Source organism: Argiope bruennichi, chromosome 2, assembly GCF_947563725.1.
Source record: "Argiope bruennichi chromosome 2, qqArgBrue1.1, whole genome shotgun sequence".
Lineage (NCBI taxonomy): Eukaryota > Metazoa > Arthropoda > Arachnida > Araneae > Araneidae > Argiope > Argiope bruennichi.
Window position 1 is genome coordinate 60294898 of NC_079152.1, and position 144179 is coordinate 60439076.

General features: G+C 28.9%; 1 protein-coding gene across 7 annotated transcripts; it reads left to right on the top strand.

Moving 5' to 3' along the window:
* The first annotated feature begins 49178 nt into the window (after window positions 1–49178).
* On the top strand, window positions 49179–117053 carry LOC129962076 (ELAV-like protein 4). 7 transcript variants are annotated; one of them, XM_056075788.1, is made up of 8 exons: window positions 49183–49885; window positions 71363–71411; window positions 83385–83600; window positions 99843–99946; window positions 101610–101763; window positions 103024–103047; window positions 104264–104516; window positions 109140–117053. In XM_056075788.1, exons 2-8 carry the CDS (start codon window positions 71363–71365, stop codon window positions 109462–109464), a joined length of 1125 nt encoding a protein of 374 aa, XP_055931763.1. In that variant the 5' UTR covers window positions 49183–49885; the 3' UTR covers window positions 109465–117053. The 7 variants fall into 7 exon arrangements, with proteins under 7 accessions (XP_055931767.1, XP_055931765.1, XP_055931763.1 ...); XM_056075789.1 differs by having other exon boundaries at window positions 104276–104516; XM_056075791.1 differs by having other exon boundaries at window positions 49232–49885; window positions 104264–104489.
* The last annotated feature ends 27126 nt before the right edge of the window (window positions 117054–144179 follow it).

Here is a 144179-nt window from a genome sequence, read left to right on the forward strand (position 1 = left end):
GACTTTGAAAGACTTTTATGCCTATTGCTGAAATATAGTTGCTCAACTCTTTCTGCTCAATGCAGGGAAACGCTTTTGGGAGATAAAGAAAGAGGAGACGACGTTAACTTTTTATTTACTCTTTTTTAGCAGTACGTAATATCTTATATGAATACTTTAAACAGCCGATATGGATACCATCTAAATGATTATTGATGCAAATATTTTCAAAAATGTGCATTGAGGTGACACAAGTCATGGGATAGCAATATAAAAATATACAGATAGATCGATACAGATAACATCGCGTACAAAATGTATAAAGGGGCAGTATATTGACAAGGCTTTTATTCGTATGCAAGTGATTCGTGTGAAAAGATTTCTGAAGTGATTATGGCCGCATGACGGGAGTCAACAAACTCTGAACGCGGAATGGAATTAGAACTAGACGAATGGGACATTCTGTTTTAGATATAGTTAGGGAATTCAACGTTCCGAGATCCACAGCATCAAGTGTGTGCCGGGAATACCCAATAACTCCCACCAGGCGCAACGCTGTAATTAATCGCCTGTACTCAATGATCGAAACCAGCGACATATGTTTAAAATTATCAGTGTTGAAAAACAAGCAACATAGTTTGAAATAAATGCAGGATTCAATGTGGAATGTACGATAGACGTGTCCGTTAGGACAGTGCGGCGAAATTTTTTAACACTTCCAACGCTACCGATGAGATATCGCGTCTTTCAGATACTTTCAATTACAGGTTTCTGTGGGCTAAAATTTGTGATGAAAAAAGTAAAGATATTCTTCAGATATGTATTAGAAAATTCAACCTATCTAAACTGGCATAAGAGACAAATTTTAGCCCACTGAAACTTACAATTGGAAGTATCTGAAAGACGAGATATCTCGCCGGTATCGTTGAATCTGTAGTGGACTATGGCAGAAAAAAAAATTGAATGCATTTATTAAATCAGTTTGACCTTATATATCAGTTTGACCTTATATATCAGTTTGACCTTAGATATATATCAGTTTGACCTTATAACTGTTTGACCTTAAACTGATCAGAAAAAATATATCAGTTTGACCTTAGACGATTGGAAATCTTTGGCATGGCCAGATAAGTTACGATTTCAATTGTTAAGTACATATAGAAGGGTTCGAGTGAGGCGCAAACCTCAACGAACCATGGACCCAAACTGTCAACGAGGTACTGTACAAGCTTATGGAAGCTCCATAATGGTGTGGGTTTTTTCTACATGCAATGGACTAAGTCCTCTGGTGCTATTATAGAGATCGTTCACTAAAAGTGGTTATGTTTTCATATTGATATGTTACATTGGGACCGCTTGCAGTCATTTATGGACTTCATGTACCCAAACAACGACATAGTTTTTATGGATGACAACGCGCCAAGTCACCGGGTCCACAACTATTCACAATTGGTTTGCAGATCCTTTTGGAGAACTCCATCGAATGTGTTGGCCACCTAGATCTCCCGACATGAGTTAAGTCGAACATTTATTGAACATAATTTAGAGGAAAATTTTTGCACAATACCCTACACTGGCAACACTTTCGCAATTATGGCAGCATGGCTCAATATGTCTGCAGGAGATTTACAGCGACTTGTGGAGTCCATGCCACGTCGAGTTGCTGCACTTTAAAGGACAAAAAGAGGTCCGACACATTATTAGAAGGAATTTTGTTTCCTCAGTATATAAATTAATTTAAAATATTGTTAAAAGTGTGATTAGTAAATCTGAACAATTGTATCTCACGATTGGTTTCAAGATTTATGATCATTAAACACTATCAAATCAAATAGAATTCATTATGCATCACTAACCTATTCCTTTACTTTGATAGATGGAGATTTTTGTATTTAATTAACCTACATTTTATGCCTGTAAGGACCGAGTTATGTTTTTAAATATTTTTAAAGAATCCTTTTACTATGCAATAGTTTTTCAATGGGAAAAAAATCATGAAATATCTTTAGTTCAATCATGTATCTCGCAGCTAAGTGATATCGCTAAACTGTCCCCAAATGCAACTAAATTGATGAAGATTTTTACTGTTTTATAATTTGCTCCCAATATCACCTAGTTTATTCCCCATGAATACTGATTGTGTTTAATTTCATTTAAATTTCATATGCATAATTTGATATTCAGTGTAACTTTAAATAAATAATTTCAGACTTTAAATCGCGATAGATATTTTATACCTGTTTTTTCTTTTTCTTTTAGCTTTAGATTTGTTCAATTCTTCGTCTATTAGAAATCTTTATAACAGACTAGTAAATGTCCTTATTGTTTAGCTGCATATTGTTTTTTCGTCAACTTTATTTGCTTTCTCAAATGTTGTTCCAAATTCATGCAAAATAACAATTTTATTTAAACTTTAAAATAGCGAACTGCATTTTACATCAAATGCATTAGCTCATTTCAGAATTCAAATTTGAAACAATTATAATCTTAGAGCATACCAGGTCTAGATTCTAATATACTTAATATCTTAAAAAACATTGATTAGAGACTTTGCAAAAAAAATAATAATAAATAAATAAAATAAAAAAAGCAAATGCATTAAGATATTATCAAACACTCTAAAAAAATCCAGAATTTTTCAGCTCTCAACAATGTGGGATAAATATTAGTCAGATATTTTCTTGAACTAGAACACTCTATTGGGTATTGAAGTTTCATTTGAAAGTTGATGTAATAGAGAAGATTTGTTAAATTCGACATCTATCTAGAATAGTATTTGTGGTATTCAATATAAAAGATTATGGGGACAGTTCAATTTTGTATTTTGCCAATTTTTCAAGGCTTATTGCTCGGCTTTAAATTCCTGCATTCTGCTGAAAATGATATCATCGTACATCAGAAAATTTTAAATTGGGATTTTCCAGACTGATAGCATTTTTATATTATCTATCATAACATGTAAATCACAAGATTTATGGTAGTGATGCTATAGTTTTTGTGTGTTACAAGTGGGTTTTTCTTCGTTTCGTTTGGCAACTTAGGCCACATTCACATTACATGTATAAATATTGTGTATAGATTTAATTTGTTAAACAAAAATTATCTTTCGAAATGAAAAATCGGCATTGATTTACCTCAAATATAAAATACTCTATCAAATTCTTGATTAAAGTAGCAAAATTATTTAAAAAATCAAAATCATCTGTTATTTTTAGCATTTAGATAATGATAATACCATGAATAAAAATTCTTATTGTTGTTTCTTGGTATATTTTGTATTAAATTGGAATTAGAAAATATAAAATGATTAATAATAACAACAAAAACGTGGAGGAATAAAGCAAAATTATTGAAATAAATAAAGATTACGCAAGCATTTAGTTTAACAAGCGCTATCTATAGATGCTATAGAATATTGTTGGTTGAACATAATGCAACCAAGTCAAGACAGTATCTTTTAAACTGCTTATTCCTGACCGGTACAAGAAGTGTTTCATGTACTTCGAACTGTCTGATACATATACTATGCTTGCCATGTTAAGTCGAAGTTTTGTAGAGGCCATAGATTCCAAGTTTCAGCGGAAGAATTGGAGATGGTGCATTTATAGATGCAACTTGAATGCTATAGATATACAGTATTTTTGATAAAAATTCTTCATTATTTTTAACGAATATTATTTTACATATATCATCAGTAAGATTTAAATAAAAGTTTATTTACTTAATCTTACTAATACAACTTATGTGTGTTCTTAAATTAGAATGCCTTACTGGAAATCTTTTTTACGTACTAATATGAATGTTGTTTATTTCTAGATATATAATTTTTCCTTTGTTGACCGAATTTTAAATTATGTTGCGTATTGCTACATTTTAAGGTGGTCTACTATTAAGAAAATATCCAGTTAACAATCAATGTAAAATGTCACAAAAAACATTTTATGAAATGAAACATTGCAAGAAATCATTTCCAAATTCTTTGTAACCATATTTTAGTCAATGTCTATTGTTCATCTTTAGATAGAATACAAAATCATTTGATCGCTTAAATTATATGGGAGCAAACAAAAAGTTTCAAATTTCCGTGACACATATGATGATACTTTCTATCTGGAAAGCAGGTGAATATCCTAGAAAACATCTTAATGATTACTAAATGAGGCCAACTAATGCTGTTATGTATACAAGGGGACCGTCCAATTTTGGGTATCATTTGGGCTTCTGGCAGGTGAACGTTACATCACGGCTTAACATGGAATACAATTGAATAGCGGATTTGGTGTCGGTTATCACGTGATTATTATACCAAACAAATTACCTTATGTCTACATATTCAATTTATTTTCATTTTACGAAACGTAAACATTTCAGCAGTATGACAGAGCAGTTGTACAAATTATGAGAGAAAAGACAAAGAACCATTTTTTTTCATTTTTAATAAGCTAATTAATTATATATGTGTTAAAAATTAAAATAATTAATTAAATTTAAAAGGAAAAATACAATTTCTTATAAAGAATAGAATCTGCTCAAAATATTTCTCTCTCTTCAATTAAATGCGACGAACTTTAACTAATTTAATCTGAGAATATATCAATCTTATTCTTATGTACTTTTCTCATCAAAATTCTCATTCTAGAAGGAAAGCTTAAGATAAAAGAGAAAATTTATCGAGAGAAAATTTATAAGGGAAAATTTATCGAAGTGTGATGATTTTGCTAATTAATCTACTCAGAAAAAAACACTTTCTTCACTCTTAATTGGACTCTACATCATTCCAACACTGACACACATAAAAATTAATGCCTAAATTTAACAATGCAAAAAAGCACTGTGTAAGCTATCCAATTACTACCATGTAAGAATGTCTAATAACTTTTAATTCCTTCTTCCTCGAGGAATTCGAGCCTAAGAATTCGACGATCCCTTTTACTGAGACAGAAAACTCAATAAGTATTCCACCGAGAAAGTAATGCAGCCCTTAAAAAGAATGGAACAAAACTAAAATAATGAATGAAAAAGAATCGGAGCAGCTGCAGTGAAAAATGTGCAGTCAACTTTCCACCAAATTAGGCTCTATTTACATAACAAACGAGTTCAGAATACAGTATGGTATCAGTAGACCGTATTAAGTTCTTGTGTTTTATTCTGGCATTTACTCTTTGATTCTCCTCCCTAGGCCTTTCTTCTTAGCCGTAAATAGGGATTTTTTCAGCGCAAAAAAGGAAATAAAACACAATCAGGAGTAAGAAATAATTTGTAGTAATTATCTATCGTGTATCTGGAGCTGAAAAAGAATGCTCATGTTTTTCAAAAATAAAATGAAGATTTTAGAATTTATTATTAAAATGTGTTAAAAAGAAACCGGATAGGTTTATTTTTGGTTTTCTGCTTCGCGATGCCCGCTTTTTTTTAAAAATTATAACAATCGGTTTTTTTTAATGAAAAGATATGTATTTTTTTTATCAATTGCTCCAACACATTTGTTGGACAAATTCTTTTCGAATTCCTTTCAAAATGTATCAAAATTTCCTGAAATGGAAACAGTGATAATATAGCTGTGGTTCTAAAAAATTAATTTATATATTAATAGATGATTGGAATTAATAATTTTTTCAGTAAAGCTGCATTTGGTTTTGTTTTACTTGCATACACGGGCACACATATACAGCAGTTTTCTTTATTATTATTATTATTAGAAGCAGGGACAGAGATAGAGACAATTGAAACTAATAAATCTTCTCACAAAAATTGTTTGGTTTTTATTTTGTGTGAGTTTGAATGTAAAACCCTAGTCAGTTGGAAATTGTTAAGGATGAAACTTTATATAAATATTAAATGATTAAATTTAACTGAAATTTGTAATTTTTATATTAGAAATGTGACTTATTAAAGGATGAATTTTCTCGTCATTTAAAAAGACATTGTAAATAAATTTAACAATTGCCTATTTGCCTTCATTAAACCTGCCTATATTTCTCATTCATAAAATAAACTATTATATGAGTGAGAAATATAGGCAATTTACTACAAATTGGCAATTTATCAAAATTTGAAATTGTGCCATTTATATATGTTATAATTCGGTGGAAAAATTTTGGAGAATTTTTAAATATGAAATTTTGCACAGGAAAAATGGTAACACTTTCCCCCAAATGGACTTTGTCATTTCATTGGAAGTAGAGAAATTGAATTCCCAAATGTTTCATAATACCTTTTGAAAAGATATGGTAACGCAATAAATTAATTCAATAGTGACTTTTTGTATACTGTGAGATATAACAGTTTCTTTTATTGCTTCAATGCAAATTAAATTTTTTACGCCCATATTAATACAACACTCATAGACAAAATCTTGGGTTTTTAAGTTTTATGATATTTTTAAATGTATTCCACAGATAATTTTTTATTCTCTGAAGTACTCTTTATATTTCAAAAAATATTATTGTTTTAATTCCACTTTAAAATTATTATTATTATTATGCTATTTCATAGATGTTTCGGTTATTTTATTCTTAGTGTAGAGTTTTATAATCGTAGAATAATTTCAACTTTCTTCATACATAAAAAGCATATTATAGAAAAATGAATGCAGTTTCAACACAGCTTATCAATTAAATACCATCATAATAACGTTTAAAAAACCCACTTAAAATTAAAAAAATAAAGTAAACTAATTCTTTTTCCATATTTGTACGTAATGACATTTTTATTTTGATATTCTCCTTGCATTCTGCAATAGAAAAAAAAAGAAATTGACATCATAACTGAACTTAAACACTTTGAATTTCTGTAATACGCACTTTTACACATGTTACATAATTGTGAATCATTTGAATGGACTCAAATTAAATTTAGGAGGATTTTAAATTCAACCATTAGAAAAATGTAAAATATTTTTCTCGAAAATTACACAATGTTGAAGATTGCAAGCAACTTTTTTAATCTCCTATGTCTGTTGTATTTCAAAGCGATTGTAAAAAAGTATTCTAGATTAAATTTTGAAGAAAATTGAATCTTGCAAACAACAAGAAAACATTTTTTTTACATTGCAATTTCAGATTTGAGGCTACATTAAAAGTTCAAAAAGTCAGATTCTTTATTTATCAACTTTAAACATGTTTTCAGTTTTGAAAAGGTTCGATATTTCAAAGCAACTTGGATTGGAGATATTAATACTTTAAACAGGAATTTTCTAGCTGCAATTTCGGCCATTTTGTGTTTAATGCAGTTGCGAAAACAATGTAAACTATCAAATGATATATTGATTTTATTAATGAATGCGAAATAGGTAAAATATAAAAATTACTGCAGTTTCCACTAAAAGCAAAACTATATAAATATATATAATTCTTTTTTTATATTCGTTACAGTATAATAATTATAAAAATTATTTATTCTAATATAAAATCAATCGATAGAAACATTCATACAAAAATATATTCTTTTTTTATTCTGACTCATCCACGGCAAGAAAATAAAAACAAGTTCAATAATATTTTCAGAAACAGATTAGGCAAATAATGACATGTTCATCCGAAATTCGATAATCGCGGGATTTTTCCATCTGTTTTGCACTAGAAGGCTTATAACTAAAACGATTCGTCTGAAATGAAGCAATTTCTTCTAATCCAAAAAAGAAGTTACCTTTGACAAGAACAAATAATAAGTATTCACAATCAATACTTAATTGCATATTAAATTACTACTATAATGCATATATTACGATATATGCGAAAATAATGTAAATTATAAAACGATATATTGATTATGATAATGTAAAAAGAAATATGTATATAAATAATAATAATATTAAATAATAGTAATATAGTATAAATAATATTAATATATATATCAGAATTACATATAATAACAGAGCATAAATTATGGTTTATTGTATCAAATTTAATTACTTATTTAATTAATTATTAATATGTTTACAATATTGGAAGAAGCTTCCACAAAATTATTTATAATGATTACCATCAAAATTAAAAATTAATTGTGTATTAAGAGCAAATATAAATGGATATAAAATACCTTTATATACGGGTGAAGACAAATCACTTTGAATATTTGAAAGGCAAAAAATATATTAAGTGACGAAAGTATAGTATGGCTATAAAATGTCTTTGCAAACTATTCTGTTAAAAAGAGTTTAACTTTAAAAAGAAGTGATTTAATTAATCAGTATGGAGTGCTGGAACTTAAATGTCTTTAAAATACTAATATAATTTCACAATATTCAAATCAAATTATTTCGGAAAATGAGTAAAAAGAGATTTGAAATGTATTCAAAGAAATTTCTGGATATTAATTAAGCAATATAAAATATAAATAAGTTATTATCAATAGACAAGCTTCTTTAAAATAAATTCAAGACAATGTTTTAAACAGAGATATAAATTATCATTTAAAAGTATGTTTCTTAATTTAGTTACACATATATTTCGTAGTTAATAACTAGAATGAGTTCAACACCTCTACCCTGCGTTCAAATGACTCAAATAATTTGCATTTATTTTCATATACTCAAAATATGTCTATGCAATAAAGAACTTCGTACTGTATATTTAATAATTATGATAACAAAACTTCTAATTCTTGCTAATAAATAAGGTAATCTCAATGTTAACTTTATTATCACGAGGTGATAAATTAATTAAATAGTTAGAATTTCTGAATCATAATTATTCATTATCTGACAGAGTAAGTCGCTGAGCTTCTAGGAACTTCATAATTAAGCTCTGCATTATAAATTTGATAAATAAGCTTACATATCCTATTATGTTAAACCAGTTTATCCAATAAAAAGCTTATAAAAGATAATTACTATATTTTACATAATCAAGGTCGGATATTGCAAATTGAATTCTTCAGTTTGGAGTATTTCAAAGACACGGATTTTATTCCTTTTTATTTACCCCTTATTAAAAATATAATAATAATAATAATAATTACAGCTTTGATTGCAAGTGCATAAATAAATATACTTCAAATCCAAGTTCATATTGTTAACGTATAATATTTTGTACTTTAATTTATGGTAGTCTAATTTTCTGTAAGAACATTCAATTTTCTTGAAATGTTGACGACATGCTAGACCACTCCCACTTTTTCACTTTTTGTGTTAGTTATAAAAAATAAAATATTCTTTTATTGTAAATTTGTCTGTATTTGAACCAGAAATAAATATCCAAAGATTACAAGGTATCCTTGCGTGCTGTATGAGATATGCTGTAATATATGGGCATAATCTGGCACGAATCAGCACTAGATATGTAAATACATATACTTGTATATTACAAAAGCAATCGAATGATCATCTTGGCTCGCCAGGATAAATAGCTGTTAAAAATTTAATTAAGTATTTTATGGGACATTTTTTCAAAGGCTTCCTTTGTAAAATAGTATAAACAAAATTTTTATATACATACAATTTATAATATTATGAAACACCGATTTGTACATTATATAAGCATTTTCCTAATTTCTTTTATATATAACTTTAAATATCCATTTTTATCACAAAAAAGCGCATCAGTACTCAAAAATGTAAAGATTTTAAAATTTCTACTAAAAGTGTGTCTTATTCTGAAATTTATTCAACATAGAAAAATAAACCGAAGATCTTCATATCTTGATAATCAATGTCAGAATAAAAAATTAGCAGCAATAATAAAACCTATTTGAGTTTCACTTCACCAATGAAATATATTGTTGTAAAATTGTCTTAAAATATTTTTAAAAAATAATTAAAAGTAGAATCAACTACACAACATACTATTAGATTAATTGAAAAGATGACATGAAAAACATTTTTTTTTTTTTTTTTGCTTTAATAATTTCAGAGGTAATGGTGATAAACATCAAAATTTTGGGTAATTTTTAATTAAAATAAATTGTATATTTTATAAAAATTATATATAATTTCAATTAAAATAAATTGTAAATTTTAAAAAAGGGCTCTATGATACACCTTTCTATGCTACAAGTGCTGCTTATAGACTCTAATAATATAGACTTTCAGTAACTCTTAATCAGAAGACTTTGTAACACGCCAGCACACGAAATCGTATAGACTTCCGCACACTCACCCTTATTATTATTAGAGATTCTGCATTAAATTAGTGTTGTAACAATGTTAATGTTTTTCATAACATTATTTTAATTCTGAGAAATGTCCAGCTATTGATCGGAGCCGTAGCTTAGACAGACTGAATATCGAAAAGGCTATTAAGCCTCTTAATTTATCAACAAATTTATGAAAATGGTGAGCGTAATTTAATATAACTATTTAGTATAACTATTTATACAAGCAATATAATTAGTCCTACTTAAGCTGAGTTGTGAAAAATTGTAGTTTTACCGAAATACTTGTTTTGACAGTAATGTAATTGCTCAGTAAAGCCATAAATGAATATGAATGAAATAAATGAACAAAAGGATATCATTCTAAAAATGAATGAATCGCATCTCATTCTCCTCACGCAACGTCTATCAAGTTATTGGCACGCAATGGACCAGCTGAATATTAACACCTTAACGTTAACTGCAACTGAAATAGAATGTAAACCGAATATAATTATAGACGGATCCATGGCATTTGTCAACGAAACAAAGATCTTATTATTTATGCATTCAGAAATGTGGAAAGAAAGCATGTTTCACAGTTATCCATTTATTAATGCTAAGTGTTGGATTTTCTCATTTTGGTATCTACATCTGACTTTTTCACAGCCTAAATACTTAATTATATAATACATCCTGACCTGGATGGCGTCCAAGATTGCTTTGACTTCACCACATGAAAGATCTTCAAAATGACATTTTGGATTGAGTGTTGGTAAAAATATGAATCGAAGGACAAACGACTATTTGTTGAAATGTAAACAATTTTTCATAATCCAGATATTTCACAAAAAAATAAATCTAAAGTTATTTGCGATTTGCACATTAGAGTTAAGCAGTATAAAAAACTTTTGCTGATAGACTAAGAACTATTTGCACTTTATTTGTTTGAAGGGCTCAATTCATGGAGAATTGCTGTCACAAACGTAGCTGCTAGTATTCTTTAACATCAAAATCCATATTCTTTGATTCAAAGCTGAGACATTGAATCATTTTCTCTTTCAAATTTCTTAGTGAATTTACAAATTAAATTTGCGTTGCATATGAAAAGTGTATTATCCCTTTTACGTTTATATCAACAATTATGACATTTGAAAAATCAAAAATTATGTCTTTAAATGTTAAAATTAATTCTCATCGAAACTGAATAAAAATATAGTCCGAATCCACAAAATCATAATTTAACTGATGAAATAAAATTTTAAATTAGGTTTATTGAAAAATCAGAAAGAATGAGGATTTGTTTAGATTGGAAGTGTTGTCGGAAAAAATGGACACCAAAATATAAAAACTATATTAAAAAAGATTTTAAGTAAGTGATAAAAGATTAATGAAAAAAAATAAAGACTTTAAAATAAAATTAATGGAAGAGCATTGCTTAAATTAAAAAAAAATCAAAATAAGAAATTTATCAAAAATAGTAATTAAGAAGCTATTTAATATAGTGATATCTAATAAAATTGCGAAAGCAAGCACTGGAAGAGCTAATGAAAATAAATGCGGAAATGGATTCAGATATTTCCATCAAAATAATAAATATTGATGAAATAAAAAGATTTCAAATAAAGACTATAAGTAAAATTCTAATGAATTTTTTTTTCTTCTTTACGAACATGCTTTTTATTTAATTGATTGATTAAATTAGCTTTGCTTACATATATTATATAGGGCTAAGCTTAACTACATGTTAGCATACAAACAACACATTAATCTGTAATTTGATAACTTAAAAACATCCTAAAAAATTTTTAACTTTTTGAAAGAAAGTTGGATGAAATTTGTTTTCTCAAAAATTATTGAATATTTTGAGGGGTTGTTTTTTTTTTCCTATTGTTACATATACGCACCCAAGCAGGCAGGCGCACACACATGCACACAAAAAAATCTCAAAAAACATTAAGATTTTTCTTTAATAAATCATATATGTAGTTTATAATATTTATTGCAATGTTTTGGGAATTTCTTTACACTCTATTGTCTTTATTGCTTCTCTTCGTGTAAGCATTGTCATATGATTCATGCCATTATTGCCGACTGATGTTTGTACTGGAAACTATGTTAAAAATCAACGTGATGTACTGTACAGTTATGAGACCTGGCACAACATTTTCTTTATATTTCTTTTACAATTACAGTTACTTAAAAATAGTTTTTTTTCCCACATGGAGAATATAAGCCCAATTTAACATAATAAAACAAGGTAAACGCATTTAGCGTACTTTTTAGTGTACAATTCAAAACGCTACGATTTGATTCAATAGAAGTAGCCAAATATATTTTAAAAGAAAATATAGTTGGCTTCTTCTATTGTTTGCTTTTGCATAGATATATTATATAATTTAAATATTTTAATATTTTAAGAATCAAGATATGCATGTAGTTTTAAATAGCCTTATTAAATCGCAACTTTAAGCTCCTTTTCATGAAAATGTAATCCGATTTAAATAAAATTCCTAACTAATCTTAAAAGAAAAGATGCTAAAAATGAAAAAGTAAAATCTTATTATAAAATATTTCAGCATTCTAAATATATAGACTTTTTATTGTTCCTTTCTAACGTTCGTTGGTTTCACATTTTTACAAAATTTCAAAATGAAAAATATTGGATAATTAGAAACAGCACTATGTTTCCTAAATTGGCATTAAAGACACTTTTTAAGTCTTATTTGAATATCATTGATTGCTTTCACTCGTGTTTATTTTAAAAACAACTACATGTTCTTGTACTTTTAATAACACCGGTAATCCCTACAAAAAATGTAAGACAATTGAAAATTTAGGATTATGCCTCTTACTATATATTACTATTAGTCTTTATTCTATTGCAGTATATATTATTTTAAAAATTTCCGTAGCTAATATAGATGCGGTTGTCTTTGCATTCATGTTTTATCATGTAGATATCGAATTCTATTTGATAAATTCCATCCAAAAAGTTCAATAAAATTCGGTTAACAATAGCTCGGCTGTAAAAGATTAACACTGGATATTATTTTCCCGCCCATAAATGTTGTATAAAGCAATTTAATAAATACATGAAATGAAGAAATAAAAGGATTTTAAAATCAATTCTAAGATTATGGATTTTTATTGAATATATTAATTAAAAATAATAATTGTTTAGATAATTTTTTAATGAAAATTATACTTGAAATCCAATATATATGGATAAATCCTTTCGTCCATGTATTCAAAATCAATTAAAAAGGGTAAAATGATTATGATACAGATAACACAAAGCTAATTAAACGTTTTATGTACAAATTAGCAAAGAAAGTTTCATCTATATTTCCTAAATAAATAACATTTCATTATAAAAAGCACCAATTAAATTAAAACTTTACAATTTTATATAAAAGTAATAAAACCAATAAAGATCAGTAACTTAAAAACAAGCAATATAAAATTGGTGATAATTGATAAAATATTTAAGTCTAAAACAAAGAAAATTGTTGAATTTGTTATGATCAAGTCATTGGTTTTTCTGTTCAATGGGAGATAATGTACCATGAAACCTGCTCTTTATAATAAAAATAATTTTGACTGCTACTTGTGAACAAAATGCGAACTAGCAAGAAAGATAGAGATTATATCTGTGTTTAAAAGATGTTTCACTTTCACATGGTTTTAACGAATAATAAAGAAAAAAACTAATTTGAAATTCCTATACAATGAAATAGTTATCATAGAATTTAACCTGCTATTTTATATTCCTAAATGTGAAATCAGAAAGTTATATGAAAAATATAAGGTATAAATCAAACTAAAACCATGAATGAAGATTTAAAAATTGAATGTAAGTATCATTTTTTTTTAAATATGAAAGAGGAAAAATAAGGGAAGATAAAGGAAGCTGACTACAAAATAAATTATAAGGTCTGGAAAGGAAAAAATCATGATTTCCTACAACTTCTTTTATCTACCGCTGGACGTATCAAACTTAACTTTACATATCTGGATGTATCAAACTTGTACTTTAATGCCATATGTGTCTAGACTCTTATGTCCTACAAAATAGAATTTCAACGATTTCGGTGCTGTTTTAAGGTTATTTATTTCGAGATAATTCTAATTTAAATTTTATTAAAATAAAATACTAATTACTAGATTACTTTCTGTGTGCAGAAAGTAAAGCACGAGCACAACTGTATTTAAAAACTGCATTTTTTTTAAATCCTACATTTATATAGAGAATGGATTCATGATATTTTTCTGTCAATCATGTAATATGCAATTATCTGAACAGTAAATAATTAGTAAAAAAAAAATCAAAAACAAAGCAATAATATCGGAATTTCCTGGTATTGTTTATTCAATTTTAGTTTCGGGTCAAAAAAGGAAAAATAAATTTTTCATAATTTCACTATCGATTAACAATAATTTTTTTATAGGTTTGAAAAAATTATGTAAAGGCAAGGACATAAAAAAAAATGTTACACATAACAGCAAAACTAAATCAGAGGGAAGACGAAAACGAAACAGCAGTCGAACCACATGCATATTCTAATTCCCGCGAGGGCGAAAACACAAAATATTTCGCTGGGGGAAACTCTTTAATTCAGGTTAAAAATAAGAATGCCAGAAAGCTACTCATAAAAAAGAAATCTGGGTGTGTTGAGTTAGAGTTCCCTGAGCAAGCTATAGAACACCTGGTTTTGGACCACACCTGCGTAGCTATGGTAACGGAAGTTTAGCGTTTTTTCGTTGAAACTTTTTTATATTTTATCTTTTTGTTACTTTGGGTGCGCAAACGACATCAGCTGTTCAGTGATTTAAATGTTGTTTGATTTTCTTTTTCTTATTTTATCTTTTGTGTCGGTGTGTATTTTGATCTAGGATATCTATGCTAAATCAAGCTGGATAGGACTTTTTAATATTAAAACGTTCTTGTATGTTACTACGAATAGGATTCTGGGATTCGGTATACTATATTTAAAATGCTGATACTATTTGAAATTTTTTTTGTTAATATATATATGTGAAAAATAATGGATTGTCAAACAAATTAATAGCATTGTCACGATATACAATGACTCCCAAAAGTGTTCAAATATTTATTAATATTAATGAAATGCTGCTCTATTCATTACTTACAATTTATATTTCAGAATGAGCATTTTTATGATATTAGCGGTATCAGTTTCTTGACAAAATTTCACTGAAAGTTTTAAGAATGAATATATATTATATTATATATATATATATATATATATATATATATATATATATATATATATATATATATATATATATATATATATATATATATATATATATATATATATATATATATATATATATATATATATATTTCTGAAAAATCTGTAATCAAACAGAAGCAAAAAAGTTATCAAAAAGAAGTCTTCAATAGTTTCTAAGAAATCTATGAATGTTAATAAATATTATAATACTTTTTCCAATTTATAGTTAATAGAATATTCTTTAATATCTGCAACACCTTTTAAATGTCAGGAAACAGAGTTCACTAGTATTTTTGTTTGGTATTATTATTCTTATTTCTGCATCAATGTTCCTCCTTATCGTTGATGTTTGTAATTTGATTTCCCTGTTAATGTTCAACCATTTTATTAAGGTATATGTACACACTTGAAACTTCGAAAATCGTTCAAAATACCGAATTTTTTTTTATTGCTTAATAACGTTCTCTGACTCTTTAGCTTTCAAACGATACCAAGATGTTGTCTATATTCGAAATCTTTCTCGAGTTATAATTATTTTTCTTGAGGTGCTTTCATTAAAAACTCTAGTTACGGTTCTTTTAAAACTCATTTTATGAAGAATGATATTTTTCCACTATGTTGCTTCATTCAAACCATCATAATTCAACAAGAAATTAACCAAATACAATTATTTATATATCAAAATAATCTGTATGAAATGAAGTTAAAATTTTTTTAAAAAATCTTCTAGTGTGTACGTACACCTTAATTTAATTTCCCGGACACTTCAAACATGTCCTATTGAGTTTAAATCCAGCTGATGTTTTCAGAATTAGCAGATTATTATAGAGACACCAAAACAAAACGTGAAGAGCAATGTGATTAGGATCATTATTCAGATAAAAAGCTAAATTCATTCCAATATCGAAATTTTGTACTCATAGATTTAAATTATCTTTTAAAATATTTAAAATTAAAGAGCATGATTCATTATTATGCAATAAATACAAAATTATCGAGTTCTGGACACCCACACGAAAGCACATCCCCCGCCATGTTTTATTGCTATAGTTCAGTTCTTTGTATCAGGTCTATTAGGATCATAAAAGATAAATTTTTTTTCATTTGCAAATACTTGAATGCACAATTGATTGATGACTAGTTTATTTATTGGTGGTTTCACAGAGATAATCTTAAACTTCAATAGTTTTTGAATTAAATAGAAAAAATTGTGATAAAACTGAAATAGAAACAATTTTAGAAAATTCTGAAATCTTTATACTCATAAGTGGTTTTTCAAAATTTTTGTAATAATTAATCTCTTATTACTTTGAGTTAACTTTGCAGGACGACTTTTTCTTACATAGTTTCTGATTCATTTTTTTTCTTTAAATTCTTTTATCGCATATTACATTGTAGAATCGGATAGATTTAACAATTTAGCGATATGCAAAATTGATTTATCATCACTATAAAGAATAATAGCCGCTTTTAGATAGTTAATTATTTTTTTACGATTGCGAGTAATTTGAAAATGATTAAATAGATCACAGAGGAGTAAGAAAACAAAGATTGAAGCAAAACAATATTTTAAATGTTGTCAAGAGTCAAAATTAAAAGAAAATTGTCAAATGATACATTTAATTACGAATTTATGTGAAAATTTTCGATATGCGTTCACTTATGTGACGCATTTTATTTTTGCTTTCTTAAATTTTCAAATTTATTAAAAAAATTAAATTGTACTAAAATAAAATTCTTTCTTTCTCTTCAATATCACATGGATATTGATTGAAAAAATATTAAAATTTATATTCGAATTCAAATCTAAGCTACAATGCTTTTCTTCCATTTAAAAAGTATTCGATCATTTTTAGAGCCGTGGAATTAAAGGCATGGTACATATTCGAAGCATGAATATGCTTGTGTGCATGAATATGTGTGTTTGTGTGTGCGTGCGTGCGTGGTGCCTGTACTTCACTTCCCCTGAATGCTGAAAGTTCCAAAAGGAACGTTAGATTACCGATGGATTCAGACATTAAAATAATAGATGATTGAATTTATGCACTTAAGAGAGTACTGCAATTCTACAATGCTTATGAAGTAACCACAATAAAAAAATACATAATTATCTAAATCCCAAAATAAGCCAAATTTTTAAATAAATAAATATCAATCCTGAGGAATTAACTTTCAGTCTGTTTTTTTCACTGTTTTTGCTTTTTTTACATATAATTGAGACTTGGCACATTAAAAATGTATTTCACTTGGAAAAATCCATGATTAATATAAACATGCATTGAAAATCAACATCGCGAACGGAAAACAGTTTGTCCGTTACTCGACTATTTTAATTGTTCGCATTTTAATGGTTAATTTCTTTGATTACAAAAACCGATTTGAGAGTTATTTATTTATCGATAGACTTTTCAAAAATAAACTGAAATAAATATAATTGTCCACTTCATGTCGTTTTGATTCAGTATTTCAACATGAGTGTCAAGCCTGCTCCTTTGAAATGAATTTCTGAATTCCTATTCATAATAAGCAGTGGTTATACCATTGATTTTCACATTTATTTTTAAGGATTAATTTATTTCTTTGTCAGTAAGATGTGTTTTTATTTGTTTTATTTAGTAATTTAGAATTTTTTGAGATCATTCTTTTATTTTTTTGTATTTTATATCATGTCTATCTCCTAAAGAGGTTTTCTCCAAATATTTAACATTCAGACGGTGAATCCGATAAAGTAGAGAAATGAAATAAATAAATGAAATGAAACCGAAACTTTAAAATATCACAATTCTTTTATAGCGCTTGCTTGCATTCTTTCAATATTGAAATTATCGTCTTCTTTTAAAAATGTAATTAAATAAAAACGCAAAAAACATGAAATAAAAATAAGTCTGTTTAAAATTTAGTTAATTCATCCGAGGTGGACGGTTTTTCTAAAATTCTCTTCTATATTAATTATCTAAATATTTTCATATGAACATTTAATCCAAGACAATAATATAAAATTAAATTGTTTTTAAGTGTGAAAGAAATTTTATAAAACCTTTAAATATTTAGATCAAATATATTTACCATTAATTTGAATTTAATTAAAAATCATGATGCTTTCGCAATCAGTAAAAATTAATACTAACTATAATAAAATTTAATTAAATCTATATTTTATATCAGAGTAATTAAAAACTAAGAAAAAGTTTTATTATTCATAAAAGTAATCAGATTTGTCAGATATCATTTGAATATATTTCACTTCAAGGGTACACTTTTCTAAAGAATCACTGATTATTAAACTAATTGTTTGTCATACTAAACTAAATTTAAGACTTCAATTCGGATGTAATTTTCAGAATTATATTAAAATTGTTTTTTTTTATTTTCTGGTTTATACAAAAATTCTTTATCCAACTCTTGTATTCAGAGAATTGTTTCTATTATTTTGTTACATCTGTTTCAGAATAGTTTTACTGAAATATATTTTTAAAAATATTTTCTGTCGAAATAAAGCTTTAAAAATATTTCCAGCAAAAATTCTAGAAAAAAAATATATTTAGGAATGTGACTGAATGATTAGAAAGGCAGATTATTTAATATTGATTAACTATAAAAAAAACTGACTTGGTACTGTCAAGTTTATAATCATATAGAAATTAACTCTGCCTTAACAAACTGGGAGGGGATTTGAGTAATCAATTTGCATCGAAAATTAAAAAAGAGGTTTGTAGTGATCGCAGAATAGCCCTATTATGATGGTGCGATTGTAGCATGGCTACATATGGCGCATTATAGCATAAAGATATATGACCCATCAACAGAAGGTAACTTGACACCACACCATTATCATACTCACTAGAGAAACCATAACCCCAATACCAAAAACTCCTTTCCAGATCTGAAGTGTCATTTCTTTGTCATTTCAAAATCTTTTTTTCCATATAGGATATGATTTATAAATTAATTTAATTGACATTATTTCAATAAAAGATGATTCTTTTAATTAATAGATTCTTAAAATTATTAAAACTACTGTTTCTTATAATGATATATGCTCATCCTAAATTATAACCAGCTTTATTACTGGAAAAGATATTACATGACAATGAAAATATTATACAGTGAATTCACTGTATAATATGCAATTATTATACAGTGAAACTGAATAGTATGTTTTGAGTGTTAGAAGTATCTGTATTGCTCATATGCGAAATGAATGTTAAAAGAATAAAAAATTTTCCATGGAAAATCTTTGAGTTTGTTTTTAAGTATAACTTTCATTCTCATATATACAATTGTCCAGTCAAAGGAATTTTAAGTTGTTGCCCAATCTATTGAATTCATTTTACAAACCTCAATTGTTCTCAATTTTATAGAATTTAGAACACTTGTAATCTTTTTCTTACACATATGGTTTCTTTCGACTTTATAGCAACTAATCTCAAAAATTGAGATTTACCCACATTTTTTATATAAATACAGGAAATTACAAATCATAAATTTAAAAAAATTTAAATTTTTTATCGTACTCTGTCTTTTCTTTATAACGTTTAGCGAAACTCTAATGCATTTTTTTAAATATATAAGACAATTATATAAGCATTCATCTATAACAATACAGTCATGAAAATATAAAAATAAAGTCGTAAAGTCTCTTACCTCCTTCAAAGGATGCGTCGAATACCAGGTGACCTTTTTTAGCTTTCCCACTGTGTCCTGGTGGTCGCATCACTAAACGCGCTACATTCTTTACTTCACCAGCGTTATCACCGTCGCTACTGCTACTCTCTGCAAAATAAAAGGAAATCATTGTAACTACATAGCATATTTCGCCAGAGTTAGACATCATTAAATGATGAGCGCCCTAGTACATACATGCATCGCATCTTGAAACAACGGTGACTATTAAAGCTGTTGTGAATTTTTATCAAGAAATTTGTTACATTATCGAAATAATTACTTTGTTATTCATTCTTGTATGAATGCAAATGCTGATCATGAAGTTTCATTATAATAATAACAATGACGAGAAAGGAAAGTCATTTCTGGAACATTGTTCATTAAAGATGTCGGAATTACTGTTTCGCTGTTGACATGGCAAAAGTCAGACTTTATTTAAATTATTGCCTTTGTGTACTATAGAAAAAAATTTTCTCAAAAACATTAAAATAAATTAAATATAAATACATGATAGCTGAGCATTAGAGTTGCTGTTTTATTGAAATGTGTGACAGGTAAAAAAAAACCAAATGATGCATTTAAAAATTGAATATTGCATTATAAGTAGTCTATAGATGTAAAATGGATTTAATTAGATTTAATTTTGTTTTAAGATTGCACCAACTTAAGTAAGATTCTCATTAATTGGAATCTAGATTGAAGCATAGAAAGTCATTTTTGGAGCATGCATACTTCATATGCCTTTTTTTAAGTATATATTAGCATATATAAATACAATTCTGTATGATCTCAATAATGAATTATTCAATTATTTTGCGGTGCTATAGCGCAATGATTTGGGTTATGTAAATTGAAAACATGAATTTAATTAAGATTAATTTTGGCTACAATTAAATACATCCATTATAAAAATTAACCCTATTTATCTAAATATACAAGCAAAGATGAATTAATAATCATATTGACAATCATATTCATTCAAAAGTTTTCATTTTCTGGTAACATTTTGTGTTCTTGTATGTACAAATTGTGTTTAAATGATTTTCCCAGTGATATCTTCACAAGAATGTTTTCAAACAAAATAAAATTCCCCAAAATAAAATATTCTCATGTAAAGAAGGCTTTTTCTTTTGTATTTTTTTCACCCTTTTTCCGATGTCTTTTATATTTATATATGATTTTATAATTCGATATATTATATCTATTTTAACTTATTATATTTCAAATATCATTGTAACTATGGAATTGGTAATATTTCATAAAAAACGCAAATATTTCATTCTCTTTTTGTATAATTTTCAAAGTTTTATGAATTGCTGTTCGCCACACTGCACATGCCAATATTCTCTTTAAAGGCGATGGAATACTTAATGTGTAAAAGATATCATCCCCAGATATCTTCTAAAAACTTATGGAAGTGTCTAAAAAGGGTAACTTACTGAGCAATATTACCATGACCAATGCAACTTTTCTAGAGGTAATGACTCGACCACTTCTTTACATCTGCTCAAAACAAAAACAAGTTTTTCTTCAACTGATGGCGAACGTTGGGAAAAAAAGGAAGTTCGAAATAAAAAAAATTAACATCTCTTTCTCCTTTCCTCACATTGAAATGAAAATTCATGTAATAAAAACTACATTATTTTCAAAACTATGTGGTTATTTAATGATTACTATGCATTTGCAAAATTCAAAAATACTTATTTTCCTTTCATTTTGATATCCATCACTTCTATTAAAATAAAAATTAAAACTTAATTTTTATTTTGTTGAACTCCGGTGTCTGTTTACCGTTGTATCTAGAGTCTATTGTAGTCTGATGCTAAAAGATATGATCTGGACATGGTAAATGAGTTAACACATCTGATCCATTCTGCATTAATTTTCGCTAGTGATTAAATTTCCAAATGCTCTAACGTTATCATGATGAAACCCATTTGATAGATAATAGATTCCTCCTTTGATTGATAAGGCCATTTAATTTATCCAATCAATGACAATGCACATATGAATTCAGGTCACGGCTTCTTACTAGTAATTCAAATTGAAATATCTTTAAAATTTCACAATACTGGCATCATGCCTTTGATCATGATTAGCTGCCTATGTTATGTTTTGAAGATTGTGAAATTCTTACTATGTTTTGTCACCACTGTTTTTGGCTAACTATTTTGCTTTGTTCCCAGCTACGAAAATTTGCCGCATATTTCACGTTTCAAAAGAGAATGATGGATGTTAATTATTTTTAAGTTTCATGAATTTCTTTAAATATAAATCAGAAATAATTTTTTTGAAATGCGTTCTTTAAAAGATCTGATTCGGTATGTTGATATTTTCAGTTATCGAGAATGAAATTAGATGTTTAAGCTCGATCGTACCTCTTTTTCCTTTTTTTGCAATTAATTTCCATTGGCCTTCCACAGTAAAGTGAAACTTTAAATTTTAAATGTTCAAATCGAAATATAAAAATTCATTTTTACAATACCATATATTTTAAAATTTTTCTTACAATTTGTGTTACATAAAATGTGTTAAACATATATGTTTTTAACTAATGTCTTACTTTACTTCAAGAAACGAAATTATGTCTAAGTAATTTAATTGAAATCAAATATTATTAATATTCCCAGTTGAATCAACTGGTCACCAATGGCAGCTAGAATGTAATATTAATACTACATACTTTTTTTTAAATATAATAATATTATACACTCATCTGTTCTAATAAATGAACACATATTTTTTCGATTATCTATTTAGCATATCACTGCTCATATTGCTGATATAATATAATTGCGAAATCAAATTACATTATAGCAGTAAAATTCATGAATGTTTGACTAGTGTCTACACAAAATAGAGAATAAAATTTCCGAATTGGATGAAGCATTCAATAAGACAACAAATGTCGGAAACAAGAAGGATAAAAGCCAAATACATAATACATGAGGGAGAAAACAAAACTTATATATGACTGAATAAACTGCTAAAATATTCAGAATACTTAAGATATGCCTATTATAAGAAATGTATAAAGGCTCTTTCTCGTAAGTAAATCACCATGTGTCAAATAGCTTATATGAGTTTTTCAGATGTAAAATATTGCAAATAATTCGATCAAAGAATTTCAGATATAAAAAGTGAGAGCAAACGAAAATCCATTTACTTTACATTTTCAAAACAAAAGATCAAGACGAGTTCCGAGTTCTGCCAATATATATATATATATATAATATATTTTGTATATATATGAAGTAAAAAAACTAAATTAAATAATTAATATTCATTTTTATTGAAGTATATGCATTTGAATTGATATGATGGTCAATATCAATTTGATATAGGGTTATAATACTTTATAACGGATCATATTCTCCCACTAATAATTCTATAAGCAAGGATTTTATTCTAAAGATTTTTTTTTTTTAAAGTTGTGCCATATTTGTGTATCTAAGAACTTTTTCCTTCTGCTTTTATTTCTGTTTTCACATTTTATTTTATACTTTTATTCATTTCCTGTCCATTCTTCTTTATATCACATTTTAGTATGTTTGTTTATAATTGTTTTATATTAGTTTGAACTGTTCAATATAGATATATTTAGAGAATATTTTTGTGTTCATTTTAGTATAATACTTGTTAACTACTCTGCAAACAAAAGGAAATGCTCAAATAATACAAATTTTTAAATTAGAAAATAAAGATACCAATAATATTATAATCTGAATGGTATTTTTCCATGAAACAATGTGTTTACAAGTTGAATGGCGTTTGATTCAGTCATTTCGCGAGTGTGTATGTGCGCGCGCACACACTCACACACATATCATATATAAGCAATGAGATGTAGACATAACACACAAAAAAATGCATTCAATATTCTCACACTGCAAGTTTTTAACGGTGCAATCTGAAAATCGTCAACAAAACCGATGGCCATAAAAATAAGCAAAAAACAAGTACCACAAAGTATGTTTAGGATAAAGTTTATGTAAAATTTTGCAATAAAATGATATTTCACCTTAAAATAGAACATTATATTATATTAATTGTTGTAATTAATATAATATAACTTGGTAATAATTAAATTTCATTCAACATGATTATGCTGTTAGGAAAATATATGCATAATGCACTCAAGTATTTAATTTGTTTTCAGCAGTTTCTTTAAAAATACAGTATAGGCCGCGGTGGCCTGGTGGTAAGGTCTGGGCTTCGGAACGGAGGGTTTCAGGTTCGTGACCCGATTTCACCGAAGAACAGTCGTGTAAGGGTGTAAGGGGGTCTGTTGCACGTTAAATCCGTCATGAACAAACGTCCTCCCACGGGTGTGGTGTGGTGTGGAGAGGGGGGTGCCAGCTCAGGTATCGTCCTCGTCATCTGACCGCTGTTCAAAATTACGAGGTCCGTCCCAAAATAGCCCTAGTGTTGCTTCAAACGGGACGTTAATCCAACTAAATCTAAACCTAACCTTAAAAATACAATAGTAATTTCGTATCATTCATAAACCTTTTCAAATATTTAAAAAGGATATTTGATGGTAAATTAAGCAAAATGATTTTATCTTCATTTTGATAAATGATCTACCGCTGTACATGGACAACATCTCACGGTACAACAACAATACAAGCAAGATGAAGTATTTTTAAAATATTAGCATTTCGCGCACCATCGCTAATTTCTCTTGTATGTCGCACAAGCAGGTCTAATCCATCTTTTAGCACTTTTACTCTTCAATGAATGTCACGTTCATTTAACAGGGAAGTAACACCAGAACACACTTACTTTAATTATTGAAGGGAATTTCCAAATTTTGCTGATCGGCTTAAGTAGTTGAATGAGTTATGAGAGTTGTGTTTTGGTTTGGCATTCTCATTTGTATGCCATACGAAAATACCTTCTGTAGAATAGATACGAACACAATTAGTGGCAAGAAATAATCGAATGGCTTTAATTTTCGCGCTCTTGTTCTCCCAGGAGATTTGAGCGATTACTCCTAATATTAGTTGGAAAAATATTAATGAGTATCTATAAAAGATCCATTATGTCAGTCTAACCAGAACATAAAAAAAGATTAAAAAATGTTTCTTTTAACAGAATATTTATTATTTTATAACTTTCTTTTATATCACCGGAAGATAACACGCCACGCCTCTTATAGTTTTGATTTACATATATGGTTTTGAAATAATAAACATATAGCTTCCATTAGACAAATTAAACATATTACAAAATATCCTATCTAACTTTACTGTATAACAAATAACATAGTATTATTTGAGGAAAATGTTATTATTATTAAACTTTAAATTGAAAGGTGTTCAATTTCAAAATATTCTTATAATATGGATATTTAGAAATGGAAAAGCAATCACTTCCCTTTTACAAGCAAGGGACAGGTAACATCTATGAGTCCTTTGAACTACTTGTAAGATTTCGTATTTTTTCCAATTTCTAATAATGAAATTAGCATCATATGAGGAGGAATCCAATGGGACAGAATAATAATACTGTTTAAATATAAGATAAGTTTCAAGAAATTAATGTCCCCTAATAGCACACAAACACTGTACAATATATTATATTGATAAATATTCGCAATATTGTATAATACTGTGGAATATGGATTAATATCATATAATATCGTACAATATTGTGCAACAGGTTGCGCTGCATGGGACATTAAAATGTATGTGTACCGGGAGGGGGGGGGAATGTGATATCTGATTATCATCAGTTCAGTATTTCCTCTATCTTGTTCCAGACTAGAAAATTCTACTAGCAAAACATGTGTAAATGGAGCAAAGGAGACTTTAATCAAAACATTTGAATTATCTGGCCGTCCTTATTATGTTTTTCTTCTTTAATGAAATTGTTAATTAAACCTACTGTAGGAAATTTTGAAGAATAGTTTCGCCTTTATTAAGATACAATAATTACAGGTTGGTGTTAGCTGTAATATAATGCGTCCAGTCAGAATAGACAGAAGTGTTTATATTCTAACAATAATAGAGAAATATAAAAGGATAAATTAATTGGGATACATTGAAAGCTTAGGAACTGTCAATTTTTTAGAATTCAATTTCTTCTGAAGAATACCACAGTGAAATATTTGTAAATGAATAAAACCAAAGAAATTATTAGAACTATAATAAATGTTTGAACTTTCAAAATATCTAAATTTGTGGCTACAATATATAAATGTTTGCATTTTAAAATAATTCTAACATGTTGGTAGAATGTTTACTAAGTATCTTCTCGATTTGTTAACAACAATTCCATTAAATATATTCAAAATTAATTGGATAAATTTTGCAGATTATGTTGCAGAGCCGAATCCATTTTATTTCAAAAATCAAAGATCAATGGATACATATTCATTCGGGTTTAATTAAAGTGTATTCAGAAATTTTGTAAACTTAATTCCTTTTCTAATGATCTTATATTAACAAATATGAATACTGTACGCAATTGCACTGACATGCTGTTCCTCTATTATAATAAAATATCCTCTGTCATATCTTCTATTATAATAAAAATAAATATTAATTTAAATAAAAAAGCGCTTTGATTATTTAAAATAATTCCTATAAAATATCTGCATAATCCTGTGATTTAAGAAACAGAATTGATTGAATCCGAGTCAATCAATGATACGGTACTTTTTAATGTATTGGAAGAAAGAATCCTCTATATAAGGAATGATTAATTTCAGATATTTAAGAACAGGATTTTTATCTAAAATATTTAAAATTCACAAAGTCTTTATTTATATTTTATGCATAATGCTTTCATTTTAAACTATAGAAATAGGTCAAGATTTACCACCCGGTTTAAAATTACGAATAAACAACTGTGAAATAATTATATCATGTCAGTTACAGAGAAATCCTCATACACGGAACACAAATGAAAGTAGGGCAACGATTCTATGACTTTAATTAAGCACATTTTTAACCGATGATCGAAGGTGTTCATTCATCAGTTAAAGTTCAACTGTGAATATACATCAGCAGAAAAGGAAACAAATTTCGTTTGACATGTAAGAGAATTCTGAATGCAAGAGAATTCTGAAAGCTCTGCTGCATGGAATAATGCCAATAGTTTCACACATAATCACATGAATTTTATTTAGCTTCTTCGTATGCTTCATAAGACAGTGTATCAGCCATTTCTTTCAAAACATTTTCTTGAAAATACTTTCCACCTGGATGTCAATTTATTTTCTTTCGATTTAAATTCTGGATATTATTTTTAAAATCTTAAATTATTCTCGTAAATACTTTGTGTAAATACCCTAAATGATTATCGATGTAGGCCTCTAACATTAATATGGCTTGGTCAAAAATATCGGTAAAGACTTAAAACCTATTATAAACGCACATTAGCAGAAAAAAAGTTTACCCCAGATGTTAGTTATGAGCAATTAAAGTTTTATCAAACATATTTTTTAAAAAAAGTTTTGAAATGTATTATTTCCAGAAGATTAGCCGGAGAGTGTGGCCTAGAGAACAATCAATAAGCGGATTTCTCTTTTACTAATGCATTGCTTATTGGATTTCCACAAAATTGAGTCACGATCAAACTCTAAAAATAGATTTCATCACTTCTATCTGTTGGAGATCCTGACAATCGAATTGCATCGCCTCTGACGTCATCGATTTAAGAGTGTTTTGAAAATTTATATCTAACGTTGTTTTAAAGTTTCTTTTGGCCAATAGTGTTGGTCCATTTAATTTTAGTTTAATTGAAAGGAAAAAAAATGTAAAGTATATTATAAGTACGTAAAAGAAGACTGTTATTTTGAAGGATAGGTGCAATCGAAAATAAAAAACAATTTTATAAAGTTTACTAGTTCAAATCATGATCAAATGAGCATATTTTATGCAAAATAGTAAATTCAAATCTGATGAAAATATTTATCTTGCATGATCTTCAGAATAATCATCTCAATTTCATACTAATAATTAGGCTTTTATACAACAATTATTCCTTTCTAAAATCATGGGAAGTATACTTCCCACCAAATTCATCAATTTTTGAGTGAAGTTATGCACGTTGGCATTAGTTCCAACAAATTTTTTCAATAAGACAGAAACTAATTTGTTTCAGTTCCTTATTTCATACAAAAAAAATAGTGCGTCTTCATAAGTTACTTAATTATTAATTAACCCGATTAATTAACCAATAAAATTAAATTTATCTAATAAACTAAATGAATCATTTTTTAAGCCATTCTCAATCCTAAAAATATTTTAATATGCCATGACTAGGAAAGAATGGCATTTTAAAGGGTTAAAATGCAGATAAAAATTTTAGTTTAGGAATATTTTATCTAAAATAACGGCTATATAATAAAACATAACAAACACCCTTCCAATATTTTTCGCAAGTAATAATAATGTCTGGAAACATACAAGATCTTCCAGATTATGTATAGTATATTACAACATAGTGTTGCATCGCAAATAGCTATAAACATATAAAAAGCAATTTTTTTTTATATTCTTCATGGTATCAGACAGCAGATATACAACTGGAGCAACGCGGTAAAGGAATCCTTTGATAGGTGCTTCTAAGTACCTAAAGGCAATAAAAGATTGCCCAAAAAATAAAACAACCTTCATTTTAAAGATAATTCCTTGCACAGATACTTGATAATCATGAAATTTTGTTCAAATATATCAATTGTATTTTAAGTCATATTTATATTTTTTTATCTAAGCATAATGGTAGGCAATGTAGCGTCACTGTTATAAATATTAACTTCAAGTAACCTTAAACATAACTAAAACTAGTGGAAATATTAGAAGAGCTCACGAATAAGCTTTAAATAACGCAAATTTTTCCTTATAAAATCTCTTTCGTAACCTCTTGATATTTTAGAATTTGTCAACAACAAATAAATCAGAAAATTTCTTAAACAAATGCTTTTTACAGTTCTTTTTTGTTCTATAAACAGTAAAGAAATTTTCAAACTTCTTTTTTGTATTATTATTTAAAAACAGATAAAGATAAGCTCTTCTTTGATCTAACAAAAATGAAACTGCAACATTCTATTGAAGGCATAGGCAGTAATAACCCCATTTGTAAAAAAAAATAGAAGATAGGCAACAGAGATTTTTCCGAATGTCAGCTTTCACTACAAATGTTGAAATTTAGCTTTACAAAACATTTTATCGCTTGGAGATCAGGGATCAAATGCCAAAAAATGCCACAATGCCATTATGAGCCAAACTATTATTATTTTCCAGAAAGAATATCCAGAAATAGCAATCTTATATGAGAACCATCATCAAATATTTGGCGTTGATCCATATGCTTTTGACAGAGTATGGCTTATTTTCTTTTTTACAAAAACTCTTTGGTGAAAAGCAACAACTATGGCATCTATTTAGAAATGTATTGAAAGGCCGTCGAGATTTCTTTAGAAATTTTTAGATCATCTAGTCCTTGATATTCTTAAAGATCTTTCCCCCAAAAGTTTTAACCCCCATCATAGTAGAAATTTGAAGTAGATTTGTCAAAATTAATTGCAATTACATCATATATCTACACATTTATACAATCTCAAAATGCTTTACAGCAAGTTAATTTGTAAATTCCGGTGCATTCTATGATTTTAATTGCAAATACCCAATTGAAAAGGAGGAAATGACATTCTAATAATATAGATCAATAATTCGTGGCTTTTAATATTGAATGAATACACAATTATTTAAAACAATCAACTAAATTATACGTTCACTAGGATTTTTGTGGTGGGTGACATTTATGTATAAGGCTTGGTTATGAGATTAAGAATTAATCATTATCTTAAAAATTCGTGCTCATTATTTCAAATAGTACACAAGTGAGTTTATTTTAAACTCAGAATTGAAAACCAACAATTTGCTTATTGATAATTACCATTTGTATAACAAGCGTTCAATGTTCTAGCTTCTGTTTCAAGTCAAAAAAAAAAAAAAAAAAAAAAAAATCACAAACTATTTCATCATTCTTCTGAAATGTATGTATTGGAAGCAGAGATTTTTTACAAAGTTTAGTTTAATTTAGTTTAGTTTAGTTTAGTTATATTAACGTCCCGTTGTGAAGCAACACTAGGGCTATTTTGGGATTGTAATTTTGAACCGCGGTCAGATGACGAGGACGACACCTGAGCTGGCACCCCCCTCTCCACACCACACCAGCGGGAGGACGTTTGGCATGACGGATTTAACGTGCAACAGACCCCCTTACACGGCGGTTCTTCGGTGGAATCGGGTCTCGAACCTGAAACCCAACGGCCCACAAGCCGAGACCTTACCACCAGGCCATCGCGGCCTGTAGATTTTTTACAAAAGCTTTGCAATTTAATAGATTCAACGAATTTGCAGTCCTCTAGATAAGAAATTCACAAATGTTTATGATAGATAAACAAATTTACAGCAATATTTCATTGCATTTAAATTTTGCTTGACAACAAGCTGAATGCAAATTAATTTCAGTATCTCGGTAAAAAAAAAATACTTCTTATAATTTGTTTAGATATAAATCAGTTTAAAAAAATAAAAGCTTTAATCAATTAGTCTTTAAAAATATTAACTGCAGTTAATTAAGGACAAACTAGTTGTAGATAGGTTAATTGGAATTAAAATTCCCGTTTTGAAGCTATATTATTTTTTTTTCTGTTTGAGGATTGATTTGCATAACTTTGAATTGTGTCTAAATGACAATTCTAACACATTATTCGATCCTTCTTCAATCTTCCTTATTTCCGACGGGGAAACATTCCACCCAGCGGCGAAAAGGACTGGCCCACAATCCTTCAATTTTGCAAAAGAGACAGTGTCATGAGGCCGTTGTGAACTTTTAATTTTTGGAGAAGTTTCGAATGAAGAATATCTTTTAAATTAGGGCATTAATTATATTAATATCTTTGATAACTCAAAAAAATCAGGTAGTCAAAGAGGATATAAAGAAACAAACACGCAATCCTTATTTTATAATTCTTATATATATTTGATTGTTTATATATAACAACTATGAATTGCTTCTTAATTTTTTAAACTTATCTACTGCTTAGGCACGAAAAAAAAACTTGTTAATCAGGATATTGCGTGCACATCATGTACAAAAGAATCAATCTGCAATCGAAATCTGGGAAATCCAATGATTCACAGCTTGAGAGAATCGATAAATTGATTTTTTAATGCACTACGAAGATAATTTCCTTGCAAATTTTATAAAGAGTCACAATTTATCAAAATTCGTTTTGAGTGCATAATTTATTCTGCTTTATAATCTGCTTTACTTTTTATCCTAAACCTTAATTTAATTCGGCTAAAAACTGCTGAAAAAATTCGAATGTGAATTTTCAAATATTTTTTTTAAAAAATCTTTCATATTAAATAAAAAAATGCAATTAACTTATTTATTTAGATGCATAGGGCACCATATATATATATTATAAAATATTTTGCAAGATTTTGAGCTCGAAATTTTAATGGCACATATAATTAACATGCTTTTATTACAATTGATGATACATACACTTTCATACAAATAATTTTGGATATTGTTGATGCTAACGCAAATAGTTAAACAGTGTAAATGATGATTAATTCATATAATTACGAATTCCAATTTTTAAGCTACTTAAACAACGTAAAAGTCCCCAACTGAGCACAGAAATGAGGGATTTTGAGCAAGGCCATAAACACCATGACTGATCAGTTTTTTTTTTTTTTTTCACATACGAAAGTTGTGTGTTTTGTATTATAATAAAGAAATTAGATACACTTGTATTAAGTGTATGCCATTGACGGATAGTAGTTGCGAAAAATCGATCTTTGGCATGAATCCAGCATATTTGTCGAATCTGGCATGCCATATTTGGGATTTTTGGCAATTAATCCTTGAAATGCAGTTAATACAAAAGACTAGAAAGATAAAAGAATTTTGGAGGCCTTTCTTCTATTATTTAAAAAAATCTACCTAGAACTATAACTGCATCCACAAGCTCACATACCTTCATCCAAGTCGTTACATTTTTGTGTTATGGTGTTCATATACGTGAGAAAGTGTAGATAAGCAGGCGATCAATTCTTTGATAGATTTGGTTTGAAATTTGATAAAAACTTACTTATTAGACTCTAAAACTTTGAATCAAATTTCGTTTAAATGTATTGATTTTTTTTAATTTATGTATTTATATGCATACAAGGCTATACAGCGATAGAATGGGTAAATTTGGAATTTTTTTTAGGTTGAATAGATTTGGAATTTCCAGAAAACTCCTGGATATAATTGGTTCCAAATATGATAGAGATCTACATTTTAATTGATTATCGAATTTTGTCAATCCATCTCTGTAAGCTTTATCCTGTTCACCTGAACTCGAATAACCAGATTTTCTCTGAATGGATTTTATTCAAAATTGGGTAGAAATCTACAAGTTTAGTACAAAGACTCTATATCAAATTTCTTCCTTATGTTTGAAAGCGTTTGAGAGTTATGCTAACAGACAGACACAAAAATATGTTTTTCAAACACAATCAAATATGAAACGTAGAGATTCGTCGAAATCTAGAATTCGGAATTTTCGATTATTACAATGCTCTCTCTTTGTATACTTTATATACTAGAGAGTAAAGAAATGATCGTGAGAGCACTTTAGAAATTGGGGAAACGAGTGAAACAAATAGTTTAAAAAGATAAAAAGAAAGAGGAAGATGCGCAAGCTGTCCTTACAGATAATTTATTTGATAGTATTTATATATTAATTCAATCATAATTTAATGCATATTAATTACAAATTATATATATATATATATATATATATATATATATATATATATATATATATATATATATATATATATATATATATATATATATAGTTTCGCCCTGGAAAAGTATATAGGTGAACCTATGAATATCGAATTGAAACATTCTTTGAAAATAATTCAAAGCATAGAAATTTGGAATTTAAACGGCAAAAAGTAATGTAAATTTTTCATTATTTTAATAAAAATAATTATGCATAGCTAATTAAGAAGATTTAAAGATGAAAAGAGTGCCATTCTATGAATATTATGGAATAATAGCAACAAACATTTAAATTATGTTTAATTAATTTGTATAATAGTCCGTTGCTGTTTGTAACTCTGAACGAGGTTAAAAATATCCTTGCCCTTTTGGCCTGGATCATTATCGGATCAAAATTCCAAATTTCTGTTTTGGCATCTAGCAACTGAGAGTTTTTTTTTTTCTTTTTATGTTTAAAGTGGTGAGCGAATAAATATACGCCTGAATAATAAGCAAAGAGTTGTAGATCTCAATTTTTATTATTTTACATTGATTTATTATATTCTTCATTCCCAAACCAAATTGAAAGCCATTGTTAATTATTTCATCATTTTTTTAAAAAAAATAACGTATTGGGCATCACATTTTTTTCCCTATTAGTCAATCATTATTTACTTCGATGCTATCCTAGAAAATAGTTTTGATTTGAATGTGTGCAACATTAAAAGATTTCTTTGCAAAGAAATGAAACTACTGATGTTACCATATATTTACATCTTTAGTGAACTGAAAATAATAATTTCTTTTATTTATTAAGCACTATATCAATGTGCATGGTATTTTCTACTCTGCCTTGCATTAATTAATCGATTACACTCATACCTAAAATACTGTTAACCGAATAACAGCCAGAATAGAATTACAGTTAACAATATATTGAAAAGAATTAATTGTTACTTTTATAAAATTGTACAACAGCTATTAAAATTTTTGTATTCATCATTTACACTTTTGATTTTATAAAAAGTATTACTTAAAGGAAAGTAGTTATTATACAATTGCATTTAAGATTTTGAAAAAATCTTTAAATATAACGAACAAATTGCTCAAAAATACAATAAATATCACCAAAAAATTGTTTTAACTTTTAAGTAGTGTAAAAATAATGTAATAAAACGTTACAAACACTGAACACATTTAAATTGAAGTTTTTTAGTAAAAACTGTACTTAAAAATTTTTAAACTCATTTTTTATTCTATTATCCAAGAGACAATATATTCAGTTTGGCAGTTGTAGGTCAAACGGTCTGTCTTGTAATATTTTTGAATAATTTCTGCAACTAGTATGTCACGTCTTGTACTTTATCCAACCTAGAAACATTATGATGTCAAAAATAAAATATCTAAAAAGCAATTTTTAATTCATTTGAAACAAATAAGTTGGCAACACTATTTGCTCCTTTCCTTATAATGTTTCATTGTGTTTATGCAAACCCATTTCAACAGTATAAAGAAAGTTCCTTAATATATGACAGTTCACAATTAAATACACTTTATTGTGATTCCAATTTACATATAGCAAATGATATATTTGAACGGTATTAAAATAAAAAGACCAATGATCATTAGTTAAACAATCTTGATTGGGATCCTGATGTTATATAATATAACTTATATACATTTAAACACAATTAGTTTAAAACATCGGTAATTTATATAATGGAACTTTGTAAGTGAACAAAGTTTTTCAATTTCATAGAACTATTTCTATAGTTTTCAGACACGTGAAAATACATAATTTCGCAATCTCCACTGATGCTGCCTTTTATAGTTTTCTAAATGCTAATGACCTGAGTCACGGCAACTTTCAACTACTTTACAGATGCAAGGCTAGTTAAAGTTAGAGGACTTGGGATTTTTATATTTAATTTCAATCTTCTTGGAATTTATTTATATTAGTTTACTAGATCGTTGCAATCAACACGAAAATAAAAGTTTCTTTTATAAGAATTATCTTTGGTAGCACTCTCTTGGTGTCTAGTCAACTTCTATTCGGTTCTGTACGGTGCTTTTTTTTTTTTTTTTTTTTAAATAACCAGTTGTATCAGTTGTATTAGTTTTACTTTGTGTCTTTCTGAACATTATGTATTTACGGGATCGCAGGCTTCACATCTTGTTTTTTACTTTTAAATGCTGGATTGTAGCAACGGTAAATGAACTGAGGTCCCTACTATTTTTATCTTATATTTGGAATTGCATTTTAGAGAAAACGCAGACACAGATTTCTAAGTTTCCGAAATTGATTTTACAATTTTCGCAATCGATTAATTTTCTTTTATGTAAAAATTCTGAAATATTTTTAATATCATTAGCACTTTTTTGTAAAAATTTATTCATTTTATTGTTCATTTAATCATACTGATTTTACTTCTCGGTGTTAAAATTTGGCAGAATTCATTATTTTATAAAGTTCAACATTTATACCCCAAGAATGTTAGATGTCTGATTTCTTACTTCTTTCTGTTAGTGTATCATCATTTGTTTCAATCCGATTTTAGTAATTATTTTTATTTGAGTGCTTTTGAATATCATGAATAGGAAAGATCCCATTGTAAGAAGCCAAACTTTTCCTACTGCTATCTATTTATACTTAAAATGTCTTAAAATAATATTTATTTTATTTCTGAAGCAAATTATATTTTTTACGGCAATTTTTTGCAATTAATTAATTAATCTATAGCAGTCCTATCTCAGTCAGATATTTTTAACGGATAAGAATCTGTCTAGACGAACGCCTCTTTTAGTCAATATTAAAACTGAAAATTTAATATTCAACGAAAATAATTTAAGTTTTCATCACTAAGATATGTTTCGTAACAATACAGTACAACAAAAATCGAAAAAGATGCATTTTTTTATACTTGAGAAACACTGAAATTTTCTTGCATTTGATATCTTTTCAAGCATAAATAATTCATATACATTCTTCAATAAAATGTTACATTTAAATAACAAAAATTAGAAAATAACTACGAAAATAGGATTTTACATTTTTCTCGTGTATATATCAAATATTGAAATCGAAACATAAACACGCCACGCATTCCTAAACAAAACACAAATATTGACAAAACTCAATTTTCTAAGCTGCTTAACCGAGAATCTATGAAGTTATTGACGGATTACGAGCAGCATAGCCACGCTAGGGAAACTTTGAATAATTTATACTCGAAATTAATCCTTCTTCTATGTTATCAAAGAGAATTTATACATACGAGTTATCCTTTGCTGGGAGAACAGTTTATTATATGCAAAATTACGTTATTTTTCGAATTATATGAATGTAGTTATATTGCATGGGCTTTTTAAATTTCCTTGTATTTCCTGATATTTTAAATAAGCGTATGTCAGAAATATTTCACAAAATATCAGTGGCCAATTTCAACTGCGTTTCGCTGTGGAAAGTATTTAAAGATATTCTCAATTATAATGCATTGTTTTAAAGTTTCCGTGTTTCTAATATTAGTTTTAACTGAAGACGAGATTCAAAATGACTGCTTTGTTCATTAGCTCTGATTATCACATGGATTTTTGTCCTTGAATACAATCATCTCCCCAGTTCCATCAAGTTGTTCTTTTAGCAATATATTGTCAAATTCTAAGCTTATAACCGAGTTATTCTTTTTCAAAGTTTTTCCTGTTATTTATGGAGTCATTGACTCCACGTCTCTGGAATTGTGATTGAAAAAATATATAAGGAACCAGTTAATTTCTACACAATTTGCAATGCAGTTCGTATTGTATTATTCATTTTTATTTGTTAAATTCAAACAGTTATTAGCATTCGTGTAATTCCATAATATCTAAACGAAGTAAATAATCATTAAAAGATTGCTTCTCTTCTAACCTCTATCCAACATTTAATATTATAACATTTAAAATGTAATATTAATATTTTTAATATTTTTGGTAATTACATGATTTCCAGAATGTATTATGTTTCCAAAATAAATTCCAATGCTGTTTACAAAAGACGAAAAGAAAAATAGTAATGGAGACTTTTTGAATTCATGCCTCTACTACCGTGAGGAATTTCATGTCTCCAGTTACGTGTTAATGAGTCTCCGAAGCATTCAGTCCTTTCAGGTCTACTAAATCATTATTAACTCATAAACTTTAACAAAAATGAATTATAATATCTATCTATTCTAATAAAATATACCTAATAAGTATATAAATGCAATAAAAATATACCTATAAAATACACCAAATAAAATTATATCTATGTTTTTACCCTTCTCCTATTTTATATTTGATTATAGAAAACTTCTTGATTTTGCTCTCTCCATGCTTTTATAAAAGAAAAGATACTGCAAATATGTTTTATCAAAAATTTCTTCCCTTTAAAAGAAATTCTAAAGCAGATAACTTTTTCCATCAACTATCTAATTACTAAAAAAAATAATTCATTCTTTTCTTCTATGTATGATAATTATTTTTTTTTTTGTTGTTAAATCCGGTCGGAAAAAGTTCGTTAACTCTTTTTTTTTATTATTTTTTTTTTCTTCTGAAACCAAAATATTTTCAGTCAAATATTTCCTTTACTTGAAAAAGAAATGGCAACTTATTTTTCGAATAAAGAATAACTATAGGTAAAATTAATTCAGCGGCATAATTACAGATTAATCCTTCTAGGCACAATTATTTAAATTTCAAAATAAAAAAAATATATGTTTTATTCATTAGAAGTTCATATTTAACAGCAGAAAATGAACAAAAAAAATCTACAAAGCATTATAATATTATTAAATTGATATTAGTAAATGTATCAATTTGGATATAGTATACAGTGAAGGACTAAATCAATGCATGAATTTTACTAAAAAATTATTAAATGCGAATTTATTTTAATTCATTATAAATTAATGAATTACCATCATATCCTTAATAAATCTTGAACAATTACTGTTATAATTCAATATGAGACAGTCTATAAACTAATTAATTCACTTTTATAACTATATCTATTCAAATTACCTCTCATCTTTCACCAAGTTAGTTATGGCTGAATAACTTCAGATATAACAAATATACATTGTTTATTTATAGGCTCATTATATCAAGTTCTGATTAGCCTAACATTTAATGCCTCGGCTAAGTCATTAAAAATCTCCTACGCTTACCAATGAACCACGACTAATTATTTTATCATGCAAATATTATTTTAATATAATGATTAATAAAAATTAGTTTGACTACAAATAATTTCAATTTAGAACCCTGAATAATTCATAATTTTTTTTAAATTTTCGAAATGTATCAAAGTGCAAAGATTAATTTTAAATTCTAAAAAGTGCAAGGGAATTTTTAATCGATTTATATATTAGAGAAAATGTAAGAGTAATTACTTTTGAAGATTTGAAGCAATGTTTTCTTTTCAAATACGCTGCATTTTTGAATCACACATAAAAGTTTTAATATTGTTTCCAAAATACTATAGAGGAAAAGAAACCATATCGTTTTATACACACAACAGTATTGTAAATTTGCAATCATCCCATCAAAAAGATTAAAAAAATGTTTGGGAAATATAGTAAATTCTCCTGGATATTTCGAGATATTAATGTTTTTAAATCCTATCTAATTTATAAGAAGTATATACTTCGTACCTATGTGTATCTTTGCGCTGTACAAAATAAGCCATTTATTTCCTTTTTGCACAGATATTCTTTGGAAGATGGACATGTGCACCAGTAGAGAGACTTTTGAAATCTTAGAATTTTAATTAATTAAAAATCAGACGAAATTTTAAGTTTGTCAGTAAACTATACAAAAAAATATATTTTTACGCCATTATAATTTTTTAAAGTTATATTTTTAGTGATACCAGTTCTGCTCTCTTGCAATTGTTTTTCTCTGAGTTTTGATAATTTTTTAAATTATATTTCTGCATTATTTTCAACAATAGACGTTGATACTGTGAAAATCCAAACCGTTTTCTTTGTTTCATTTTATACTTATTTAACCGAGTGATTTTCTTTCTTTGTATAAATCTAAAGTGGTAAGACTGTGTTAATTAGTAGAGCAATTCATATAAGGAATTAAAAAATGAAATGATATTATCATGGAAGACAATGTAGGACTTAAAATTTCATTTCCAGAATACTACAGTTTTTAATGGCACTGTGATGTCTTGGGATTTGACTCCATTAGGAAATTTCACAAACGCAGCCAAAACAAAACAAATGTTAAGTTATTAAAACAATAGAGATTTAATATCTATCACAATCTTAGAAATATTTTTTGAGAAAATCACGAAAATTAAATTACGTGTGAGATGGTATAAATAAAATTAATCGCAAATGATAATTCCCAGCGAACTAATTGGTCATTAAAGGTATCTGGTCTAAATTAAGATTTGAGAAAAATACCTATGAAAACACTGTACATTTTAAAACTGCATTGTAATATGTTCTTTCAGATTCAATTTAATAGTTTATATAATAATAAATGTCACAAAATATTTTTGTTATGTTTTCTATATTTAATGAAATATAGGAGTAATTTTCTTCGGCATATTATATATATATACACACAAATTGATTGTATTTTTTTTTTTTAACTTTAGCACTTCTTATTATAGTATTTTCAAAATTTAGACTTAAATTATTTTTCTTAATAAATTTCCTTTTTACCACCATTTATAAAAAAGTAATGGAATATTTACTAAACTTTGTATTTAATGCACACATTTAAACATATCATGCAGAAACATGAACAGACATTAACATCGTCATAGATAATGATGCCGTGTCCGCGTTACCACGGAAAGGGAGTGCAGTAGCTTCTGAGCTCCCGAGGGCTGAAGTCTGACTTCTAGCTCATATGAAGGTGACACTCACACATTCGCTTGTACAACCCCTTTTTACAGGAGGGGGGGGCACATTCACACATCTCACAGATAGAACACTGATGAAGAACAGCCATGTCCAAACCGGGATTCGAACCCGGGACGCCCAGAACACGGGGAAGATGAGCTACCCCTATGTCAGGACTCCGGTTTCATAGATAATATATTAATAGATATGAAAAATAATATTTTAGCCCGATATGGGCAATTATGTACTGTAAACAATTTAAACTACGCATTACTGCAAATAAAATTTATCTTTGTATATTTTGAAGCTTAAGTTTCTTCTTTGTATCAAATGTGATATTTAAAAATTATTTATCAACCATATGATACTTACATGAACATACCAAATATTCATTCAAATTATAGTTATTCAATGCAATTTTATGCAATTTTTTCTTTTTATCACCAGTGGAATACCCCTTTCGAAATCTATCTAATGCTTTAAATGTTTTTATTTCAAGCGTGCTACTTTTAGCACAAGAGAGATATTCGATAAAAATAGGCATGCATTGTATCTTGAACAAAAACCTTCCGAGCGAATAATATATAACAAGGTGGTTATGAATTATCGGATAAATTTTCGGCAATAAATTTGAACAAAAGCAGAAAATGAAGCAGAAGCAGGTTTTTCACTTTATGGGGGTGACCCTCAGCTGATGCGTTACTATAAAAGGCATAATGGTGTGCCAGGTGTGTGAAAAACGACTCGAGACGCGGTCTGACCCCTGCGTCTCAGAGATATAAAATATCCAATAATATTTTGCCCATCAATATATTGAGTAGATCTAGTGTGAAATCGATTTAAAAAAAATAAATGCATTTTCTTTTCCTTTCTTGGAATTCAGAGCCAAAAAAAAAGGTTCTGGATTGAAGATATTTCCTCATTTTATTCCATGTGTTCGTAAGTATTTTCGGGGGAAAAAAATCGTTTTCACCTCGGTCTTCCCATTGATAAAAAGAGTGTTCGAATCTTTTATCGTTTGAAGAGTTTTCGTCGAAACATTCTAGCTATCATTGTTTGGTAGAATGCACGTATCAGACAGGATATTTGTAGCTCAGATTTAACTGAAAGCAGTCAGTTGTCGGTACATCTAAGTTAAAAGCATAAATTTTTAAAATATTCATGATTTCGGTAATGTGAAATATTATATAGAATACTTAAAAAATAAAAAAAGTATATTCTGGTTCATCTGTTTTCCTTATATTAAATCTGATTGAAAATGTTTTAAAATGCTGGATTTTTCCTGAAAATTATATTTCTGATACGACTGTTACTTTTCTCTCTGTTAGATAATTCAAATAATTTGATCAAAGGCACAGTGTTTTCCTTTCATACAGTAGATATTACAGAAAACAACTTTTACATTACTAATTACTTGAAGCAACTCTCAATGTTTAAAAGAAGAAAAAAAAATATTTAGGAAGCAAGCATGACGACCTTTAAGCATCTAAGCACGTTTTACCAAGAAAATATTTAGAAATTTCATATCACGTGAATTCGAAAACCATCAGCTGAAGTATAGATGTATGATAAATCTATAATAACGGTTAAATTTTATTCATTATTATTTATTATTTCCCGAGGTGTTTTTTTTTCATTATTAATTTCTTTCTGCTTTTGTGTGTGTGTGTGTGTGTGTGTGTGTGTGTGTGGATCATTTGAGATTTCAGCCATATCAATTTAAAAATAATTGATTTCTTTATGCACTATTTTACTTAGCCTACATAGTAGATGAATATGATTATAAAGCCTTTCAATTGAAAAAACGCCAATGAAATGAATTGAAATCATATCACAAAGATATATGGTATTTAAATTGTTGTATGATAAATTTTAAAAAGCTCCAAACAAAAGCAAAGTTTCTAGGCCTTTTTTTTCCTTCTGTTTTTTTCCCATATTGTTAGTTGAGAACTAGACATTCTTTATAACATCGTTTTAATTTTTGTCGGTTCTTCATCACATTTTAAACGTAGCAAAAAAAATCGTTTTTTTAACTATAATTGTTATAAGTTGAGAGAAATGACCGGTAAAATATCAAAAAAAAAATATTTTCTTTATTCATAGAACAATTTCTGTTAACTGTTTTTAATCCCAAATTTTTCCAATTTCAATTTTTTTCAGTTAAAGTTACAATTATAATTAATTAATTTTTTTTCTTTAGTCCGACCCTCTGATTAAGATTGAAGTTTCAATTCATTATATTGATTTTCGTGCTGAGTATGAGAAACTTAATTGCATAATCTTCAAGAAATTTATTTGCATATATTTCATTGGACAGTATTCAAATATCATTTAATCCATTTTATTGTTCTTATAATATTATATAATTTGAAAAATAATATTTTCCCTTCTTTTTTTCAGATTTCTCACATATTTTTAAAAATTTCAAAATTTTACTACATCAAGGAATGAAAAATCGACAGTATAACTCCAACTTCACGAATATGAAAAATACAACTTAAATAAATGTGTTATATGAAATAAATTATTATTATTATATTATTATGTAGGAGATTATATGTAGGAGATAATTTGATAATTAAATTGCAATTAATGAAAAAAAATTGACAGTCCAATAGAATATGTTATAAAACTCAAATAAGATCTGAAATATTTAAGATCTTCAGTAATTATATGATGAATGAAATTGAGACTGCAATTGCAGTTTTAGAAGTTATATAATTGATAAACATTTCTAATAGACAAATGAACTTAATACAGTTATTTTAATATCGGCGAATGTCGAATGGAACTTTTAAACTCTTTAAATTGTAGTTTGTCTATCACTTTTCCATACAGAGTCAATTTATTAAATACGCAAAGTAGGCAATTGAATAAGGGCCCTGAAACTTCAAGACTTTCTTGCGGTTATTTATGTTCGCGCTTTCATTTAACTATAAAGGCTGTGCAATCGAATTTATTCCAATTAAAAATATTGTTTGAACTAACTGTGGAACATTATTTTAATCACATTTCAAATTAATTACTATCTACAAGCTCTTACACATATTATAATTGTGTTATAATTCTAGAAAGCATTGGGGAGTTTCACAATTTTAAAAATGTCCGATTCTTCATTTAAATAATATTTTGATTACATTAAGAAAAGTTTCGACGTTTTATTTTCTACTATTTTGCTGAAAATTACTTTAAAGTTTCAGTTTTGAAATTATTTATGCTTGATATAGCGAAACCAACTTCTTAGAAAAAGATTCGAAACTAAGTTTTTTGCTATTTTGGTGTGTCGTAATCACCAACTTAAAACGGGCCACGGTAGCCAGGTGATGATGACTAGACTTTGGAACTGGAGGTTCTAGGCTCGAAACCCGATTCCACCAAAGAACTACCACCTAAAGAAGTCTGGTGCCATTAAATCCCTCGGGGCCAGATATTTTTTCGTCCCTGAGGTGAGGAAGTTTGAAGAGGGGGCAGCCAGTTCAGATGTCGCCTTCATCATATAAACGTGATTCAAGGTTAGAAGTTCATCTGAAATAACCCTTGTGTTTCTTTAAAATGGGATGGTATTACAACTAAATTAAACTTGCTAAACGATTTTAATTTATCGTTATATAAGTTTTTGAAATTTTGGTTGGAAAGGAAGGACTCCAAAATTTGCGTCGCCAAAGAGCCCCTTAAAGATTTTGCCCTAATTTTGTACCATAATAAAGTGTACTTTTTTCATTCAACATAATTAATTCATTGGCAGATATTTTAATATAGGTAATTCTTACTTATTATGTTACTTCATAAAGATAAATTTTACCCGTTAAATATATCTTTTATATAATGAAATCTTTCATGTTTTACTACGTCTTGGTTTCTTTTATTGTAATCGAAAGCAAAGACCAGTTTACTGCACTGAAGTCATTTGAATATTTCATTCAATATAACGATTTCAGATTAGATGTAAATAATTCAAAATAAAAGGAAAATCGATCGAATGAAAAATCGCATAGCCATTTCAAAACTGTAAATCAGACAAGTATAAAATTGTGAATTTCAGGATTTTTCCTGAGTTAAAATTATAACTCTAGTCGTTTCATAATTTTATTTAATATCGAAAGATCATGTAAAAAACATCTGCGCTATGAAAGCATACATTTATTTGAAAATTTCACCTGCTTCTATTAAATGCATGATTGGTTTGTTTTCATTGGGTGAACTTCAACAAATGACATCTGGAAAATGGTAAGTCTGCTGTTATGAGGTGCCTTATGTTTCTACTAAATTTAAAATGAAGTGCTTTAGGCCTATTTATTATCTGTAAATTGTGTAAAGACAAAATTGCCTGAATGTAATATTTCTTTAGACCTATGACAACCACATTTAGCATAATTACTTCTTGAATGATAACTTTTAAAATGTTAAATATATTTTCAATTAATTGAAGTTATAATATTCTCTCTCGATATCTTCGACAAATTTACATCCCACAAAAATATTTTTATATTATTTTAAAATTGAAATAATCATCAGCAATGACATTAATTGTACATATTTTTAATTTATTTCTTTAATTTTAATAAATTCCTTAAGCAGGAATTTAAATAAAATTTTGTAATAATTAATTGTTTTTATTATAGTAATGGAATTCTGAACAATTTTATAGTCTCATCAAATCTTTTAATCGCATGCTTAATCAATATTAACCTTATTATAGAAAAAATTATTTGTTAACCATTAACCCCACTCCAGAATTTTCACTTTCGCTTTTAATGATGATGCTTTTAGGCTATCATCCTTTGTTTGCAAAATGTTTGATTTAAAAAATATTGAGCGCAGAATGTAAGGATTTATCAATTAAGTTGGATTATTGGAAGTTGTTTAAGTCAATTAAGTTGGAATTAAGATTAAATTGTTATAATACTTCGGAAATTAGAAAGTTTTTTTAATCTTCAGAGACATTTATTTGACTATAAATTCTATTTGGAATCATATATTGCAAGGACTGATTAACAATTTTGTTTATTACAATTTTAATTTCCGAATAATATTTGGAATAATTTTGATTGAATATGTTTCATGCAGAAAGTCATTGTTTCACATTAACAAAAAAATCTAAAAATTGTAGGTAGATTGAAAGGATATATCTTCATAGCTCTAGAGATATAATTATCAAAACTGAAGGTGCTACATGGATAAAATGACAACACAGATTAAATGTTAATTTAGCACTCATTTTGTTAGTAATAGATGCTTTCAAATGCTTTAAAATAAAAAAAAATCAGTTGCTTTAGAAAATTGTTATTTTTAAATTCATTTTTAAAATGTAAATAGAATTATTCAATATTCCCAAATCCTGTATGTAATATTTTGCAATTTTTGAATTTATTTTAAAAGATTTTCTAATTATTAAATAAGGATGCAGAAAATGCTTATTTTTATTTTATCAGATTATATGAATAATAATGAGGTGACATTAAAAAATAGCATACTCTACTAAATATTAATATTCATAACTTTATTTTCTTAAAAAGATGAAAGATATTTTGCTGCCTAAATAAAGTTTTGCATTAAATTTAAATTTAAATATTCATCGTAAAAGTTTTAGACAAATGCATATTTTTACCAAATTAAGTAAACAGTGCTTACTAGATAGGTTTATTTTTGATGAAGGCTAAAATAAAAAATAAAAAAAAGTTTAGATGATTTTATTCATTATAAGTTTGTGCGCTATTGTCACGGTGCGTGGAATTAAAAATAACTTTCTGCAGTGTTTATGAAGTTAATTTAATACCAGGTCTGAATTAGACAGTAAGAAAAATGCTAATCAGTAGCTGGAAAGGTAATGTAATATGCATTTCGAATTTGAGGGAAGATCATTCAACGTCACAGTGCGTTATTTTTTCAAAGAAAATTTGCGTTTTTCAAATGTATGAACAAAGCAAACGAATGAAATTTATCTTTAGTACAGTATTTAATGACTGAGTGTATATTACTGAAAAAAAAGAATCAATATCATCTATTTAAAAGTTAGAAATAAATAGAATAATAACTAGATTATGCTGAGACACAAAAAAATTCGAGAGTGTTTTCCCTTCAACTACTTTCCTCTGCATATGTATTCCATTTATAAATGTATGGGCAAAAGTTATTCCTATTTCTTATAAAGCAAAAAATAACTGTCATCAATGAAAATATTTGATAAGTATCTAAAACCGTCCGTTAAATAAACAGCCCCACCATTTTTTTTTTAAATTTCATTCTTAACATGTTCTTCAGTGATTTCCGGGAGGAAAACCAAATTTTTACGATAAATTAAAATTTAAAAATATCGAAAATCCTTCCAGCTTAGACTGCTAATATTTCTAATTTGCCCAATTTTTGAGAAAGAAAAAAAACTTGTCTATAGGATTATAGCTTATATTTATGGAATTATATTCAATATTTTCTAAAGAAGTGGATGGCAGCATTCAAGTAAAAGAATAGAACAGATCGTGAAAATATATCTAATATTTTCGTGAATACAATACGTATTTTAAATATAGAAGAAAAAAAGATTCGAACTTATAGTGAGAAACCTTGTAGCAAGTTTTTAGGTTTGATTATTTAATATTAAAAAAAATGCATCTAACTGAAGCAAAACTAATACGTACGAAAAAAAAAAAAAAAAAAAAAAACAATCTCAGAATACATGTATACATGCCTATTCAAACAGCAAATATAAGAATAAGAAACATTACTATAAAACTTATTTAAAAACGTTTTTAAAGATTTCAATATTATATTTAAAAAAATTACACAGAAAATAAAATTTGCATCACTAAAAATCTTTTTTTTTTTTTGAAATTTTAAAATTATGTAAAAATGATTGTGTGCAATAATATTAAAGTTAAAAATAGGTAAATAATGTATAAACATTTTTTATATTTTTAATTAAAAAATGAAAACGATTTCTTATTGAGAAGCTACCACTCAAGAAAAAATTAATTTCCATATATGCTAGCTCCAGATTCAAAGGTCCGCGGTATACAGCGTTTGGAACGATTTTTTGCATCATACATGTTACGCTTTTTCCATATTACGGCATTATAATCTACTATCTATTCTATAAAGATTATTATATAATTGTTTTCCTTTATACTTTTAGTAACATATTTTTTTTGTAGTTTAATGTGTAAGTATTTTTAACGTATTAATAATATTTTGTGCTGTAGTGACATGCGATAGTGAAGAAAGATGTTGAAAGTTATTTGAAAAATGTATTGCATCCCAATAAAAAATTTGGTATAAATTCCATGCATATATATCGCTTTCGAATCAAATACAAAGTTTCATTCATTTAACTTGCTATTAATTCATTTATAAATGCAACGAAATAATTGAAGACATAATGCGAATGCCTTTTCCATAAGCGGGTAAATTCAAAATGTCAAACTTCGTTAAAAGTTCTAGAAAGAAATTTTTTGATAATTCTGACATTAAATGGATACACAACATGTAATAAAGAATGTGAACAAATTTTTAAACTTCTGATAGGAAATTTCAAATACATCCAAGTATTTTGATAGATATATATTAAAACGAACGTAGAAATTTTATTCTGAAAACAAAATATTTCATTTAAAAAAAAAAAATTGAAAATGATGTTTCGAAAAGTTTAATATAAAAGGTAATATCCATGTATTATTTTTTTTATTCTCGGAAATATATAAAGGTACTTTTAATTTTTTTAATAAATTAACAACTCATTTTTAATTATTATTTGTTTATTTGTTACGATGCACGATTTGTTCCCAATGTTGCATTTATGACAGAACCCTTACAAATGCGTTTATTTTTATAAAAAAACAAAATTCTGAAAACAGCTGCATAATTTGAATGATTTATAAAGAAGTGAGTATAACTGTATCTCTACTTTTAAATATTTATAAAAACGATTCAACTCATTTATTACAATATGAATATGAATTTAAAAAAAAAATCTATCGAACAAGAAATGCAAGCAAGAAAATATAGTAAAACAAATTAGAAAGAAAAATTACTCTAATAGATAAAAGACGATTATCAATTAGAATTTTGTAAAATTTAGAATGTAATTGAATTTCTTAAGTAACCTCAAACTGATAAAAGGCAATATTTATGATATATTTCAAATATCAATTATATGTCACATATTCATCATATAATGCAGCCTAAACAGAAGTTCTTGCATGAGAATGATTCGAAATTCCAAAATATATTATTAATAAATCTCATTTTTGTAATTTTTTTTAAATAATGTAGCTGCAATATTTCAACATTTGAAACAATATTTCAACATTAGGAACTTCGAATCATCATATGTATTGCTGTAGTTTTTTATAATTATATATTTTGTGTAATGGTACATACATGTATTAGATGCTATTGAAAAAATAAGATATAGAATTACTTTAAAATGTGCTGTCAATTATCTGGATTTTATAAGTTGATTTTATTTTCCCATTTGACGAATGCATCCGACAATTATTCTTAACCATTTTAAATGAGAATGAGTCATCATTTGCTCAGAAATAAAATCAAGATTTCTTCCGAAAGCTCATCAATTTTAAAACTATAAAATTATATCAAATGGATTTTTTTTTCAATATTTGCATTTTAAGAAATGCTGCTTGGTGTATTTTTACTTAATGATATCATAAATTTTCTATCCCAACAACAGAATTTAGCAGAAATTTTTTTAAAAAAAAAAGCAAACTAAAAATACATCGCGATTTCTCAAAAACAAAAGAATTTTTTTAGCGATTCAGGAAGGGATTAACTAGCAAAAGAATGCTTGAAAATTCCTTCTGTACAACAACTAACCTGAATCAAAATCTCCCATGCTGTAGTCTCAATACGGAAGGAATCTCTCTAAAAACAGTCGGTCAACGCTCTGATGCTCCGTTTACTGCGACTTTGAAACACACTTCTATTTTTTTGAGTTTCTCAAATCAAACTGTCAAAACAAATATTTACAAACTACATGTTTTTGTGAAAGGCAAAAATTCACCCGTTTTAGGCTTCGTTAGATAACGAGTTGTTTTGGAAACGGTGTGTTGGCTGTTGCTAGAGAACACTAGAGACATCTAGTGCCGTGTAGGAGGCCAACAATGTGATCAATATTTTTCTACAATTTTAAAAGAAAAAGGCTTATAAACGTTCCGACTAGAGTTGCATTAAACTAGGAAAAAGACCAGAAAACAATTCGGAATTGCATCGCAAGTGTGAAACCATAATTGTTCGGATCCAGGGAAAAGCAGAACTAGAAATATATTTGACTATTAGGGAGAAAAAATTTGCATTCTTGACGTTTGCTTGACCACTAAAAATGCTCCCGCAAATCGTTTGTGCTCTTGAGGCGGGCTTTTACTCTAGTCCTGGTGTAACCTTCCGCCCCCATCAGCACTCTATCTTCAGCACCTTTGCAATTTGTGAAAAATAGTTTTTAACAAAGAACGAATTTTTCAATATTGGCAGAGAAATCACTTTGAATGATGAGAAGTGTTGATGGGAAAACAAGAACAGGTAGTTTTTGTCCGCCGCGTCAAGAACCGGCGAAACTGAAAGTGGGAGGAGTCAAGCGAAGAGATGAGAATCGGCGGAGGGAGACTAACATAATGAGGCGCGCTCCGGTTCGCATTTATCGTGCTGTACAGTGCCGCTGCCTGACATTTAGTTTCTGACTGAGCCTGACGGCAGTTGTGTTGAGTTTGATAGTAGCGACTTCGGCAGCAATTTCGTTGTTTTTTTCATTCGTTCTGATTTTTTGGGAACCGTTTTTTCATGTTTACTACTTCCATTTCTAACTATTTCGTAGAAATTATACATTAGCTGATTATCACTTCAAGGGAAGATACAAACAAATCTACATATATGAACTTTTACAAAGAACTTTGGACATTATACTAAAAAAAAAAAAAAAAATCAACCCGTTGAACGGAAAAAGTAGTAAACTTTTGTTTATCAAGCCGCCTACTATTGGTTTGATGCATTAAATAGCAGAACGGTTGCCAAGTCAAAAAAAGAAGTTTTGGCGACAAGTTTACAAGCCTTTTTAACGTTTTATTTCGTCGCTGATTTCCGAAGCTGAGTTCGCTAGCGCTATCATAGCATTTATATAAACTTATACAAAACTTTAGGAACGTTTTTGAACGTTGTCTACATATATTTTTAAGAAACAATTTTCGTCTTTGGCGGAAGTGCAACAAAGGTTCAAGGTGAAGCAATTACAACAAAAAGGTAAGTTGTCTTTTTACTTTTATTGCGTAAGCGTACTATACCGTACGCTATTAAATATTTCGATTTTAACGCATCGATTAGTTCTTATTTATTTTTCTCTCTCAAATTACGACATTTCGAATACATTTTTAAAACCTTATCGTGAAAACGCATACTTGAACTCGAAAGAAATTTGCTTGTTTGAACTTGATAAGTTCACTTTAAAATTCTGTTTCTTGCATGTTTTTCTACAGTTTTCATGAGATGGGTAAAGACGATATTCATTTTTATGAATCGAAACCCCACTTCATCATCGCTTTAAGTAACTGAATAATTAAACTCAAAGTTCGCGGATGTGCTTTAATTCATGCGAATATATGAATAATATGAAGTTGAATCTAAATTGCCCATCGAAATCGGCAAGCATTGAAAAGTTAATCATATTAAGCTTTGTTTTTTAGTGATAGGATTTATAAAAAATTCTGCATCGATAATGCGACATTAAAATTTATAAATTTGTGCTGCTATGCATAAACTTTTACTTAGTTTTAATTTGCTGAAAATACGAACTTTTTGTCGTATTTCGAATTGGCTATCTGCCCTCAGTAGATACAAATTATGAAGGGAAAGCGTCCTTGGGTATTAATTTGTCTGAAATTTGTCTTTGCATCGAAGTTGCACCAGAGATCTGAGTGTAAAACTAAGGGGTTCGAATCTCCATGGCGCTGTTAATGTGATGCAATCGCTTTGAGACATTCCCTCCCTCTACTTTTCTCAACAATTCGAAAACGGATTTGGATCTTCGCCAATTTTAATCGTTTGTCGGCGTTTATTGAATCTGCATTGAATCAACTATTCTGAAGCTTCTTTTAATTAAATTTTCACTTCTGATTAATATTAAAAATGAGGAGTTGGTAATCTTCAGACGCTTATTCTCACGAAGTGTTATGTACTCAGGCTTGAAAAATAATATATAAATAAAAATCTAATAAAAATTCATTCTTTGAAATCGAAATTTTTCATTTTTTAATTTTCTCGTTTGATTCGGAAACTTGGTTCCTGAAATGATCACGAAATCGTAGGAATTTTATGAATCCTATTTTGTAATTTTTTCTCATAAAATTGATAATAACGGATTTTTACTATGGATTTATAAATTCTTGTGCTTTATTTTTAATACCAATTATATAAAAATCGTGTACATAAAAAAATCACTAGATCTTTAAATTGCTCAAGTGGCCAATCGAATATGAAATTAAGAGTTAAAAACTTATTTTTAAATTGTCTTTTAACGTGCATGGATTAAATGAATGTTTGTATACCTGTAAAAAAATCGGAAACTTTAAAGTTCACGAATTAATGATTCATACGACATCTATTCGAAAATATCAATGAATATTTTCTCGCCTCAAAGTATCGAGTATACAAGCAATACCGACAAAACTAAATGCATTTTAAAAGTAAATTGTGTTTCATATGCGTGATAATCAAATACTATGATTTGCATGTATTTTAAGTGAATACATATGAAATCTGAAATGAGTTAAAGTAAAAATTAGTTGTCCTCGCAGTATAAACGCTTTCTTCGTATTTTGTAATATACGGAGTATATTACAAAATACGGAGTCGTATAATTGATTTCGAATATAAGTGTAACATTATTGCATAATATATTAAATTTGTATAATTTGTATTTGTAATATACATGATATATTGTGTACAAATTTAACTTATATTTTTAAAAAAATTACAATTGTAATTAACTTATTAATCGGGTCATCGCCAAACGATTAAAATGCAAGCGAATGTTAGTTGATCGGTTTTCTTCTCGTGGTTATTTATGAAATGTTAAAAAAATGAAATGTCAAATTTTATAATAAATGGCGCCAAAAAATTTACTATGAAATGGTTTTTTATTAATCATCACGTTTAGTAAACAAGTCCTAAATTAACCAAAATCGTTGTCAGAAAGTTATAACGCCAAAAGGAATCTAAATGCTGAATTTGATTTAAGATAATTGCATCTGCATTGAAATTGAATCAAAATGGAAATATGACACTTTGAATCAAATATGTAAATCAGTTGGGATCTTCATAACTTGTTTGTTTCCTAAAAATAAATTTTATAATCATATGAATTTGGAAAGGAAACATTTAATTGCTATAGAATTCGCTTGCATTTTATTCGTTTCAAATGTAACACTTATACTATTGTTGCATATTTAACGACTTGAACTAAACACTTCGAGAGGCATATAACGAAATTGTTTCGTTATTGCAATTTCGAGTGGTTGCATGCTGGTTCTGATCCATTAAATCTTGGAACGTGATATTTGTTCTCATTGGCAATTTCAATTAAACACGAGTATTTCCTATTTATATGGAATTTGAATCATTTAGTTCAGAATTGTTTATTAAAATGTTAGCAATCGTATAGAATGGAATCATTTAAAAAATTGTTTTTGCCATGTTGAAAATGTATGGTAGTAATTTGGTCAATAATAAAGTGCAAATTCACAGACAAATCTGATCTGGAGATGAAATTCTTATTCTCGAACTGAATTATAAATTATTTGAGGCATAGATCATGTCCAATCCTTAAATATGTCCATTCAACTATTAGCAAAGCAGAACCCCATGTTTTTAAGATTTAATTCATTATGAAGTTCAACCATCTAAAAAGTACTTTTTTTCTCCTAAAATTTGCATTCAAAAGTGTATGAACAAATCTTCAAATTTTGAGGTTTACGTAGTGCCACTTACATAGAATTTCCGCTTCATATACAGTTGAAAATTTCCTAATTTATATTTTGCAAATGATGAATGTTCCGTTAAATATTTCAGAAATTTTGCACTGTGATGTATTTGGAAAAATAAATTAACAACTTTTATCTCGTAACAAATTATGAGTATCTCAAACTTTTTATTTGGAACTCGTCAATTTGAATTGCTAATAACTATTTTAATTGTACAAAAAAAAAAAAAAAAAAAAAAAAAACTTATAATATGGCATTTAAGTTTTCAAATTACTTAGCAATTTCACTTATTTCCAGCATCGGATAAATTGATGAAGAATTGTATACACTTTTGAATCAAATTTGCATATTTGATGTAACCTAACAAAGTTTCGAATGCCAATAAAAATGAAATGAAACGCGAGTTTTGCATCATGTCTTTTGAATATTTTGATGCACGATTGAAGTGTTTTTGCGCTGAATATTGTATTAAAATCAGATGCCTGACTATTGTCGTAATGCCTTTTTCATTATTTGCTTAGAAGTATTAAGTCTCTACAAATATGTATCCTTGAAATGAATCTTGCTTTGTAACTAATTAAAATTTTTTAAAGGGTCCTTTATTTCTAAATGTAATGGTTGACAAATACAAATTCTCAATTCATGACAAATATTTGAATATTAAAAAATCTAGTTTTTTTAGATTCATCCGAAGTTTTTGTGAATTTTTTCAACTGCTTATAGTTAACAAAATATTTAATTCGATAATACCTGAAATGTCAGTTCTGAAATATAACAGTGATTGAAATATAATTAGTTTATCAAATGTTAAACGTAGTTTTTGTGAAGCAATGAAATTAGTTTATGAAAGTACGGTTTTAAAATGTTTTAAATGCATCTCAAGCTTCAGGCAACATAAATTAGATTTAATTAACTTTAATATTTTTCTTGATGTAAATATTTTTCGAATTTAGTACAATCTTTTACTCTGCTATAGAAAATAGTTTTTGTTAAAAAAAAAAAAAAAAAAACTATTGTGTTTAAATATTGTTAAAAATTTAAGAATTTATATTTAAATGTTCAAATAGTTCCAGACATATTTTTGTTAAATAAATACACATGGCGAGTTTAAAACAGCAATGGCATAAAATGACCTAAAATTCCAAACATGGCCCATATTAATTTCAAATCCATGTAATACGAAATAAAAATGCTTCATAAGATGTTCCGTTTCAATATAGTTAATTTCACTCAAGTATACTTTTTCTTTTTAACAAGGATGCTAATGCTAAATAATCCCACAATTTTCTTAAATTTTAGTATTTCGAACTTCTGGTATAATTTACATCCATACGCTTTTTTTCGTACTTGATTATAACCTAATCAAAAACTCTAAAATTATACTGAAACTTGATTGCAGGATTCGATTCATTAAGCAAACCCAAAACTTTAACCTTAATTGCTGAATGAAGCTTTTTAAAAGCATAGTAAACCGCAACTTCACATTTCCTGAATTAAAAGCATTTCGAAGCAATGCATTTATAAGCATTCGTGAGCGCCTTTTAGCAATATATTTTTTTCTAAACTGCATTTACTTCATTCGAAATTCTCATTTCACTGGAAATTGCGATATTAAATGCAGTCGATGAAAATTTAAGCAGAGGGGTTTCAAATTGCAGAATTTTTAAGTTAGAGATTTATTGGGAAATTTTCACGAGCTTTTTAAGAGAAAATCCAGTCATCCATTAAACAAAAATCTGATTTTGAAGCTTCGTTATTCTTTACAACGCATAATAGCATATTAATTTGCGTTCCGATTGTATTAATATTTTCTCTTCTGGATGAGAAACTGTGATAATCCAACTCAAATTGCTTTAGAATAATCGTCTGTTAAACAAGCGAAAATTTACTGCAATAAATAATAGAATTTATATTACAGTGAAACGTTTCGTTTAGTGTTTTGCTTTGGAAATTCCAGAACAATTCTGAAACACGTTTAGTAGATTTGGTTGATGTTTTAAAATTTAATAAATTGAACAAAAATGAGACGCTAATCATCTGCAAATCTTATCAGCATAGCTTTTCCAATATCTGAATTTTATCTTAAAATATGCAAGAATTTCAATCTTTGAGTATGGTATATTTTAGATAGCATGCCCAATACAATTTTATTCGATCGAAAATACTCGATCTTTCTTGTATTGTATTTGAGTTGCAATCTTTTTAAAGACTTTCGACATTTAAAAATCGTATAGCTTTATAGACAATTCAGAATACTATTTATAGTTGATTTATTGGACAAAAATAAAGTTTTAATTTAACTTTAAAGATTATATTGGTTTCTTAATCTTTTCTTACTGGCAAACAGTTTTACCACAGCCGTTGATTGTAAAATTAGTAAAGATGAAATTATAAGAAATTAAATTCAAATAATCATTTAACAAATTTCAATGAATTTTTTCTCTAAATATGTTTAATTTCGTAAATGAATTTTTCCACTTTTTTCCGCGCAATGTCATGAAAATTCACCAATATTGAATTTTATATTTAACGTGTTAAAAATATTGTACATTCTCAAAATATCTTAAATTTTGATTTTCTAGGTAAGATTCGGATAATTATAACGATTTAACAAGTACATGAAAGGGAATTTCAATTGCAAACATTCTAAAATTAGAGTAACAATTTGAGTAATTTATGTACGATTTCTAAATATAATTTATTCTGAACTGCATCTTTAATGAAAGTGCAACTCGTCATTCCCACCCATGAATTTCATTTTCCTTTTATCTTACAGTATGCGCCGAATGAAATTTCGTTGATGGTAAGGCGTTAAGGGAAATAACCAATTCGTTACCAAAACATAAATCCTCAATCCTTTTGGCAAAAGATTCGGCAAACAGTGCAGCAGGAATCTACTTAATTTAATAGTAGGGGGGAGAGTGTATTCCGAGCTCCAACTTTGTCTTAGGATTTGAAATGACTCTTCAGCCAGTTAGGAGGCGAGCGAGATCCTCTGAAGTTAGCCACTGAAACTATTAGTGAATTAAATTCACCGCCTCTCGTTTTGATTCGAGTATTTTCCTGGATTTTCTCCCCTGATACTCGCAAATGCTGAAAAGAGTGTGCTATCATTTTGGAGGGACATAGACCTGAAAGAGTCGGTTAAGATAGGGTGATAATTTTAAGTATCGACATTGCTTAAAGTCTGGTAAAGAGTAGTATCTATTAGGGAAATGTCTTTCTTGGAATTTCGAAGATGTTTACGAATATATTAATATAACTTTATATATATAATCCGAATGAAATAAAGCTAAGGAGTTTCCTCAAATGTAACACGAATATTTTAATCGAGCTTGAAGTGGTTTAAATATTGTAGAGAAGTTTCAAATAGATTCTGATTCTATATAATTATTAGATTTCATTGAAGTTCGAAACATATCGTTCTGACTTTATATCAGGAGTAACGATTTTTCAATATCTATTTGTCTATTTGAATATTTCGGATGCTGACCAAATTGATATTGAAGGAGTTTCTTAGCAATTTGTAAATTCGTTTAAAAATATCCGATTGTTTTTTTCTAGCAGAATAAGTAGCATTTGTAGAATCTACTTGCTTTGTTTTAGTCTTCGCACATGATTCATTGTTGAAAATTTTACTGAAATTCTCATTAAAATTAAATGACCAAATGATTAACTAGTCTCCTTACATTACTCTGGCTGAAGGCACCTGATAGTCTCGACTTCTTGATTATCGCAATCTAGTTTTAATTTAAGCGCTTTGATAAGTGCCAATATCCTCAAATTAATGAACCACAACAAATAGTTAATATTCTCAATTAGGTGAGACATGAAAATTTATTAAATGAAACGTCCCTTATCGAGGCTCATAACTGTATGCTTTCCTTTAACTGATCCTCTGTGTAGTTCTGAAATGGAAAGTTTTATTCGCTTATTAATTGTGGTTGTCTTTATTAAAATTGGATCTGAATATCAAATAAAATTTTTAAAATCAGTTTAACGTGTGCAAGCATTGATCTTATTACATTTAGAAACAATTTATTTATATTGTCGTTAAAATGACGTTTTTATCTAGCGAAATATTTACGAGATGTATTAAAGAGGTAGAATGGAATGACAGCTTATGATAGTGCCTAGTTTGGAACTAACAAGATCATTATAAACGAAAATATTTAATTAGAATTTAATGTTCTTTAAAAAAATTTAATCCAAATTTATCTTTATGTGGCGCGCTTTGCTTAACTCGTATAACTCTACATTGGCGATATCAATTCTTATGGAACAAAAACAGGCGCCAAAATATATTCCATGCGAATTCCTCAAAAGGAATATCATCAGAGAGCAATGAATCTACAATTAACAAAGTCTTAATTGATATAAAAACATTCGTATTTCTTAGCATTTGCGTATTCAAATTGTTACTATAGTCATTACTATGAAAAATGTACAAATTGTCTTATTTGGTACATAATTAAATTGGTTTCAAATAAATGTGTAACTCTATCAAATTTTGTTAAAATTGCTTATTTTACCCTGATTAGAAGGCTCCAACTCTCGACAATTTGTCATTTTTTATATATCCAAGAGATTGGTCATAAAAAAAAAAGTGCATGTAAATCGAAAATTTTCGTTTCACATTCGTAATAAAAGGTTAGCGATGCATTAATTGTTTTATCTATTTAATTGCTTTTACAGTGTAAAGCAATAAAAAGATACGCAGAAAGTTGTAATAATAAAACCTAATGCCAAACATTAGTTTGAAAATCACATTACTGTATTCTCTCAAGTGGAAAAGTTAACGAATCTCTTAATTCTTTCTGCATTTCTTGGTAATACTCGTTATTTTCCAGAATGCTTGAAGATTTTTATATTTTTATTAACTTGATATATTTTTACTAAAACTCGAATTGTAACATACATCTCGGTCCAATAGCAGTGATAAAGGTTTAAAAGAATGTGTCGGTATGTTGTATGTAGTTCTAGATTCCGAAAATAATTTTGAGCCTTTAGATTTTGTAAGCAATTATTATATCTAATTATAGTCTATAAATATAAAGTATTTAACTAGTACTTGAATGAAAATAACATTTTTCAAAGTATAATCTAATTAAATAACAAACTGAAAACACTCTTAAATTAGAAAGAATATTAATCGTGAAGAAATAAATGCGCATATTGTAAAATGATATATTGATTTTCAAACGATTATATTGGAAGTTACTACCGTTTCGAGCTTAGTAAAATAAAAATTCATTACATTTTAAAAAAAATTATCTTATTAACATATAATATACATTTAACCTGAAGGAAGGAAATTCCCAGATATTTTGTTTGCAAGATTATATATTTGCATTGATAAAGAGTTATTTTCAGAATATGATGAAACAAGAAATAACATTTTCTTTACATTCTGAGAAAATTTAAGATAAAAGAATTTTTCTGAGAATTTAGCCAATCTTTAGCTAATATGCAGATAGAATGTTAACAAGCGATTTAGCTTAATCTGTTTATTCCATACGACAAAGCTGTAGACTAATGTATTTTGGCAGCCTTTTTCGAAGCTTAAAAGTATTGGCGCTAAGCTTTAGGCTGTAATCGGCTTACTGTTTTACGGTTTCGCATCGTAAATTGTATTAAGATAGGCGAATTATCAGAAAAGCCTCCGAAATAGATTGGGGGAAGGGATCCGAATGCTGTCTGCTTTGTTTCTGAAATATCTTCCATTTTGCAGATGAATTGAAAGTTTTCTTTTAATATTCTCTTTGCAGCCGAGATCCATAAAATAAATAGTTAGAATTAAACTTCTATAAGCATTAAGAAAATGGCTTCAAACAAATCTTAAAACTTCGACGTTTTTAATAATTTAGTTTTGTATAATGAATTACGAATAGAGTACACATATTGCACACATATTCGTAAAATAACACCAAAGTCGGTAATGAGTAACATTTAAATTTGTAGAATTTATTGTGAATAAAAGAGGGGTTCAAAACTGATTAGTGGTTTGGGCTCGAAATCAAAGTGCAGTGTAACTGTAGCCACGAACTTCAATTAACTCCGCATACAACTTTCACAAAACTGTTAAAATCGATTAACACAGAATTTACAAGTTGAGAAATTTGCATAATAGTCGGCTTTCTATTCGCATTTTAAACTTAGTTAATATCACTTTAAAATTAAGTATGACAGTGATAATCGGAAGATCTATATAAAAAAAAATAGATCACTATAGTTCTATGCTGTTGAAGCAATTCTTGCAATAAAAAATATTAAGTTACGCAAGTTTAGATTAATAAAACAAATTTCTATCGTGACTGGAATTATATTATAAAGGAATATGAAACAAAAAATTATTCGATCAAAAAAATTGTTATGCTGCAATTGCGTGATAGCATTATATTCCCTGTTTGAATTCCCAGGTTACATTGTTCCTCATTCTCTTTTTTATAAAAGTATCGTAATAGATAAAAGATCCCTTCGATTTGAATCCTGATAAAAAAAAAAGTTTAAGGAAACGCGATAAACTTACCGAATTTCTCGTTAAAATCATATAGGTATCGAATAGTTAGACAACTATCATATGTTACAGAAAAGTTATTCTTAAGTTTTTAAAACCGGTAAATTATTTGTATTACACTTGTCAAAGTTTCTTCAAAGGTTTCTTTTTGAAAGATGAAAATATTCAAGCTGGATTATTTTTAGATTTTTATGAAATTGCAATGATATTAAATATAGTTAATGATATTAAATGAAACAATTTATAGATATTCAAGATGAATTGACATTCAAACTTATTTTTAAGTATTTACATATCTATATCCATTTATCTTGAGATATTTATATGAATTATTTTAACATTTTGCTTATTCTGGATTTTTGCAAGTTTAACTAATTTTATTTGCAAATATTAAGACGTAACGAAATTTTAAGGGAAATGTGGAAATCTAATGTGGAATTTACATTTTAGTATAAACTTTAAAGGAATCGTTTGAGCGGAAGGCCAAAAATTAACTATCGAAAATTTTAATCGGCTTAGTCTTTATATTTTTGGCTTACACATGCAGCTAACAACTTTAAAATTAGATTTAAATACTCAAAGTGAAATTTTAATTTAGTTATTCTTGTTTATGTAGCCGTTTCAAAAAAAAAAAAAAAAATACGATGTTCAGAGTAGAAAGTTTTAATTATGTATTTCGTTATTGTAACATTTATAACATCGTAATTTATTTTCTGAAATTTTTATTCTTAAATTACAGACAAGATTTAACTGACAGTACAACTTCAACTAAGGATGCAATCATATTCATTAAGAGAATTATAGATGCAGTTGATTACGTTGTATTTTGCGAAAAGATTACGACACTCTTTTGGGCCAAATAACTGAGTTTTTCAGTTTTTCTTTCAACTCCTTCACTTTTAAAATCAAACATTCTAATTAGATGACATGTTCTACATGGAATACTTGTTATTCCAATTCTTATAACATAAAGAACACTTGAGATATTAGTTTCTCAAAGATTTTTGCATTTTAAATTTTTTACTACTTTCACTTAACTGCACACTTGAATACTAAAAATCCAACACTGCAGTGCATATATCAGATACATAATTGTAAGTGAAGAAGTTAAACATATTGTTAAATATGCTAGTCTCCTTAATTTCAATGAATTAAACATTCTTGAAGATAAAACGCATTGATTAGAATATTCCAAGTTCATTCTAATCTTTCTGCCTAGTAGGAAATCTGTAGGAAGCTTACTTGAATAGCATTGTAATAGCAAATCCATTAGGCATTCAAAACACTGCAGTATAAACAGATAATTAAAAGTATATGCTGAACACTGATCAAATTTTTTCGCATGTATTAAATAACTAATCTTAAAGCCATATTAAAATATACATAGGAAAACGAGAGGATTTTTTTTCTTAAAACCCAACCCTGCCCAATTTCAATTTTGAAAATTTTATTCATGCTTGCATCATAGCTGAAATGCGATTCATTGAAATTAGTAGTATTCATATTGCTTTATTGATTAGTTCACTAATATGACAAGAAGTTCACTCTAAAAGTCAGTACTTTTAAGTATTTTTTCTTTCCTCACGATTTGCCAATATAGCATCACCTTAGTTTATAAAAAATAAGCATTATTTTTAATCCTTCCTTGTTTAAATGCAAGTGCTTCAAAATTAGTTGCAAAATTGTCGCAACTTAACGGGAAGTTTGTAGATGAAATGAACTTATACAAACAGCTTCAATTTTTCGAGCGATAAATAAATGTATCCAATACTTTCATAATCATTCTCTTTCCTGTCTTACACATTTTAAGGTAGTTAGAGAAATGAATTCTTAAATTCATAATTTCGAAATATCATTAAATGGAATAGATTGAAAAAGGACGGACCATGATCTTGTATCAACTTTTTTATTTATAAAATTCATCATATTAAACATTCCGCCCTGTAAGCATTTTGTAGTTTGGATCTCTTAAAATGTAGACTAATGCAGTAAATTGCCTGGTTTTAGATTCAATGAATCAAACAAAATACAGAAGCTTTAAAAAAGCATAATTTCCCATTTTAGGAAATGTATTTTCTAGAAAGGGAAATACGCTAATGCATTTCCAATTCTAGGTATTCTAGATATTCCTATTCTTGAAATTTAACATTTTCTGGCGGAATTCTAACAGTTTGATGGAATAGTTGTCCAATTTTAGAATGAAAAAGAATAAAGACGACGATCCAAGTTTCTCATTTGAGCTATTTGTCGTTTTCTGCAGAAAATTTCAATATTTAAATTAACTTTCAGATGCAATTGCATTTTTAACAAAGTGCTATTTTTTGTTAATTATTTTTATTGCACTTGTAGGTTTAAACTCGCTGGTTTTCTTGCAGAATTTAAGAACTTTCATAGAATTTTCTATTAAAAATCTGCTTTCCACTGATTCTAAACGAACGCGATACCGTTAATCTTTAACAAAACACGTTGATCTTTGCCGTCATACTAATATTTGGCACTTCTAAAACTTCATATAAATTCAATAAAATCTTATTTACGAAACTATTTAATTCTGCAGGTATATAAACACTTTTATCTTTATTCTCAGGAATGCAGGTTCTATTAGCAACATTGTTTATTTTAACAATAATGGGTCATATGCATAATTTTAAATACCCACTTGTCTGCTTTGTTTTGCCAATTACAATGCATTCTCTCGAGGATGCGTTAATTGAATCAATATGATGATAGTCCAGAGTGTTCTAGATATTCGAATTCCACAAATTATTTTTGTTTTTTATATCTGCGAATGATTTTAATTTAACATTAAATTCATAATACACATGAGATTCATATATTCTTAATATGAAATACAAATGTAAAAATTTCTTTTGACAAATATCAGTTTTATTAAGTAGTAGCTTTGAATACTGGGAAGTGAATGCAGCTGTTCTTAGTTTCATAAGGAAATTTTAAAACCTTTTTGGATTATAAGTTTTGAATATTTTTTACTTTTAAAGAACGATTTCAATCTATTTTTTCCATTTAAATTTATATAATTGGAAACGACGAAACATTTCAATAAAATAAGAACTAAATGAGCAAATATTGGTTTCATACAAACCCAAGATTTCTTCAACCAAAATCTGTACGCTGCAAATTTCCTTTTCACTTTTTTGGAGCATTAATTTAAATTAAGGGAAGGAAGTGACATCTTTTAAATTTTTACTATTAGACTGCTGAAATATTTAGCTTTATCCAGTTTGTATTCTTGGAGGAATGTATTTAATGTTTTACCTGTGCCAGTGTCTCGCATACACTGGTTTAAATTTATATCTTATTACTATAAAGAATTGCAAGTTTTGCAATTGTCCTTTTTAAAAACACTTTACAGAAAATACATATGCAATATTGGTTAAATTTCTTAAATAGAACCTATTATAAAAGAAATAAGATTCCGGAAGACTCATTTTTGTATTTCTTCGCAGATTATGGTACCTAGAAGTCAAAACTACCCATGTTTTATACAATGCCTGCATAATTTTATTTATTTTGTGAGTACAACATTGTTGTTTATGATCAGGGGAACTCAGCCATGTCAAAGGTGATTGTATTGGAAGATTTAAAGAAAATCTCATCACTGCATTACGATACCTACCTTAACGATAAAAAGATTTACAATTAATAGTTAGCATATCTTGGTAGCAGACAACTCTTGTAATGGAAGTTGTAGATTATAATTATGGGTTAGAAATTAGTGACTGAAAAATTTTCGGTCCTTAATTTCGACTGCTTGCTAAATTTGCGACTTCATCCTTCTCAACAATTGAATGCCCTCTGACTTTTATCTCATTGACTTTAAGAAGTTTAGGAGTGGTAATAGCGGGAACTTTTAAGCTATTCATTCACATCAGCTTCAGACAAAAGGAGACCGCCGTAGCCTTCCCTCCGGCCAACAGGGAATTTTGTATAAACTATTCACCCTGTTGCGTAAGCTAGGTTACAGTTTTTGATATTAGGTTTACATTGGATTGCCTAGACGATCAGAACTTGGACAGATTTATTAACCTGAAAGAAGCCTCTTTTTTTTCCCTTGTGCAAGTGATTCTTATGGTTTCATTTAAAACATTTAGATAAATTGCTGGCAGTGCATCTTAAACCGATTCCTACAACAGATCGGGTAAAGACGTGTAAAGATGTTGGCAATTGCAAAAAAAGTACTTTTTTTTTTTTTTTTTTTTTGAAAAATTTGCCTGAATAAGGAAACAAACATTGCCGATGGCATGTTGAGAAACAAGGAGATGAAACTCAAAGATCTATCTTTAATCAATACAATTTAATCCTTGTCATGCACACTGAATTTCATAAAAGATCATGCTCCCTTACGAGTATCTGACAAGCGAGTCGCTATGTGTACTTCCTCAGAAGTCTGACAGGGTACTCATAGATTTCGATCCTCGATTTTTCTATTTTTATACTATCCCGGTAAAGTTATGAAAGTTGCTAATTCCACATTTCTTCCTTCAGTTGTTATATCAAAAGCATTCCATTAAATATTTGTTGCAAAGAAAAACAATAAGTGATAATTTTACTTTAATAAGAGGATGTTGTAGGTTCAGGAATTCATCATAGTCAACTGTTGTCGTGTAACTAGCTTATTTAAAACCCTTTCTCAAGTTTGCTTAATGTTATCTGTAGTGGAATTTGGCTGTCCCGCATTCCCTCCAACTTCGGCAACTTTTTAATTTCACGGACCATAAAACATAGTTCTACGAGATGAACTTACTGTATATTACAACAGCAGCCGATAATGAATTTTGAACCTTTTGGCATCCTCCGATAAGGGAAACTGATTACTCCTTGTTTCTCTCTGTTGGAAAGTTCTAATGGGGCGATTGGAAAGTTCTTGATCCATTTGCTACAGAAGATTAGAAAATAGTGAAATTGAAATGAAACTTGCATAGCATTATCACAATAGAATAGCAATAAAGTAAGCGAGTACAGAAGCCAGTGTGCGGAAATCAGTGTAAGAGGAGTTGTCAAAAAAACAAATATCGGCTTACTCTCATGAAGAGATCGCAGTAAATTTGATGCAACTCCAAACTTAACAAAATAAAGTTTAAATATAGATTTAAGACTCGGTGAAGTAAGATAGTGTTTCATTGATTGAATTTGTTTAGATTTTTTTCCTATTTTCGAAATGAATAAATGGTTATTTTCAACATCAGTTAAATTATTTCAATATTTTCCATTTGTTTCAATGCTTTCATTTGTGGATCCAATACCGTTATAAGGAACAATGTAGCAATGACTACGAAATAATGTAAAATCCAAAACGTCTCTCGTGAGCAGAATATCCTCCAGTAAAGAATTCTGGATAAAATGTAGAATTTTCAAGCATAAATCTATGAACTTCATGCATTTAAGAATTAAATGGTTTAATAAGATATGTTATACATATAACACAATTACTTCGAAAAATCTATACTTATTTCAAGGCATTTTTCTTGTTATCTGTGCGAAGTAGGATACTAAATTTAATCGTATTCAGAAGAAAATGTAAGTAAAAACTAATGAAATATTTGTCCGTTTTTTTTTATTAATTATAAACCCGATATTCGGTTTAGATACAAACAGCAGGGTGAATTGTTGATATAATCATTTCACTCCGCTCTCTACTTATACCCCATAATTTTGAATTTTTGAGTGCAAGCTTTTAACAGTAGTGCTATAAACAATTTAAAATTTTTTAAATAATATTTGAAGAACAAAACCAAATTTTGAGATCATTGACAGCTATTTCATAAAATATTTAGATTTTGTTTTTCACTTTAATTTTCTTTTATTAGAAATTAGACCAGCGATAATTTTTTGGAGATCAGCTGTATCAAATTCATGTTTTCAAAAGAGATTAAATTTTATTTAAGAGTGTATAAAGAATTGGAGTACTGAGAACTTATTTTGCAAAAGACTTGACAGATTAATATTTTGATTCTTCACTTCCTAAACTTTACAAATATCCTTAAAAACAAACGACAAAAAATCTTATCTATAACCCAACTTTATGACGAATTTCTAAGATCAAAAGAATATATTTAACTTGCGTGCTGGATTAACTATTGTCCCTAAGTGGAATAATTTCCTTTTTACCCGTAGTAAATCTACTGAAAATATCCTTCAGTCATCTTATGATGACAGATGCTTCAACCTAAATTGATTTGGCGGCATTTGATTAATTTATGACAAAATTAGTGCATTGAACCATCACTTAAGGCTGCAGAAAATGGTGATATCAATGGATTTCTAACAGGTCTAGCTCTACTCGTCTGCTCACTTCCAATTCTGCTGCCAAGGCTCAGCGAATAAAGCAGCTGTCGTGGACCCTCTTCCCATTTCCCAAACTTTTTTTCCTCTTTTGGAAGGGAAAGGAAAAGCCAGATCTACATTGTCCCTTTTTCTGTTGGGTGCCCTTTCCCCCCTTCTGCTCTCCCCCGTCGTTGCTAAGCTCACAAAGAAATGAGAACTGAACGCTCTGCTTTCCCTATTCAATAGGGTTGGCTCTTGCCACGTGGCAATTGTCAGTTCGCTTTCGCTTCCCCCTTATTTCGCGATTCAGTTATAGTTAGGAGATTGTGAAGGGAAGGGGGGCGCCTCTACGCCATTTTGCGTCAGCAGGATATAGTTTTTTTGCTATTTTCAAAGATAGCTTATGTAGTTATGGTGTTTTTTTTACCCTAGCAGCAATTTCGGTTAGGTCAGGTCAAGGCTGTGTCTTGTCCCATGTATGCCATTGGTTGGTTTTGTAAATTTGGTTGTCTAAGACCTTAGAATACTATGATTACCAATTTTGAATAGAATTAGCTTTCGAGTGTTAAATGTCATTGCCAATCGATTTTTTTTGGTGCCAAGTTCATAAATGACTCATCTTGTATTGATGTGAATTTCATTTATCTCTGGAATTAAGAATAACAGACGTAGTTGTCCTTTTTTTCACAATTTAATTAACTTCGTCTTTCTAATTTTGAAATAGATGTTTGATCAACACTGAATAGGAATTTATTTTAATGCTATTGGCTTTTCACGATTTAAATGCTAGTTCCAAAAAGGACACTCGAAATTACAGACCTAATCAGCATGGCATGTTGAAATCGGTGGATTCTGAATGCAAAATTGTCCTTCCATAATATGGAAGCCTCTTTCTAAGAAATGTTTTAATTCGTGAAACATATCAAATTCCTGTCAAACAAAAGCTTAGTTTTTATAAATAGGGAGTACAAATTGAGTGAAATCTATTTTTAAAATAAGTTCGTAACTCTTATTTAATCCTAGTAAACGTTGCATTCTTTATATAATATATAAATTGAAGTAAATGCATCTTTAAAATCCTTCTAATATTCCTCGTAACAAAATATCTGGTGCGCAAAGAAAATCCGCAAATATTTTGCCCTCTAATGTCTTTTTCAATTATGTGAAACAAATGAATGTTTTTTAATGTATTGATTTTAATCTATTCTGCAAAACGAGGATTCACTATCGGTTAATTAAATACTTCCACCTTATCGATTCGATAAGTTTGTTCACCAAATATTGGCATTTTGGTCATTAATTCTGCTGTGTCATAATTGACTTCCGATATGAATTTAGCTTCGAGGGTTACAGCATTAGATCATTTCTCCCGCTACACATAATTCTATGTAAACTAGTGAACGAAATGTCACTCTTCATGTTGGCTGGACTCTCGCCTTTTAAAAGGAATTTAACGGTTTGATAAGCCAATTTCTTAAGTTTTGAGACTGTCATGGCATTTATAGGATGCTGTTTTCCAACTGCTGTATCTATTTTCCATCAACGAAATAAATAAAATTTGATATAAATGTTCAGGTTATATGTAACGTAACTTCAAATTATCCTTTTGAAACAGAAAAACTTTAACCATTGTATCCCAACCTTCTCGTAGGTTTTCCTTTCTAACCTTCCTTTGTTGCCAATAAATCTAAGTCTCGTAAAGAAAAATTCTTTGAGAGAATATCAGAATATATTAATTCGAATCGGATAGTGGTGAAAGATCCTATCTCTCATTTTAAAAACAGATTAGAACACAAATCGCCCAGATTAAAATCTGGATGGCTCGGTGTGTGCGAGAGATTCTTCAAAGAAATTGTAGTGTGATCTCTAACAATTTCTAATTTTTAGGAAATCCAATTTTTGTGTATTAAATTTTTTTGTCAAAGTTATGACAAGCGCAGTAAAGAGAAATGATTAAGAAAGTAAAAATCAAGGATGGATGGGTGGGAGAAAGGGCAAATATTTTGAGCTTCCATAGTTTTTAAAAAATTTACCGACATAGCATTTGGTTTTGTTACAAAAAAATGTTCGCATTCAAAAGTCGTAGTAAAACCGTAGTTCGAATGATCAGGGATTTAAGAAAATGGTATCAATATAAATGAAAGATAAAATGCATTTTTGAGTACATTGAAGTAATCTTAGTTAGACACTGAAATCTAATTGTGCAAGAGTGAGAATTTGATAGAAATAATACAAGATAGATAGAATTAAAACTGAAACAGATGGTATCTAAAATCCTAATTATTTGGAACAGTAATTCTTAAATTCATGTATTTGCCTTTCGGAAGAAGAGGGAATGAGGCCTTTTCCCCTATCCCAAAACGTGAAATTAAATGGTGTACTTATATGAATTTGCTTAATTTCTTGTAGTTATACGAATTTCCTCAAATATGGGAGTATCTTGTAGTAGATTAAATTTTCTGAATTTGCAGATTATTCTTTCATTATATGTAGACTTTCAGACTTTGAATTTAGAGCGAAATTATGTTTGAATAAAAGATAAATGGCAGCCGATAAGTTGAAATTTTGCAGGACCTTCAAAAATATTTCATAAAGTATTAAATACTTGAATAAACAAATTATTCTGTAATACAATAGAAACTTTTTTAGCAAACAATTATCAGAGAATCTCTTATCGAATTTTTTCCAAACAACCTGCAAATCATTTTCACCATTACTACATTAAAAAAAAAAAAAAAAAATGCATTTGGATTTGAGATTTTCGAGTTCGGATGTTTCGCAAATATTTATTCATTTTGTTTCTATTTACTTACATAAATAGTCAGAGATACGTAAATCTAAATTAGGTCGTAAGCAGTACTTCCGTATTTTGCTACAGTGGTTAAGAAAGAGTAAAATTACTTCCGCTACTTGCCCTAGTTCGGCTCTAGGACCTTCAAGGTTTTCTGCTCTGTGAAGGTTGACGCTGATGGCCTCTCTTTGATCTTAGTTTGGTTTGAGCTCACATTACTGATCTTTAAAATTAAATTGATTTTAAAGTGATAAATTATTTGATCCAACTTTAAGAGTAAAAGTTATTTGAATATTAGTAAAGTATAATTTATATTTAAACTTAAATTATGAGTTTTAGGTACTTCAAGAAGTACTTTAGATTTGCTTACTTTATAATGTAATTAGTACTGATTCGAAGATTAAACTCGCAAGCAGGATTTTCAGAATTTCGGTTAATGATTATATAAAAGAAGTCTGGTGATAAATAGTCAGTTTAATTCGCCCTTGCAGATATGTATATTCTGGTGCCCAGCAATTTCAAATAACACCAATTACGCTCGAATTCGAATTCTAATTTAAAATTTACGGAGATTCGAACTTGTAGCTCGAAATATAGTATTAATGGCAATTTGTTTCATCTAGCGTTTGCTTGTAACGACTTTTATATTATAAAATTTGCATAAAGAATGTCAACCTAAAAACATTGCGATAGAAATATTCTTTTGGAAAGTTAAACAGTTAGATAACAATTGCAAGTTTTATTTTTGCTTAGTAGCTCGAAAACTATTAAATCACTCGTGTAGTGTATGACAGTCTTGCTTTTTTGTTACAAGAAAAGTATTAAAATCTAAATTTACATATATAAAGGAAAATTGCAGAAAAGTTTAAATAAAAAATCCTATCGTGTCAATTTAATTGGTACAAAATTACAATTGGTTAGTTTATATAACATATGTCAATTATCAAACGGTGTTTTTATTAAAATACGTTATCTTCCTTAGCAAGCTCCTACCCCAGAAGTAATTACGTGCCAGATTTGGTGAATGTAGGTACTGTCGAGCTTTATTGAACAATTTTTATGTTGCATATTTTACGATAGAATGTCAACTTGCAAACTTTATTACATTGTATGTATGCTTACAATTTATGCACGTATCTATTCGTTTAATTCAAGTTTTAAAATTACGTTACATTATCTTTTGATTTTTTGTTTGTTTGAGGGGGGGGGAGGACAGTTTTTTTTTAATATTTTGTCCAAGCAGTTTCAGAATATTTACTTGCATTCAAAGTAATTTTTTCGTAATCGTTAGGTCCATTTCGGGTAGTTTGAGGTTCCGCCATTACTCATTTTCTCGATTGTTTAATTCAGCTTTGTCTTTGGGTTTGTTGTGATCAAAGCAGTTGTTCAGTCTTTGGTATCGCCTGGATAAAGTTAAATTTTTCGTGTGTTTTGTAAAAGTTAATGGTATTACAATTTTGAAAAACTCTTTAGTATTCTTGGCATAATTTCCAAATTTGGTAGCTCTAAGTCCTTTGGTACATCCTTAGATTAAAGATATGTACATAATGTTATAAGTTGGGCAATAAGTGATCAATCCAAGGTAGAACACAAACCTAGGGCATACATTAGGATCAAATACTAGCTACATGTTAAATTTTTCAACGATAATGCATGCCCTTTTCATTGCTTCACACAAAGCATTTGTTTAAATTTAACAATCTATTCCAACGTGCTAATATTCTATAATTAGACCAATACAATTGTATGTACGATTAGAGAATAATGGAAAAATTTGCAAATCGTTAATTTAACAATATAAAAATGTAAAAAAATCACTGATAGTGAATAATCGCAGGGAAATGGTAAGAAAATTGCTTCATCGTCATAATCATTATATTTTCCTCATTTCAGATAACTAATTCAAAAAAATGCAAAATGTCAATGTTTGGTCTAAAACTGCACACAAATAATGTAACATAGTTCAGTGACAGCAATAATACTTTACAATATGATGCAATTTAAAGAAAAATTGATGAAAATGAATTATTTGTAATTTATGTAATAAAATGGCAGCAACTCAGTTGGGCAGAAGAAAATTAAATTTTAATAATTTTTGCATTTAGGAATGAACTTGGATTAGACAGAAATGCACTCGTATGCATCTTGAAACATTATATTAATGTTAATGGCATACTGAGGATGCTTTGCTGAAAGTTTAGTACCCGCAAACTTTATGAATATAATAGAATACATCAAGAATAACTTAAGAAATAAAGCTTAATTGATTTGACTGTACTTTGTACTTTCTGATTTTTAATCTTATTTAATGCGAAGACTAGAAGAAAACCGATTTCTTGAATTATTGCTTACATGTATATAACGTTATTGAATGTAAACTGCATGAAAGATTTATATAGCATTGCGAGATTTTAAATTCTATATCTAAAATATTTCAACAAATTCCCATTCGTGACTTAATTGTGAACCAACTAATCACTTAATTGAATATAATTTGTTAAATTTACAATGCGAAAAGGAATTCTATCGGGAAAAATGTGTACATAAAATTTTGCTAAGATATTCCCAAAATTCTGTAAAATTTAAATTTATAGACGGAATTTTATGTACTCTTCTTGAGGTATTAGTCTTTTCCAAAATCTAGTTATTGAAATTCTTTAAATTGTAATTGTTTAGTTTGAAATTAAAAACTATTCTGTAAGATGCAATATTCATTGACAGTTTTGTGGTTGTCAACATTTAATTTTCGTTCTTGAAAATGTTTCTGGTAAAGTGGATAAGTATTTCGAAACCGTTTTTTTAAATTTCGTGAAAATGCCTTGTAAAATCCTAGAATTTTGAAACTCGGATCTCATATTTTGTTACTTCTAATTCAGTTCAGCTTTTGGATTTAATTTAACGCTCGTGTATTAACTAGGCAAATATATCTTTCAGAAATCGCAAATTTTACCTCCAACTCTTTTAAAACTCTCCATGTATTCCAAGCGTCGTCTATTGCCTGGGAAGTTTAAGTATTTAAAGATTTCGAATTCTGTGCATATTTTTGTATCGAGCTTAAACAATAATATACTCTGTGCCTAATTTTCTTTTTAATCTCAATCATTCTCTGGCATAAGAAGGAATTAAATATTTTTGTCCACCCTTTACAGATGTCTGCTCAAACAAATGCTAAACAACGAATCAGCAAGACGACTATTGGTAAGTTGCATTCGAAAAAAATTAGCAATAACTGCTAATCTACAATACTAACGAAAGTTTTTAGTTTTATTAACCTGTATTAATTGGCTAACTGTAATTTTCATCGGATTTAACTGTCTTAATTGTCCGCCTTCAAATCTTTTACGGTTACCATGCTATTGCTCCTTGTAATTGAACAACCACCATATACGAAATTAAAATGTATTTTCTAAATATTTATAGTAATTTTTTTATTTAAAGTTTTTTGTAAATTTATCTAAAATTTGATTTTTGTAAATGTCCGAATTATATAGTATTCCGCCGTAAGCTTAATAAAATGTTTTCCAATTGGTTGGAGAGGACAGTCATTGAAATTGAGGTTTCAAAATCAAAATATCTGAATTTTATAATATGTTGAAGGTAAGAGTACTTGCTTCATTCAAGCAAGATTATCATGTACTTTAAAGACAGTTTTCGTAAATATTTTTTTTCTACAGATCAAGTTGAAAAACTATTAAGAAGACTTTAATTAAATTTAAAGGCGATTATCAAGATTAAGACAATTAGATTAATTAAGAGATTAGACTTAGCCAAATGATCAAGAAATTGAGAATGTTATATGGGAAAGAATCGTCTCCAATGGTACTTTGCCTTAATAAATAACTCGTATTGCAAAATATTTTGTATTTCAGTCATGATCAATTTTTTAATTCAATGATTTTGTGATGAATAAACTATAGAATGAGCAACCGTTGAATCGGACTCTTTGGTCTTTTGGAATTTAATTACAATATACCCGATTTATGAGACTGTCGATGTCTGTCTTCAAAAAAGCTGAAAAAGATCTGTGCAAATGTCCAGTTGTCCACAAAAATTGGTTAACCGTTCACAGTCCGTCCTTCCCAATTGCATCACTTACAAAATTTAACCTTGTCTAACATGAAAAAGTCGGATGGGCCTTCTTCATTAATAAAGTTAACAGAGGCAGATTTGTGCCACCACATTGAGAATGTGAATGTAGCATGTCAGGACTTTCTAGGTAGTCAATTTATTAATACAAATTTTATGAAAATTAATAAAATATTCTATCGATTAAAATTGTGGCATTTATGTCTTAAATTATATTTTTTATCCCATTTTCCCAATAGACCTGTTGGATGCCTGCTTTGGCTTTCAGGATCGATAGCGAACCATCGAAAAGGCAGAGAAGCGGTTTCGATGACTCTTCACGCCAAAGAAAACTACATTAAATGGATCGCTGTTATCGAGTGCCATGCTTGGGTGGCGCTGTCGGAAAACCGCAGAAATCGAATGCTTCATTTCTAACCCATCCCGGCCCTCTCTCGAAATACGCCTTAAATCCGTCCCAATTCCCTCTCCCCCTTCCCTCTCTAGAAGCGGTGCGTAATCTCAAACCGTCCATGCATACAATTCTGCCCACCCTTGCCCTCCCCCTTCTCTTCTTCAGTATGTCCCAGAGGGAGGCAGCAGAGCCTTGTATTGAAAGTCGTGTCAATATCAGTATCTATGAAGTTCTCCTGAAAGCCTTCATTCAAATATCCCATCGTCTTGGATATCCCATAGGTAAACAAGCAAAGACATAACCTATTGGGGGAAGAACTACGCGTAAATATTTTCTCGACGTATTATTCCCGAATCTGTTTCGATTTCGATCTCTCCCTCGCAAAGGTTCATCGGATATTGGTTCTGGTAACTGTTCAGCAGTTAACTTTACTTTTACTGGCGAATTTTCTGACGCTAATTTGGCTTCGAATAGATTCCGGTTATTTTCGAATCTTTTCGCTTCATTTAAGTACTAGGAGTCGTTATTCGAGATGTTTATTTTGATGTTAATCTGAGGAGGAATTTTTTTTTATTGTATCGTTTGTCATTTATCATTCTCGGATATATTTAAATAGCTATTTCCCATTTACATAAAATAAAAATGATCCTATATCATCTTTGTAATTGAATCGAAAATTTAAATGCTCTTAAATTTGTGTATCGGTGCATAATGATCGAATATCCGTAATTCTTTACTGGTTAATGAAGAATATTGAACTATTGAAGCATACTAAAATTGTAAAAAAGAACTCATTTATTTAAATGATCTTTCTGAAATCTTTTCGTGCTTAAAAAAAAAAAAGACCCGAAAAGCAATAAATTTTTCTGTATTCAATTATCGTTATTATTGAAAGTAAAATCTTTATAAAGCTCGAACTGTGCTTGTCTCTTTACGAATTGACAAATCAGAGAATATATAAATTTAAACGAATATGGTGCCACTATCGTTTATTAATAACGCATTCATCCTTATTTTACTAGTTTTATTACATTTGGTGTCTATTTGTTTGATCATTCATGAATGTTTAATGAAGATAAATATTTATTTAAATTAAGTGAAATTCTTTAAATTTCTAAAATTGCGAAATGCGAATAAAAACAGTTGTTTTTGTTTATTTTCCTTAAGCAATAAATATATATCTTCTGTCGATAAATTGATCAGCATATGAATCTTTAATTATTAGACTGATAATTCAATCAATAAGATTAACTTTTTATTTTTTTAAATAAAATTCTCTTATTCGAATAAGATCAAGCGTTTCTTCTTCGTAAACAAAACAATAGGCCATCACTTATTTCTAGATGTTGAAAATATTTTGGTACTTTAAAAATTAAAAGAAACTTCAGTTTAATAGTATAAATCTTTTCTTTCCTTCTTAATGGATGAATTTCTTACATTTTATATTAAATCCTTAAGATTTCTTTTTTAGCAAAATGAAAGATTTTGGAGTAATTATTTTAGATTGCTGAATCTCCAACAGCGAAAGCACCAAGCTAGTTTTTTTCAAATGTAAATGTCATCAATATCATGGGAAGTCTGTCAAATATGAAGCCACTCTTTATTATAAACTTCTAACAATAACTTAATTGAAAAAATTAAGAAATTGGGAATGAGCCAACATTTAACATAAGCTTCTGGATTCTTCCATGCCTATTAAGCGGGTTGATTTATTCAGTCTACAAATCATTTGTAGAGTTTATTCGTAGTGAAGCGTATTATCAAACTCGTCAAAAGCACTGTTTTTCCAAAAATTTAAAAGTTGTAGCCAAAGTGTTTATTTGCATAAAAATTTAATACTCAAGAGATGGAAAAGGGTGATATCGAAATTGTGCGAATTTTTTACATGAAAAAATGCTTTTGGTTTTCATCCTATTCACGAGTCTTACATTATACATTTCTTTCACAATTTTTGCTTCATCGAAGGAATAAATTGGATTTGTTTAAATTTAATGTCTTTAGAAATGGGGTGTGGGTAAAAATAATATATTTTAATATTTTAAAAAAGCCGATTATTTGTCTTAATTTTTTGAAATAAAAGTACTGATATTTCTAATACCTCCAATGTACTAATAAGCAAGTTTCTTTTCCAGAATTTTTCCTCGTCAGGCTCTTTGAATTTGAACTGTATTGCAGTTATGTAGGAATTACTGCAATCGTATTTTTCTGAGCTATGAAAATATCTAAATTTAACTGAAAAGTCAGAATAATTACAAATAGCTTCAAATTTCAAATTATTTTAAATTTAGTTATTTGAATGTAAATCAAGAGAAGGCTTTAAAATTCCAGTTTTTGAATTTATTGGAAGGTGTCCTCGTTTTAAATATAAAATAGAACCAATATACAATCAGCTGCAGATTATTAACAATCTTTTATAAATTTCAGACGATCTTATTTAGCCAGTTTGATTTTTATCTAGCATTTCTCGTATTAAGTTAATAAACTATCTGAATCGAAATCTAAAAAAGTATTGGCTTATGGCTGTGCTTCATAACCATGATTTAAATATAACCGTTCTTCTCAGAAAATTTTCTATAATTAACCCATTAACGCCCAGCAACTTGTAGGGCAATTGTGTATTTGCTTTGTCTAAGAAATGTTTTTCCAACTTCTGAGCGACATTCAACTGACATACGGTGACCCACTAATGAGACTTAGAAGTCGAAATGGTTTATTCTACTTTTTCATTTCTTTATTTGGTTTCATTTTCGAAGTTAATAAAATGTGTTAAAAAAAAAAAAACTTTATTTTATTTCACCTTTTTTAAACAAATTTCAGTTATCTTTAAATTTTTTAAATGCCTTTTTATTGATTTTTTTGGGGGAAAAATTGTAATTAAAATCGGTTTTTAAAAATTCAATTATTGTTAGTGTTTTCAAGATAATTTAAGATCTACTGAAATCAATGCTTTTAATTAAGTTGGGCGTGAAAACTTAAAAGTTCCACAATGAAATTTAAAGCTTTTTATTAATTATGAAACGTTATTCTATTTTATCTAGAAAAATAATCTAAATGGCAAAAAATTATGAAAAAAGCTGCTATAAGTGGTTAGCTGATGGTCAGATATTAATACAAAAAAAAAAAAAAAACCATGCCAATTAAAAGTGCGGTTTTTGGCTGTCAGAAATTTCCCTAATTTATAAACTTTGATTAAGCTGTACTGATTTCAGTTTATCGTATGAAGCATTATTTCTAATCATGAAAGTTAATGCATCGTAATTTTCTTTAATTGCCAGTTTTCAAGCATCATAATAAAGACCAAATACTGTGATAACAATTTGATTTAGTAATAAAATTCTAGCGCCAAAGTAGAATGAAAAAGAAAGATCAATATGCGTCGAATTTTAAGGCACTGGCCTCTTTTCCAACTTCCATTTTAACTGCAGAATAATTTGAACTTCTGCCATCAAGTGTTGCAGTCAACTAACTCTTCAGCGAATCCAAATCAGCCAAATTAGTTTCTATTGTATATGATTATATATGTGCTAATTACTGTATTACACTGGAAACAACTTTGGCTCTAGCACGTGCCAGAACATTGTGTTGGGAGAGTTGTCCGCTTTAGTCTTTTCCCGCGTTGCCTTCCGTTCCATATTGGCTGACATGGCGATCGGTTACCATGGAAACAGATTCTGCATCTATCTCAAATTGGACATCGACCGGGTTCAATTGGGGAAAGGGAAGCTCCTGAGAGCAGGGAAATTATTCAATTTTTTCCCCCCTTTCTCCAGGCTATTTTCGATTTTTAAAGAAACGCCTACTGATTTAAGTTTGGACGTTTGAATGGGGGAAAAGTTTTTGGCGCTTTTAAATTCAGATGTCCAAAAGTTTTCGTTGGTTTAGGCAGGTTATGCGCGTAGTTCGTTTGTATATATTCGCAGATCCATGATTTTCGGATATGGTATGAAATTTTTTTCAGACTATTGATTTAAATATCTTGAGCAGAACTAAACATTCTAACAATTTATGAAAGAAACGAAAAACGTAATCCATCTTGATAATTTAAGTTACTTGAGAGCCGACAAGTATTTATGAAACTATTTTTTTTTTATTAAAATATACCCACAAAAACTGCTAAACGACTTTTAATCATTGCAATCATTGTTTTATATCATCAAAGGTCATGCCAATCTGTGTTTTATTTAGTCGCCAAACTTAAGACTTCATTTTAAATTGATCTCTTTTAAATTCATATTAAGTGAATAAAAAAAAGTGATCAAATATACAGAACCTGATAACAATGAGGAAACGGACTGAAAGTTTATTTTATGTAATGCTGCTATTTTTTCTGAAATCTGAAAAAAAAAAAAAATGTAAATTTGAGATTTTAATTTATTTAAATTTTTCTACTTTTGCATCAGTCTTCTGTATATGCTCAGCAAGCAGTGGCGTTGCTACCAGACTTCGAACTAAATTTTAAGTGCTGGATGGCGATATTGGGAAAATGCTTATTTTATTTTTCAATTAAGAGCAACATGCACAAAGTTGATTTTTTTCCCCCTGAGTTATTAATACTAGGCATTTGTAGTTAACACTGATGCATAAATTGAAATTTAAGATAAGCTTAATCGGATGGGAAAAAAAATTTCGAGTAAGAATACTTCAGCAGTTTCTGAAATACTTCAATTTTGCCTGAATTGACAGGTACTCGAATTTCTGATATTTACTATGAAAGGAACGACTCGTTTATTTCTTGAAGGAAATGAAACTTCTTAAAGCTAATAGATTTAGAAAATTTCATAGTTTGAAATGGTCCAAATATCCATTAACAGAACCAGAGCTGAACTTTTGATAAGAGATGCAAATGCAAATGTGCATGCATTCCATGCGGTGTCGTATCTAGCTTGTAATACAATTACAAAGTAACTGGTCAAAACAATAGACCAGTATATAGTTGTTAAACAGGTTTTAATGACTATATTGGAAAATAATAAATTCTCAAATTTCGAGTGCAAAATTATACTTTTAGATTAATTCAATGTTTGAGTTTTTTTTTCACGGAGAGTTGTGTTACTTCAAATATAAATGCCAAAATTATCTCGTGCCACATTTTTTTCTTCGCCTGAGCAGGACATTGTATGACACATTTTATTAGTTAGTGAATTAAACTGAATTGTATTTAAGTTAAATGGGAATATTTTGAATTCAGTGATTACTGTTTAAGTTGCTAATTAATTTACTACAGTCGCTTATAAAAAAATTTTAAAGAATCCAAATGCCAATAGACAAGCCTAGTGTTATGTGCAAATTAAACCACCGATTTTCATCAGTGCCGGGCGATAACAGTAAATGATTAGATAACATCTAATAAAGGAAACTGTATGGCCAAATTTAAATTAATATTTGCATACACTCATTGAAGGGCTGTTCTATTAACATCCTTAACGTCTCATTTTGAAGAATCTTCAACTTGGAAAATCCTTTGGTTTAAATTTCTTACAATCCGAGAATAGAATGCCTTTAGGTGCAAAATTCAAACTTGCTCCAAATAATGCAAAAACACTTTTGTGGTTCTTGTCTTTAAAATTTTTTGATTTTACTTAAAAGCATAAAATTTTGATCACTTCTCTAAGGAGTGACAAATAAGCCGTTATTTACTATGAGTTCAATATACAGTTTATAACGATTTTCGTTCCATATTTGGTTTTTAAATTGACCTCAATATTCTGAATCAATTGAACTTTAATTTGCGAGGTGGAAGCTGCTTAAATCTCAATTCAAAGATGTTAAATACGCGTTCCCACAGAAATAGAATACTATAACTCATCGGACATTGTTCCTACAAAGTCTGGAGATGCTTTCAAAAGATACTTTTTTGCCAAATTAAATATTTTTGTGTCGGAAGTTATGAAATTCGAATTTTAGAAAACTCCTTTATCTTTTGACATGGTTTTATTCAATTTTTAATTTTCGGTATTTTGCAAAACACGTGGCCTGCTATTCGTTATTTGCAGATATTTCAGATATTTTCTAAACAATAGCGTGGCTGGATTATTGACCAGCACTATTTTAAAAAGGCAAAAAGAGGCGGTATGTGGCCTCACGCTACGTCCGAAAATGGATTTAAAAAGGAAAAGGGTGCAGGAGAGGAGTTAATCGAGAAGCGGAGTAGGAACATCGATCGCCATAGGAAATAATGAAGCATACATACCTCCCCGTTGCTGTTCCGAATTCTTTTTATTTGTTGGCAGTAGTTACAAACGTAGAGGTAGAAAAACCATTTTGTTCCCTTTTGGTCTTTGTTTGGTAGAGATTGAGAAGGGAGGGGTATTGGAGGATGTCTGAATTAAGTTCCCTTTTGGAATGGAACTCGGATTTTTTCTTCCGTCTAACAAGACTTCCAAAAGCTGCCTGGCCAATGGAAAATGATCAAATAGATTCCGTGACTTGCAGGAAGAATGCTCCGGGATTTTGTGGCGATGTTGTCTTGAACCTGTAATTGTAGAAAATTTTCTCTTATAAATTGGGTTTCCTATAAGTGCATCAATGGCTCAGTGGATAGGATGTGGAGGGCAATATTTTCTTTTGATTTCACAGTAATTGCATCAAGATGGTTTTGTTAGAAATGAAACGGTTTTTCTCAATGTATCAAACTATATATTTCGAAGACAACTTCTGTCTCCATTTGAATGGTAACTAAAGAAATTTGTTAAATACTTTAAACTAGACTTAAAGAACTTTTGAAAGAATCGTACTTGTATCGAAAATCCAATGTATTATAAAACAGCCATAGTGCTTGCTTTAAAATGTCACGTACAGCATATACAAAATAAACCGAGTTCGATGCACTAATTACCTTGATTAAGTGATGCAACTGAGACAACCTATTCATCGAAATATTCTTGCATGTGATGATAAATCAGGATATTAAGTTATCTTACCAGAAAAAGTAGCTTTTTATGTCTTGGTTAATATTTAACAAACACAGTTGATAAAGCATTTCGAAAAGATGACCAAGGGAAAGTTCTTTAAAGAGAAAAATTTCTCTTCCGTATTGCGTATCGATTTTTCCTTTCTCCCACTGGCATTCTTAAGCGAGAAAAATACAGTTGTTTCAGTTGAAGTATTTTTAGTTCAAAAATAAACATTCTAATCTTATGAAATTCTGTTGCCTTTCATCTTATACATTTGACTAAATTCATTGCTTGCTTTACTGAAACAAATATTTTAGACCAGTTTAATTCTCAATGTTTTCTATCTTTACAAGAAAATTTAAGCGTGATTTATTGGCATATATTTGAATTTTTAACATTTCTTCATGATTCTACATTGAATCTTTTACTTTTCGGATACTAAGCTGAAGATAAATTTATAGCGGGAAGCGAGAATTTTTCTTAAAAAAAAATGCACAATAATGCACTTTTCAATAATTTCGAATAGATATTACAGCTTCCAAAAATTCAAACAGTTGATTAGCTTGCTGGCAATCTGAAATTCTGACATATTTTGTTCTCAGAATTTTAAAACAAGCTGGTTCGCTTTGTTCCATTTGCAAGATCTAGCTTTAGATGCTCTTTAAATATTAAAGAATTTTGAATTTTGGTCTATTGCCATTTCCGTAAAGGGTTTGTCTAAGCTTGTAAATCTATAATAAGTCACTCTTTGTAAGTTATTCAGGAAACAGCCTGGAGAAACTTCAATGTAGGATTCAAATTGTCTGAAATTTCTAAGCCCGCAATGACCTGGTGAAAAAAAATATCCTTTCTGGTACAAGAGTTCCACGTTCGAAACTCGATTCCATTTAAGGTATGTCATGTATGCGGCCCTGGTGCATATTAATTCCTACGTCGTGAACTAAACGTTCTCTAAGTTGGCGGTTCCTCGTTGGTGTGGTGTAAACGTAGAAACTAGCTAGGGCGTTATTCTTGTCATCTGATTAGGTGTGAAAAGTAATAAATGCCAAAATGGCTTTCTTCCAAACCGAACGTTGCTAACACTTCTCTGGAATTTTTTAAAATTGGAAGTGATATGTATCTTACAACAGCAGTTAGTATATCGAAAGTACAACATCTGCTGGCTCATGTTTTTATTTCTCAGGCAGGGAAGAATCTCCCCATTTAATAACGTATTTCCAATGTCTGTTGATAATAATTTAGTGTTTTATAAAAAGGTTCATTATTTCGTCTCTTGTATAGTTTATTGTATTTTATTATCCGTAATGTCAATTTGAGTAAATTCTTGAAAATACGTAAGCTCTCTTGCATGCTTCCATTTCATACAATTGATTCCTAATATAGAAAAACAATTTGCTTTTATATCATACATGATTCAAACAAAAAGACAAAGACAAAAGTATAACTACATATCAGACATATTTCAGTCTTGTTGTTTGCATATATATATATATATATGCAAACTTTTGCTTTAAAAATAGGATCGAAAATTTAGCCAAAGAATGTTGAGCAGAAAATAAACAGTTATAGCCTAAAAGAATATTTTATTTACTTATTCAGTTTTAAAATAACCAAAGATTATGAAATTCAGGTCAGAAAATGCACTATTCCATTTAAACAGTGAAACTACTACCATCAATCATGTTAAATATCAAATTCTTCCGAACAGCAATGGAAACTTCAACTATTATGAAAGTAAAAATCTAATTTTCTGTTAAGAAGCTTTAGACCGAGTTTCGGTATTTGTCACTAAACAGAGTAGAAACAAATGTTCCTATGTTGTAATGCAATTATTTTTAACTTGACATGTGCCGGAGTTATGAAGCTCCTGTATTGATTTTGTAATTAGTCTGATTCATCATATTTGATATCCGTGCAGCTAGGAAAGAGTAATTTTAAAACGTCCAAACAATGAGTTCTATTGCAATTGCGTTATTTCAGGGAAACAATAGTGGGTTTGGAATAGATTAACTATTTAGATTCGAATTTGAGCTTTAAATTTATCTTGCATGAATTTTCGTTAACCTTCGTAAAAAAAAAAAAATGGGATTACGCGTAGGGGCATTTAGAAAAGTAACTAGAACTCAGCAAAACATGTTTTCTAAAAAATATGTTTAAGTTTGGAAAAAATAAAAAAATGCTTTAGTTTGGAAATCTTTGAGAGAAATATGGACATTTAAAAATGAAGTCTTAATCTATCCGAATACATTTCTTCATTCTGTTTTCTGTTTCGCTAGTGGTTATTTCTCATTTATTTTTAAAGGCATTTCATTAAATCATACAGAATCATGCCAGCATCTCTGAACATTTTGTCTAGAGAAGTGAAAATCCTGTCTAAAATATTGATTGTTAGATAATTGGCTCTATATATCTATAGTGTCAGATGAAATTTTGAATTCAGTGAAGATTTAAGCTGCATTAAGCACCACACAAATCGCTTACTTTGCGTTTCAATATGCATGCATATATGGAATTAAAAGATGAGGTGCATCTCGAAAGGGTTATTTTAAGCAATCATTTATTTTCACATTTATCTAGAATTGAAAAGCTCAGAAAGGTTGATTAAAGAAAACGCATCAAATGAGAACTGGCTTCTCAGGATTGCAATATAATTAGACAAACCAGCATTTTTAAAAATGACCGCCATAAAGTTTTAACTAGGAACAGGTAGTGGACTATATTAAAATTCGAAATAGTCCTACAGTCAAAATTATTGTAGGCTATTACGAAGAAGTAAATTTTATTTAGTACGTTTATTTTGTCGGTCACATATCCTTAGTGAAAAAGAGAATGGATTTTTTGCTTCAATGCCAATGTCATACTCGTGCATCGAAATGCATAATTTTAAGAACAAATTAGTTCGGCACACTTCAGTCTCGGGTGTCCTTTCCATTTTAATAAGGACGAGTTTCAAATCTCCGAAATAGTATATAATGAGTTTAAACTCTCGGTTCAAGAGATTAAAACAAATTTCAATAGCAGGGATTAATTAGAAAAGAAACTTGTTAGTTTCTAAAGCAATTTTAAAGTGGAGGGGGGATTTTTCAAGTTTCATATCGCAGCTTTACCTGGCCATTTCTTAATGTAAAAAGTTTCGGGATTCCGAATATAAACAAGTTGGGTATTAAAAAATGAAAGCAAAATTGTTCATAATGCTTCATAAGATACTTTATATTCTTTTTGAAACTTTTTTTGGTAAACTTTCAAAATGGACTGACATATTCGATGCTTAAGGTGATCCATTTGATCTTCAGCCAATAATGTAAAGCTTAATCCAGCTTTTTGCCAAAAAACATGCATATTAATGTTTTCTAATAAAATATTTTTATAAATAATATGGTATAAATCGTAGAACATGTATTTTAAAGATTATTTTCGCAAGTTGATTTTCGTTCCTTTTTAAATTATGGCAATTCTTCGTTATAAGATTACATGACTGGATATATGGATCAATTACTCTTCATGACTGCATTTAATTTCATGTGTTATCACTCTAATTTGATTTTGGTTTCGTGTTAAAATTGTTTTTTAAAAAAAATATTACAAAATATGAATTTTTACTTAAAAAACTTAAGATTATTAAAAATAAAATTAGTTAAATTAACTTTTAAGTTAAAAATAATTTCATGCATATTGGCGTGAAAGTGTTTTCTTGATTGACTTCCAAGCGCCTGTAAGTTAATTTTCCATTAATTATTTTGGAGGCGTGATAAGAAATTGCACCAATTAATCTTTATTAATTTGTTCTTTATTTTTCAGTGGTTCAAATGAATGGTATGGACACGTCCCCAGTCTCATCGCAGCAAAATGGGAGTCTGCACAACTCCGTGCAGACCGGAACTTCGACAGAGGATTCCAAAACCAACCTGATAGTAAACTATCTGCCTCAGACCATGACTCAAGAAGAGATCAGGTCTCTCTTTTCATCCATAGGAGAAGTGGAATCCTGCAAATTAATCAGAGATAAAGTCACAGGTAAGCGCAGTTCTTTGACCCCCTACTTTAGAGAATGAATGAAAGTCTTAATTGACTGCTGTTCAACGACGAATGGAATTCGCAGTATCTGTATTTAACTTCATTTTATAAAAAAATACTTCTTTGTTTTGATATAAAATTTATTAACAGTTTTCAAAAAACAAAAAATAAAGAGGCTAAAAAATTTTGAAAATACTACCAGTTTTCATATTTTTTTGCAGAGTTCGGTTGAGTTTCTTTAAGGTAGATACTAAATTCCTTTGTAGAATTATAAAACAAGATATGGTTATGTTCGAATTGTTTTGGGTGCTTTACGATACATTGAAGACTTTTCTGTTTCAGAAAGAGCAAATTTTGGTCTTGATTTGCAAACTTTCACTTAATATATTAAACTTGGCCATATGGATTGTTGTAAAATATCTTAACAGTGCAAAATGTTCTCAAATTTTAGTTTTCCAATTTTTTCATTACAATTAAAGCTTTAATGATAATTTTTCAAAGTAAAGATCAAAACTGTGTAGTAATAAAACAGGCTTCTAGTGAATTCTGAAAAGTAAAGCATTTAATGAAACCAAAAGTATTAGCTTTGGCCCTTAAGCTTATATTAATTCAGTCTTGAGATGCATTGTGACAAAACGAATAACCTTGTGCATCAATATATTTGTTGCAAAATCGTATAACTAAAAAATTGGAATAGATGAGCGTACAGATTATATATGTTGCGGTCAATGTTATAACCGTTTATTAATAAATGTGATTAGAATAAATAAGATCAATTACATTAAATGTAAAATGCATTCAAGTAATTTGACATCTTTCGAGTTTAAAGCATGTTATGAATGACCAAAGTTTTATGTATTTTTTCGGGTGAATTCAACGATTGTCTGAAGTTTAACCCAAGTATTCCGAAAAATTATTTGCTGAATAATTATCCCCCCCCCCAAAAATAGACTAGTTTGTTGTACCAAAAAATTAAACCTTTAATAAAACATAATTTTTTAGGTTTTTTTTCAGAGAAATTAATGTATTTTCTTGCCACTCTTAATGTTTTATTAATTGAAATTAAAATATCAAAGATGTATCGTTTTGAATTATATCAGAGGAGAGACATTGGCACAAATGGTCAAATCCATTAACACTATTGAAAAAAGCGTCAAGAAAATGGGGTTTTAGGCATTTTTTTTTAAATATATTAATTGCTTTAATAAGTATATTTTAAATGTTTCAAAAACTGTTGTAATTCATTTCACTAACGTTAGGAAAAAAACGCACTGATGTACTGAACAGGCTTGGAAGATTTTATTCATAACTTTAAGTATGAGCTTTTACGTGTATATATTCGTGAATTTCAAATAAAACTCAAACCAGAAAATACCGGAATTGTAACGCCTTTTTTTCTTGCGAGAGGTAACGAGGATTTTATATAATGGTTTAAATGTCTAGATCAAATCAGAGCTGAATCAATTCAAAACTTTGCCAGAATTAAGTATGCTACGATTAATCGCTGGTATTATTAGTAATAACTTGGAATTACATTGACCGTAACATATGCATATTTACTTCTAAATGGTCATCATTAAAAAGTATCATTCTTTTTAATATTTTTAGAATCCAGATATATTTTATATGCGATATCATCGTAAACAATGACAGATTCTAACTACTCCAATTTAATGAAAAGAGAACGAATCGGCTTTAATTTTTTTAATCTAATTTCCTGTAGAAGTATACGAGGTTTAAAGACTCAAACACGAATTAGTGGATTGAATTTGGAGTCGACTTTTCTTGCAATATGAATACTTTCATTAATCTTAGATTTCTAAAAGCGAATCTTTGGGGAAGGGGGCATTTTTTCGAATTCCCATCTGGACGAGAAATAAAAGCAGACATCAATTTTCGATGTAAACAATGCGCTATAGAGGTTGAATGTATGAGATTGTTTTCACGAAGTTGAACAAATGCTCACTTCAAGTAAACAGAAGCCATAGTCCTTTACTAATCCATTAGGGCGAGGCCCGGGTGTTCCTTTCAACATATCTGAAATTGTGACAGCTGATGGTAGCTTCCCGTTAGACCATGTTCTCTGTATATATACTTTATATTGTGTTGCGAGGTAACAGCTGGTTGACCTTTGCTCCCCCATTGCTAATCCCTCCCCCGTCCAACGCTCTTAGCGTTATTGGATAAGCCAAGCAACGAGTTGTAACGGACCCATCTGTTGTCTGCGCTTGCGTGCTGCTTTGAAACAAAGTCTGGAAATGTAAATAAATTGCTTAATTCACTACACAGAAGCAAATATTCCGGCACGCATTTTTCAAATTTGTGTGTGAAAGCTTGTGGAGGATTTCCTGTCTAGCCGAGTAATAGATTTTGACGCATAGAAAAGAAAAATACGAATTTAGTATTCATAATGTAAAAAATTTTTTTGCCATTAACGTTATAAGCATAATTATGCAGAATGCCACTGGATGAAAATAATGAATAAAAAAATTTGATTAAATATGCATGTTGAGTTTTTTCTATTTCATTGAACAAATGGACTACGATTGAATTTAAGTAATCTTTTTAAACATTGATTTCTTAAATTTTGTATTGAGGTGAAGGAACGTTAAAAATGTTATATCAATACATTTTCATTGTATCATGAACCAGTAGAATTAAAATTTCCACTCGATCAACAAAAACAAAATTCTGGAAAGGAAATCTTGCCATGGAAACCTTCAAATAAAAATGTTTATGGACTTCAAATATTGGTTCTTTTTACTTTTGATCAAAGATTGATTTTACATTTAATTTAGCCATTCCATGTTTTCTTATGGGAAATGTTATTTACTGCTGCGAGAAGGAAGGTAAAATGAATATATATTTTAAATATTATACTTAGATGGATATTAAGCATATTAAACATACAAACTGATGTCTTGGAATTTGGGATAATTATTTTTAAAATTCTACAAAAGCTACACTAATAATTTCTAACTGCCAAACTTTTAGACTTGACGATTAGATTTCTGAAATGTATATAAACTGCAGAAAACCATCAATGAAATGTTGATAGGCTGTTGCAGCTTTAAACTTTTTAGATAAGTTTTCATCGGAATTACCATTTGAGACATTACATGGATATACTCAAGAACTCGAAAGGAATTTCAAAAATAAACGGATGTTAAGTTACAAATTTCAGATTACTAAATTTGAAAGCTAACTTCACTTTAAAGAACATGTGAGCTGAGAATTTTTACCAAGTAATGCAATACTGTAAAACTTAATTCCATATTAAATGAAATTTTTGGAATCGTATTAAATTTATAAAATCTGAATTATGTTCCTAGAATTTAAATTAAATCCATGCGTTAATCACAATATAGTCAAGTTTCTTCTTTCAAAAAATTAAAAAAAAAAAATGCAGTGTCGTTTTCGGGTGCGGTTTCTTCCACTTCTAATCTTTCACGATCATTGAAGAAAATTTCCAGTTTCAACTTGGGCTGTGAAAGTTATGAATATTTTATTACTTTCACTTGAGAAAACGATCGAAGAATATTTGATTTAAATATCAAAGTGCCAAGTTTCCTTTTTCTGTATTTCAAAAATATTCGAACCTGAATATTTGCTGAAGTAATGGATTTCATTCAGAGAAATTGCAATTAAACCTCGTTCCTCGATTTCTGCTAGACCAGCGTTTTTCTCCTCAGCTGTCGATGCGTTTGAAGAACGGCTCGATTTTTTTTCTAACAGTTTTTGTTCCTTTTTAATTTGATACAGATTCGTCGTCGTATTTCGCTTACTCGGTTTTCTGTACATTACTTTTGCGAATCTGTAAGAAAAGCTAGTAATTTCTAAGAACTGGCAGATGCCGTTTAAGTATCGATTCTTGTGGTAACGTTTGCTAAAACCATCTTCCGTAACTGCTGTAGATTCCAGCAGCTATTCTGAAAATATGCCAAATTTAGAAATTAATACATTTCTGTACAAAGCATATTGAAATACAGCCATAATTTCTAATTCAGGACTGCGAAAAGAAATTGAAGGGTTTCAAAAATATCGAATACTGTTTCAATGTGTTTTACTCATTTCCAGTTTTTTCATTTTACATTCCATCAAGCAGGTTTTCATTTGTACTTTGCTTCATGAATCCCGTTCCCTTCGTAACCGCTGCAAATGATTCATTTGAGCGAAAAGGGCTGAACTTCGATTATACGTCGCTTCTTTTACTGTTTTAACGATCATTTTCCTGGAACATGAGCCACTGATACCACGAATTCAGAATTACTCGGTTGATGAATTAATAGAAACCGTCTGGTAATAACTTACGAGATGAATCTGATGAATTATTAATCTTAACTTTATCAAAAAACATAAGGAACTCCACGGAAGACTCTAATTTGCTTGTCAAAATAAAATTTTATGAACTAAATGCCATTAAAAAAATATTGAATTTACTACTTGAAAACTTCGCATTTAATTCTGATTAAATAATTTCAATTCACTCCTTATTTGAATAAACATATTTCGTATAAAAAGCAAAATAGAAATAATTGGCTAATACAGGCGTGATTCTTCAGTGCTCCGATTTTTCATTAATTTAAAAATTTCACTTTTGTTTTTATACAGGATTAAACTTTAAAATTGCTTCTAAATATGTTTACATTAGTAATATTAAATTTCGAATCAATTTATTAAAACTCGGATTATTCATATTTTACATCAATCCCTTGGCGAAATAGTATTAAATTCTTAATATAATTAATGTGCTTATTAAATCTAATATCTTAGCTCAGCTTAGTTAAACATTTAATCTTTCTGGCCTAATTCTTTAAACAGTGATTTGAAAGTTAAACTTACATTTGTGGTTCATATAAATGTTAATCAGTTTTACTGCATAAGTTCCCGAACACTGAAATATCTTATTGAACATTTAAGCTGAGATTGCTTTTCATATCTGTAAGAGCTTGTTCACTCCTAAATTACGATGGTATTTTTAATTTTAACTTTCCTGTTTTAACTGCTTATAACTTTCAAATAAAATCTTCAAGTTTTCAAACTTCCGATATAATTTTTAAGAGCAACATACTGCTTTCCAAAAACATTTTTTGTAGAAAACTTTAAAAAAAATTATAAATGAATATTGCAAAAGTTGTTGTTTTCAAATAATTACATAAGGAAGGAACGAGTTTCAGGAAAAGGCCAACTTTCGTGTTTTCTTCATATGAAAGTTGTTGAGAAATTCGTATACAGAACGCATTGTAAGTAAGCGTAAAGAGTATGCAAAACTAAAATTGCTTGAATACCAACACTTACAAGCCTTTGAAAAAAATTTTCATCCGTGAGCCAAGATTTTACTTTTTATATAAATGTCATTCAAATATAAAAGTTTATATTCTTTGGCAATACAAAGTTTCTTTCAATACAGAAATGGAACTTATTTTGTTAAAAAATATAACCTGCTTAATTTTAATTGTATATAAAATTGAATTTATCCTCGCGAAGCGACATCGAATGCAAATGTCCCAACATAAGATTTAAATCGTATTTTTAGTTTACGTTGCTTCATCTTTTATTTCTTAAGGCTTTTTTTTTTTTTTTTTTCACATCTGCAAATCCGTCACGTACTCGAGTTTTGAAATTTTGTAATTATTCGTTCTCGACTTTAGGATATTTTAATTGATAACCAGGAGCTATTTTTTACAAAAATTATGTGCGAATTGATTTTAGAGAATGCGCCATCTAAAAATTTGAAATTTAGACTTCATATTGCATTTCACTAGGAATTATCAAATTTGAGAAAGGCAGAAAATGATACGTAAAAATAGTTTAAACAATTTTATTAATGAAGTGACGAGTATTCTTTTATCCAAAATCTAACTCTATAAAGTAATTAAAATTTTTAAAAAATAGAGTAGGAATTTAAGTGGAAATTGAGAAAGATAGGTTTAAGATATTTTTGAATATATATTGAAAGATGAAATACGAGTGATAAAAATTCCAATTTACTTGGAGCATTTATATCAGTATACTAGTTTTGACAGTCCATATTTTCTCTTTCGAATTTTCTATTAAAGAAAAATTAAAGCAAGAAATAAAGGATAATGTGGACGAATGAAATTTCTTACTCTAGTTCATGTTGATAATATTCCTATTATATTTGATATCATAATAGAATATTAAATATATAGACTATGTACAAATTAAAATATTTATTCTTAGAAATGTAGAATATAAATACAAAAAATTCTCCGAGGTTAAATTTTATGACTAGAATACATATATAAATTGAATCGGACTGCTTCCTTTTATGTAGCGTAATTCGCTTATTGCATTGTAGAAATTCTGGAGACAATTCTAAATAAGGTTTGAGTATTTTACATTTTTTTTATAGCCACAAAGAATCGTAAAAAAAAATCTACCGAAGATTAGAAAATAACACTTGAGAAAATGCTTTAATCGGTACATATATTTTATCAAAAATCGGGTTAAAAATCGCAAAAGCAGCAGACGCGAGAAAAATGGAAGTTTATAAGAACATGATAAAAAAAAATGGAGCCTTTTTATATATGCAAGAAATATTCTTTCTGAAGTTTATATAAATGTTAATACTTTATATATAACTTCGTTTCTAATTTCCTGTAAGTTTTCTCTGCACCTGAAATTTTAGATTATTTGGAACTCTTCATTTAAAAAAAATATTTAATATTGGAAAATTTACATTTATTAACAAGTAAATTTCTTTAAAAGAAAGCCTTTTCGTCGCATTAAAACAAACTTTTCCGAGTTGTGGTTCTTTCGAAATCAGTTGAAAAATTAATCCTACATTTTATAAGGCATAAAAAAAGTAATGTTTTTTAAAAGAAAAATCGGCAATTTCACTATTATCCTTTTCAGAAAACGAAACCAAGTTCTGTTTAATACTATACTTTCAGTTTTCTTTCCCTCGCATTGATTGTAAAATTTCAGGAATTGCTGTATTTTTTCCCACTGAAAATTCTTGTGTAAATGCCATAAATTTCTAGATGATATGAAATTTCGTGTAAATATTGAATACGATTTTAAAGAGAAATATGCACCCATTTTTTTTGTGCATATTTTAATCTTTTGTAGATTCCTTTGTTTTTTTTTAATTCGAAATAGATTAATTTTATTCATTTAAAACTTTTAATTCATCAAAGAAACATTCCAAAAAATTGTTTGCTGGTATAAAGTTGCATTCATTATATTGAGTAGTTTCTTTTTATTGCGTTATTTTCTTTATTGCGTTATTTCATTCCACAAGTATTCGGTAATTTGAGTTCCCATATCTTGTTAAGCAGACCACTTTACTTTCGAATTTGTACAATTAAGCATCGTAAGCAGCCTATTAGCTTTTTTTCGTTTTGTTTTTTCCGATTTTAAAGTTGTTAGTTCATTATTTGAATTTCTTCAGCCTATGCGTACTTTCTCCTGATTACAAAATCGAAAAGTAAACTTAATGAGTATAAAGTCATTTTCAATAAAATAAAACTGCATACAAATCAGCTTCGGAGAGTGATACATTTAATTCTTGATACACACTATAAATTTTAAAAACATTCTGCAAAAAAAAAGTCCGTATTCATTTTAAAATTTGTCCATCTTGAAAGTTTTACATGCATAGATACATTCAACAGGAATTTTCAGATTACTTGTGTCAGATTTGCAGTTAAAATTGAAATTGGTTTAAAATTCATTGGAAGTGGGAAGAAAAAGCGTTGCGCTCCAAGGCTTCGCAGTAATACATTGATCTCAACAATGTCATTGGAGAAGGGGCCTGCATTTTTTTTCTTTCCCCTCTGGTTACCTCCCAGTTTATCGTGCAGCTGGTTGCGCATGGCGCGTGCCGTATGTACGCTCTTTGATTCAGAGAGTAAATCGTGCGCTGCAAACAGATGGTGCATACGGAACAGCTGACGTTCTGGGGATGGGAAGAGGGGGAGCACAAAAAGGAAACTGCCCTCTATCTGAAAACTGGCAGCTATCGCCTTTGTTAAACGGCGTGCGAACAAGGCTGTATCGTTACACTGTAAATATATGTGGCGGTGCGTATCGTATTTTTTCTTTTCATGAAGATGGAGGGTGGGGGATTAGGATATCGGATTTGCTGTAGTTTTTTTAAGTCTTGATCACTCTTGGGAAATTGCCGTTTTAAATTTCTGGGAAGTTGCTTCTGAAAACTTTTACCAAGTTGTGTTTAGACCATGAACGATGCTTTGATATTGGAACATTGCGAGCCAGTGTTGCTACCTGCAACATTTATGCAGCCGCCGAAATTATCAAATATATATTGATTGGGAAAGTTATTTTCGAAATGTGCTGAATGGAACAAAATGCAGAAAAATAGTAATTAGAGAATTCAAATATAATTTAATAATTATTAATAAATATTGCTTTTTTGGTGAGTGGTTAAAAACCAGTATCGTTTTTTTTTTTTTTTTTTTTTGAGTTAGAATCTAGCCTAATATTTCAAGAATCCAGAGGAAATGCTATGGAATTTAGATGTCAAGATTTGTTTGAATTTCATATTAAACATCTTAACTTTCTTTTAGTATGAGAATTACAAAACATCAAGGATTCCTAGAATCTTTTAACCGTACTTCTGTCCCAATATTCACGATTATATTTAAATCGCTATTATGTAAATTCGTTAATATAAAAATAAAATCTGTGAAGATATTAACTTTTAAATAAATAAAACATAGCTACTGTTTACCTTGTCTAGTGTGTGTGCGTGTGTATTATATAAAAATATTTAACATTTTTAGAAAATACAAGTATTACTGCCCATGGTATATAGTTGAAGATATTCAGTTCTTATATTATCCATTAAAATAAATGGCTGCAACACTTGACATACTTCTGTTGCGATAAATGGTTAAACTGGCGTTCAAGTATTCACTAAATGCTAGAATCTAATAACTCCTTAATTTAAAGTTTGTTAAATTTAAATACGATTCCAACCAAAACCGATTTTAAAAAAAATAATCACTATCGACTCTTTTGTGGAGCAAGAAACTTGTTAAGCATTCCCATCCAAAGTTCTGATATTTGGAAAAAAATTTAATTGAAAAATTTTAAATTGATCTTTCTTTATGCTTATGCTTTTATGGAAATACATACTATCTGATTGAGCCTTTCAATCAATCAATCAATTGAGCCTTTCCTTATGAAGGGAAAAAATTAACATTCGAGAGCAAACCGTTTGAACCTGAAGTTTCCAAACTTGGTATGCAATTACTTTTTGAATTGTGTGTCCATTAAGGAAGGCTTTATATGAAAATGTTTATTTAAATATTTAATAAAATTAAACAATAGATACTTTCCTCAAATATTTTGGAACATATTATAATACGAACCACTTTTATAACACTTTAAAAAACAAGTATTTTGGTAATCGGTTTTATTTCTGCTAATTTATAAATTTTCATAAATCCAAAAAATATCTTGCAATATTTTTACTGTTTTAGTTACTGAATTTATAAAACACACTTCGATCATATTGACAATTGAAATCTAAAATATCATGCTTCGATGTGTTTGAATGTCCAATTTCTTTTTCAGGTTTCCATTCTTTTTTAAATGTCAAATGATTAAAATTTGTATCGTACTTCTAATCAATTTTTATTTAATGTATTTTATTTTATGTTGAGATTTGACTTAGTCTAAATTAGAAGCTAGTCTTGTTTTTTTTATGTGCATTCGGCAATTTTTTTTTTCAAATGGTACAGATTCTTTATTAGATTCAAATAGGCTTCGAAAATCTGAATCATTAAATCGCATGTGTTTTGATTTCACTTATCTGAATTCCGACTCTTATGCTTCTAAAGTACAAATTCAAAAAAGTGAAAGGTAGCATCAGACGATTTCAGAAGTGTAAAATTTAAAAATCTTAATTTCTATTGTAATGATCAGTAGGTTAGTTAAAACACACACTCGCTCTCTAAATTTTGCGATGTATACGAACAGAAGTGGAAATTGTAGCACTGGTCGGAAAAATAAACATGAATAAATCAATATTTTTCTAAAAAAATATATGAACTGCATGGATTGGCTGTTTAATTTTTTTTTCGATATTTGAAATTGTCATAACAAGGCAGAATATGTGATCAAACCATGAAGTTAATGGAATGTTTCGATAAAAATACGATAGGATTCAAAACTGACAAAAAAAAAAAAAAAAAAAAAAAGAGGGTGGTCAAAATAAATTTTTTCTTCATTGTAGTGACATAATGTCATGGAATCTTTTTATAGATAATCCCATTGCAACACAGCTGTTGCCAAGTGATATGTTAGTATGAATTTATAAATTTGCTTGCTGAAAACGGCTTCACTTGTCATATTCGTCATATATATTCAGTATTATCTCGTGTTCTCCCGCTAGTGTGGTGCCGAAGTTTGAAAAGTAATGCCGGCTTGAGTGTCACTTTATTCATATCGGTACTGTTCATAATAGCGAGATTGGTCCCAAAATGTTACTTCAAAGCGTATCGTTAATATAATCAAATTCGATACAACATGAATTAATATATAAATAACGAATTTGATATAATAGACTTCCATACGGATTGCTATTGCAATGTTTGTCAAATCCATTTTCATTTGCAACTTTTATAAATAGGATTTTAAATCCCATAATTACTAAAACTAGAAAAAATTAAATTCCCTGGAAGTTCTTAATTTCCTATATGTATTTTCCTTTTTTGTTATTTTTAAGAATCCAATTTTGGAATGGCTCTGAATTTTCTTTCAATAATAGATCCCACGACTAAATTATCAATATGTTCCTTTGGTAACATATTTTAGATAATAAAATTGAAAGAGCAGATATTTTTTAATCCAAAGTTATTTTAACTTATAATTCATATAAAAACTCTAATTTTTTTTTATTATTGAGTATTTTTAATCTATCTTTGCTATTTGCAAACAATACATTTTAGTGAATTTGTAATATTAGTTGATGCAACTTGTGAAGAAGAGCATTTAACTACGTATACGCACACTTCCGTGTGCGCCATCGTAGTCTTACTGCATACAGTTTCCAAAATTGCTTGCATAAATTATCTTAAACATTATGCAAGGTTTTTGCTGTAATAAAGCTAATTCATTAAAATAAATGTAAAGCAGGGTTAAAACAAAAATGAAAACCAACATTAAAACTTAAATGTGTTTAAAAATAATTAATCGATAAGTTTTCTAACTCAAAATAAGCAATTCATTCTAGCTTTGTGAAATGTTCTTCCTTCATTTAGTTAATTTGAGCCATAATCAAAATACGTTCTTAATCATTTAATTCAGTTTAATACATTTCATAGGATCATAATTTTTACTATCCCTTCACAAGTAATGAAAAAATGCACTTTTAACGAACCAAAATTATAGTTAAAAAAAATAACATGCACATTGACGGAGTGTGTAAGAAATAATAAAAATCTAGTATGTATTTTATATAAATAGGGTAGTAAAATTGTTTCCTTTGCAGTGGGCTCTTCTCTACCCATAATGTTCATGAACATTCAAACCAAAATTATTAGCCAAAATAGGATTGAAATAGTAATTCGCTAACAAAAAAAGTTTCATATCCAATGAACGCAAACTAAATACATGAATATTTAATTCCGGCTTGCTTTACCAACGGCGGTGGACGATTATATTAAATTTTCGGAATTATGTAAGGTAACCGATTATTAGGATTCTGGGTTGAACTCGATAATTGACTAAATTTCATTTACTGATATTTTATCATTTGAACCCAATGGTTGATATTTCTGAAAAGTTGATATTCTACTTTCCATCTGCAATTTAAATGTTAATTAGATGCAAAATGAAAATGTGATCGTAAGTATTCAACGAGTTTATATTTTCCTTAATGTAGAGATTTGTTATCCGTTACTTCTGTTATAAATTTTTCTATTAGAAATTTATTTATTCTTCACAAATATTGAATGACAATAGAATGCACTTGCTTGCGAATTTTATTGTAAACGGTTAAAATCGGTATCTTTTCGAAACGTTTCTAAATTATCAGTGAATATAGCATAATTTCAATCATTCAGTTTTCTATTTATGCTTTTCTGTAGTTATTAATTCAACATGGTTTCATCTGCATTTTATTTAATAAATTAGAGGCTTGAAATAAGTTAACTTCATGGCAAAAAAAAAAGTCTAAGAAATATCTTTTGATCTTATTTTAAGGTTGCAATAAGGGAACATTTTCAAATCCGTTAAAATTTTGATCTTTGTTAATTTCCGATTCTAATTTAAAATTTGATATTTTTGTTGAAAAAGTATTTTAACGTCGCCGAGCAGAGTGCAACACAAAACTGAAAAAAATGTGTATAATTTCTGTTTAAAAATTGAAAAATACTGCTACTACTGAGAGAGATTTTTTTCTAATTGAAAGCTAGTCGGAATATTTTATTCGAAACTTTCAAGAACCATCCAGTCACGTCTCCTCTCTATTGTTCTATCGGGAATGTAAGAATTAAATCTGTTCTTCCAATCTGTTTTAAGTATCGCTGACATGCATTCAGCCATAAAAGTTATTTGAGTTTCTCGACTTTTGACCCAAGGCAACTATTGGATATTATCGTTATGTTCCAAGTACAGCGTTGTAGATGCGTCTTAATAATCTCGGTGTGTCATAATCGGACGGTATTCTATATCCTGGCGACATTCCGGCCTCCGTAATATACAATAACCGTTAAAGTTGGTCATTTGGCGGAGTTCGTCGTGCCGCTGACTTTATCTGTAACGAGCTTTACTGCTCGGCATTCTTGAAATTGCATTACAGCAGGAAATGGCCTTGTGATTATGGCCACAGCTGACTAAAAGCATTTAAGATGCCGTTAGGAAAGCGAAAGGATGAGTCTGGATATGTCCTGACAATGAAATGTGCCTGTTTTCGTCGCCAGAATAGCTCGGAAAAGATTGCTTAGACAATGCTTTAAGGATGGGATGAGTTTCCATAATCTACGGCGTGAACCCTGTTTGATTGGACCATTGAGGAACTGGAATTGTGACATTCTTTAAAAATTCGAAACTGTATCGTATCCAAGTTCATTTGAGTTTATCCTCAGTTGTTGTGTTAATTATAGATATCTAGAATTCGGCCTGATATGTAAAGCTTGTAGATTTTTGTAAGATCCCTGTAGCTCAATAAGATGGACTTCGGTTTCCAGATTAAAGATCGGATTCCTTTAAAAGAACCGTTGTAAATGTGGATCTAATCCCCGTTAAATTTAGTGCCAGGGTTCGTTAAATATTGTCTGGCTCCCCACATCAATAGGAGAGACCGACATTCCCCTATTGATGTGGCTCGAAAGTTTAAAGATGGAATGCCAATTCATGTGTAGTCATCACTATTTGATTGCGATTCCAGATGGGACATTCACACAATTGAATCAAATCTCGATTTTTCGTAAAAATGTGGAACTGAGAACGCTTGCTTGATGTCAATATACGAGAAAAAGTACATTAATACGAAGTTGGCGTAATGTACACAATTAATTTCTGTCAGTTATACAGTTGCCGACGATTCCGCAGAAAATGAGAAGTGACGAATCTTCATGATAATGGTGATTAAAAAAAATAACAGCCTTAAGATTGTTAAAATTTTCTTGTAAACAACGGTAAAAATAACGGTACTTGTTGTATGTGCATTCTATTAGTGATGAAGGTAACCTCCATGTTACCGTTTATTTCAAGTCAAACATTGTGAAAGCGTATTATCAACCATTTATATTCATTTGCCCCATGTAGAACATACATGCAATTATCTAAATCTTTTTAAATAATTTTTTCGCTTTTTCATTTCATTAGGAATTTATCGCCCTATCTTAACGCTTTCTTTTTGTGAAATAGTGATCGAACTTAAAATATGGATAGAAATTTAAGATGTATGGTAGTGAAGTGGGAACACCGTTTACAAGTTGTATGCAGTGCAAAATATACATGGTATCCTCGAAAGTTTTTCCAATTCTATATTAACTTGAGAACAGTGAAAATTAGTGCCACAGATTTTGTTTCTAGGTATATCTTCTTGCTCTGCGTAGTGAGATCAGTTACAGATCCTCGTGGCAAATAATCGACTCTGCGTTCTCATCTTGAAACAAGATTAGGAAAATAATTGTCAAAACGTCTTCGATTTACTACGAAAAGGCATATTGAACTCAATGTTAATAACAAAACGCGCATTCCTTTTTTCAATCCTTAAGTCAAAAATGCGTTAGAAATTAGAACAATTAGCAGATAATTTTTTTTTTATTTTCTGTTTGAAATGCTCTAAGTTACAATGCACTAATCGACATTTAGTGCTTAAGTTCTTTTATCCTGTTGCCACGCGTTATTAAATCTCGTGTTTGGAATGTAGCGACAAAACAAATGTTCGTATTCTTTACATTATTTTGTTCAAGTTATCTTTCCGTGCTAAATTGGAGAAGGTTTACAATTTTGTAACTGATTTTTCCCCCTATCTTGTACTAATTTCTAAACAGGAACACGAACTCCGTTATTTGCTACTAGGTGACGATGCAACCGTCATCACTGTGTAAGCATGAACCCTTTACTATATTTAGACAGTAAGTGTGAGGCAATAATTGATGCCGTTCTCAAGTTAATGTGGAGAAGGAATTGAATGGACGTACTGTATTCATAATGAACAATTACTATTGTGCAAGTAATGTGGACATGAACACAGGTTAAAGCTTTATGTAGTACACGAGAGCTTTCAGCCTGTGATCGGTATCGGGTTCAAAATTCTTACTGCTGTTTACTAGTTGGTGTGTCATATATATAATATACACACTATTTCCGTCTTGCCTATGAAGAATACTTCAACTCTTCTTTATTAATTTCTATAAAGCTAAGTGATGCTGATAAGCATTCTGAAGCTTAAAAAAACAAACAAAAACAAAAAAACACTCTGAATTGTAATTTGATTGTTCATTCCAATTCTGTAAAAAAATGACTGATATTAGTGAATGTATTTATTTAAATATTCAAGACATATTATACATAGATTATAGCATTAATATTTGATAAAAAAGAGAGCAATTTTCAGTAAAAGCTAGACAATCTTAGCTTTATTATCAAAAAGCAAATTTAGCAATCATTCTGAGAATGTTTTATTAAGGACTTAATATTTAAACTTAATTATAAATGCCTTCTGTTAATTTTTTCACGTTAACCCAAAGAGTGCAAAGCTTAACACGAATCGGCGGAAGTCGTAAATTAAGTAAAATTGTCTAGAGTGAGCATAATGTTGGTTTTAAAGCCAATTTATTGATTTGAACAGATTCACTTTGCGAATGCGTATGTTTTAAAATTGACAGGAGAAAAATTATACATCCTTACTTCCCTTAATATTTCGATTTGGTTTCATTTCTGAAGATATTTTAATATCTTGGAAGCGCTTTGTTGATCTTCTTTGCAATCGGAATATATATTTGTATACTGTCTACTGAATTCATTCTTACACGGTTCAATTTCTTTGAAATGTGATGGAAAGGCTTTTAAATCATTACTATTTTTTCACACATATTGAAATATTTTCTTATTCTTTGTTAAAATTCAACTTATTAACTGAGAGTACCTAATCTGCATTCCTGAATGCGTAGTCTTATATAGCGTCTCAGCTCAAAGAAAGAAAGAAAGAAAAAAAAAAAAAACTGGAACTTCATCAAAATGTGTATATGCGTGAGCTTTTATAGAAGAATTTAAATGATTTCAGGCACTTAGCACACTGTCTTAAGATTATTGCATAAAGTTAGACCTTGAACGAAAATTTTTAAATGCTTCCTAATGATGCATAAACTCATCGAAACACATTCCATTCATTTAGCATAGACATTTACTCAAACATTAGCAAAGCGCTGTGAAAGAATCGGAACGAAGCTTGAAGTTACTACAGAGGTCCCAAGAAATTCCAAGTTTTATTAAATTATATTTTTCACTGCTATCAAAACTAATATTGTTTACAAGAAAATAAATACTTGCTGAATAACTATTTAAAAAATCTTTTAATGTATCGCCGATTTTGGTATACGATTACTTTGCAACTCTGAAATTGGAAAATTTTACAGCTTTTTTTGATCAAAATGAGGCCATTTATTTCTACAAAGGTATTAGCTTTTAAAGAAGCACTGTTCGTAAAGAATGAACTTCTAAACATTAATGCTTGTCTAATTAAATCTTTATTAAAGTAGCAATTAGTTTCTCACGATTTTATTTTTTATGCAGGTCAAAGCCTGGGATATGGCTTCGTTAATTATGTGCGACCCGAGGATGCAGAAAAGGCCATTAATACGTTGAATGGGTTGAGACTCCAGAACAAAACTATCAAGGTATGTATTTTCCATTGAATTTTTTATATTTACAGCTTAGAAAATAAATGCCATAATTTTCTAACTGAAACGTTTGCTCTACAATATTTGGAGCAGCGTTGTTATTGATTTGATAGGTCACGAATTGGCGACCAGAAGATTATATAATCCAAAATACTCTGAAATAGGTTAATAGTTAAAGATTACATAGTACTCTGCAAAAGTAAAATAGATGGTTAAAGAACGTCTCATGTTTTAAGATTTGCACTTGCTGTAAAGAAATATGAAGAAATGTATATATATTCATTCAACTGAGTTACCTATAGTGAATGGCTTCTAGGGTATGATTTTTCGTCCAAGACATCGCTAATTTAGGAAGTATAAAACTGGGATGTGGCATTTTTTCTTCCTCTCGGCATTTTTGGTTTTAAAAATGACAAACGCATGTTAATCATAAAAATATAAAACGACACTTAGGGCATCTCATTGTAATGCTCAGAATTTTTAAATGCTAAATATCTGCAGAAAGCGTAACTAAACCGAATTGCACTTCGTAGAAAATGACATATATTTAAATCTTATTAAATATCATTGAATACCAATTCATAAAATTGAATTGCATGAATTTTTTTCTCGGACATAAATATTTCATATTTTAGAAAATCAATTATGAAACTTGGAATAGGTATGAAACGAAATTTCTTTACAAGCTATTAAGAAGCTGAGAATAGCACCTTTCTATATCAGATTGCAGACTTCGTACATCTCTATTTTTCCATTGCAATCGATTTTATTTTCCAATCTAAAATTTTCATTTTCCTGCCTATAAGTAGAGTTTCTAAGTATTAAAATTTTTATAGAAATATTTTTAAATAACCGTTAATTTTAGACGCGCTAAAAGAAATAGCTGGTTCAAAATATCCGCTCGATGTGCAGCATTTCTATCTTCACAATATCCTGTGGTAAAATAAATTTCAAAAGGTTAATTCCAATCCCTAATTTCTTCAAGTTCAAGTCATATAAAATCAAATAAAATTTCTGATCCATTAAACAGGAATACATCAGGGAATAGAACTTTCAACGCAAGCAAATAATCAAAGCATGTTTTTGTTGATATTTTTGAAAAGCATTATTTATAATATCAAATTGGAACGCATGAGATCCGTATTCATCAAATATATGCTTTCGAAATCTCGCTAAAAATGTAGCCATTGATTAGTAGAGGAGTGGAGAAGCTAAAATCCAACTTTCTGCTTGGGTGTCATAATACGATTTCATCATTAAGGCGAAATTTTGTTTTTTTTAGGTTTAAAACGATGCTTTTCTTGAAGACGTTAGTTGGGGCAAAATCGCAACTATACATATCTATAAATGCATATACATACACTTCAAAATGGATTGGAGGCTGAAAACAAATATTTTCGTACATTGGAACTAAAGTTTTAGTCATTATTGCGCCGTCTTTAAGTATAGTGGTATGATAGTATTTTTCGAGGATAAGTGAAATTTTGCCTGTCGATGAGAAAGTTGTTGTTAAAAGCTTCGTTCTTGGTCCATTCTCTTGTCATCTAGCTATGTAAAAGATAATATAAAAGATTTAAAATGTGATTAGATTTTTGTGTACAGAATTTCATACCTTCGTTATCACTGAAGAAGTTCTTGATTTTTAAATTTGGTCTTGCAGGTTTCCTATGCTCGACCCAGCAGTGAAGCTATAAAGGGAGCTAACCTCTACGTAAGCGGCCTCCCCAAGTCCATGACGCAGCAGGATTTAGAGGGGCTTTTTACCCCTTATGGACGTATCATCACATCTCGCATCCTATGCGACAACATCACAGGTAATTACCACTTTCTGAAGAAATAACTTTTCTTTTAAATACTGAAATCAAACGGGAATTGGAACTACTGCTGTACGAGTATACTTCTGTCTACCTGTTCCTTTTCTAAACGAAGAAACATACATTTAAAAACGAAGAAAAAATCTGTCTTCAATGGAAGATTAAGTTATAAACGTTTTTAGCGAATATTTCAAAAATTTAGTGATAATCGAAAGAGTAACCAAATTCTTGGTTCGTCTAAATACCTAAAGTCAATAATGCAGTCATCTGCACTGGAAACTATTTTGCTTAATCCCTGTTCATTAGAAATTAAATAACAACTCTAAAATCGCATAATGTAGCAGTTTCAGAGATAATCACACCTGGTTGGACCAAATACCTAGTCTCAAATCCGTTTCGGGAAAAAATATTTCCAGTGTTGATTTCTAAAGTACTTTCAGTTATTTAAATAATGAATATTTCTATTTATGAAATTTGTCTTCATTGAAATGTTCGTTCCAAAGTTCATATTTTTTGGAACTACAAATATTTCCTAAGCATGCTCATTTGCTTCTAGTTTTAAGTGAAGTTTAATATTTAACCTGCATTACCAGTCCAAAAACGTAATCATTGGACTTTTTACCGACAATGTTAAATTCTTTATATTCAGCATTTTGTACCAATAAAATATTAGGATGTCTTCGCCCTTGATCAACAAAATCGTGATCTATAACTCCTTATTTTGTTCTATCATCACTCCATGCTTAATGGACAGTTTTGCTATGGGAAATTTTCTAGGTCTACTGGGGATCGAATCAGGCTGATCATGTTTTAATACTTTGAAAAAGAACGGGATTTACTTTCAGCTACAGAATGTCGATTCATAAGCATGCTGTTTTGGAGCAATTTTAAAGTTACAATTTCTAAATATCAACTTTTCATCCCTCTTAAAGAACCTTTCATTTTCTTAGCTTCTATAGATACATGATAATTTAAGTAGTTCTTAATCTGCCCGAAATACTGCTGTGTAGTTTGAAAAAGAAAGACCAATCATTTTGAAATCTGAATTGCTGGCAAATCGGGAGCGTTTTATTTTTTTGTTTTGCAGATATTTCGACTTTATTTATCTTAACGTTAATATTTATTTTTATTGTTTTAGACCGCAAAACCGTGGAACTGTCAAATTATTATTTGGAATGATTTTTATTTTTTGTGTTTATGGATTGTTTCTTTATGATTTGGTTCATTGCCACACTATTAAAAAGGTTTATTTTTCTCTAGGTCTGACACAGCAAAACTCATCAGGTTTGTAAACATTTTTAGTGCTTTTCTCGGTATGTTTGTCCTAATTTAATGTTTATTTTCTTTTTGTTTTGAATGCACAGTATACTGACAGTTCCCGTTTTTAATTGTTTGAATTGTTTGTCTTGGTATTGTCTTGCATGCATTTTGTTTTTAGTATTATTTGGCACTGAAAGTAGAAATTAAACGCACACTCATGGGTTAGTTAGCAAGTCAGATTAATGAACCATAAAAAAAAATAACGGTTAAGTGTTTTATGTTTAATAGTATTTTTTCCGTCGTTGGTTCGTTTGGTGTTTTTGTGTATCTTGACGTTTAAGGAAGTGTGAAAGGAATAGGTCGGTCTCTGTAAGCTAAGAAAAGCGATTTCGAGTACTTGTATTGAATAAAATCTTCTGGAAAAATTTAGATCATATTTTGTAGTACACTACAAAAGCCAGGACTTGAATGGACACTCAATAAAACACGGGAATTAAAATGTTTGGGTGCCAAGCTGTAATGCATATTTAAATTTCATTATTGAATATTAAGCATGGATTGACCTTTATCTTTACAGCAAAGTATTGCAAAAATTCTCTTCAAAACGGTTATCATAAAGTAATTTAAATCAATCGTTAGAGTCAAACATCTGACAATGATGTGCTTCCTGAATGAATTGTTTCCTTCATCAATGAACCCCTTATGCTTCAATTTAATTCCGAAAAAAATTACAAAAATGTCGTCGTATAATTTGTACAGACATTTACTGGGGAATTTATGTAGTTTTTCGATATACTGCATGATTTCTGCATATTTAAACATGCCTCGTGCTCTTTTAGTTGAATGGCGAATGTAACCAGTGAGGCACATTTGATTATTTAAAGCTCATGAGTCTAATTTGCCATTATATATAAGGGGTTATATCTGAAAATCACATTTGGTGCAGTGTTGTCAAAATTGATTTCTGTGCCTGGACGAATTCTAATCTTCCAATACGCTGTTAAATATCTGAAACTGTTATTTTCTAAAGTTTCATTCACTACTCACTAAATTTCCCAATATTTGAAGCCTCATTCACCAAGTTAATTTTCTAATGCTATTAAATCTGTTTCAATTATCAATATCAAAACATGAAAGCTTGGAACCGAAACATCTTAATTTGTAAAACAACAACTTGCGGCGGGATTAATAATTGCACACCGAACTATTCCTTTCCAATCCTGGCTACTACCTTTTCCAGGTCTTTCCAAAGGCGTTGGATTCGTTCGTTTCGACCAGCGCATTGAGGCTGAGCGGGCCATTAAGCATCTGCACAACACCATTCCTGAAGGAGCCTCAGAACCAATCACCGTTAAGTTTGCCAACAATCCCAGCAACAATGCCAAGGCGATCACACCCCTTGCTGCCTATCTCTCGCCACAGAGACGCTTCCCTGGGCCAATCCATCACCCGGCGAATCGCTTCAGGTACATACCCCTGTCGCCAGTCTCCAGGTAGGGTACCTACCCCGTATCGCGGATTATGTCTGTGGAAGGATATGCGATCTGGAGAAGGAAAGCCTCCCGAAATGCAACATGTGTGAAAATCAACGCCGGAACTCGAATGCCTGTACCGCCATTCAATACCTATATTCTGTGGCGTTTATGCCACATGTATATAGTTTTGCATTTTAACTGACTCTTTAAATTTTGATGGCAATCTGTTCACTTTGACTTTCTATACATGCATATAGGCTGTGGCAAATTTTGAAAATACAAGGCAATGGACACAAGTCTTTTCCTTAATAAATACAGTAAATTTGCTATCGGATTAACAAAGAAAAACGCACGATTTTTGGTTTCCAGGGTGCAAGGTACTTGCGCACACCTGTACTTAAGCAAAGAATACAACCACTGCACACAACATCGAAGCTGTATGAACTTTGTGCAATAAGTTCGTTGTTTAAATTACAATTTTTTTATAGACGGCCCCTGCGTTTTTCTTGTGCTTTCCTTCTCCTAACGTGAATTCTTCGGTGTGTATGTACCCTCTGACTTTTTGCGTATTTTTTGAAATTGAAATTTGAATGTTTTCATATAATAGTTCTATAAAACGCCTCTAGATCTAGTCTTTAAGCCTCGACAGTTCAGTTTGAAGCTGTTTAGTAATAAAAGGTTTAGAAAAACACGGCAGCATTTTACTTGGGAAATGGCTGCTTACTTTTTGAGTTATGGAGTTTCCAACAAAAAATGGTGCTTAGACATTGCTATGATATGCGTGTAATAGCCAAGTATGTCTTCCCTATTCGCATTGGAATATATTCTCAATGGGAATCGTGCTAGCAGATACAGATTTTGAAGAAAATAGGAAAACTTGTATAGCTTCTTTTAGGTTTTGAAAAATTTTATTACAAATGATTGACAATTTTTAAACCCAAATCTAAAATTGATTTCAATTTTCCTAGTCTTCTAAAAGCGTAATATTTAACTCGATAGAGGGTTGTTTGCTGCATAAGCTTTGCCAGAGGTTTATGCACGTTTAGCCACAGCAAAGATGGAAAGTTTCGATCTTCGGAAGATATGGAAGATATCGCCAAACTCAAAACAGGAACTCCAGGTAAGTTTTTAGCAACAAACTGTGCTGCATGTGGAGTATATTCTATTCCTTACATAAGATAAATCAATTTCAATCGAAGAAACGATCTGTTGAAACTAAATTTCAATACTTCAATCACTGGAGCGTATTTAGAAGTTCTTATGGAATATTTATTAGAAGAGGTCATATAGTAATTTTTCAACAGTTACTTAAATGCCACGTATTTTTAATTGACCGTTTATTTCCAAGGATATGATATTTGATTTTTTCCAATGAAGATTTCGCTGTTTTTCTTTGCACTGTTTTGCGAATTTAAAGCAGCATCCAGATAATGTGGTATACATTAAATTTCTTTGATCACGGAATAACATTAAATCTATTTTTGATGCTGCTTTTAGAAAAATTTAAGCAGTTGTTTTAGATTCCATTTCGTACTGGAGCATTGATTTAAAACCATCCGATTATTGGATTAATACCAGTTTAAACGCATCTAAAGGTATATTTTGGAAACATTTTTCAATAAAATAAAACTCTGCAATTTTATAAATTGCGTATGCTCGTGTTTCGAAATGGTTCATGAGTACATTAAATTCATTTCCTTAACTTTTGAGCTTTCTACTAGTTCTAGACATTTTATTGATCTGAACTACCAGATTAGACTGCATTGGTCTCCTTTTAGTATCCAGAAATCATTATCTCAGTTGTATGGTTGGCGCCAGGCTATTGATTTTGTTGTAGATTATTTCAACCGCAACACATCGATACAACTTTTGTGAAGCTTCTACGGAAATAGCTCCGTCTATTTAAATGGTATTTAAGTATGGAATTTAACTTAAGTAAACTATCAGAAGCAGATGACTAAAGTCTTACAGCATAGCCAAACATGGCTCTTGCGCCATAAAAATCCAATCAATCAATCAATCAGAAGCAGATGATGCCACAATAATGCATGCGAATTAGATCATGCTGAATTCGTAGGAACGCGTTTTATAATTGCCCGTGCATTCATAAATGTTTCAGAACTGAAAAAAATTGCAGCCATTTTTCTTATACCTAGATTGTTGATCAAAACTTCAACTGCAATACAGCTTTAACCGTTTCAATAGTGACTTATTAAAAGAAGTAAAAATAAAGTGTTTGAAATATTTAAATAGTAATGGCTGTATTTTAAGAATTGCAAACTTAAATAATTGAAGATAAGCAACAAAAGTTTAAGGCTATAATACAGTATTTGCAACTGAAAGTTAAATATTAATGCAATAAATTTCCTTTCCTATTTGTTCACGCCAATGTAGCTTAACGCCAAACTTGGCAATCTTAAAATTACGGCAACCCCTTTACCCGCCCTTCCGGTCGAGTCTTTCAGGGGTTCATTAGTACGTTGACCCGCATCGGCTCCCCAGCCACCGCAGAAACTGTAAACAACTTCAGTTTGTAAGGCTTAACAAAGCCAACCGCAATGCAATATCGCAATCAGCCATGTATTATATAAACTACTCACCGCAAAAAGAGTGTATAGCTTTATTTCTTTATTTACAACTATAAAGTGCAGTCCACTGCTCACTTCGAATCACCACTATTCATTCTTCAGTTCTCAACTATGAAAAAGTATCGATTTAATTTTTAGATAAGCTATCGCTATTAAAAACATTCGTCGAAAAATAAAATTTTAAAAGAATTTTGTAATTTCGATATTAGTTCTGCTGTTCAATCTTTTTTGGAGATTTTACGTGTCGGAACCACATTTTAATAAATATTAAAATGGCAGTGATGTTTTTCATCAAAATTAATATTTATTGGGAAAGGGAATTAAATTGGACTTTTATCAGTTGTATATATTCAGCTAATATTTTATCATCAAAATAACTTTTTAAAACCAATCTGCATTGTATCTTTAAGAGAGTAGTACTAAATCCACACAGAGATATTGGACACAAATACGCAAGCTATTCTATTAGGTAATTAATACTTCCCAATTCGTTATTCAATTCATTTGGTTCCGGATTGTTCTCAAAATTGTTAGAATTCAGTAGAATTTTAATGAAGTTGGCATGATTTGATTTTGAATGGAAAGTGGGAAATTCACAATTCTAACGTTCTTTTTTTTTTTTTTTTTTTTTTTTTGTATGTCAAATTTTAGTTGAAAAAATGCTGTCACTATTACCAATGATTATGTTAAATTTAACTAGTCCTTGAAATTATGCAAAAATACTAGATAGAGGTGGAGGAAAGTTGTTCAAAGGAGGCAAGTCATTATAAAACCATAATGACTATTTGCTGAAGATACAAAGCATTTGATGCATACAAGATGCTACACTTGGCTATATGGTGAAAATTTGCAATGAATTTTAAAAAATGAATGCGGAGATTGCTTATCTTACATATTTTCAAATTAAAGTAATTTTTTAAAAGCATAGTTATTATTTTAGTTAGTTAATTAGTTATTAAGCATAGTTAGTATATTAAAAGCATAGTATTGTTATACTGAAAATTAAAAATTAGTTCAGAAAATGTTTCACCGTTAAAAGTATAGAAATGTAGATGGTTTTGCAAAAAGCTCCAACTTGAATTTTTTTGTATTCCCTAAATTGTTTTGAGAAATTTAATCTTGTCATATTTAGTTATAATTCATAAACCATTTTTTTTTTTACATTCGATGCATCTACCTGTACTGATCAATAATGAATTCATGTCATTATATCTGAAATATATTGCTTCGTTTTCTGAATTTTATGTTTAGGAACTTTCATGTTTTTATAAAATGAAAACTAAATGCAACATTTTTGATAGGGCTTCATTTAGAAATCTGACGGAAATGCTTATAAGAAGGTTCTCCGGCTGTATTTCATATGTAAATTTCATAGGATTTTGAGTCTGTAAACACGAATAAAGTAAAAGCAGAAACGATATTACAGAATGATTCTAAATTTACGAGACAATCCAAATATACTGAAAATTAATTAAAACAGGGTGAAATACAAACACAAAGATTAGTTGTTATAGTAATGCACCAGTGAATTAAATAAACAAAAAAACCATCATATAAAAGATAACACGTGTGAATCTAAAACTATAAAATAAGACTTTTGCAACATTTGTGTAAAAGTACATACATGCACATACGAGATGAGAAAAGGGAAAAATTAGGTCGCCTCAGATAGTTTCTTTACAGTAATTCTATTCTTCCAAGTTTATTATTTTTAATATTTGCTCTTCAATGCATCACTTTGAACATTCCTATACAAAAAACGTATTAATAATCTGAATCCTCCCAGAAAGTTTGTATCATAGTGTAAACTTAGTGATTTACCAATTATTTTTACTTAATTACTTGTTTAAGTATCTCCTTTTGCACTTATTTCTTTTATAAAACTATCGTAAACTATGTATGTCTATCCCAGAATCAGTACTAATGACCAAAATCTAAACAGCACTATTTTGCATTAATTTTGAACCTTAGAGATGCCATTATACAAATGCATTAAAACTTTAGTTAGTTTTTTTCTGTTTTGCTTCATATTTTGTTTCTATTGCAAATGCAGCAGGTACTCTCCTTTGGCCGGCGACCTGTTGGCGAACCCGCTTCTTGCTGGAAACGCAATGAATGGCTCTGGCTGGTGCATCTTCGTCTACAACTTGGCCCCGGATACTGAAGAGAATCTTCTGTGGCAACTATTTGGCCCATTTGGAGCTGTCCAGTCGGTAAAGGTGATCCGAGATCTCCAAACCAACAAATGCAAAGGCTTTGGATTCGTCACCATGACGAATTACGATGAAGCTCTGGTGGCTATTCAAAGTCTCAATGGATACACTCTGGGCAACAGAGTGCTGCAAGTATCTTTCAAGACCAACAAGTGCAAGACATAAGAGCCGCAACTTGTTCTCCCGACGTCAGTGATCGTTTTTTCCCCCATTGATCGATTTAAAAAAAAAACGAAGTTGAATTTTTTTTTCTTTGTCGTTATTGCGTTTTTCTTTCAATGAATGTACTAGAGGTGTATGCTCTGAACTATGAAAATAAGAGAACTAAAGCTCATACGACTGCATATCCTCTAAAATCTCCGGCAATGTGGGGAAAAAACTATTATGAAACAGGACATTTTACATCCTTTTCATGCGGCATCACCTAAATTCAAAGCAAAATGGTGACAAATTTTGCCTGGTTGTATTTCCAATCCCAAATTGTTGTCTAGTCATTGCTTACAGATGTTAAATAAAGATATAAAACTTCAACAAAATTGACAGGAATAAGGATTTTGTTTTCCTTAATCAAAATACTTTTTTGGTTCTCTAAATTAATGGACGTCTTGCGTTATCACTCAGTTTAACACCAGAGAAGCTTTGACTATGGGTGATGCCCTGGAAACTAGTCATGTCTCGATTTATATACTTGTTAACTATTTAGAAATGATTCCAAAATTTTGCAAATTTGAATTTAAAATTTGGAACAAAAAAAAAATCGGATGCCATACCAAAGAAATTTTGAGATTGATACGTTTCTGTCAGACGAGAGTAGAATTCTAACTTTTAACAATCTTAGATGCGTTTTGAAACTTAATTTTGGCAAGTCAAATCTTTTGTTAGTGATGTGTGTTGGCAGTGTCTGCATACTTTACATTTGATGCCCATTCCTCTTGTCCTGCTTAGGCCATTATCTACTTAATTATCTCGAGTGAGCCTGAATGTTTGCGGTTCAGAAAAGCGCGTTTGGGCTGTTAAAAAAAGCAGATAACTCTAGTCAGGTCACTTAGATGCCACATACTGTTTTAGGAGCATTGACATGTTATGGCGATATACACACCATTTTAACTTAATTTTTAGTGTGTTAATGTCCCGTTGATATATACATATATATAGCATATATACATAGCACTATTTATTGATAGATTTGCCTACTTGTGGTTTATTCTGCCAAATCTGTTAGTTTATTAGAGTACTGAATAGGATATTTATAGTTTCTTGGAATATAATTGCTATTTGCAAAGGTGTATTTTTCTTTTTTTAATATTGTATTTATTTGCTTAGTTGTGCAAAAAAATATTTATTTACTTTTTGCAATGCGTAACCTAAGTTTAGTCACGCCTTTTGTATGCACAATTTTTTTGTTTTGCACTTTTCTTTATGTGCTTTAATTTTTTTGCCTTCTGTTTTTGAATAAATAAGTGTAATTTTCTGCATTGTCTGTCGGATTTTATTGCATGGAACCTCTGAATCAATGTTAATTTTAAATGTCTGAAAAGCAAAGCTTTGTAACATGCACAGCAGGTTAATGTTATCTCTAATGTGGCACCTCGTAAATACTATGTGTTGGGGAAATTTGCGGAGAAATATCTTGCAAAATTCTGTCCCTCAGTGGTGGTGGGGAAACAATTTTTGCTTGTGCGAACATGAGCATTGATCATTGCATGTATTTATTTTGTGTTCATATTTAGCATGTTTACTTAAAAGCAAATCTTTAATTTCTTGAGTTTTCTTTTGACTGGGGTTCAAGTTCTATGTTGTACTTTTCTTTAGCATCCGGTGATTGTTTCTGGCTGTAACTAACTAGTCTTTTTCATCTGTAGAATTTGAATGATGTCAGAATGAGTGGTGAATTCTTTTCTCAGATTTATGCACGTAACTGAATTTTCTAGTATAAGGCTTCGATGGCTAGAATGGCAAGGTAATTTGCATCTCGTTTGAACTTGAGCCCTAGTTCACGAATTCCTTGCAGTTGGACCATAAGAAAACATATGCATATATACGAATCAAAATTTGAACTTCTAATAGCGCTGCAGCAATGTCTTTCGTTCCACTTGATGCTGTTTCAAAAAAAAAAAAAAAGTTTAAAGTCAAAGAGAAGCATTGGCGATTCAAATTGAAATTATACGCCACTTTTGAGTCGTAACACGAATACACTTCCACTAGAGAAGTCTATTTTTATAAAGTCCTAGACACCTTGTTGGTAGTGCAACTTTTAAACTTGAAAATAAAATACGCATTTTATTCCTATAAATGACAGGAATAAAAATGGTAAACATATGGTGAGATTTATCCAGGTTGTCATGAGAAGTTGAGGAATGCCAACCATTATATGCCTCCACTCTAAGGATCTTCCACGCTGGCCTGCCCTATATATGTATATTGTCCACTTACGTGGATATATATTAGCTGATATGAGCGTGTTTTAATACAAAATAACATACAAATGAAGTGATTTTTTTTGAAAAAAAAATGCTATTTCTTGAAGGTAAGCTAAATGGATGAAGTTTGTGGTCACAACTTTGTACATAGATATAGCGGACGTAGTTTGAAGGTAGAAAAAATTTTTGATAAAAGGAGCTAACATTACTTTCGATGGTTTTAACAAATTGTGTACGCAAGCACTACCTATTGCTATGGGTGATAGTTAATGGGTATGTGTGCATCAAACTGTTAGTAAACGGACTCGCTATTGGTAGACCGTTGTTTAAAGTGAGCAATTGACTAAAGCAATACAATATACTTCGTTAGAATTGAATAAACTTTCCTGAAGAGTTGTATACTTTTCTGTAGGCAAGCGAGCCAATGAGGGCAATTTTTTTGAGCCAACTATCACTCATCTTTGGAATTAATAAATGGGAGGGGGGTAAACTTTCATAAATTCATCTTTCCTGGTCATTTTTAGCAATAGGGATGCCGCCATCAAGCCACTCTCGCTGAATACTGGTGCTGGTTTCTGTTCTGCATGAAATTATATGAACTGTATTTTATGGACGAAAAATTTATAGCTCAGATTTCATTATTCTCACCATACATGGGTTTAAACTTCAGTCAGAATTTTAGTATGTTTCTATACGGTCCCTAACATGGATTCCTTGCCAAAACACCAAGCACAACATACCACATTAATATGAACACAAGGTGACCATCCTTTTTAAAATCTCGGTCTTTATTGTGAGTCCTTTTAAGATGGTTCCTCCTTGCGAGGGCATTGGCAATTAATGTGAAGTTAGTAAATACTATTTAATGGTTTCAAATTGTTGAATGCGTATATTTGTTCAGAGAAGCATAAGGTGGGCGTGAACTTCCAGATTTTACTTGTTGAATCATGGTCACCTTTGCTCAAGTTGATTCTGGTGCTTGCGTATTCATTTGCTACCAAGGTGCAATACACGAAATTTCAAGAAAACTATCTGTTTACTGTGGCGTTATAACATTAACACTAATCTGTTATTGGATGAAACAGTTTTATACTTCATTCTAATAAAATTGTTAAATACTTAGAACACCCGATACCTCATCCCTCAACTGAAAGTTCAGACAAAAAAAGAACGAATTCATATTTCTTAAACTTGCAATTTTATACGCATTTTACAAGTTTTCTTTCAATGCAAATTTTCCAAAGTAGGACACGTAGACTTGTTTATAAATAATTTCTAAAGCAAAGTGAGACTACCTCTACAATTACCACACATTTCTTAAAGCGATGGTTGTAAATATCGCTGTTCCTTTTTCAAATTGAGATTTCGCAGTTCCTAGAATAATTTAAGATTTCATTTGTGGGATTAGATCGTTTAAAACCTATCTTTAAGATTAGCGAATATAACGCGACACTGTACAGGAAACTATCCAAAACTGTATGGACCAACTTGGCAATCCATTTGTGCTTTACAAATCTTTCGAAGTTTATTCATAGTTCAGAAATAAATTGAACAAAATTTTAATTGCTGAGGGATGAGGTACTGGGAAAATGATTTTATCTTCCGAATCTCGAAAATCAGGTACAAAGGCGCCAAATATCTGCCTGCTTGCCTGATTGTGTTTACCGTTTAATATTTGGTTCAATTGTGACAATTCTATGAGCATCGTTCTTGCTTTCTTTTATATAGAAAACAAAGCGTCCTATTTGTGCGTCTGTTTCATTTGTTAGGTATATACCTCAATATATTACTCTCAAAATAAATCGAGGCGACGTTCAGTAGCAAGCGTATCTTCAACCTTTTCGTTGTGGCATTGATGTAGTTTAAAAAGAACTGCACGTTAGTTTATATGGAAAAACATGCACGGTAACTTTCAATGTATGTGGGGGGGGGGGTGATGATTGTGCACGAACCACAATTGTCTGAAACATTATACAAATTGCATTTAAGACTTCGTATTCGGTTGAAAGTTTTTGCTCTGCGCCCGTTGACAATGAATGGTGCAGCAGTCTAAATTTTGCATTTATGAGAATCAGCACTTCAATCTTATTTGGGATTTTAATCGGAGGCAGAAAGGCAATTGGAAAATCGGTACATTTTCAGTGTTTGTAAGCGAAACGCTATTATGAGTTAATCCCTCAAAAGAAAAATGTTGAAAACGACTGTTCCCATTCTCTATACCTTTCACTCGCTAGAGACAAGCTATCATTCATGCTTAAGTACAATTCACATTAATAACATGCTATTGGCTCGTGACAATTTTATAACAACGTAGCTTGTGTAAATGCTATATTTTTGCAAATCACGTGCATTTAAAACGACGTCCCCCCAAAAAAACAAACCGGTGGCTGTTCAACCTTTGTCATAAGAATCGTTGGGTCTCTCGAGTTGAGCACAGTAGTCAACTCGTGACGGAATAAAACCGACTAGGCGAAAATGTGTCGTGGTTGTATTGCTAACTTGTAGATTTAGGTAAACACTGAATGCGATGCTATTAATTTGTTTGATTGGACTGACTTGTATTTTTCTCTTATGAATATGAATCTCACCTTTGTCTTAGTGCTGTTTGATGTAACTATTCTCCATATATTTTCACTTGTATTGCCGGCCATTCTAGTTAATACTGATAATCGGCTTGATATTTTTCAACATAATTGAATATTGTACTTCACTTTTTCTCTCTTCTCTCTTTATATACTATATATATCCATGATCTGTTAAACGATGGTATCATTACCAATTTAATACTCATGTATGTGTATAACTATGCATTCCGACAGTGTTATTTATTAAATATGTTGCTGCTGAGACCCTTTTATCCAAGTAGAACTTACGAATTCCCAATACTTTTGAATATGGTAGAAAATCCTCCCCCTGGTAAACAACTGACTGTAATTTCTCGTGAGGTTTTGGTCGACATATAGACATTCAACATTGAGTAGCCTCTTTGAACGTCATTAGGATAGTTTTGTGCTGTTTATCGTGTTTGCTTTTCTTCGTGTAGATGTTCAGTTGTTGCGAAAAAAAAGTATTTAAGCTAAGTGTAGGAGTTATTTACGTAAACTAGGTCATTTTTTGCTCGTGTATAATGTTTGCTATTTATAAGGAAATATTGATTATAAATTATTGCTATTTAATTCCGAGGTTGACTTTTTTCATTGAAGAAAATCTCGGTGAAGATTTATGGATGAAAGTTATTGTATATCTTATTGTATTGCGTACTTAATGAATTATTGTTCTCTAATTAATTTATTGCGAGGAAACGAAGTGATTAAAGAAGTTATATTCTAGTCATTTTTTCAGTGACCTCTCTTTTATTACGTCGTGATGTATCCCTTCGCTACGTAAAAAAAATAATAAAATAATCTCGGAAACAATTTTGAAGGATTTTCAATAACAAGTTGACCAAAATAGCACTACTCCTTTTTTTGGCCTGTTCAAAAGTTTGAAAATGAACCAGTATTTTTCGGATCTTATTGTATTTTAATTTTGATAACAGCTGTGACTTAAGACGATGAAATAAAATTTACTTTATACTCTGGAATTCAAAAATCATTCAGAAAGACCAAAAAAAATGCTCATTGATTTCACCTTAATCTTTAAATCTAATAAAACGAATTCTTTGTTTGCTTAAACATAGTTAAATATTTTGTTAGCGTCATTGAGTGTAACTAACAATGAGTCGAGCAAACTCGAATTGATTTAACACATGTTTGAGTTAATCAAAAGTAAGATTTTTTTTTTTACACATCTAGAGAAAAATGTTAACGAAAACTTGAAATTCCATGAGGTAAACAGAGATTCGTTTCTTTGTGTTTTACAGTATATTTATCTATCCGAATCAATATTCTATCAATGTGTACATTTATAAAAAAATGCACATATTATATTTTATATTAAAACGTTCTATCAAACATTCCATTGTTATACATGGTTTTCTAGTCATAAAATATTTGCACTAAAATTCTGTATATCTAAGAGTTTTATGTTATAAAATATATCAAAAAGTACGACTACTATATTTTGCGACAATTTGATGCAAGAATTTTCCAATTTCAAATGCAGTAAAGAAAAGTTAATTATAAAATGAAAATATACTGAAAAATAAAACTGTGATAAAAATTTTATCGTCTGATTTTCTTCTCAACGTTCAAATTTTTACAAATAAAAAAAAAATGCCAGTCGCATTGAAACATTCCATTTTCGATCATTCCAATTATGGATTTTTTTAGTCAATGAAGTTTTTAAAATCCATCTGATGCCGAAAAATACTGGCCAGTTACATAACCTTTCAGAATGCTAGAACAATTCTGTCCCCTGTTCATCGTCTTAGGGACTTTTTCGAACATTTGTGTGGTCGTAGCTTGTTCATTGCGTAACCTGTTATTTATGCAGTTACTACATATGTATTACTGTTACCTCCGCAATTTAACTGGAATGGCCTCTATTATTTTTGGTCACAATTTGCTGCTTTTACAGGTTCTCTAAGCAAAACAGAAATTGAAACTGTCGTGCGATGGTGTGGTTCCTTGGCAAAAAAAAAAAAAAAAGTAATAGATGGTGGTTAGGCAAAATTCGTTAAGATAAAATAAAAGGAAGAATTAATCTGGTCTTTGACAAATGAAGAGCATCAGTAATACTTGAGAATGCTAATTATTTCTGCTGCAAACTATTTGCATAAAGCTAGCCGAAATAAAATCAAAAAATGTAATAAATTTCAGCAATTATTTTTTAAAAAAAAAGGCCAGTCTTAGAAACTGTTGCTATTTATGAGTTTGATTTGCGCCGCATTTTTATTCCGTCAAATTTGTTGAGCAATTATTAATTTATCACGTGATATAGGACAGTCCTACCATCGTGCGACGGTCTGAGGGAATGACAAAAGCGAGTATCCATTTTTCAGCTTGAACACGTCTCACGGAGTACTAAATACGAATTTCGGCCAACGTATTAAAATCTAAAAATATCGCTAGTCTTTCTTTTATACAAATATATATACATAAGTTGAATTTGCTAGTCTGGTCTTGTCTCTGTAAAAACCATATATCTGTATATATATGTTTAACAGAGAACAAAACAGGAAAAAAGCTTTAAAAAAATTTTCAATTCGAAGGGGTTGCATGAGAATTCTATATATATATTATAATGAAATATATATATATACATATATATACATACTACTTTTGACTTTGTAAAAATGACCTCGGCGGTCGAGTTGTTTCTTGGCGTAGTTTGATTGTACTGCAATATTTGTACTTTTCCATGTTGAAACTTAATAAATTTCCACCATCCTATGCTTTGTGTCTTGTTTGTCTTGAAATATTCACACACATGCACGCATGCACACACAAACATATTTTAATGTTTATATATACGTGGGTGTTTCATTTTAAAGAGTAAAAATTTACTAAGACGGATAAGTGGCCCATATACTATTGCAGTATTAGAGACTGTTACGCGGTGTGCTAGCATACAAATCAAGCGTATTATTACATGAAAGGTAACATTTATGAAGATTATAAGAGATGTTCAAAATTCCACACACAATACTTGGCATCTTAAGTTTAATTAAAACATCTACAAAATGTGTCACGTTATAGCGTGGCAAAATCGCGAAAATTCTACATTATTCTTAATTTATCATGAACTAAGGGATATATATAGCACTGTATCTTATTTCCAGAAATTCTAAACTATTCTTAATTTATATTGTACCATGAGGTATATTTTTTTTCACTGTATCATATTGCCATAAATCAAAACTTTCTGGCGGTTACAGAAAGAAAAGATAAGGATATATTAGGAGATGGTGTCAATCGATATATAGAACTATTACGGCTACAGAAATAGTAGCTAATGCCATATCTCGCTTTTGACGAATGTCACGATTGAAATGCGCAAAAAGTCTACCGTGTTGGCATGAAAATATCGGGACACCAGAAATTTTCTTCATATAAAACTTCGAATAGTTATAAAATATGGGCCTTTTAAATGATTTCTAATTGTAACAGACAATCTTATATAGAAAATAGGTTTCTAAAGTAAATAGATTACATTTTTGAACCTGAACAAAAATTGTACTTTAGTATACGCAATGTACTCGTTGAAAAGTCATGCAAGTTATAAGATCAACTTGTAAGTTAGCATACATCGATTTATCAACATTTAAATTTTAGCTCTTTGGACTCCGGAAAATAATAATCTACATTATTATTCATATATGATATAAGGATTCCTTTTAGTGATTAGAAATCTCAGAACTAACTATTAGGTTTATTATAATTTAAAAAAATTACTGTGAACATTTTTGCTATGATACGGCTTTTATAATAATCTTTATCCAATAAGAATGTGAAATCAATGCATCCCACACACTTACAATGAGACTGGATCTAAGAATCTAAAGGGTAAAATAAGCGGTGAATCGGATACAGAAAAATAAGATTAAGCAATAACAGTAAGAAAAACGCAAAAATCCAAGCTTCATTGCGATGAAAGTTGTTTACTAATGCCACAAATTATTTTCTTCATATTTTAATAATTTGTAGAAAAAGAAACAATTTCCAAACATGCTTGATTTTTACTTTTTGTTCTAAAATAAATTCGTAATTCCAATGGCCCTAGCATGGTATATGCTTAATCGGTAAATAATAATAAAAAAATATTGTTAGTACGAAAAATTGCTGGTTATCAGTCATACTATCTGAATTTATTACTTTAGTCTTAGCATGCATATATATTTACACTGATGAATCAAGGAAATAAATAAATAATGTTTTGATGACAAATAGAAACGAAGTTTAACTCAATGCATCCATTTAACCGCCTAAGGACAGGATTATTTTTTATTGCCAAAGGTGTACATATAAACGTTCAACTAATTAATTTGGTTATGTCCTTTAGCGGTTAATAGCTTTCAATATAATTTCTACTAAAAATTAAGAAAAGTATGTCTTTTATGTCTTAAGTAAGTCTAAGTATGACTTTTGACGTTCTACGAAACAGTTGACCAAGAAATAGCAATTTTTGAGCAAATGTAATTTGGAATGAGCTATTTAGAATAATTTTTTGAAATTTTAGTGAGTTAAAAACTAAGCAAAACTTTTAGCATTTTTTTCTAAAATGTATTACCCAAAAATGCCATTTTTTTGATATTCAAAAAGTTTTCATTATTTTCTGAAATATTAAAACGTAAGATTTTCTTACATTATTGATAACTATTGCTATTAAATTTGAGGTAGTTGAAAGTAACCAATAAGTAGTAGCAAATAATTCCATCACAAGTCCGCTAATACTTATTTATATTCTGGAAACTACGGTATGTGCGTTAAAATCCACTGAATATAATACAGCTTGATTTTAAAATTATATTTTAATATTTACATCATATATACATGAAAAACACTTATAATTCGTAAGAGTGGTTAAAGTTATAAATGTACGGTTAAAAGTATACAAAAAGTCGTTAACGAATAAACACATTACAAGAGTTCGGAAAAGTCCAATACATTGCACATTACAGGAGTTCGGAAAAATATAAATAATATTCTCCTGACTCTTTCTGGCTCGAGATTAAATATTTAAAAGTCAGAAACCATGAACAAACAAGTAGTGCCATCTGAAGGTGACGTCACATTATAAACATTATGAACACATTATGAACAGTTATCAAAGAAATATTATGTTTATTATTTGCACAATTTACATGAGGAATAAGAAGGAGAAGCTTAATTAACGAGGAGCACAACGTGCAATCGCAAGATAAATTACCTTGACAGTTAGTTTTAGTTTAATGGCGTTATGCTATTACAAAACTCGACTTGATTTGGAAAATCTACGTATACAATAAAGAACAGGAATAAGACAATTAAAATAACACTATTTTCATATCTATCACAATTTCTTGCTCAAAATACTTCATAGTGATAAACATCATGAACATCAAATTATGTATAAGATATTTAATAATTGAAAATAAGTTGAATTATCATTCCAGTCCAAAATTATTTGATTGCCAAGAGCGATTAATATTTTCAATATGTTTTTATTTACTTCAGTTTTATTATGAAATCTGTTATGTATTATTATGAAATCTGTACTGGATTATAAAAGCTATAAATATTCTACACTATAAAATGACTAAAACATCGTCTTAAAAAACGCAAGTAAATATTAAAAGGAAAGTGAAATAATCTTTAAGCAATTAACTGTTTAAATAATTAAGTTTTTCACTTTTTCTAGATTTTTTTTATTGTCTGTAGTATTCAGCTGGAAGCATTCAAACATTGCTTATAGCATGATTTTAACTAAATTATTCACTAGAATAAAGTTAAACACAAAGTTTCAGTCACAACATTCATGCAAAAAGGAATCAATCGTCATTTTATGAAACTCAGATTCACTTTTAATGAGTCTTGTGTTTGTGTTTTTTTTTCAAAATAGAATCAACTAAAATCATTGCACAAACAAGCCTTTTAAGAAATAGTAATCGGTTTTAGAAAAAGTATTATGTTTGATTTTTTTGTTTTTTTTTTGCAATTATTCGCAATAATGATTAAGTCTGAAAACTGTTCCAATCAGTATAATACATCTTATTTAGGGTGACCAAACCTAAGCGAATTGCAATCTATAAGATAAACTTGTTATAAATAAATAAATTCCACCATCATTGTGATTTTTTTTTTCAATTTTTCCCCCTATTTTCAATATTTTCCCTTTAATATAATTGTATATATTTCTTTTTCAGTAACATGAAATTTGAATAGATAAAAAAGACAACGGTAAGGGTGACCCTGAAACTTTCTCACATGCTTTCTAATAAAGATGCTATTCCCTTTTTTTGCTGTCATATAAAATTGCGAATCTTGGCTTAAATAGCTTAAATTTTTATTTTCAGAGATCCGCACATCCCAAATTTGTGTTTCATAGACAGTAAAGAAGACCGAATATGCATTCAGGGCACTTATCTTTTTAGGTTGATTAAAAACAAAATTTGACACTCAAATACAATTATAATCTCCAGATCACATGTGAAATTTCATTTAATCAAGTCACAGCATTGTTGGGTTGTTTCCTTTATATGCATACGAAAGATCGATAAATGGTCAACCACTTGACAGACTTTCTTTAAAATTTGATAAATATCTCCTATGTGTCTTCGAGAAAATGGTCCTCAAACTTTCTGCATAGCTTATGTACTAATTATTCAATTTCATTTATTCATTTTTTAAAGTTTTCGTTCGTCGTGTCCACCTGTATGGAGACAGGCAGATTTCCTCTGAATGAATTTCACTGCAAATTTGATAGAAATCTATAAAGTGGGGAAAAGATCATGTATCATATTTCCCATGCTTGTTTAAAGTTATTTTATTGTTTATTTGAGTTCACAGACTAGGTAGACACAATTCCAAAAATGTGTTGTTTTTCTTCTCAGGTAGATCTGAAACGTAGAGATTCGTTCAAATCTGGAACTATAATTTCCTGATGATTACAATACTTTATCTTTGTATATGAGATGATAAAAATCAGAAACAAATTGATATCACGGAATTCCACCAAACTTTTCTTCCATATTGTTTTTTTTTATTATAATAATGTTTTCTAGGCCATCATTCTTTCTATAAATTGCGTCATGCAAGAAATGTACAAATAAATGAGTAATATATTGAGAGAAGACCTCTGCAAACCGTTGGAGATAGAATTACAAAATTTAGCATGTAAGTACTTCTTCTGTAGTATATGACAGATATCTTCAAACTTTTAACTAATTAAAAATTAATTTAAACGGTATTACTGTTTTTCCAATTAACTTCGGATTATATTGCAATACGAAAGTTATTTTTATCTCTTCAAAATTCCAAAAGCTAGCTTTGCGTTTAATTAATTTTATTTTCTTACTAGATCATCTAATTTTGATGATGGAAATTGAATGAAATTCTCAAAGTGAATTTTCAACACAACTTATAACAGCAATTTTTTGAATTATATTAATATTCAACTCAGTTTTAATCGCTCATGGAACCTCTTATCGCGTGTTTTCGTCTAGTTAGGATTTAAAAGGTGTCTCTTTTTTTAGAAGTTGATTTCAAAACAGTGTTCCATTTTTCGTATTTGCCTGATGAACTTTTCGCTAACATAGTATTTTTATGCTCGAATTTTTCTCATGAATTGCATGATGGGGAAATCGTCACGAACAAAACGCAATCAAGCCAAAAACAAAATCATTCTATGATATTTCGAACTAAACGCTTCTCACCTTCGAAAACTCCTTTCTAACTAGATATTCAAAAGTTAAAAGAATTTCTTTATATATGTTTTTCTATCATTTTTTAACTTATAAAGGATAAGAAAAAGCAAAATTAAAATAGATAATAAAAGTCGCTGTAATATTTTCCCAAACATCTGCTTTGGTAGGCATTTCGAACTGAAAAACATTATCGGTTTTTTTAATAATAGTTTTGTCTGCTTTTTAATAATCGTTTGCTTTATTGGAATAGTGCTCTTATCAGAGAAGAAAACAATTCAGTACCTCTTAATAACTATTTTTCTTTAAAAAGATATACATTTGAAAAGAAACAATTTGTATTAATCATTGAATAATAACTTGTTATAAAATGTTCAATTTACACTAAAAAAAGTTAAAGAAAAAAATTATTACAACGAGGAAAAAAATTGTGGTTTACCAACATTTATGCTGCTTTTCAACTTCCCATAATAATCAACAGAAAAGCTCTTGAGATCGTTTTAATGATGATTTAATTTTATTACCTGACTGCCTTAAACGTTAAAATATTCATTCACCAAATAAAAAGTCTTAATTAAATACGCTTAAAGTGCGTGAAAATTTAACATCCTTATTAAGTGAGTTAATCCCATTTTCTAGTAAAGGTTGCTAAGTAACTGAACAACTTTTTTACTACTATCTTCAATTAAGTCTATGCTTTATGCTCGTTACCGTACTTCCATCAATAGGAGCATTTTCATGCTTTAAGAAAACAATTCAGACAAATTGAAGAAGAATGATACAGTTTATTACCTGACTGTATATTACTCGAAATTTATTATGTAATTTTGTATTGGGAATATACAGAAACTGATAGTTTTATAAAATGATTTTTAAAGTATCTTTCTTTCAGCATATTTGAAATGAGATAAGTATTAAGTTTGTTATTAATAAAAAAAAATTACAACAATTAAGCAATATCATTTATTGTTTTTAAAAGAATATAAACGAAGTAAACTAGCATTAATTTAAGTTTTGAGAACTCTGTATTATAGAGACATAATCATTAAGTTGATTATAATTTTTTAGCTTTAAAATTGTCTTTTTTAAGGAAAAATCACTATTATTATAACTTTTATTATTTTTTTTAGTTTTATTTTATTATTTTAAATCCGCGTGAAATTATTATTTTCATGAAATATAAAACTTTGACTTTAGTAATATATTTCTATTAAGCACTCAAAACCATGTTTAATAAAAAATTTTAAAGGTATAATATATAGATATTCAAACATAACACAAAAAAGCAAAACATTTTGGATATTTTTTACCTAAAAAATCAATTATGACAACGAAATTTGTCTGTTTAATGTTATCACAGAAGATAAAGCATCGATATTTTTAACATGGGTTTTAAACAACTCTGTCAGTCATTCGTTTTTCGTCATTTCTGACAAGAGGTAGGAACAAGGTTGAAAATTCAGTTCGGGATGAGATTTAGTATAATGATAGTATACATTTAGAATATTCACTCACGAAAATTATAAAGCGCAATGGTCAATCAATTTCGAGAAAATGGTCCTCAAACTTTCTGCATAGCTTATGTACTAATTATGTGTCACTGCCACCTAGTGGAGGATAGTGAGGTAGTTAATTCAATGACATAGCATTCAAGAGGCCCGTGTTCTATTCTGAGCGAACATTTTTTTTTAAATTTTTTTCTAAATTATTTCAAATTAATTTAACAATTTACAAACAGTTTTAAATAATATGTTTTTTTTTCCATTTTTTTATGCAAAAATAAATATTTATTCTCTTAATTATTGGATTATAAATTAATATTTAAAAGAAAAAAATAATTATAAGTATGAATACATTGTTTAAATATTCAGAATTACTTAAATTAAATTAACAATTTCAAAATTATTTAAATTAATATGATATTCATTTTTATATGGAAAAATAAACGCATTTTTTCTTAATACATAAATTATAACTTATTAAAAAATAATTATACTCATTTATATTGTTCTTGCATTATAACTATAATTTAATTTTCAAGTGTTAAAATAATTATAAATCTAATTTTAACTATAAAAATATTTCAGAATAACTATTTTTTTTTTCTGAAAATCATTAAAAGTTTAAAATGTTTGGATTTTAATACAGATAAATTATTTATTATAATTCAACGAAGCTGGATTTATATCGGGAATTAAAATGAGCAGCTGAAATGAATAAAATTATATAGGCAAACATTCAAAATGTTAATAATGGAAAAGAAAAGTAGAAAGCAGGTGTTAAGTTATGGAATGCATAGGCAGATGGTTCAAAATTTTTAGTAACGTATGCTTTGTGAGCTGCTGCTTTGTGCTGAAACTATGCTTTGTGAGCTGTCCGATTTTCTGAAGAAAAACAAATATTTTTTGGTGGTAAATGAAATTTGTTTTTTTATCGATTCCTTTAAGGTTTCTCTTGTGGATAATCATTATGTATGAATTTTGCAAGATGTCAAAATATATATGAATGGTATATATATAAATATAACTTGCATGAACTGTTTTTACAATAATTACCACTCTGTTTTTTTTTGCATGAAATTAAAAAAAAATAAGGAAATATTTTTATGATGTCAGTAATTTAATTAACATTTATCATCTTTTAAGTTATATATGTAATTATTTTTCCTGCTAAAAAATTAAATTTTAATTCAAGTATTAAGTCAATGAATATCTATTTTTAAGGGAGATTTATTTTTAAAATATACGATTTTGATTGATAAAAGAGTTGCATATTCATTAAAACTGTATAGTTTTATTTAAATAATTTTTAAAAAGAAAAACTCGTTCGTATCATAATTTAAAAAAAATTATAATTGAGGTATTAAGTGAAAGGACATTTATTTTTTTCTATAAGGATTAGTATCATATTAATTTAGACCATCTTTAAAATGTTAATTTAAGTAATTTTGAATATTTAAAAAAATGTATCTATATTTATAATTATTATTCCAATAATATTATATTTATTATTATTTATAAATTTTATTCCAAGTATTAGGAGAATAAATATTTATTTTCGAATAAAAAATGAAACAACAACAAAATATTATTTAAAACAATTTGTAAATCGTGAAATAAATTTGGATTAAATTAGAAAAAAAAAATAAAGAAAAGCAAAATTTGTTAATCTGACTAAGCTAGTGAGCTTTTAGAATAGGTCTAAATACAGGAAATAATATATATATACGCCAGATTATTGATATTCAGAATGTTATCAAAAATCATTGCCTTTTTTCTAAGTAATATTTTTTATAATGTTTTAGTTATCAATTACTTTTATTTGTTTCAAAGATTAAAATATTCATTCATGAATAAAATCAACAAATTTACTTAGAACTAATCAACAAATTTGAATTGGTTGATAAATTATTCTTTAATGATTAATTTGGAACAAATGCTATATTTTAAAAAGTAAATTTGTTGATTTAATTCATGAATGAATATTTTAATCTGTAGAACAATGAAATGGATTGATTTGATTCATGAATGAATATTTTAATCTGTAGAATAATGAAACAGATTGATTTGATTCCTGAATGGATATTTTAATCTGTAGAATAAAGAAATAGCAATAAAAGTTATAAAAGAAAAGGGATTAAACACTTTAATGTTCATTCAATATTTTTGCTCTGAAAATCAATTTTATACAAGTGGCGTAATAAATTGTTAATATTCATTATTAAAGATTATAAGAATCCTTTTTCAAATTTATTTCAATGTATAGGATAATAGAACTAAAATTATCTGAAATCCAATTATACAAATCTCCAATTATCTGGCATCGACTTTGGAAAATTAAAGAGGATAATGAGCAGAAAGGGGAAAATAGTTGGAGAATGTAAATATCCTTGATAAGTCCTTTCCAAAACGAAAGAGGTTAATTTTTTGCAATTAATATAAGATACAAACATACTGAATTCTTCATTTGTTAATTATCACATGTGTGTATATAATATGAGCCTTCATACATAATTAACTATGTGATTTTTTTTCATATTTATTTTTACAAAATTTACAATTTTCTGTAGTTTATGTTTATTAAACGTAAATTCATGCATAAAAATAAATTTTTAATTATTTATTTTATTTAATTTCTGAACTTTTATAATAATTCAAATTTCGTTTATTTGAATAGCCCCCTATCCTCGTTTAGTTTGAAAACGAGAGCTCTGTATTTTTATTAACTTTCATGCAATGTTGCCTCATGGAACCATCGTTTGAGAAATGCATATCAAATATTTATAAAAACTTAAATAACATATTCTTTGATTTCATTTACTTTAAAATGCGTTATTGAATTTTATTTTAAGATGAATTAATTTGAAACTTCTTTATGGTAATGCTGAAAAATGATAAAATAAGTTGTCAGTTTTTCCACTTACTTAATAAAACTTGTACAGTCAATATGGAATTACAAACTTAGTCACCTGCTCATTAAACCTTCACTTTCATCAATACAGGTCACAATACAGGTCAACGGAAGTCTTTAATAAATCAATCTGATGATTGCAATGAACTTTACGGAGATATGCAGGAACCCTTTAATGAGCATGCCGTTTGTAGGAAAGACATATAATATTGAATAAGGGTTTTTTACAGTACGCTCTCAAGAATGGTGAGAAAAACAATATTTCACTTCACCCTGTTACAGAATCAAAGCCTTGAAATGGCAAAGATTAATTTTTCATAGAAATATGATCTTTACTGTAAAAAAGATACAAAAGATTTACAGAAAGATACAAAGAGACCAGAATCTGTAAATTTTAACAAATAATTTCTTTAAAATCTAAGCAATGAACAAAATTCATTCAAAAGTCTTTAACTGTAACGACTAAAATAAACACGTCATTACACTTTTTGAAAAGCATTTAATACAACAAATTATAAATTATTTCTAAAAAAATTGAAAAATTTTCCAGAAAAAATTCTTTCAAACATTGTTTTTTCTTTTTTTTGCAAATGTATGTAATATAATTTAAAAACTTCAAGTAAAATACGTTTATTTAAAATAATTTACTTCTACGAAATGTAGTTCTTATCTTCAAACTATTTTTGAAATACATTATTTTCGATTTACTTTAATTTAATCTTTTAATCTTCAAATATTATCTGCTATTTAAATTTCCATATTTGCCGACGAAATAAGCTTCAGTAATCGTTGCTTCGTAAAAACACGCACAGAAAAATATCGTATTTTTGAAATGCAATATTTTTTCCCATAAAATTATTTTCATTTTTTTAAAAAATGTAAATTTGAAACGTAGGAGATTATTTATTTGAAAAAATATAATCCAGACTAAGATATTTAAAAACATTTCTGTTTCAACTTCCATTTCCTGTAATCTCGATTTTCCCGGGAATTTTCCTCCGGGCTTTCTGTTTCATTTATAAGAGAATTAATAAGTTATAGTTATTGTCGTAAATATCAAATGTGTTTTATTTCATGTTTTATTATTTAAATCCATCAAACTAACATTATTACAAAAATATCTATGAAAATTGAAAATATATATATATATATATATATTTAAATCTACATTCTATAGATGCTGTTTTTTCTTCTCATGATTTCAATGATATACCAGTTCTTATTAACGAATAAAATAAGAAGAAAATGGAGTGATTATTGAAAATGAGATAATAAAATGAAATTAATAATCTATACTTATAATAAAGCTCAATGTGTGTGTGTGTGTGTGTTGGCGCTCTACAGGCCAGACCGTTCGACATACAGCTACCAAATTTGGTACATGTATACCTTGGAGGTTGGGAATGTGCACCTGGGGTTTCTTTTTTCGAATTTTTAATTAGAATTTTAATTATTAATTAAAAACTAACTTTCCCGCCAAAAAAATCTTCCATTTTCCCTAGCGCCAAACGAGAAAGGCTTCAGTTTTTTTTTCTCCCAACAGTAATGAGGCTAGGGTTAAAATTTTTCGGCGGATTATTTCAATCGGTTCTGTTTATTTTCTTAATGTTTGATGCATTTAAAATTAAACATTGTTAATGAATCAATCTTTCAGATTCATTCTGAAGTACTTTTGAATTAAAATAAAACAGAATAAAGGAAATTAAAAATTTCTAATCCTCATAGCTTTACCCCAACTGGCGTAGAAAAAATCACGTATTTGCGTTACGTAACCGGCGAAGAAAATTCACGCATGCGCATTCTGTTCTGATTGTTGCCATGACAACGTTATCAATGGATGATTTAAATTATTTTTGGGTTAGTTGCATGCTTTTGTAAGTAAATTGTATTTATGTTATATATTTTTTGTATATGCTTATAGTTTTAAGTACATCGTTTTTTAAGTAGTTTTTTTAAAACCTGTTTTCAACCGTTTATTTTAAACGATTCGTTTTATTTTCTTAGTGTTTGATGCATTTAAATTTAAACATTGTTAATTAATCGATCTGCTCATAATGAATCTAAGAAAAATTTGTTGACCAACTCTTGAGATATTACATAAATTAAAAAAGATATTCTTTAGTGCCCATAAAGTTTAAACGCTGAGTCACTCTATTTTCAGTAATCAGATTATAAAAAAATGCTTTGTTTCAGTAAAAAATATTATTATATTAATTGAAGATAAATTCTTTCCACTTTAATTTAAAGCATAAATTCTACGGGTGCTAACAGAAAATGAGAGAGTTACATATTACGTTATGACTGAAGGCCTTTATAATATTATGAATGAATTATATGATAATCAAAATTTGAAGTTTTAAAATATTTTGATGAAGAAGCTATTAAAGTAGAAATTGCATAAAATATTTAATTATTAAAATTTTAACGAAGATTGGCGAAGCGGCTGGTCGCCAAAGGCGGCTAGTAATAAATAAATCTTAATATTGTTTGTAACATTTAAGTGCGTTTGACATTAATTTATTTACAAAAGTTTAAAAAATGCGCATTTTTATTGGTTATCTAAAGAATAAAACTTTTGATTTTAATTGTTTTTTATCTTTAATCTTGAAGTGTGGTTTTTTTTCTTAAACTCGTATCAGATGGCACCACTGTTATAGAATCAGGAATTAAATTTAACTAATAATGAAATTATAAAATCATTTTCATAGTTGCAGTGATAATTAAGAATACATGAATATAAAAAAAAAAAGTCATTCCTCAAAAGCATCAGGAAATGAGGAAAAAATCAATTACAAAATTCAAAAACCTTCTTTACTAACATAATATTAGTCTTGTTAAACAAAAATGTTGATTTGTAAGAATTATGACGGTTATTTATAACACATTGCAAGGGATTTTCCAAACAAACGTAATAACGAGGAAATGCATTTCAGCTCATTTATTGTATATTTATTTCAAACGTTAATTAATAGGACCAATAATTAAAAAATATATATATTGAAAATAGTCATCACTAAGAACATAGACCTGGAAATGTGTGTATTAAATTCAATCATCATATATTTTGCTAATGCCATTTAGATGTCTTTTTCTTCTTCTTGTGAATATTAATTTTGGTCAGGAGGTTTCATCTCTGAGGGATTTTTTTCCTCATAAAGAGAAAAAAAATTCATCTGTATTCATGTTTGAAATTTCTAATAGCTTAGAATCATTTTGGGATTTGTATAGATACAATCAGAGCTTTTTCTTAAATTTATAAATACACATAAAAGCAAGATTTTTCAGGCTGCGCATGAAAATAGTTCAGTTGCACAGACCTAGTATTCTACTAGAAATTTTAAAACAAATTAAAATACGTGATTATTATTTTTTCTTCATGAACTTAAGAGAGTTCATGAAAAATGCATTGCGAAAATGATATTGTTTCTGAGATACTGGAGATAATAAAATCTATACATTTTTCATTTTCACGAGAAAATAGTAATGAATGCGAAGGAAGATATAAAAAAAATTTCTATGACATGAGGAACTTGTAACAATCATTAAACTCAAAGTAAAATTTCTTATGGATTCTTGGATTCATGATCTAACTTTTTACTTCTTTCTAGTGGCGGTAAATGAATATTCTTCCACCATAGTGATTTAACCCTTTCTAGGGCCATAGGAAGTATGCTTACCACGAAATTTATCGATCTTTGCATATAGTTGGCATTAGTACTGGAGATATTTTGACTAAGATAGAAACTTATATGTGTCAATTCCTTATCTCACAGAAAATAGTGTGTCTATATTTATTACTTATTAATTAATCAAATTAATTAATATTCAAGTTAAATTATCTAATAAGGTAAATGAATAAATTTTTTTCAGTCAATCTCAGTCCTAAATATATTTTAATATAACATGATTAGACAAAAAATGCCTTTTTAAGGGGATAAATAAGCATGCGAGCCATCTAACGCCGCATTTAAATTTAAATTTTGTTAAAAAAATATTTTAACTAAATATTGGTTTATCCTGCATTTTATAGAAACCAGAAAAGATACAGTTCTGTGTCTTAAAATGTACCGTGCTAACATAAAAAGATATTAATAAATTTCGTCGTATTTAAAATGCGACATTTCTATTAATATCACAATTAACCCATGAAAGAAAGCGAATTGCTTTGATTTAAACCTTAATTTTTCCTATCAATTTCAATTCTTGCTATTCGGAAGTACGTCGACGTCAATCAATGTATTCAAACTAGTTGTACGTGGGAAACTACATACTCTATCACAATTATGTCTCATCAAATTATATTGAATATGATATATATTTATTTATTTAAAATAAATGCCTATGTTTGGATAAAATTTGATTTTTGAACACCAACAAAAATTACTCTCGTAATGAAACTATTTGAAGTTATAACTCATGAAGTTATGCAGAGCTAAAATGAGCAGAAACTCGTATACATTATTGAAGTAACTTATGATAGCTTTATTTATTTCGTTTTTCAGCGAGTTTCAATTGTCATAATTATAGCTGAATACCGAAAATAACCTGGTTAATGTCACGAATTCAAACTATTCAAGCTATCACAATTGGAATTATTGACATTTATCTCTATGCAATCTGCGCAAATTCTGGACGAATTAAAGTTTTAATTTATATTTCGATTATGACGAAGATGAATTAATTAGTAATTGAGATTAATAGGTGACATAAACATTTCATAAGAAACAGAGACATTTAAGCTTCCTCCTCAGAACTAGAGATTTACTGTTTTGAATTATATTTTCGCTAAAAGAAGTCGTTGTGCGGTTTTTATTATATTTAAATTCATTTTAGTAAAGTGTTTTGATATGTTGCAGCCGTTTGACGAACTGAGAACCGGTTCTCCTATTATTTTATCATCGTTTATTTCTTAAATATCTCTTGATCAGTCTTCAAGTAAGAGACACTCATTTAACAATTAAATCAATAAAGTTAACAGCATATCCATAATAATTTATGGATAATTTTATAGCCTCAATCCTTCGTTTGAAGCGGACTAAATTTGGACCATTTTTTCAAATATGAAAGCTTTCAGTTTTATTATGTTCCGTGTTTCATTAGCATTCAAATCATTTTCCTTCTACATTTTCAAATATTATTACAATCATTTACTGGCCTTTCCGAATTCATTGAGATTTGTATTTTGTTTTAACAATTAAGAAGTGAAATAATGGGATCGAAGTAGAAGCGATGTACCGTTATGTCTAGAATATGCATGCGTTGTTTTATGATTTAAGACTTAAAAATGATAACCTAAATTGCAGAAAATGAATAATATACTTAAGAAAATATGTTTTTTTTTTTTTTTTTTTTTTTTTTTCAAATATGCTTTTGCTGTAAATGAAAAATTAGCAATATTTATCAGATTGTTTATATTTGCTGAAAATGAGTAATTGTGAAAGTTTAATACACAATCTATATGATATTTAAAAGAGCACAGCCTAATTTCATAACATTTTCCAATACTTACGTAATGGAAAAAAAAAAAAGAAAAAGAAAAGGAAAAAAAAAATAGTAACACTATAAAACACAAGCAACAATTAATTCTGTGATGGGAGCTTTAAATATCATTTCTTGCAGTTGTAGTTAGGAAATACCATTTAAAATAACCGAACAAATCATCTGGACGAAATTTCAAAGCTAAGAGGTACGATTTCATAATAATTCATCTATGATAGCGTCTACAGAATTATAGCTTCTTCTAACATAGTGCGCCATCTACTGGCGATTGAGTAACATTTTTTTTTCTTTTTCTGTTGAATGTTATTGTAATGAGAGCTAGTTTTCTTTTAAACTTATGTGCAATATACAAATCGAATTAGTCATTTGGTAATTCGATTAATTCGTCTGTGCATTTGAAGTGCAGAAATTTGCATTTTACAGCGACAGTTTTAAAATTTTAATTAATTAAAAATTAAACCCAATATTGACTTTTTTCTTGACAACTCCCCATAACATAAATAAAGAACTGATTTTTATAACATTTTAAAATTTAAACTGTGGCTTGTTTATTTATGCCAATTTTATTATCATGTAATTTAATTTCTGAATTTTGACAAGTTTTTTTAAAAAGAATTTTAAAATTTCTAGCAGTAGTTTTGTTGTTAAATTGAAACTCAAGTCTTTTTCATTCGTTCATCCAGTCTTCCGTTGAAATCTAAGGGTAAAAGAATTTATTGATTATCTTACTTTTATGAGGAATTAGAAAATGAAATTAATTATTGTGAAAGACAACCTATAATTTAAAATAAATTACCCTTACACTTAAGATTTTAATTGCACTACGATGTCATAGGATTCGATTCCATTAGGAATGTTCATATATGCAATAAATAGAACACTGTAATTTTTTAAGTGATTTTAAATTATGTTTCAAAATAATATGAAAATACTGTGATTCAGAAAATTTGATTTTCAAAAGAAATGTAATTATTTTAATAAACGTCTTTCTATTGATTACAAATATCGCGTTTAATTTTACAAAAAAGAAAACACTTTAATTATAAAAAACTTTCACCACAAAAGTTTGATTCATTTCCATATTTTGAGACTTTCTTATCTGAACAGGTATTTTTGAGCAATAGCTGTTTCTCTCTTCGTGTGTATATAATATCTCGGTTATTTAGACAGGGAACTAACCAAATGGTAGAATTTAGTTTTGCAACCAAACTTGTAGGCCTGCAGAAAATTTTGGATCAAGCCTTTTCAAGTGTCAGACTTAACGTATGATTTTCATTGGTTTGGATGACACGTAGAAAATGTACCACATTACAAAAATCTTATGGCACATGTTGTCTATCTTTCCATGCAAATAGGAAAACATTACCTTAAAAATATAGTGAATTATTTTCGCGATGAAAATTATTTGCACAATCTTTGTATTAAAATTGTAGATCTATATTGAAAATTGTTTTCATCTGCAAAAAGAAAAATATATTTCAGTACGAGCGTGCAATAAAATTAATTGAATAAAAATAATTTCTAAAAATGGCAATTTCATCGGAGTACAAAAATAGATACTTCTTTTTTCACTTTATTCTCTACATTTAGAAATTATTCGTGATCATTATCATAAATATTATGGGATATTAAACTCACTTTATCAGATTCACTACAAGTATCATAATTGGAATGGAATAAATATGTAGCTAAATTAATTGATTGATTGAGTGGATTGAGAAAATGTATTACTATAGGAAATATATATTCCGAATGTTAGGATTTTAGGAGATCTTGAAGTTTGTCTCAAAACCAAAGAAGATTTTACAATTTATAAACAGGAAACAATTTTTAAAAAAATAATAAAAGTTTGCATAAATACAATAATTTGAATTCTGATATATAATTTTTTAATAATAATTGCAAATTCTATATATTATTACTGTTAAGAACATGCCTTTTTTTTTCAACAAATTCAAGCAATGTCAGCATTGAATAAGATATCAACAGATAAGATTTTTTTTTGTTGACATTTTACATATCATACTGAATTGCGTTAAAACAAATTCTCTGTTTGAATTTTAAGTTAAAAGAAAGACTTAGTTGCCTTTCTTATTTTGGTGAATCAGCTATAAAAATACGAGCATGTATTGCTAAGGTGCACTTTCCCAATGCTATTTATTTAGGTGTTTTGAGACCACTGAGAACTTACGTCGCCTGAAATGCCAAACAAATTGCCATGATAATAGAAGTTGGTTATTTCTTTTTTCTCTTACAGCGAGAGAAAATAGTTGGTTGCAGAAATGTAATTGCTCAAAATTTGAACACTACTATTTTACAGACTGTGCTATTATGGTATCTTAAAAATGATATTAGTCATGAAATTTACTATTTTCCATGAGAAACCGTCCATGCTTTTTTCATAAATACTAGTATCATCATGAATGCCTCATTCCTCCTTTTTTCCATTTCACAAAGCCAACTTTATACAAATCACGTCACTTAATTTAGTCTTTTCCAAAGTCACTAAATATGACCATATTTCTGTTTGCCTATTAGTATAAAATGCCATATAATATTGAAAATCACGATATTCCTCAACTTTCAGAATATTGAAAAACATCGTGGAAATATCGTATAAAATCTAGTATTAATTGGATCAACTATTAAAAAAATGACAAAAAAAATAATGACTATATTCAGTTAATATACGCAACTGATATTACACCCCTTTGCATATATTAGCATACTGATATCAAATAATAAAGATACAAATTGTAATTGCATCTACTTCAATGTAACTTCTTTATTATTTTCTATGTACACTTCTCTGAGTATAGCATTTCAATAATGCAACCAAAAATGAATAATTTTTAATTAGGGTGGGGTAATTGGAAAGAAGCTAGAATTTCTGGATGTATCGTACGGTTTAAGAAATTTCGGACAAAATCTGTGTAAAGGAATATGTATTACTTGAATGTATAAGAGAGGGAAAGGTACTAAATAAACTTTCAGAATGTGAAATAGAAAAGAAAATTTACAAACATGTTGTGAAGCAGAATTTAGTTCGCTTGTACACATGTTTCTTCCATTAATCAAAATTCTTCTTCGAAAACTTTTATTAATATATTTCCGGAAATAGCTTAAAGGTCACCGTAGCTGGTTGTTGAGGTTTTGGCTTAGGAAACAGAAGGTTCCAGGTTCAAAACCTGATTCAACTGAAGAACCAGCGTGAAAGTAGGTGTGGTGCATGCTAAGTTCTTTAGCCCAAAATGTGGGTTGGTTCCTTTTGTGGTGTGGAGGAATGGAAAAAACATTGTGAAGTCAAGGGTCGTCTGTGTCATCTGACAGAAATTAAAAGTTACAAGGTCTGTTTCTAAATAACAATATTAAATTATATGTCGAAGAAATAAAACAGAACCACTTTTATTATTTATGTTCCTAGTTTTCACAAAAAAATTATTTAGTTTGAAAAAAAAAAAAAGATGAAATTTATAAATTTCATTACAAAAACACTAAATTTTATTTTTAATTCCTCATTTGGGAAGATGTTTCGTAAAAGTGATTGACTGTTAAGAAGCAGTTAGCTTCTGTTGTTAGAAAATAACAATTTATTATTCTTACGGACACGTTTTCAGTTAGCAGCAGTTAAAGAAGAGTGCATTAGGGTTATTATTTTTAGTTATGCTAACATCCACTGTGAAAGTAATACGAAGGTAATTTTGGAACGAACCTCGTAATATTGCAGCCCGATTGTGGAACGAAGATGATGCCAGTGCTCGTGACCTTCTCTCTAAACTTCCAATTTGCAACAACGGAATAATTGGCACGCAATACCAAATTTAATATGCGCCAGGCCTGTACGTGCTGCGGATCGCTAGTGGAATCGGGTCTTGAGCTTGGAGCTCCCGCCTCCGGAGTTCAAATCGGACCACTAGGCCATCGCATGCTAGGGCTTTAAGTGATGTTCAGGAATTCAAAATTGAAGTTAGAACCCAAATTATCATTCTTTTTATTTCATATTTTTATTTCCCATATTATTAGTTTTTAATTATTTCCACTTTCAAAATTTCTGGGAATCAATTTGATAATTTGAAATTTTCTCAAATACATTTTATTAGTCACAGAGTTTTTTTTTAACTGCATGAGACAAAAGAAAATATTATAAATTTCTTTTTTCTTTCTTCCCAAAAGCAAAAATTCTCATTTCGTAAGAAAAAAAAATAGGTTTGGAATCTCTAACTATCTATAAGCATATATCTAATACGCTTAACTGATGCAAATGTAAGGCAAAATAATTTTTTTGTTAGATGCAAAAATTGCATTTTTTATGATAAAATAAATTATAGCATAAAATGCTAACCATGCTAAAGTGCAAAATGTTTAATAAATAAAAATAAATGCAGGAATTATCTAAAGCATTAATAATTTTTAAAAAAAACACTGCTCTAATTGATATTGCTTATACATATTGTATTAGTTAAAATTAGGATATTTCAGTCATATTGATTGTTTAAACAAAAAAAAAACTAAACGTTATTTATAAAAATTAGTAAAATTATATTAATTGTCAGAACAATAAAATAATAAGTTCACAGCGGATGCAGTTCACAGCGTGCATAAAAGCCGTCACGACCTTAAAATTGTTTAATATCTTCGTTTACTTTAATTATTCTCACATAAGAAACAATTTCCTATTTTTTTCCAGCAACTTTTTCAATATGAAAAACATTCTGCTAAATAAATATCCCAACAATCATATAGCCCATGCAAAACAGGTACATGAATTATCTGAAGCATTAATAATTTAAAAAAAAAACACATTGCTCGAATTTATAATGCTTATATACATTATATCCATGCTATGCTATTAATAGATTTCATTTCTTTACTAGATTAACCGTTTGGGATCATATACACGAAGACTGTAAGGAAATATTTGATTCATCCAACCTTTATTCAAAGTTCCAAATTAATCAAAATTCTAAATAATTTGACATGCGAAGTTTGATTTAATATGTTCAAAGCTCACATATCGATGTGGAAAGAGTCTTGAGCACAAACCCAGATTCTAACATCAAGAAGAATCTTTCAACTTTCCTAGATTAGTCTTCAAAGTCTTGTCATTAGTCTGTCTTGTTAGTAGTCACTTTTCATTAGTCCCTCTTTGCATTCTTCAAAATATCAAAAGATTTCTCTCTAGGTTTCACCCTATTTACATCTAATGCTCTCCATAGAAAAGGCAAATGGACCAAAATGTTGCTCACATTTTTCAATATTAGCTTTGATCCGATACTTGCTTTGAAAACGCAAAATGTTTGACATTGCAAACATAAGTTTCTAAAATGTAATCATGAATTTAAGTGTCTAAATAAAGCATCAATTGAAAGGAAAAAATTTTTTTAATCCGAAGTAAATACGAAAGCTTAAAAATTTTTGAAAATATATTCACGTTATTCACAAAATAAAACCTTATGGAGAGTTGAAGAGGACTTTAATATAGACTGTCAGTTCATTCAATGTCCTAGACATTGTTTTCTTTTGATTTACTTTATTTTGAAAAATGAAGACTAGGATATATCTAAGGACACTAAGATAACTTATCTAATTCACAGAATTATCCATCAAAGACTAGGCAGATGATCAAAGAATTGTACAAGAAAAAAGCATGTAGGTTTTTTTTCTTTTTCATTCACGAAATATAGACAGCTTTGTAATCAAGACAAATCGAAGACAAGATTCTGACGATTCTACATGTTTTAGACCTCCTTGAGATCGAAAAACCATTTTTGGTATTATGTCTGTCCGCCGGTCTATCCGTGAACAAGATAATTAAAAAATATTTTGAGCTACATGGATGAAATTAGGTATATGGTCTTTATACCAAATTTGTAGATTTCTACTAAATTTTAAGCAATATCCGTTTAGAGGAAATTTGGCATTGCGACTGTTCGAATATAAACTAATACGATGGCTACCAAAAAAAGTGAGCTGGGCGGATAAAATTTGGTACACAGATTTATATTGTAGACATCTATCAAATTTTGATTCAAATCAAACAAGGATTTGACCGTTTGTTGGTCTGTGCATTCAAAAACATAAAAATGTGATAACTCAGAAAGACAGTAACTAAAATATATCAAATCTGGCATCTGACAGATTTGATATATTATATATACATCATATGATATATACGATATATTTGATTTTGTGATTACAACTGTATTTCTGTTTCAAAATTGAGTTTTAGTCGTTTGGGGAAAACGTGCCTAAGGCAGAGATTTTATTTTCGGATACTTTTAATCGCATGCTAGAAATTAATTGAAAACAATCACCAAGATTCAAGCAGTAACGTATTCAATATGTCACTATTAAATTTATACCAAAAGCTTGTATTTCGTAACTATTATACACCAACAATATGCTAGGCATTCTCTGCCTTATCCAAAATCCACATTTTTTTTTTTTTTTTTTGCTGTGGAATGGGGCATGAATAACATTTTTATTAGAGAGTATTCAAGAAAATTTAGGAAAGAAATATAGCTATTTAGATTAGACAACATCATAGAATCTATTTTCCTTTTTATTTGATTTGATTTCTTCTTGATTCTAACCAGAAATGAACAAGGTGTACTTAAAAATAATATATAAAACAAAAACTCCTCCAATGCATTACGTACTTTCTATATATAACTACACATAATTGTTTACAGAGGAAATCTTTAGTGACTTAGAGACTCTTAGTAATTTAAAAAATCCTCAATAATTAATTAGCAATCCAAATGCCCTATATTTATCATTTCTTTTGACTGCGTACAAATGACATCTCAAAGCAATTTTTTTAAAACGGGAATGAAATAAAAGTTTCTCAGCCTCTAATTCTAAAGAAAGAAATGATCTGTGCCTTTCGCATGCAGTTACCTGGTATTACCAATCATCATTAAACTATTCATCACATGGGGTGTAATACTATAGTTAAGAGTAAGCTAGTGAGCTACATGCACTAGAAAGCAAGACTAAAGTATTATTAAAGGATAATAGATTCTTCAATGAAGGCACTGAAATCTTAATGGGTTGCTGGTATAGCATTTGAACCAACTCGTGCTGAGACATATATATATATATATATATATATATATATATATATATATATATATATATATATATATATATATATATATATATATATGAATCACGACCTGAAATTATCTTAAGTAAATGTTCGCATTTGATTAATTATTTCATTTTTATAACATGTGTTTGAAAAATATTGTTTCTTGTTATAACAGGTATTTGAAAAATAAATTGCAAAAATTATGAAATGAACCCTGATATTTTTGAGAAGATACAATTTCATGAATAGAAAAAATGAAATTTTGAATGAATGAAATTTGAAAATGAATTTCATGAAAAAGATTTACATTTGAAAAATTTGAAGAATACTGTTGAGAATATATAATTTTCGGAAGTGAAAATAAACCTATATAAAATTTGAGATTTAGATTTTAATTTAATAATCCAAACTTTGTTTTGAAAAAAAATATTATTAAGCATTATTAAGCAATTTCGAAACTAATGTAAAGTAGTTTTATTCTGAAATTATTTACGATATGATTATCATTATATTTGAATTTGCTTCTATTTCACATAAACTTTAATTAACAATTAACGAAAAAACTGTAATCCCTAGCGATGCTACATTCGGTTTAAAATCTTTAAATAAACAAAGCACAACTGTTGGCAAAATATCTAATAAAACGAATAGTTGACATTTCCTGGAATTTGTATTTTTTTTTTTTTCACTTCTCAAAACATTTTAACTCGTGAACTAAAATAAAAAATTCTGAGAAATAAAGTTTTATTTTAATATATTTTTACATGGCATTTCAATAAGATAAGCAATACTTAAGAGACAAAGAAATGTATTTTGAATTTTATTATAAATTCTATAGAGTGAAAAGAAACTCTCTTCATTTCTATTTTCGAAAACATGAATTTGCGACAGTGTTTTAATGAGATTAAAATATAATTTTCTAAATTGCGATTGATACGAATCTAAGAATTTATTGATTTAAACAGTTTGAATTATCCTTTGTTTTGTCCTTGCAAGAAAAGATAATAAATGACAGAATATCGTTTATCAGCATAGTACTTACTGGATGTTTAATCTGGTTATGAAAATATCATGCAGTACAAAGTTTTCATACTTAGATGCTATAAATGAACTTACCGAATGAAACAATCTAAATAAGACAGACCTCAAAAGAAAAAAAAAGGAAAAAGAAATTAACGAAAACGAAAATTGAAAATTGAATAGTAAACCAAATTTGTTCTACAAAAAAGATTCTATAAAAATTCCAAAGACATTGATAAATTTATTGTTAATCTCCAGATTCTTGACGACTTCTTCCGTATTAATTACTAAGGAAAACTTTTTTTTCGTAATGAGTATTTTCAGAAAGAGTTAGGAGTTCGAATATACTCTTTAACACTTTCCATAATGAAAGAATGAGAGAATTAGTACGTCAACGGCGCTCGAGGCACTGCTTATTATTGCAAAATTTTGTTGCATTTTCATTAAATGTAACTGATTGAATACCCGTGGCACGTGCTTCGCTTGTTAGAGATGCTGGCCCAGCTGGTTTGGAACAGGAAAGTTTTCAAAGAACTCTCAAATGATGTCCAAGCATAGAATTGTTTAATAACCACTTTTGTTTTTTTTAAAAATATGAACTGCTTAAGAATATGTTGTGGTTTTCAAGGGGGGGGGGAGGACGGAGATTTTTCTGATATCTGCAAGAGATATTCGAACATTTCAGTATTATGAGGTACTTGAATTTGAATAATCTAAGGAATGAGAGAATTAGTAAACGCATTTATTATCTTCACAATCGGCATAAAATTGCGAACCTTGTGAAGTCCGCAGAAGCCGTAGAATTGTTTAAAACCAAAATACTACACTCAGCTACAACTTTTATTGCAGGATCATGTTAAAAAAATTTCATTGATCTATATCGTAGTTCGTAGTATTTCTGAGTTATCATGTTTACATGCATGTGGATTTACACACCGGCCAATGATCAACTGCTTATGATTTTAATTCAAAATTGGATGCAACATTTATATTTTAGGTGACATTCTATCTAATGAATTTTATTTACTTAGTTCTATTTTAATTATCGCGTTCATTTCTACTCGGAAGAACATACTTCCAGTGAATGTAATTTGTTCAAAATTCGACAGAAATCTACATATTTGTTTTAAAGAAGCACTCTTTATATATATATATATATATATATATATATATATATATATATATATATATATATATATATATATATATATATATATATATATATATATATATATATATATATATATTTAAAGCACTCTTCGTGTGCTTCATATACGAAAATACGAAAGTAATCTAGGAGAATATTACTAATCGGTTAGCGGATAAGAGGATTGTTTCATTTTGCTAATGAAAATAATAACTCTTGCCAATAAGTACTCCAAAAGGTAAAAATAATTTCAATTGGAAATTTTTAATCTTTTTTTTTTTTTAATTTTGCACTTTACAAACACGAGATTACTGAAAGATGAAAAAATGAGTCCATGTAGCATGCTTTTTAATTGGTAATTGTCAAAGATAGGGGCATTTTATAAATAATTATGTCTAATCACGAATTTTAAGAATTAATTTACGAAATTTTGTAAAACTTTCTTATTTACTCTTTGTTTAAATCATAGCCAGAAACACAGGATTCGTCTTTTATCATAATAATATATTTTTAAAATGTTTCTTCACTTTTAGCACATTTAAGGAGTCCAAATGTAGCAGAAGGAAACTTTTCTTTTTAACTGCAAAATGCAGTTTCTATTCGAATTTGGCTACCATACGTTACGTCTCGTACACAATTCTCTAGTTTAAAAAAAAAGATATAATTGAACCATAGCTAAAGTTTTTGTCTTTTGACAGCTCAATAATAGTGTTCAATGATTTTTAAATGATATTTGGCATCATGCATTAGATTTTACCATTTGTTTCTAATTTGTAAGCCATCTCTTTCGAGAGTTTCTTAATACATTTATGTGCTTTAGTCTTAAGAGTAAAATACAAGTCCCTGCACAGTTTGATCACACCTAATCTGATTTCTCTAACGAAAAGTTGAAAATTCCATTTAAATTTCTAACGGAATTGAAATTTTAATTTATTAATAAAGTAAGGTCTCGTATCTCGACACTCAATTAGGACTGGTTTTATCATTAGTTCGTGTTCATATATATATATATATATATATATATATATATATATATATATATATATATATATATATATATATATATATATATATATATATATATATATATATATATATATATATATATTTAAAGCACTCTTCGTGTGCTTCATATACGAAAATACGAAAGTAATCTAGGAGAATATTACTAATCGGTTAGCGGATAAGAGGATTGTTTCATTTTGCTAATGAAAATAATAACTCTTGCCAATAAGTACTCCAAAAGGTAAAAATAATTTCAATTGGAAATTTTTAATCTTTTTTTTTTTTAATTTTGCACTTTACAAACACGAGATTACTGAAAGATGAAAAAATGAGTCCATGTAGCATGCTTTTTAATTGGTAATTGTCAAAGATAGGGGCATTTTATAAATAATTATGTCTAATCACGAATTTTAAGAATTAATTTACGAAATTTTGTAAAACTTTCTTATTTACTCTTTGTTTAAATCATAGCCAGAAACACAGGATTCGTCTTTTATCATAATAATATATTTTTAAAATGTTTCTTCACTTTTAGCACATTTAAGGAGTCCAAATGTAGCAGAAGGAAACTTTTCTTTTTAACTGCAAAATGCAGTTTCTATTCGAATTTGGCTACCATACGTTACGTCTCGTACACAATTCTCTAGTTTAAAAAAAAAGATATAATTGAACCATAGCTAAAGTTTTTGTCTTTTGACAGCTCAATAATAGTGTTCAATGATTTTTAAATGATATTTGGCATCATGCATTAGATTTTACCATTTGTTTCTAATTTGTAAGCCATCTCTTTCGAGAGTTTCTTAATACATTTATGTGCTTTAGTCTTAAGAGTAAAATACAAGTCCCTGCACAGTTTGATCACACCTAATCTGATTTCTCTAACGAAAAGTTGAAAATTCCATTTAAATTTCTAACGGAATTGAAATTTTAATTTATTAATAAAGTAAGGTCTCGTATCTCGACACTCAATTAGGACTGGTTTTATCATTAGGTGAACACCTCGAGGCTCCACCTCTATGTGTGATTAAACTTATCTAGCTCTTTCAACACTGAAAGGCCCCAAACGCCCATTCAACGAAACTACTGCCTGATACTCATGGATTTTAATCACTACAAAATTTTCTACCTTTCGTGAAGTGTGAGGGATTGAATAGTATAGGCGCATGCTCTGTTCGTAAGATTTGCTCACTCAGATAGGTTGGGGGATCGGAAAGTTTTCTGAGAACTCTTAAAACGTTTGAGAATACATTTACTTAGTAGCCATTAGGAAATTATTTTGTTTAACAAATTCTTCATAAGATGGGCTGTCATTGTGTTTTTTGAAGGTATAGGGAAATTTTCTTATGCTAGAAGAGAGAACTAAGACATTCTAGCATTCTGGGGTACCTGAACTCGAATGAGATATGAAAGAATCAAGAAAATGATACTTTATGTATAATCATTCTCTAGATGTCAATGTAAAAAATTGCAAGTGATAGCAATAGGATGAATTTCTATTTTACAATTGATATCTTCTTACTTAATAAGTAATCATATCAATTGGATTTGGATTCATATAAATTGGAAGGCAGTGACTCGCAATTATTTTTGAACAGATTCAACTATTAATCTATATCGAAGCAGTTCGAAAAAAGTTCATTTTATGAAATGAAATTAATAGAAGCATTCATTCAATCGATCCAAGATCGAGCAGAAGGTAGATCGACTGGTTTGGCAACAGCATATGTTTATTGCGAAATTGCAACTAATTTTGATATTGAGATATTATATAAAATATTCACAAGAATAATATTCTGAAAACCCAACTGTTGAAAATAATCATTAACTTACAACATGTATTTAATCGTAAATATATCAAAACTTGAGATAGGAATTCAAGTATATAAATAAAATTTTTGCAATTTAATATGGGTACTTGAATTTTTTTATTTGCCTAGGGATACCTGATGCACTTTAACATGCTTGGCATTTAATTGGGTTTCACTCCCTGTTTCCACTGATATT

What these genes read in the sequence shown, in the direction of transcription:
- LOC129962076 (XM_056075788.1), top strand. Translation starts at nt 71,363, where the DNA reads ATGTCTGCTCAAACAAATGCTAAACAACGAATCAGCAAGACGACTATT. An exon ending in GACACAGCAAAACTCATCAG is followed by an intron (nt 103,048 to 104,263) that starts GTTTGTAAACAT and finishes TACCTTTTCCAG; the next exon opens with GTCTTTCCAAAGGCGTTGGA. An exon ending in CCCCTGTCGCCAGTCTCCAG is followed by an intron (nt 104,517 to 109,139) that starts GTAGGGTACCTA and finishes TTGCAAATGCAG; the next exon opens with CAGGTACTCTCCTTTGGCCG.